Source organism: Elaeis guineensis, chromosome 2 (genome assembly GCF_000442705.2).
Source record: "Elaeis guineensis isolate ETL-2024a chromosome 2, EG11, whole genome shotgun sequence".
Taxonomy (NCBI): domain Eukaryota; kingdom Viridiplantae; phylum Streptophyta; class Magnoliopsida; order Arecales; family Arecaceae; genus Elaeis; species Elaeis guineensis.
In genome coordinates this window covers 110,435,878-110,578,290 of record NC_025994.2, presented here as the reverse complement: position 1 = coordinate 110,578,290, position 142,413 = coordinate 110,435,878, and the positions used below count along the sequence as shown (strand labels likewise).

At 44.4% G+C, this 142,413-nt stretch overlaps 7 protein-coding genes, 2 long non-coding RNA genes and 1 pseudogene across 11 annotated transcripts; 8 read left to right on the top strand and 2 right to left on the bottom strand.

Annotated features, from left to right (window-relative positions):
- The first annotated feature begins 5,599 nt into the window (after nucleotides 1-5,599).
- LOC105049000 (cytochrome P450 CYP72A616) lies at nucleotides 5,600-11,282 on the top strand. 2 transcript variants are annotated; one of them, XM_010928538.4, is made up of 5 exons: nucleotides 5,600-5,966; nucleotides 6,310-6,530; nucleotides 6,728-6,972; nucleotides 10,169-10,556; nucleotides 10,715-11,282. In XM_010928538.4, the coding sequence occupies exons 1-5, from the start codon at nucleotides 5,675-5,677 to the stop codon at nucleotides 11,138-11,140; spliced, it is 1,572 nt and encodes a 523-aa protein (XP_010926840.1). In that variant the 5' UTR covers nucleotides 5,600-5,674; the 3' UTR covers nucleotides 11,141-11,282. The 2 variants fall into 2 exon arrangements, with proteins under 2 accessions (XP_010926840.1, XP_073108786.1); XM_073252685.1 differs by lacking the exon at nucleotides 5,600-5,966 and adding an exon at nucleotides 6,066-6,151.
- Nucleotides 11,283-11,361: 79 nt separating this feature from the next.
- LOC105049015 (uncharacterized) lies at nucleotides 11,362-17,766 on the bottom strand. The gene is made up of 3 exons (XR_832720.4): nucleotides 17,464-17,766; nucleotides 16,924-17,032; nucleotides 11,362-14,164 (listed from the first exon to the last, which is right to left on the bottom strand). It is a non-coding gene; the product is annotated as an uncharacterized lncRNA (long non-coding RNA).
- A 3,608-nt stretch (nucleotides 17,767-21,374) lies between these two features.
- Nucleotides 21,375-24,584, top strand: LOC105049023 (cytochrome P450 CYP72A616). Of its 2 annotated transcripts, XM_010928564.4 has the most exons (5): nucleotides 21,375-21,712; nucleotides 22,269-22,489; nucleotides 22,695-22,939; nucleotides 23,331-23,718; nucleotides 23,956-24,584. In XM_010928564.4, exons 1-5 carry the CDS (start codon nucleotides 21,424-21,426, stop codon nucleotides 24,379-24,381), a joined length of 1,569 nt encoding a protein of 522 aa, XP_010926866.1. In that variant the 5' UTR covers nucleotides 21,375-21,423; the 3' UTR covers nucleotides 24,382-24,584. The 2 variants fall into 2 exon arrangements, with proteins under 2 accessions (XP_010926866.1, XP_019708707.1); XM_019853148.3 differs by lacking the exon at nucleotides 22,269-22,489 and having other exon boundaries at nucleotides 21,376-21,712; nucleotides 23,956-24,583.
- On the bottom strand, nucleotides 23,925-32,282 carry LOC105049531 (uncharacterized). Its single transcript, XR_002165589.3, has 4 exons — nucleotides 31,300-32,282; nucleotides 30,455-30,506; nucleotides 29,749-29,807; nucleotides 23,925-24,377 (listed from the first exon to the last, which is right to left on the bottom strand). It is a non-coding gene; the product is annotated as an uncharacterized lncRNA (long non-coding RNA).
- A 7,446-nt stretch (nucleotides 32,283-39,728) lies between these two features.
- LOC105049033 (cytochrome P450 CYP72A616) lies at nucleotides 39,729-43,702 on the top strand. Its single transcript, XM_010928569.4, has 5 exons — nucleotides 39,729-40,117; nucleotides 41,672-41,892; nucleotides 42,084-42,328; nucleotides 42,539-42,923; nucleotides 43,002-43,702. The coding sequence occupies exons 1-5, from the start codon at nucleotides 39,748-39,750 to the stop codon at nucleotides 43,425-43,427; spliced, it is 1,647 nt and encodes a 548-aa protein (XP_010926871.2). The 5' UTR covers nucleotides 39,729-39,747; the 3' UTR covers nucleotides 43,428-43,702.
- Nucleotides 43,703-46,474: 2,772 nt separating this feature from the next.
- On the top strand, nucleotides 46,475-49,610 carry LOC105049523 (cytochrome P450 CYP72A616-like). Its single transcript, XM_073252684.1, has 5 exons — nucleotides 46,475-46,860; nucleotides 47,394-47,614; nucleotides 47,817-48,061; nucleotides 48,312-48,699; nucleotides 48,939-49,610. Exons 1-5 carry the CDS (start codon nucleotides 46,581-46,583, stop codon nucleotides 49,362-49,364), a joined length of 1,560 nt encoding a protein of 519 aa, XP_073108785.1. The 5' UTR covers nucleotides 46,475-46,580; the 3' UTR covers nucleotides 49,365-49,610.
- An 18,081-nt stretch (nucleotides 49,611-67,691) lies between these two features.
- On the top strand, nucleotides 67,692-69,241 carry LOC109505900 (cytochrome P450 CYP72A616-like; annotated as a pseudogene).
- A 16,700-nt stretch (nucleotides 69,242-85,941) lies between these two features.
- On the top strand, nucleotides 85,942-89,191 carry LOC140855804 (cytochrome P450 CYP72A616-like). The gene is made up of 5 exons (XM_073252683.1): nucleotides 85,942-86,344; nucleotides 86,975-87,195; nucleotides 87,398-87,642; nucleotides 87,893-88,280; nucleotides 88,520-89,191. The coding sequence occupies exons 1-5, from the start codon at nucleotides 86,065-86,067 to the stop codon at nucleotides 88,943-88,945; spliced, it is 1,560 nt and encodes a 519-aa protein (XP_073108784.1). The 5' UTR covers nucleotides 85,942-86,064; the 3' UTR covers nucleotides 88,946-89,191.
- Nucleotides 89,192-106,360: 17,169 nt separating this feature from the next.
- Nucleotides 106,361-109,448, top strand: LOC105048975 (cytochrome P450 CYP72A616). Its single transcript, XM_073252682.1, has 5 exons — nucleotides 106,361-106,758; nucleotides 107,315-107,535; nucleotides 107,755-107,999; nucleotides 108,253-108,640; nucleotides 108,880-109,448. Exons 1-5 carry the CDS (start codon nucleotides 106,479-106,481, stop codon nucleotides 109,303-109,305), a joined length of 1,560 nt encoding a protein of 519 aa, XP_073108783.1. The 5' UTR covers nucleotides 106,361-106,478; the 3' UTR covers nucleotides 109,306-109,448.
- Nucleotides 109,449-110,112: 664 nt separating this feature from the next.
- Nucleotides 110,113-140,430, top strand: LOC105049513 (cytochrome P450 CYP72A616-like). The gene is made up of 6 exons (XM_010929179.2): nucleotides 110,113-110,612; nucleotides 121,286-122,122; nucleotides 124,294-124,514; nucleotides 124,701-124,945; nucleotides 125,268-125,655; nucleotides 139,901-140,430. Exons 2-6 carry the CDS (start codon nucleotides 121,705-121,707, stop codon nucleotides 140,360-140,362), a joined length of 1,734 nt encoding a protein of 577 aa, XP_010927481.2. The 5' UTR covers nucleotides 110,113-110,612; nucleotides 121,286-121,704; the 3' UTR covers nucleotides 140,363-140,430.
- The last annotated feature ends 1,983 nt before the right edge of the window (nucleotides 140,431-142,413 follow it).

Below are 142,413 nucleotides of genomic sequence, written 5' to 3'. Positions count from 1 at the left end.
GATGATCTATTATAGCTCATCTATGGTCGAGCTAAGCTCCTCACCAAATCCGTCTCCCCATCAAATTGAAAAAGACTAGATATAATAGAATTCCTTTGCGATCGAGTCTCCCGTAAAAAAAAATATATCTTATCCGAATCAATCTATGTGACAAATCCAAAAATTATCAGGACTCCAAGATGGATACGACTCCAACCCTCCCTCATAAATAAAGGCTCCGGGATCCTCCAAGGTATGCAATCGACTCCTCGTGCTCTTCTCTCATTGTTCTCTATCTCCTGACTTGAGCGTCGGAAGGTCATCATCGGAGAATATCCCGGTGAAGACTTCTTTGCAGATGTTCGAGCGAAGCTCCAGCGATGGTTTCACTTCGATCACATATGCCTCGACGGCCGACTTCAGATGGGGAGATCAGGAGTAACACTATCTATTTCAATATTGAGTAGAGACATCTTTGATAGATTAGGATGGGATCCATCTTCTAGTTTTATAATCAAGGTATCAAATCTCTACACTATGCCTCTCCGGTGATGGTCTAGCTACCCTCGCCTTCCTAGTAATTTTTTGGGCGAAATAGTATTGGAGATATCTTTGATAGATTGGGATGGGATCCATCTTCTAGTTTTATAATTAAGGCATCAAGTCTTTACACTATGCCTCTCTGGTGATAGCCTAGCTACTCTCGCCCTCTTATCGTTTTTTTGGACGAGAGTTCCCAAGATATCTTTGATAGATTTGGATGGGATCCATCTTCTAGTTTTATAATCAATATATCAAACCTTTATGCTATGCCTCCCCACCGGTGACAGCCTACCTACCCTTGCCCTCCTATTGATTTTTTGGGTAAGATGGTGCTAGAGACATTTTTGCTAGATTAGGATGGGATCCATCTTCTATTTTTTTAATCAAGATATCAAATCTTTACACTATGCCTCCCCAGTGATGGTCCAGCTACTCTCATCCTCCTACTGATTTTTTGGGCGAGATAATGCTGGAGACACCTTTGACAGATTGAGATGGGATCCATCTTTTAATTTTATAATCAAGATATCAAATTTTAACAGGGTGCTATCTGCTATTATAAATGTTTCTATTTGGAAACTTTCACACAATAATTTTTTTACTGTTGATTTTTTTATAAATTTTTAAATTTTAATAGTTTAAAAAAAAAAATTAAATATAATTTTAAAAATATCGAGCTCAAAAAAAATTAAACTATTTTTATGGTTGACAACCAAGAACTGACTACATACCGGTGAGTGCTTGCTAGGAAGGATTGAAACATTAGTACTGGTTGTTGCTTGGTGCCAACTTTGAGTAAATTTATCACCTTTTCTTCCATTGCTCATTTGCAAAGAGTATTTGGATAATCATAAAATTATAGCTAGATCTCAAAAGAAGATCAATGAACTTTCTTGATCTTTGGACATGCTAGAAAAGGAAGAACAAAGGCAAATTGACAAAGAAAATGGAGCATCAACTTTTTGCAGCTTCTTGTTGGGAGTTTTCGTGGGAGCAAAATGTCCATATCTTCCTAAATAAGAAAAATTCAGCATTCTTAGTCTTACAGAAGCTGCTCCAATCCTTTTTTGATTGAAGACATTTGGGTTCTACTAAATTTTAGGTGCAACATCAAAATCTATAGAATAGGTTGCAATCTCTTCTTATGCATCTCACTCCTTAAAACTTCTTGTTAGGATTTGACACCTCGAGATTCAGCCCATATTGAGCCCACAGCGAGGTTCGCGATGAAAAACGGAGTCCAACGAGACCAAGATCACCTAAATCGGAGCTCGGATGGAGGAGATACGAGCTTTTGAAGTCGGCACGAGAATCGAGGCGGCGGAGGACCGCCGGCGACCGGCGGCGGGCGTCAGCGGCGCGCGGGACGCGCGACCCAGGCCCGCGCGGTCGGGGGCCCGCGGCCCAGGCAGGCGCGCGGCCCAGTGGGGCGCGCGGCCTAGCCGGGCGCGCGGCCCAGGCGCGCGCTGGCCCGCTCGCAGCCACGGCCCAGGCCCGCGCGCACGGGCCGGCCCAGGCCAGCGGCCTGCTGGCCCGCCTTTGCCCCAGTCCACCGTAGACCGGGTGGTCCACGGCGCGGCCTGTGGACCGCGTGGGCATTTCCCACACATTTCTCACGGTCCACGGCACTATTCTGTAGACCGGAGCGCGATCCAACAGCCCAGGTGGCTTCCGGTCTTGATCCGACGGTCTGGGACGCTGATTTGGCTTGTTTAGGACTCTTAAACCTAATTAAATTAGGTTTAAACTCTGTTTAAGCCTTTAAAAGGCCTGTGACGAAACAGAGGAGGGGGTGGTTCGTTTTCTCGCCGCCGTACGAACCCGTGAAGAGAGAGAGAGGCGAGGGCGCTGAGAGAGAAGGAGCAGGAGGCTCCTGGACAGCGGTCGCCATGCTCTTCAGGGGTTCAGGGGGGTCTTCAAGAGAGAGAGAGCTTTTGTGAGGGAAACTTCAGGTGAGAGAGAATTGGGTGTACAAGGGTTGAGGGTGAGGTCTCCTCTTGTAAAATTTTCTTTTCATAGTGAAGTTTGCATGCCCTGTGGAGGCGAGCCCTTTTGTGGCTGATCCACGTATTTTGATTATTTTTTCTTTTGTTTTGTTTCTTCTTTCTTCCTGCTGCATCGCGTGGTACTGAAAGGATCTTGAGAGGTGGTGTCCTGGCCAGACATCCACCCAACAAGTGGTATCAGAGTAAGGTGGTACAAGGACGCAGATTGCAGTGGTGGTGAGCAAGACTGAAGATGGAGAAAATAGGAGCAATCAAGATGGAGATCAACAAGTTCGATGGTAAGAGCAATTTCTCTTTGTGGCAGGCAAGGGTGAAGGACGTGCTCATCCAACAGGGGTTGATCGATGCTCTCTTGTGCGATGAGAAGCCGACCACCATGGAGGTGCGGGATTGAAAACGGCTACAGATGCAGGCGGTGAGTACCATCTGTATGTACCTGACGGATGAGGTGGTGATCCATGTGCTGAGCGAGACTTTCCCGACGGTGCTGTGGTCGAAGCTCGAGGAGTTGTACATGGCGAAGTCTCTCACCAATACACTTTTCCTCTGGAGGTAGTTTTATCAACTGCGGATGACTGAGGGACAGAGCGTGCAGGAGCATCTGAGCCACTTCCAGAAGATCCTCACCGACCTTCTCAGCATTGGCGAGAACGTTGAGGAGAAGACCAGGGTGCTGGTTTTGCTGGCGTCGCTTCCCTTTTCGTACGAGTCTTTGGTGACTGCTCTTCTAGTGGGGAAGAGCACTATCAAGATGGACGAGGTCACCGCGGCGATACTCCAGAACGAGGTTCTCAGGAGGGAGAACCCAGCTTCGAGCTCAGGTATCGATAGCTCAGCTTTGGTGGCTTCTGGAGGAGCAGGAGGCGGTAGACAGAGCGGCAGGAGATCGCAACGAGGGCGGTCTAAGTCCAGGAGGGACTTGAGCAAAACCAGGTGTTACCGGTGTGAAGAGTTGGGGCATCTAGCCAGAGATTATCCTCAACTTAAAAATCGGACGATGGCTGCTGTAGCGACGGCCAGTAGCGATTCAGATGGAGATGTCCTGGAGATATCTGACGAGGTATCTACTTCTTCCCAGCAGTGGATATTAGATTCTGCATGCCCCTATCATGTGTGTTGCAGAGAGGAGCAGTTTGACTCCCTGGAGAACAGTGAGAGCACTGTATATCTGCCAAATGGATCGAGCTGTGCGATCAGAGGTATTGGGACGGTCAGCTGGAAGACACATGACGGTGCAGTGAGGAGATTGGGGGAGGTCCGATACATACCCGATTTCAGGCGGAATCTTATCTCACTTAGCAGACTGAATTCGAGAGGCTACAGGATGGTAGCTGGTGGAGGAATCCTGAGGGTACTACGCGGCGATAGGATTGTGCTGAAGGGGAAGAAGGGGAGCAGAGGACATTATTACCTGGTAGGGAGCCCAGTGCGAGGTGGAGTTTCGGGAGCCAGGCGGAGCCTAGAGCGAGGTGGAGCTCCAGGAGGCGGATCGGGCACGAGACAGGAGACTCAGGAGGACGAGAGGCGACGTCGCAAGGTAAGATTCCTATTGCCGTAAGATGATACCCCGAGCAGGTCTCAGGTCAGGAGGAGCACAGCATACGACGGAGATGGGATCGAGCAGCCTGGCTCGACTCCCATGTTTGCCCATCCATGATCAGCAGGCGATTGCCCCAAGGCATGGGGGCGCGGAGATCCAGAAGCTCTCGGAGTTTGGAGGAGGCCGAATATCGAGTCGAGGTGGAGATTGTTAGGATTTGATGCCTCGAGATTCAGCCCACATTGAGCCCACAGCGAGGTTCGCGGCAAAAAATGGAGTCCAACGAGACCAAGATCGCCTGAATCGGAGCTCGGATGGAGAAGATATGAGCTTTTGAAATCGGCATGAGAATCGAGGCAGCGGAAGACCGCCGGCGACCGGCGGCGGGCGGCAGCGGCGCGGCCGCAGGCGGCGGCGCGCGGGACGCGCGACCCAGGCTCGAGCGGGACGCGCGACCCAGGCCCGCGCGGTCGGGGGCCCGCGGCCCAGGCGGGTGCGCGGCCCAGGCGCGCGCTGGCCTGCGCACAGGCGTGGCCCAAGCCCGCATGCGCGGGCCGGCCCAGGCTAGCGGCCTGCTGGCCCCCCTTTGCTCCGATCCACCGTAGACCGGGTGGTCCACGACGCGGCCTGTGGACCGCGTGGGCGTTTCCCACGCGTTTCTCGCGGTCCACGGTACTATTCCGTGGACCGGAGCGCGATCCAACGGCCCAGGTGGCTCCCGGTCTTGATCCGACGGTCTGGGACGCTGATTTGGCTTGTTTAGGACTCTTAAACCTAATTAGATTAGGTTTAAACTCTGTTTAAGCCTTTAAAAGGCCTGTGACGAAACAGAGGAGGGGGTGGTTCGTTTTCTCGCCGCCGTACGAACCCGTGAAGAGAGAGAGAGGCGAGGGCGCTGAGAGACAAGGAGCAGGAGGCTCCTGGACAGCGGTCGCCAGGCTCTTCAGGGGTTCAGGGGGGTCTTCAAGAGAGAGAGAGCTTTTGTGAGGGAAACTTCAGGTGAGAGAGAATTGGGTGTACAAGGGTTGAGAGTGAGGTCTCCTCTTGTAAAATTTTCTTTTCATAGTGAAGTTTGCATGCCCCGTGGAGGCGAGCCCTTTTGTGGCTGATCCACGTATTTTGATTATTTTTTCTTTTGTTTTGTTTCTTCTTTCTTCCTGCTGCATCGCGTGGTACTGAAAGGATCTTGAGAGGTGGTGTCCTAGCCAGACATCCACCCAACACTTCTTTTTGAGGTGGGATATAAATTTTGTTTTGTTTATAAATTTTTTTTTTTTTGAATGGAATATAGGTTCTGTTATTATTCATAAATATTTTTTTTTTATATTGGATTCTAAGCCGAGTTTGTTATTTTTTTTTAGTATGTAAATTTTAAATTTTTATTTCTAATAAAATGGGGTACCTCTGCTGCCTCCTGTTCGCATAAAAAAAAAAAAACACCGTGCCCCTACGGTCTAGCTAACCTCACCCTCCTAGTGGGTTGTGGAGCGAGATAGTGCTTATCCTCCCCCCCTCTCTCTCTCTCTCTGTCCAATAAACCTCCTCTCGGTCGTCTTTTATAAGAAGCGAACGAGGTGTCCGTTTTGCGATAGGCTGAACCAAAAAGATGTTGGGATCCGAGGAGATGCCGGGGAGCATAAGCTGGGGAGTAGTAGGTCTCCTATTGCTATTGGCGGCATGGGCCGTGAGGGCTTTGGAGTGGGCGTGGTGGAGGCCTCGGCGGCTGGACCGCGTTCTCCGGGATCAGGGTATCAAGGGTACCCACTATCGATTCCCCTACGGAGACCTCAAGGACCTGGACCGGGTCTCCAAGGAGGCCCGATCCAAGCCTATGCCTCTCACTCACTGCATCGTCCCTCGCGTCCTTCCATTCCACCACCAGCTCATCAACGATCACGGTAACCCTTCTCCTATTTTGAGTTCTTTATGGCATCTGATGCTCCTCTGGTTATTGCACCACCAAGTCATCAACAAACTATATGTGTGTGTGTGCGTACACCTAGAAAAGGAAGCTTGTGGATTTATCAGTAACAGCTTCGGATTTTTGAGGAGTATATGTATGAACCAATCTAAACAATATAAGGTACCAAGATATCATGATTCTCAATTTTACAGTTTAAGCCTTGCCTCCTCTTTCTACTCAGTTATTGATCCCTATCGTTTTTAAAGGGAAATTTATGATGATCCCCAACAATCAGTGCAAATGACTGCTAAAAGTAGTGCATATGATTGCAAGTGCAGGTAAAATATCATTCATGTGGATTGGGCCTTATCCTCGAGTAATGCTTTACGATCCAGAACTGGTAAGGGAGGTCCTGTCAGGCAAGTTCGGTCACTTCGAGAAGCAGAAGGCAAACCCATTGGTGAGGTTACTGGTTACAGGAGTTCTAAGTTATGGAGGTGAAAAATGGGCCAAACACAGAAGGATCATCAAGCCTGCTTTTCATCTAGAGAAATTGAAGGTAGTTTGTTCCCCCAATGTAATCTGATTATAGGTTTTTAGTCACAAATTACAGGAAAGGAATCCCTTAGAATCTACTGAGGCCATAGCGTATCACATCATACTCAATAGCAAAAATTTGTAAATAAATAATGCCCTGGTATTTCATACTTAGAATGGGTGACTGATGGTAGTCTGCTTCTCTTTGTTGCTTTGCAGTGCATGTTACCAGCCTTCTATACTTGTTGTGATGAGCTGATCAAAAGATGGGATATGCACATTGGTTTGCAAGGATCTTGTGAATTGGATGTTTGGCCTGAATTCCATGGGCTTACCGGAGACGTCATCTCTCGGGCAGCATTTGGTAGCAGCTTCAAAGAAGGCCGGTGGATATTTCAACTCCTAGAAGAGCAAGCGGAGCTTGCTAGTCAAGTTGTCCGAAATATATACATCCCTGGTTATAGGTGTTGTTTTCTCTTTTCACTACTTCTAATAAATTAATCTAAATTAAAAAATAAGAAAGAGAGCTTGGTTAGATACAGATGAAAGATCATTGGAAAAGATATGGCTTTGTTTATTCTTCTTATATTAAGAAGAGCTTATCTATATTTTTTTATTAGTATGATTTTAAATGATCACATGATTCTAAATGATTATATGATTTATGGATTAGATAACAATCCATAATATTTTCTTTGTTGATGCATATTTTTTTTTATTAACATTATTCCGTATCATTTTTCTTTGTTAGTCTGATTTCACATCAGCTGTTGTTATTTTTCATTTACGAAGTCTGTAAACTAGTATAAATAATTTATATATCGAATAAAATTGAAATGCAGATAATAAAATTTATTTTCTCTCTTTCTCTCTTTTTTTTTTGAAAAATATTTTAACATGGTATCAAAGTCATCGATCACCTAATACGCCACTATTGGTGCAGAATTCCGCCGACATCGGAGAAGCTGGAGTCGAGGGGATCGCGGCCACCGTCGGGACCTGCAAGAGAAGTCTAAACCGGAGTTGGGGATGCTCTGGCAAGACCCTTCGATGCTCAAATCAGTACTCTACCTCAATAGAAATGGAGCACTCGAATGGGATTTTAGCAGAATTTTGAGATAGAGTTTTTGAGCTTAGAGAAGAACGTATCTGGGAACCTCTTTTATAAACGGAAGAGCGTAACTGATTGACAGCGACGTCCGTAACTGCCTAGTAGTGGGCCGTTCGGGGCCACGCGGAGTTTATTACGGAGAGTAGTGGTGTCAGTGGGCCGTTCGAGATCACGTGGAGTTTGTTATGGAGAGTGGAGTGGTGTCCGTTGTCGCGACTTACTAGAGAGTGGTGGGGCCACGTAGAGTTTGTTACAGAGAGTGGAGTGATGTCCGTTGTCGCGACTTGTCAGAGAGTTCGGGCCGGACAGCTGAAGCTCAGTTGGGACGTCTGGTGGAGCGGAATAGCTCTCTGTCTCAGCAATCTGAGAGAAGCTCGGATGTTTCCGAGGTTGCTGATGGGCTGTTGTTAGGTGCCTTAGGCATTGATGCTGTAAACCGAAGTCATCTGCTGTAGAAGCTCGGGCGAAAATTTTCTGTTGGAGAAGTCCGGCAGGAGTCCGATTGCTAAGAAGTCCGTCTGAAATTTATCTGATGTAGAAGCTCGTCTGAAGACTGTCCGCTAAAGAGGTCCGATTTTACGAAGAATCCAGCAGAAGGTCGACCGATAGTGGAGTTCGGAAGGCATTATGGAAGTTCGTCCGCTGGAGGAGTCTTGAGAACACTGTGGAAGGTTGACCGCTGGAGGAGTCTGGAATTCAATTCTATTGTAGAAGTTCGGACGGAGTCCAATTCTTGTAGGAGTCCGAAAGGAGGCCGCTTACTGTAGAAGCTCAGACGAAGATCGGTTGCCGTGGAAGCTCGGATGGAGATTTCTTATTGTAGAAGCTCGGATGAAGTCCGCTTACAATAGAAGTTCGGAGTAGAGATCCGGCTGGTGGAGCCTGTCCGTTGTGGAAGTTCGTCTGGGATCTATCCGCTGTAGAAGTTCGGACGGAGTTTGACTCTTGTAGGAGCTCGGATAAAATTCGGAAGGCGGTCGACCACCGTAGAAACTTGGATGGAGTCTGGTTACTGTAGAAGTCCTGCTGCTGGAGAAGCTCGGTTATTGACGAAGTCCGAAAGAAATTCGGAGTAAAGTCGATCGTGGCTGAAAGAAGTCTGAAAGAGATTCGGAGAGTAGTCGATCACTGTAGAAAATCGACTGATAGTGAAGTCCAGAGAGCATTTGGAGCAGTCCGATGGATGAATGGAGGAGCTCATTATTGGAAAAGTCTGGAGACACGATAGGAGTTCGTCCGTTGGAAGAATCTGGAGGACACTGTGGAAGGTCGACTGCTGGGGGAGTCCGAATGGTATTATGAAAGCTCGGACAGCCGGGGAAGTTCAGAAAGACGCCGCACAAGGTCGGAAGTCGGAAGAGCCCTGGGAGGGTCGGCCTCTTACGAACTTCGGCTGGATTTATTTTATACCCAACAGCCACCATTGTATCTTCCATCTTTGCTGTGGCCACCATTGCCTATATATCAATCTACGTTTCCCTGCAAATCCTCTATTCTTCAGTGGGTCTGTAGATCGTCTATTATTTGGTAGATTAAGATTTAAAAAATTTTTATTTTAGATAAATCTGCAACTGTTCTCTACTATTTTTCTCCTCGACTTCAGATCTTCAATTGTCATTTCTTATTATCGCTCGATAAATTTCTCTCCATCATTGGCTTTTGACTCTCTTTTTTTTTAGCACCAGCCTTCTTTTATATAATGTTTTTATTTGTAAAGGTTATCAACCATCAACTACCTTCTCTTTTAGTGTCAGGCTTCTTTTCTGTAGCATTTTTATTTGTAATGAACATCAAGCCTTCAACTATCTTCTCTTTAAGCTTTGGCCTTACTGTGATCGCCATCTTCTATATTTTTTTATAGTCATATCATCTAAATCAGTCATACCAACAAATACATCAGTTTATTATGTTAGCTTTTGAGGACATTCGTGATCTAATTTCTAGATAATCACATCATTTTGAGAGGGAGTATTAGCATACTAACAAACACGTTAGTTAGTTAGCACTTACAGTACCACCCTAAATTTGAGGGAGAGTACTAGCATGATTTTATATGACCACATGATCCTAAATGATCACATGATTTTAGAGATCACATAACAATCCATAATATTTTTTCTTTGTTGATCCGATCCCATAATTTTTTTTTTTGTTAATATTATTCTTAATTATTTTTTTTATTAATCTGATTCTACATCAGTTGTTATTATTTTTTATTTACAGAATTTGTATGTTAATATGAATAACCTCTGAGATATATCGAATAAAATTGAAAGAGAGATAATAAAATCTATTTTATCTCTTTTCTCCATTATTTTTTTTTCTTTGGTAAAGTATTTTAACAGTCCCCTCAATCTTGAAAGGGATGAAAAGTTGAGTTAGTTCCCTCTCCTCAATCAGAAAAATGACTCGAGCAACATGTAACATGCTCCGCTAGCCTTCTCCAATTCATTTAAATGATTCAATTGTAATAGAATTCTGAATTTTATCAAGACAGGTGATAACAAAAATTAGGTTCATATGAACTGAAAATTTGCCCTTTCTAATAGGTTTATTCCCACCAAGAAGAACAAACGTATGAAAGAAATTCATAGAGAGATTCGGGATCTTTTGTCTAAAATGATTGAGCAGAGAGAGAGGGGCGTGACAAAGGCAGGAACTACCAATGATGACTTACTAGGGTTGCTAATGGAATCAAATTTTAGATACTCCCAAGAACAAGGAGACACCAAGAACACTGGGATGACCAAGGATGACGTGATCGAGGAATGCAAGTTGTTCTACTTTGCGGGGCACGAAACGACAAGAGTTCTCCTAACTTGGACCATGGTTGTCCTAGGCATGCATCCTAGCTGGCAGGCTCGTGCAAGAGAAGAGGTTCTACAAATCTTTGGAAAAAATAAGCCAGACTTTGATGGCTTAAATCAATTAAAGATCGTGAGTAGATTTATCCTCGCTCTCTGATAGACAACTGCATGCCGCATTTCGTATCTAAGATGTTTTCCTTTGATGCATGCTATTAATCTCAATGGTAAATGATATAATTATAGTGCATCACAATGAAGATCCCTGAATCTTTCAAATTTTTATTGCAGGTGACTATGATTTTGTATGAGGTTCTTAGATTATATCCACCACTGTTTTTTGTCATACGCAAAACCTACAAGAAAATGGAACTGGGAGATTTCTCCTTCCCCCCGGGAGTGCAACTCTTGCTGCCCATACTCTTCTTACACCACGATCCAGAATATTGGGGTGAAGATGCCAGTGAATTCAATCCAGAGAGGTTCGCGAGAGGAGTTTCAAAGGCATCAAAGATTCAAGGAGCCTTCCTTCCGTTCAGTTGGGGTCCTCGAATTTGTATTGGGCAAGGCTTCGCCATGAGGGAAGCTCAGATGGCTTTGGCCATGATTCTTAAGAATTTCTCATTCGAGCCTTCACCATCGTATGCCCATTCTCCTTACACCATATTTACTATTCGTCCCCAACATGGTGCTCAGATCATCTTGCGTAGGCTCTGAAATCATTTTAGCATCGAGGTTACAGACACCATTGCTAATGTCGTCAAAATAAATGTTATGTTCAAAACTCATTGTATTATCGTTCTTTCATGGGATGTTTATCCATTTGCAGTGTTAAACTATGCATCTTAATGTGGATTCCTTTGTCTAGCGTCCTGCATGAAGTTGATCCGATGGATTGGTACATTCAGGCTGCAGTTCAAACTGAAGAGTCCCGCGCAAGTTATGGGAACGAGACAGCTTGAGTGCGCTGATTGGCTGACGGTTAACCCAAAAGAAAAAGGTCGGCCACGATCTTTATGGACACAGGAATATCTCTTGGTGTGAACACAGCATGCATCAAACAATCGGTTGGAGCAAAAAATTGTTCCCGCGAAATCGTTTAGTTATAATTTCTATTGCCATGATTATACTGGTGATTGGATGATTAGGTAGGCTGAGATATCGGACTAGGAAAAAAAATGAATAGCATCCTAAAATACACTAGACAAAAAATACATCAGTGGCCATTTTTTTCATAATATATTTAATACTATAACTTCATAAATATGACTGTCTACATAGAAGATAATAAAGATTTTCTCCAAACTCTGCTAGCCGAGCAAGTCTGAGTGGGAATAGCCTCGCGACTAACTCGATTAACATCCCATCGCCTCTCCCCAAGCCAAAATAAGTCACAGTCAGTCATACCCTCCATCGCCTCGGTGCTGACCATTGTTGGCCACCGTCCCAACGAGATGTCAACCAACCAAGCATCACGGCCTACGTCCACCGAGCTCCCATCCCCAATCATTCATTTGGTGCTCCACGGTATGTCCACAAATTTTCTTCCATAGGAATGAAGAAGTCCTCCCACCGTGGATGTCCATAAGATCAGTCCACATGTTATACTTCGCCCTCATCAGAGTGCTTCAGATACTCCTTGGCTCCAACAAGAATCTCATAACATATCTGGCTATTATGGCCTCATGTCGAACCAACAATGACTAAATGTCTAATCCCCCCTTGCAGATCAAATGGCAAATCTCATCCTAGGATAATAGATGCACACCACTCCTACCTCTATAAGAGCCCCACAAGAAGCTCCTAAACATCTGTTCCAAACTAAGAAAGAATATCTTTGCAAGTATAGTACTAGACAGGAGATAAACAGGCACCAAACTAAATACAAATCTGTTATGATACTCATGAATTTAAAATGCTTCTCACCTTATATACCTAAAAATTAATCACATTATTTAAAAAAAGGTATAAAACTTCCGCTTTATGAGAATTGTGTGAAAGAGGATGCATCTATGATACTCTTAAAATAATAATATTTTTGAGAAACTTCAATCCCAAATTACTCCCGTGATGCTTATCAAATTAGTAACATTTCAGCTTGGAGAAACTTTTAACTCTTGAATATCAGTTATGATCCTCATCACTCTAATAACCTTGTTTTAGAAAGCCATGAGCTAATTCAATTAGCCTTGAATGTTTCAAGACTAATAGAAACCTCAATATAAAGTAGTAAGGTTTCAATCTTTAAAAAACTTTAATCTTGAGGGTGTTTGGTTCGTAAGCGGAACCAAAATGAAAATAGAAATCAGAATGAAAAATTGAATCCATAGAGAAGAGTAGAGATTGAATTCTATATAGATTGATCCTTTCCCATTCCATCCTGAAATCGAAATCGAAATGAAACTCCTCTCAACCAAACGGTTGGAATGGGAGCTACCCATTCTAATTCCGATTCCAGACCCCCACTCCCCCCAACCAAACGTCCCCTAAAGGTATTGATCATGATAGCATCAAACATGATACTCCCGTACAAGAAGTTTCAGCACTTTGAACTCATTTTAAGAATCAGTCATGGTATTCGTTCAATCAATAAAATTTAAACTAAGATGTTCTTAGATTAAAATTTCAGCTTATGGAGTCATGTAAAATGAAAAAAAAAAAAAAGGAAAGAAAAGAAAGAAATGGTAAACATGATACCCCTTTAATTGATGGAACTTCAACTTTACATAATTCTAACAAACGATTGTTGATTACAATATTAGGTTAAAACAATCTAACATCTCAAACCAACTATTGAGAAAATAAGTGCATCACTTTGTCATACCTCCCACTATAAATGCTATCTCACATGCACAAACATGCTAAAAGGTACTAGTTGTGTATCCCGCGTATATGTATGCATAAATGGGTGCCCATACAGGAGTGAAATATAGAGGTGCCACCCTAGGAGGATAAAGGTGCTAAGGCTATACTCCCACAGGAGTTGCTCTCAGATAATCAAACTTTTACAAGACTTCAGTTTAGAAAAAGTGCCTTGACATGAAAGTGATAAACGAAGCATTGATAAAAACATCACTATCTCATAACAAATATTTAAGCAAATCAAATCGGCCAACTTATGATATAGGAAATGCTTTAGAACACATAAAGCCACATCTGCAAAGTTAATATTGGTAGCTTACAGGCGTTGGCATGTAGAAATTCCTTTTCAAAGGATATTAAGTGTTCTCGGTAATAGGACCAACGTACTGCAAAATTCTTAGAATTTTCATCCGAAGAAACTAATGTCCATGTTAATTTTCATGAGTAGTAGTCATAAGGATTCAAACATATGAAGGCCACCAACATGTTCAATGGTGAAACCCATCATCCCTATAAGCATTGCCAGCTCAACAAGCTAACATATTACCCAACCCTTTAAGATGCATGTGGTCCAAGCATAGCTTAGCTAAGAATAATATAAAAGATTATGACTACATATCATAAAAAATATGCGACTGGTCACAATTAAACAAGTATACACACACACACACACACACACACAATTTGATGAGAGAACATTTGGATAAAAAAAGGTTATCTATTACCCAGTGATTTGCCAAGAAGTTGTTTTCACAGATATACAACAAAGTAGCCTCTGTAAATTAATTAGCAGTCCAACTTAAAACACCTGTTAACATAGTGTTGGAGCCACCATAAATAAACCAAATCCTAGAAGCCAGGGTTTAGATAGTTGGTCCCCTGGTAAGAAAACAACTCTTAAGAAATATGAATAAGTTTTGCTTGGTCAAAAACACACATAAAGGAAACCATTGATGTCCAAGAAGCAGTAAGTGCTTTGTTACTACCGTGCAATAAATAAAAAAAAAGAATGGAAGGGCATCATACCCACCCATTAGAAGGAAAACTACAAAGAAACATATATTTTTTTAATAAACGCAATATATGTATATTATGAGCCTGAATTAAGCACATATACATGGTGACAATATATTATCAAATAGATAATATACTTTTTCATAATAAATGTTACACAAATGAACAAATGAAGGACAAACTTTGCACATTTCATATTTTGAAGGAAAATGTGTAAGAAAAGATTTTTTTTTCACAAGCTACAAAAAGAGGAATATTTTTAAGCTTATCATGCCAACTTAAATACAAACTTTGCACATTATCATATTTTAAAGGAGAATGCGTAACAAAGGATTTTTTTTTTCCTCAAGATACAAAGAGAGAAATATGTTTAAGCTTGCAATGCCAACTAACTCAGCTCACTGGCATTACAATCACACAATCATATTGGCCTTCCGTTTTATTTTCCTCAATATTTTCAAATCTGAGTTTAGAGTTTAGCTTAAAGATATACGTTTCTATATTTGCTATCTTTGGTTTGACAATACATCATATGTATTTATCACCTTTTATCATGCTTGTGATAAGTATTTACACCCTTTATATCATTGTTAATGTAGCCAACAACAAACTAACCAAGTATTTGCCTTATAATTACTTATGTCTCATGATAACTGACAATCCCAAAATACACAAGAATACTCACTTCATCTAGCTCAGTCTTGCTGAAAATGTTTTCGGAGCTGTTCTAGTACCATGTACAGGACAGGCTAACAAAACCAATCATTCTATGGTTTCTTTAAGCCCTAGATTTCTCATTGAGATCATCTTCATTTGTATTTTTAATGAAAGTGCATTCAAATGATTTCTTAAGTTCTTTAGTAACACCCATTTGAATTCTTGTACCATCAATTAGCACCACAAAACAATAAGCATGCATCATGATGCTTCCTACAAGGTTTTAAAATGATGGAAGCATTACAAGGGCAGCCAGGGGTTGGTCAGTGCATAGGCGTGCAAGGTGCGGCCTGATCACAGCTACCGCTACACCAATGGCTACAGCAGAACCACCAACACCGGTTGCGCTGCAGGCACAACTAGCAGTCCACTCTCCTTAACATGAAAGATGCACAAACAAACAGTTACATATGCATCAATAGAAAAACTCCCTTGTTCAATTCTTACCAAATTACTTGGAGGCCCATCCATCATATTACCTTTTCCATTTTTGTTGTCATATGTAGGCATCTCTCATAGATGCCTATAAAGTGACTCAGGACCCAAAAAACATGGCCTTCATAGTCAGTCTCTTTTTTCTGGGAAAAAAAGAACATAATTAATGAACCAACCTAGTTGCTGCCATAAACCCCCATGATTATGTTGGCGATTGTAGTGAACATCTCACCCTTCTACACCCTCTTTAACAGCTACTTATTCACCGGACCAATATGACAAATGCATTTATTATTCTCTTAAATATATTATTCAAAAAGAATCCTTATTTATTCGACAAGCCTTACTTACTCAACTTTTAAGCATACTTGCCAATTCTTAACTCATTGCGTTTCACTTTAATTGCATTATAATCACTCTAATGGGTTTTTATTGGCATGTATATATTCCTACTCTTCCTTTCCCTTTTCATTAATATTTTCAAACCTTTTCTTAAGCATAATCTATTCCTAGGATTTTTCTAAGATATATAGTTAGACTTATAAAGTTAACTAACTACTTGCATAAATTTTTATCATTCACTAAACTAAGATATTTTTATTAATATTTTTCCAACTGTAGAATTTATTATCCCAATATCCCTATTATTAGTTTCAAATAACTTTTCATGGACTGTCTATGGGACCATTTTTTCACTACCAATTTCCATGTCGATATGTCTTCAAACTATAACATGAACAATATTTCTTAATTTCTTATCATCATAGTAACTTCTCAAAATCCATACCATGTTTCTTGCTATGTAACTTCAACTTTACCTCTTTTAAATTAATGCAATTCCCATTGAAGGTCACCACCACTAAGACAACTACTTGTTCCATGTTCACACAACCAATACATGCAAGCATCTTAATCATTTTAAAATTTAACAAGATAAATTCTTCATCTGTGTCCCGGCTGATCCACACCCACAATATATTAAATGATCATTTATGTTCTTCAAATACATATCCACCAATATTGCAAAGTGGGTCTCATTGTAAAATCATTTATTATGTTCCTCATTACTTCCACAGCTTGACATTTGCATCCCTATCATCTTTCCCTGCAAAGGTATTCGAGTTTCTGCCAATAAAAACCATTCTCTTTCATTCAAACATACATCTAGACAAACAATAATTTTCATGATGGCATACAAAACATATGTTCGGCGTATACATTTACCCAACAATTACAAATTTAGTTAATGAGTGACCATGGCAAAATCGTTTACCTAATTAACAGAATTGGACAATGACCTTAAATCATAATAGGCATCTGCATATGAAACAAGCCCTAAGCAAACAAAGTTCGAGAACTGCAGACATCTGAGTCAATATCAGGAAATTGTATAAATTTCAAGAAAACACAAAAGAAATGATCATAACCAAACTAATTTTAAGATAACGACTTCAATGGCTTATAGGACTCACGTAATTGCGAACATCCGTATCAAAACCAGGCAATCGTAGAAATTTCAAGAAACCCCAATAGGAATCATCAGTAAGATAAGCAGCATCAATGATGGATAGACTCACGTAACTGCAAGCATCAGTATCAAAGTTAGGAAATCATAGAGAACCCAAAAGAAATCATCAGAAAGATACTGACTCTAAGATGGCAACAACATTGACTTGTAGGACGGAACTAATTGCAAACGAACTTCCCTGAAAAAGTATCCAATTCAACGATCAAGAGTTCGTCAAACGTAAAAGAGCGGGGAAAAACAAATAAAAGAAAGCCGACTGTGGTGCGACAGGATTACAACGAAGGGGAATGAGAAAAAGGCAAAGAAACGAGAAGAGGGCAAATTAAATAAAATTTTAATGGATAATTACAGTTCAGTGCGGAAGAATAAACCAAATCCCGCTGAAATTCTTGGCAAGAGGGAGAAGAAACTTCTTGAAAAGCAATATATATATAAAATCAAGAAATAAATAAATTCGGCTAGAATAAAACCCTAGATATCTTACCGCATTGGGTGAAGAGGGACCGAGGGAGTTCCGAAAGATGGAGACGAGAGGATGGGCTAGCCAAGAACGCAGCTCTCGTCACCGATCAAAGCCGCCGGACAGGAGACGGCACCTTCGTCGTAATGCCACCGGAAGACGCCGAAGAGGAGACGACACTTTCGTCGATCAAAGACGCCGGAGAGGAGAGACGCCGCCTTCGCCGCGAATCGCGAGTGTATGGAGTCGGTGATCCAATGGACGATCACAGGGAGCGGGAGGTGTATTTACAGGGGAAGCTGTGGCGATTGGAGTTTTACGCCTCGGGAGTTCAAGGGAGAAAGAAAAAGAAAAGAAAATATTAGTAGGGAGAGAAAAAAAAAAAATTTTTTTTTTGATTGAGAGTTTAAAAAAATAATTTTTTTTTGATTAAAAATAGAAAAAAAATATTATAATTTTTTTTATGATTATATTTTTGAAAGGGACCAACAAACTCTCAACAAGAATTAAAAAAATATTTTATTTTTTTATTTTTTTTATTTCCATTGATTTTTTCGGTCACAATTAAATGGGATGCTTAAAATAAGTCTTAAAATTAATATTAATTTTATTTTTTATTATTAAAAAATAAAGTGAAAATTATAAAAAAAAATTTAATTTTTTCAAATTTGAAAGAAAAAAAATTATAAATTTGAAGAGATTTGTATTCCCTCTATTTTTTTCTCTATTTTTTTATAAAAAAATTTTTAATAAAAAAATAATAATAATTTTTTTTCTTATTTTTTTTTTTTCTCTTTTATTCTTCTTTCCCAACCGAGACGTTAAGGTATGAACCGAATTTAAGTTATTCGAAATGGACCAACTTGTAAGCGGGTCCGTTTGGGTCATTGAATGAGCACAAGATGGGGACTCCAAAGGGCTATTGTAATTTTATTTTATTTATTTATTTCGATTACTGGGTTGGTTTTTTGGTTTTGAATAGGGATGGCACTAGGTGAGATATGGGTTAGGTTGATCAATATCCATATTTGTTCCGATAGAAAAAGAACCATATCCTTATCCACCTCGTACCCATCTCGGGTCGTGTTGGGTCGAGCTTCAAGGACAGATCGAGTCAAGTCATATATATTTGAATCGAACTTTCCTTCTCCATCTCCACCACCGCCCCATCATCACCTGTCGCCCCATCTGACCATCTCTAAACCCTACAAAATATTATGCTTCCATTAAGATTAAGCTCTCAAAATCTCAAAAGGCCAACTCACACCACCACAACTCTCACAAAATCCCATATGCTTGAGAAAAAACCCCAACCATAACCTAAAAGCCCTTCAATCTCCATCGGGTGCTCTCCTTCCCCACAAATTTCTGAAAAAAAAGAATGAAATCAAAAGAAAAAGAAGCGAAAAGAAAAAAAAAATCAATCTATGTGGGAAAAAGTCTTATCTTTTAATTTTTTCCATCTTTCCTTTGTTTTGGTTGATTTTTCCTATATTTTCGCCCTATGTTTCTTCTATTTTTTTGGATCTTTAGGAGTCTAGATCGTACCAGAAGCTTGGAGTGGCTGAATATAGAAGCTTAGACGATGGCTAGGGTTTTATTAAAACCCTAACTGTCAGGCTTTCATTGTCAGGAATGGGAGTATGAGGATCCACCAGACTGCCACTAGAGGTGGAGGGAGTGGAGACCCTCTGGCCATCGGGCTGCAACGGTGCCGCTTGAGATGGTCAGGTCATTGAGTGGGAGTGGGGGATTTTTTGATGTCTGAGAGAGAGAGAGAGAGAGAGAGAGAGAGTGGGTGGGAAGGAGTGAGGACCTGCCAGCTGTCGAGTCATTGTAGAAGTACAATGCCACTTGGGTGTCGGGTTGGCCGATCATTGGGTGAGGGCGTAGACGATGTAAATGAGAGAGGGAGAGAAAGGGGGCGTGATACAAATAAGAGAGAGATAAAAAAATATTTAATTTTTTTTTAAATAAAAGATATTATTGGGACAAATTTCGAGGTAAGATACATCGTTATTTGTACCCAAGCCAAATCTATTTCAGATTTTTTTTTTTTAAACCCATATCCATCTTGCCTCTTAATTGAGTTGGATAAAATCCATCCTATTCGAATCAGATCAGATACCATCCGGTCAAAAAAAATGATCATCTCTTGCTTCAAAGGAAATAAACAGACGATCCAAACCTCATTATTTGGGCATCTATTACATTTAGACTGAGTTTAGATTATTATTTCATGATCTAATCCAAATTAGATAAGATGGAAACAGCATCTGCATGGACGGAAATTTGGGAAACTAAAACTAGTTCGAAACGGGAAAGTTATGATAAATTGAAGAAGAATTACTTTTGCCCCTGACTTTCATTTCTTTTAATATCCAGACGGCCAAACACGTTAACTGTCAGCATCTTATTCCTCGTGGAATGTGAGGATTTATCAAAATAAATAACCTAAAGTTATAATAACCAACAGTACCACTAATCTCAATGGCCTGCCAACTAGTAAACTCGATAAAATTATTGAGTGTTGATATTAATGATTTGAGTTCGTTCTTTCCCTTGACCAACATTACACAGGCATAACTTTTAGTTAGATTTCTCTCATTCAACAGATCATGCACACTCTACAAAATTTTTATTTTAAAATTTATTTGAATGTCAGATATAAAGTCTACACCGTACAAATCTCAAATTATTTCAACCTTTTTATTTCATTCATCTTGCACGGATTTCAAAATATCCCTATCTCTTTTTTTTCTGTCTGTCTATATAGGTCTTGAAACAGTCATTAAGCGATCTAATGATTAATATCATCAAATAAGATGAATTTTTCTTTAGCCTGAAAGATACAACCGAAACCTCATTATCTCCATTAATAAAAAATTAGCCCCATTAATAAAAATTTTCTCTATTAATAAAATAAAGGATGGCACTAGTATGTCCCACTTAAGGCAGCTCCATTGATTGCCTAATAAGAAAATGTACAAACAAATAGACATTGTAGGGTTTCATGCAGTCCACTTTGGAAGGAGTCTACAATCCGTATAATTTTTTATTATTCCAACTCTTGTACTGTTTCCCCTTGTGTTGTATTTATTTGCTGGAGAAAGCGAGGGAAGCTGAAATGACACGCTTCAAACAACTTGGGATGCCCTTCTTACCAAAAAAAAAAAAAAAAAAAAAAGCTTGGATGCCATTTCTAGACTAGTCTGATTTAGTGTCGGCTCGGTGGCCAAATACTTAACCTGAAACACTTCACAATAACTCTTGCAAGAGAAAAAAGAGGTTTCACTATATGGTCAGCCATTTCAGGACCCTTGGTTATCTTCCACTTTGCAGCTCGGTGACCTGCTCATGCTGGTAATGTTTCATTATGAGGGCCGGTTTTGGTTAAAGATTTGTTTGTTACAGATGAAAGGAAGAGGGATCAGAAGTTCACCTACCAAACTTTTGAAATAAAATCTATCGAGAAAATATTACGTAATTTTAATATGGAGTGGAGACATCATATCTTTGGTTGATTGGGATGGAACATCAGGGCCGGCCCTGGGGCAGGTAAAACTGGACGATCGCCCCAGGCCTCAGGCCTAGACTTTGTATTGATGTTCCAATAGAGTACAAGGATGACTTTCTATAATATTATAATAAAAAAAATAATTAAATAAATTAATGATGGATTTTATACACTGTTTAACGAATATATTTATAAAAAATTATTGCACGTAGATTAATTTTTCAATGATAATTAATATTTAAAATATGTTAATTTTTAATAGAGAATGTCCCATTTTTTTATTTAGCCCTAGGTCTAAAAAATGTCACGATCGACCATGGGACATATCTTCTAGTTTTATAATCAAGGTATCGAATCTACCCTTCCCCACCTACCGAGTTTTTGAGCTAGAAAATCTACTGAGAAAATATTATTATCCTTACTCTCTCTCCCCCTCCAACAAACCTCCTCTCAGTCATCTTCTCTAAATGTTGGGACCCTTCGAGATGCCAGGGAGCGTAAGCTGGGGAGTGGTGGGTCTATTGCTGTTGGCGGCATGGGTCGTGAGGGCTTTGGAGTGGGTGTGGTGGAGGCCTCGGCGGCTGGACCGCGTTCTCCGGGATCAGGGGATCAAGGGTACCCACTATCGATTCCTCTACGGAGACGTCGAGGACGTGGACCGGGTCTCCAAGGAGGCCCGATCCAAGCCTATGCCTCTCACTCACTGCATTGTCCCTCGCGTCCTTCCATTCCACCACCAACTCATCAACGATCACGGTAACCCTTCTCCTATTTTGAATTCTTTAAGGCATCTGATGGTTGACCTGCCATGGTAGAGATGGGAGGAGTGGAAGAGGAAGGAGGGAGGAGGGTGAGAGGCAGTGAGGGCGCAAATATATATAGTTTGTCGTCTTTTTTAAGATTTTCGTAACTATATTTGGGACTCTTTGGGCAACACTGCTTAGAGGGCCATTTAATCCTAATGTTACTCGGTCATCTTTCTAAAATCTTTTAAAAAAAAAAAAAAAAAGATATCAATCGAGAATTGACATTAGCTTTTGTTGAGAACAAATTGGGTCAATAGTTAATTACTAGAAAAGGAAGCTTGCGGATTTATCAATAACAGCTTCGGATTTTTGAGGAGTATATGTATGAACCAATCTAAACAATATAAGGTACCAAGATATCATGATTCTCAATTTTACAGTTTAAGCCTTGCCCCCTCTTTCTACTTAGTTATTGATCCCTATGGTTTTTAAAGGGAAATTTATGATGATCCCCAACAATCAGTGCAAATGACTGCTTAAAGTAGTGCATATGACTGCAAGTGCAGGTAAAATATCATTCATGTGGTTTGGGTCTTATCCTCGAGTGATCCTTAACGATCCAGAACTGGTAAGGGAGGTCCTGTCAGGCAAGTTTGGTCACTTCGAGAAGCCCAAGGTAAACCCACTGGCGAGGCTACTGGTTACAGGAGTTCTAAGTTATGAAGGTGAAAAATGGGCCAAACACAGAAGGATCATCAACCCTGCTTTTCATCTAGAGAAATTGAAGGTAGTTTAATTCCCCCAGTGTAATCTGATGATACGTTTTTACTTTTTAGTCACAAATTACAGGAAAGGAATCCCTTCGAATCTACTGAGGATATAGCGTATCACATCATAATCAACAGCAAGAATTTGTAAATAAATAATGCACTGCTGTTTCATACTTAAAATGGGTGACTGATGGTAATCTGCTTCTCTTTGTTGCTTTGCAGTGCATGTCACCAACCTTCTATACTTGTTGTGATGAACTGATCAAAAGATGGGATATGCACATTCGTTTGCAAGGATCTTGTGAATTGGATGTTTGGCCTGAATTCCAAGGTCTTACCGGAGACGTCATCTCTCGCACAGCATTTGGTAGCAGCTTCAAAGAAGGCCGACGGATATTTCAACTCCTAGAAGAGCAAGCTGAGCTTGGTATTCAAGTTATTCAAAATATATACATCCCTGGTTACAGGTGTTGTTTTCTCTTTTCACTACTTCTAATAAATTAATCTAAATAAAAAAATAATAATAAGAAAGGGAGTTTGGTTTGTTAGGATACGGTCTTCAATATTCTGATGAAAGATCATTGGAAAAGATATGGCTTTGTTTATTCTTCTCATACTAGGAAGAGCTTGTCCATGTTTTCAGAAATGTTCCCTCGATTTTGAAAGAGATGAAAAATTAGGTGAGTTCCCCTCATCCTCAATCAGAAAAATGATTTAAGCATGTTTTCCTTTTTCTCAACAGTAGCCCTCTCCAATTCATTTAAATGGTTGCAATTTAACAGAATTCTGAATTTTATCAAGGCAAGTGATACCAGAAATTAGGTTGACATGAACTGAAAATTTGACCTTTCTACATAGGTTTGTTCCCACCAAGACAAACAAACGTATGAAGGAAATCCATAGAGAGATTTGGGCTCTTTTGAGCAGAATGATTGAGCACAGAGAGAGGAGCATGAGAAAGGAAGGAGCTACCGATGATGACTTGCTACGGTTGCTAATGGAATCAAATTTTAGATACTCCCAAGAACAAGGAGGCTCCAAGAACACTGGGATGACCAAGGATGATGTGATTGAGGAATGCAAGTTGTTCTACTTTGCTGGGCATGAGACGACATCGGTTCTCCTAACTTGGACCATCGTTGTGCTAGGCATGCATCCTAGCTGGCAGGCTCGTGCGAGAGAAGAGGTTCTACAAATCTTTGGAAAAAATAAGCCAGACTTTGATGGCTTAAGTCAATTAAAGATTGTGAGTAGATTTGTCCCCTCTCTCTCTCTCTCTGATAGACAACTGCATGCTACATTTCGTACCTATGATTTTTTTTTTTCTAGTGGCTTCTAATTAAGTTTTATCAATCAGAGGTTATGGCCAGATCTCAACACGTAAGCAACAAGAATCAATAACCTCTAAGATGTTTTCCTTTGATGCATGCTATTATAGTGTATAACAATGGAGATCCCTGAATCTTTCAAATTTTTATTGCAGGCGACTATGATTTTGTATGAGGTTCTTAGATTGTATCCACCACTGTCTGCTGTCGTACGGGAAACCTACAAGAAAATGAAACTGGGAGATTTCTCCTTTCCCCCAGGAGTGCAACTCTATCTGCCTATACTCTTGATACACCACGATCCAGCATTTTGGGGAGAAGATGCCAGTGAATTCAATCCAGAGAGGTTTGCTAGTGGAGTTTCAAAGGCATCAAAGATTCAAGGGGCCTTCCTTCCGTTTGGTTGGGGTCCCCGAATTTGTGTTGGGCAGAGCTTTGCCATGATGGAAGCTAAGATGGCTTTGGCCATAATTCTTCAGAATTTCTCATTCGAGCCTTCACCATCATACGCCCATGCGCCTTACACTGTAGTTACTATTCATCCCCAATATGGTGCTCAGATGATCTTGCATAGGCTCTGAAATCATTTTAGCATCAAGGTTACAGATACCATTGCTAATGTCGTCAAAATAAATGTTATGTTCAAAACTTCATAAATATCTTTAATATTATAACTTCATAAATATGTCCATCTGTATAGCTTCAAAAATAAACCTTTTTAGAAACAGTCCAACATTTATAGTGATAAAAAAAGAGAGAAAAGGCAATCTTGCACATGCATAATGAAGGATTTTGCTTGTATCTATATATACGCATACATGTTTGTTATGGGTGAAAATGGATCGGATTGGACTATATCATGAGTGACCTCGACATGATCTGATTCATTGATCAAGTTCTAATATTGGACCTAGATCTAATACAATAGAAGATCGAATCGATTTAGATCAGATTCATGGACAAAAATTTTGCCCCAAGAAATCATGTGTCTGGCTGGGTCCATATATAACCCAATTCCAACCCAAAAAATTTAAATCACAATATACAATCCCAAAACACTGCTACAACTATTTCTTAACTATATTAATGATCTATAATCCCATCCACATCTTTTCACTAAAGATTTTGAGATTCTTTCTAACCATACACCAAAACATACCCACCACCACCCAAATGTTATAGACTTTTAGGAGAACATTGAATACAAAATTAGTGACCAAAGTTTCCCTAAACCGGCTTCACATTTCAACAAAATTCAAAACAAGAATTTTTTTATGATTACTACAAAAACACAATCTTTAAAAGCAGTCTAATTCCTTTTCTTTAAATCATTGAGAGCGAGCAACTCATAATTGGTAACCTTCCAATTAAATACTGTCACCTTCTCCAGCCAGAAACTATTCCAGATTGCTACAAATCCACGTTGATAAATAATCTTACAAAAACAATGAATAGAATAAACACCAGAATGACTTCAAATCCAATATTGAGTTTGGGTCAGATCGGATTGGATCATTAAGCATAAGATCCAAATCCATAAAACTAAGTCAGATTAGATTGGATCTGAATTTAGTAAATCCAAACCCGATCCTAAAAATGAAACAGATTCAATTCAAACCCCTCTGGTTCTTTAACATGGGTCAAATCGGATCTTAGTAGGTCAAATCAGGTCGGATCATGTGTCAACCGAATCCATTTGTAGCCTTAATGTTTAACAATCTTATATGGATATATACATTGGGCGATACAGGGTTGAACACATCCCCAATTATCAACAACATTATCATAAAATCACAAACTTATGTACATCTGTTCTCCGAGCTCTTGGGCTTTGTTCTTCACATCTCAACCCAACTATAACTAACAATTCCCATATTATATAATTTCGATCTTCCTCTTAATAGTGAGAAAGAAAAGAAATGCGCCTTTAAATAACAAGAATAATCATATAAATAATTAACGAAAAGTTATAATTGCAAAAGGACATTTAAATAATTCCTTGATGGTTGCAGCCCTCTTACATATAAAAGGACATTTTGTATTCCAAGCTTACTGGCATTGCTTTTCCAGTATTTGGCATAAACAATTCATTCTACCATGTAGCTTGCTTCCAAATGTTATTCTTAACATAATAGGAAACATCGATTGGAAGGTTATAAGCATTCATAATTTCTCCTGTGTACAATGCGTATGCTAAGTGCCAAGAATGTTGTGAGAATGATCATATGCCCAGACTGTGGACGGATCTAGTTAATTTGATTATATCTATGCTTCACCTTCGGGACCATTGCTTTGAAGTTTGAACCGTTTTTTTCAAGTCGGGCCAAACCCAGGTCATACACTCCTCTCTCACCCCTATCTTGACCTAACTTAAGGCCCTAATGGAACTGTTATTTTGGAAATATGTGACATACATCCACATAATAGATTATTCTAATGATATGTGATATGTAGAAATTGCTACTTGATATGAATATGGCATCTGTTAAGTAAATAGTTAAGTACTGAATTTGAAAGGCATATTGACGCTGGGGCAAGATCATAGAGGCATATTGATTTTGAAGAACAGCATATCATGTCATGCCCAAAGATAATAATGCCATTTAAATTTCAAAAGGAAGAATTTCTTAAACTAGCTCCAACTTGATGATTTGTAATCCAGCTGCTTAATCGATTCGGATACAATTTACATTTAATAACTATCACTAAGCATAAAAACAGGGTAGTTATTGAAATGCCAGCTGCATTTTAAAATTACTATTCATTAAGCATAAATTCATTAATGTGCCTCGTCCTCTTTGGAGAATGATTTCAAAAATACACTTTATGAGATATGTAACCATCAGGAAGTGAGTAGTAGTTATGTAAATTAAGTTCTATGAGGAAGTGTCTCCAAGATGCTTGAAAGTGGATGAAGCACAGGCTATATACTATGTGCATCCATTTCCATGCAGCCAACAAAACCCCTGCCTCACCATACAGTTATGGTATAACCAATGAGAGCTAGATTTGCATCGACAATGTATAAACCATATTTATTTGCACTAGTTTTGAGCCCGCACGTTAGATCACATAATGGATCATTTTAAAAAATATATATTTATAAACAAAAAAATAAATATCCATTTAAATTCCCTATGTCCATCCATATTTTATTGCAAGCTAATAATATCATGCTTTAAGAACATCATTTAAGTCATATAAGTGGGCTTCAATTCAGTCTTTTAATACCATCATGCTTTAATTCAATGCTCTAAGAATTGTTAGGTAAGAGAGTGTGGCATATTGCAGGTTGATTTTAATCCAAATAACATTCATAGATGATAATGTGTAGTTTACGTGGACAACCTAAATGACTAATCTATTTTCTCTCCGTTTCTACTTTCATATATATATATTAGATTCGCAAGCACAAGCCTCGCCTTATGAAATTCTAAATTTGGAGCATCAATCATGAGTTTCTAAAGGTTAGAAGTGTTATAATTCCATGACACTCTGAACTAAAATAGTTGAGTTATAACACACTTAAATTAAAAAGTTTGACCTTGTTTACCTTTAGATTCAGAATATTGAACTCTTTTAGAATTTCAAATTTTAGAAACTCTGGATTAAAAGAACATCAATATGACTCTCAAGTTCAAAGGTTTTGAAAACTCTGGATTAAAAGAACGTCAATATGACACTCTCATGTTAAAAGGTTCTCATGCTGTAAAATTCTAAAATCTATCATGTTATTGAGAAAACTTCGGCTTTATGAAACTTGGACTGCAAAAGAGAGTAATTATGATGCTTCAAAAATTATAACATTCAAAAGGAACTTCAATTGGATAGTATCAAAAAATCATGCTTTTCAGTTTTGAGCAACTTTAAACTCAAGACCAACAATTATGACACTCATGAATTTGAAAAGCTTCTCATCTTAAATACCTAAAAATGAATTTTGTTGTTTTAAAAAAAATGGTCAAAATTCAGCTTTATGAAAATTGAATGGGAAAGAGGATGTAACCATGATAATCTTAAAATAATAATATTTTTAAGAAACTTCAGTTTGAGAGTATCAATCATGATGGTTATCAAATTATGAACATTTCAACTTGGAGAAACTTTTAACTCAAGAATATCAATTTGATACTCATGAATCTAATAAGCTTATTATATTAGCCTAGAAAGTTTCTGGACTATAGGAAGCCTGAATATAAAGTAGTAAAACTTTAGTCTAAAGGTATTGATCATGATAGCATCAAGCACGATACTCCTACATCAGCAAGTTTCAGCACATGAAACTCATGTCAAGGATCAATCGCAGTATTCGTTCCATCAGTGAAACTTAAATTAAGATATTCTTGGATTAAAATTTCAGCTTAGGAAGTCATGTGAAACAGAAAAAAACCGAATAATAAACATGATATTCCTTTAATTGATGAACTTCCACTTTTTATAATTCGAACAAATGACTGTTGATTATGATTTCAGTTAAAACAATCTAATATCTAAAACCAACTACTGAAAAAATAAGCGCATCACTTAGTCATACCACCCACCATCACTATCTCACATGTGCTGCTAAAAGGTAGTAGTTGTGTATTTCGACGAGCATATGTATGCATAAGTAGGTGCCCATGCAGGAGTAAAAAATACGAATGCTACCCTGAGGAGGATAAAGGTACTAAGGTCACACTCCCATAGGAGTTGCTCTAAGATAATCAAACTTTTACAAGACATCAGTTTAGAAAAAATGCCTTGACATGAAAGCTATAAATGAAGCATTGATGAAACACCACTATCTCATAAGATATATTTAAGCAAATCAAAATGACCAACCTATGACATAGGGAAAATGCTGTGGAACACATAAAGCCACATATACGAAGTTAACATTCGTTAATTTTAAGAAACTAATGTTAATTTTAATTTTCAAAAGTAGTATTCATAAGGAATCAAACATATGAAAAGCCACCAATCTGTTCAATGATGAAACCCATCATCGCTAGGAACATCGCCAGCTTAACAAGCTGACAAAAATTACCCAACCCTGTAAGATGCATGTGGTCCAAGCATAGCTTAGCTAACAATAATATAAAAAGTTATGACAATATATCATAAAAAATATGTGACCAGTCAAGTATATATACACACACAATTTGATGAGGGAAGATTTGGATTAAACAATCATCTATTACCCAACGAGTTGCCGGAAAGTTGTTTTTCCAGACATAAAACAAAATAGCCTCTGTCAATTAATTAGAAGTCCAACTTAAAATACCTGTTAACATAGAGGTTGGAGCCACAATAAATACACCAAATTTAGGTGCTAGCACCTTTAGCCTTAAGGTTTAGATAGTTGGTCTCTTGGTACAAAGAAAAACAACTCTTAAGAAATATGAATAAGTCTAGGTTGATCAAAAACACACATAAACCGAGGAAACCATTGATGTCCAAGAAGCAATAAGTACTTCGTTACCACTATATGATAAATAAAAGAATAGAATGGAAGGGCATCATACCCAACTATTAGAAAGAAATCTTCTAAATTTTCAAAAATAATTATTTATCGGAACTTAAATTGGGCATGTTGCTACTTGTAAATCTGAAACTACTTTTAAAATCTCATCAGATTGCTGTATGCATTGAAATCAAGTCTTACATTAGAATCACGAAAACTGGATGTATACATGATTCTAGCTGCCACAAGTATTACATGAAGTTAAACAACAACCTACAAATCATGTAAGCTGATAAGCAATCTAGATATGATTGGAGGTAAAAGGGGATAAGCACCATATGAAGAAGATTAGGTCAATGCAGCAAATACTGAAAGCAAAATTTGTAAGCAGAAAGTACTCATTCTACCACCTAGACTTAGTTAATAAAAATGATTCACCAATCATTACCAAAAAAAAAAAAAGATTCACCAATCAAACATAAAGCAGACATGGTATGGTTCATACCGTAACATCTCAGAATTCATCAATAAGGATACCTTTTTCCTCACAAAGCTCATATGATTCTGATATCAACAACATATGGCAACATTAGGACATTGCATGTATCAGAACTCATTATGCAATAATATAATCTCTTTGATCATGCATGTATATCGAAGATCATGAAGCAATAAACAATGTAACATCCAATAAAGTGAAAAATGCAAGTCTTGGGGGGTAAAGTTATAAGATTTTATTAACATAAAACTGGAAATATTTGATAAGGGAATCAGCTTTTCACAGACTCGCTGAACTTAACTATCAGAACCCTTACAGCAAATTTCAACTAATCAGCAAGTAACAACTGCTGAGAAAGCACTTGATCATGAACCAATACGACTCGCTGAACTTAACTATCTGAACCCTTTCAGCAAATTTCAACTTATCAGCAAGTAGCAACTGCTTAACAAAGAATTGGCACATTCCGGTAGTTTCCAACTAAAAAGGATAAGCTGAAACAAATAAGGAATATTTAATGTCGAAAGGCTCTGTAGAAGTTAAGAAATGAACTTGTGCGATTCCAACCTTTCAACCATACAAGCACCAAGATGGAAAACAGGCAGACTGAGAATGTGTTACAAACATTTAAAAAGTTCATTTAAATCATTCACAACATGGGTTTCATAGAAATTTCAAGAAAACGTAAAAGATATCATCATAAAGATACTACCTGTAAGATGGCAACATCAATGACTTATAGGACTTAAAGTGACCGCAGGCATCTGTGTCAATGTCAGGAAATTGTATAAATTTCAAGAAAACACAAGAGAAATCATCATAAAGATACTAGCTTTAAGATGACTTAATTGCAAACATCCGTATCAAAGTCAGGCAAACATGGATATTTCAAGAAACCCCAATAGGAATCATCAGAAAGATAAGCAGCATCAATGACTCATAGGACTCGCGTAATTGCAAGCATCTGTATCGAAGTTCGGAAATCATAGAGAACCGAAAAGAAATCATCAGAAGGCACTGGCTTTAAGATGATAACAACATCAATTTGTTGCACCGAATCAATGGCAAATATTTGTGTCAATGTAAGGAAATCATAGAAATTTCAAGAACTCAAAGAAATTATCAGAAAGACACTTACATTCTTTAAGATGAGAGCACCAACGACTAATAGTATAATACTAAGTATTTCAGCATACCAACACGTCAGTATAACTTCTTTGACCTCAATTCGACGATCGAGAAGCCATCAAATGAAACAGTACACGATTCAACGATCAAGAAGCCATCAAACGAAAAAGAGCGGGAAAAAGAAAATAAAAGAAAGCCAACTGTAGTGCAATAGGATTAAAAACGAAGGGAATGAGACAAAGGTAAAGAAACGAGGAGAAGGAAAATTCAATTAAATTTTAATGGATAATTACAGTTTCGTGCGGAAGAATAAACCAAATCCCACTGAAATTCTCGGGCAACAGGGAGAAAGAAAGTTCCTGGGGAAGAAAAAAAACTATAATCAAGAAGTAAATAAATTCTACTAGAATAAAACCCGAGATATCTTACCACATTGGAGGAAGAGGAACCAAGGGAGTTAACGAAAGATGGAGACTAGAGGATGGGCTGGCCAAGAACGGAGCTATCTCACCGATCAGAGCCACCGGAAAAGCGGAGACGACGTTTTCGTCGATCAAAGACGCCGGAGAGGAGAGGTGCCGCCTTCGCCGCGACCGCGGCGGCGGCCGTGGCCGAGAAGGAAGAGTACAGAGACGGTGCTCTAATGGACGATCCTGGGAGCGGGGTTTATTTATAGGGGAATAGGGTTGGAACTGGGCTCGAACCGGTCCGATAGGCCTTGGGCCGGTCTGATTTCGGATCCGAAATAATTCCGATCGAGTGTGGGCTTAATTATAAAGCTCATTTATTTTTCGAATCAAATTTGGGTAAATCTTTGGATCGACCCGGATCTGGGCCTGGCCCGAATCCGAGGTCGATATTCAGCCCAACAGACTTGTCCACATATCTTCCCCATTTTTCATCCATCAGGCGTTCAACGCTCTCCGTGCTCTGCCATCCCTCACCGGGGGCCCGCTGCCCCTCGATTATTAAACTATGAAACTTTCAAGAGCGGGGATTTTTGGGATGGAATTGAGTATGGTGCCGTACAGCGAGACGAGGGGAAGCAAAAGAGGTTTAGGTCCCTGGGAGGAGAGCTGAGGGCGGCAGCAGAGCTCGCCGCCTCCTCTGTCGAAGTCGATGGTGGGGGGAAGTATGGGGAGTGCATGAGGAACCATGCGGCGGCGATCAGCGGGCAGGCGCTTGACGAGGGCATGGAGTTAATGCCGAGAGGTGAGGAAGGGTCGCTGGAGGGCTGAAATGCGTGGCCTGCGGCTGCCACCGAAACTTCCACCTTCGGGATGGTTTCTCCTTCAGTGACCCCCGCCGCCTGCTCCTCAAGGCGGTTCTGCTGCCGACGTTCCTCCCCCCACTGCCGCAGCCCATGCCGCTGCTCTTCCACGTAATCTACCCTCCTCCTCCATTCGGCTCCACTGCCGGCGTTCCTCCCCCCCCCACCCCACCTGATGCTGCTACCCTTTCATGCGATTCACCCTCCTCCTCAAGGCGGCTCCGCTGCCGGCGTTCCTCCCCCCACCGTCGCACTCGATGCTGCTGCCTTTCCACACGATCCATCCTCGTCCTCAAGGCGGCTCCACTGCCGGCATTCCTTTCCCCACCACAGCACCCGATGCCGCTGGCCTTCCACGCGATGCACCACTCGATGTCGCTGCCGGCGTTCCTCCTCGCACCGGCACTGCCCTTCCATGTGATACCGCTGCCCTTAAGGTTGGGCCCAATCGGGTTCGGGCCGGATTTGAGTTGGACTCAGGTCCGAATTGTTTAAAACTTTTTGAATCTAAGTCCGGCTCAAAATCCAAAACAAAATTTCGAACTAAACTCGGGGAGGGGTATGATCCGGCCCGACCCACTTCCAGCCCTAAGAGGAAGCTATGATGGTGGTTGGAGTTTCAGGGCAGCTGCTTCCATACGAACATCCGATTTCGTTCGCAGGATAGAGGATTCAGAGGTCTATTTTAATTTATTTAATTTATTTATTATTTCGATCGTTTTGGATTTTGGAGGAAATAAACGGGCGGCCCAAATCTGATTTTTTGGGGATCCATTATATTTAGATTGGGCTTGGATTGTTATTTCCTGATCTGGCTCAAATTAGATAAGATGAAACCAACCGATCCAATGCATGGACGAAAACAAGATATTTTAGAAACTAAAACTAGTTCGACTTTGAAAAGACATGATAAATTGGGAAGGAATTATTTTTGCCCTTGACTTTCATATCTTTTAAAATCCAGATGGCCAAACACATTAAGGGGGCGTTTAGTTCGTAACCAGAATCAGAATGGGAATGGGAATCAGAATCGGAATGGCCAAATCTCCCGAAGCATTTGGTTCGTGACCGAAATCGAAATCGGAATCGAAATTAAAATGAAAAATTAAATCCATAGAGGAGAGTAGGGATTGAGTTCTATATAGATTGACCCATTTTCATTCCACTCCAGAATCGAAATCGGAATGGGATTCCTCCCAACCAACGATTGGAATGGGAGTCACCCATTCCGATTCTAGACCTCCACTTCCCCCAATCAAACACCCTCTAATTATCAGCATTTTATTCCATATGGAATGTGAGGATTTATCACATAAATATCCTAAAGTTATAATAATCATCGGTGCTAACAATCTTCATAATATGTCAGCCAGTAGAGTTGATAAAGTTAATTGAGTATTGGTATCAATAACTTGGGTTTAATCTTGTTCTTGTCCAACATTCACCGGCATAGTTTTTAGCCCGATTTTCTCTCATTCAACAAGCATATTTTGCAACAAAAAGAAGAGAAAACTATCATTTTTGGAGTTGTTTGAATGCTAGATACCAAGCTCATATTGTGCAGATCTCAAAGCATTCCAATCTCTTTCTTCTATTTACCTTACATAGATCTCAAAACACTGCAACCTCTTTCTTCCTTTTACCCATATAGATCTTAGAATAATTATCAAACGATTCAATAGTTGACATCGCAAAAGAAGTTGAATTATTCTTTTGCATGAAAGATACAACTTTTTTAGTATCTTCTTTTAAGAGTGTGTTTAGATGTGGGAGAAAGTGGTCGAAGGTGAAATGGCATGCTTCAAGCAACTTAGGATACCCTACTTCAAATGAATTCAGCAATCACTTTAGATAGACAAGTGCCCACTTCAGCATCTTATATGGCTGAAGCATACTTATCTTGTTCATAGAATTAAAATCCCCACCCTCAAACTTTATCAAGATAAATTTTAACGGTAACATAACTAATAAAGATGCCAAAAAAAGGAGCTGGATTAATTTATGATAGTCCACATTATGAATTTTTGGTAGCATCTCTCTTTGATATCACCATTCCAGGGGGCGGAATTAAGACGTGCTTGGGAAGGCATTCTATATGCAATCCTAGAGTTGAAAGCTAGTCATATCCTTTTGAAAGGTGATTTGGTGACTATTATTAATTAGATTATATAGCAATGGCGAACTAGATGGCAAATTATATGATAAATCACTTTGATGGTATTGTATGAACAACTTGCTTTTTTTACTCCTGTTCAATTTAGATATATTCTATTTTCTGATATAATGGATTGTATTCAAAGTAGATGGATCTAAACCATTTGGTTTAGCAAAAAATTATCACTATGAATCCACAATATCAAAATAAATCCTCATGATACCAGAGTTGCAAACCATGACCTCCAATTGACTTGATAAGAAATAATTAAATTGCGAAAAGCTTGTCCAATCTAGCCTTAATCAAGAACAGTAGAACCATACGTACTTGAAACTAAGAGAAATATTTTGACCTTTAATGGTTGTGCGAACATGGTTCCAATGATTCCTATTAACATAAAGCAACTACAATTAGAAAACCTACGCTGACAATCCAATCTCTAGGTTGCTTTTTTTTTGAAAAAAAAAAAGAAAAAAAAAAATCAAAACTCTAGCTTGATATAGGTCAACCCCACATGATCACATCCGGATTTGGGCTCGAGTGAAGATTTTCTCATGACAAGCATATTAAAATCCAACCTAAAAGTTTTAGCTAGTAAGTAGATAAGCTCGTGAATATATAAGTATCACTAGAATTCTTAGCCCATCCAATGTAGACCTATTTCCCAACAAATCAAAGCGCCATAAAAATGAAGCGATATCCAGCCATTCGTGGTCACAAACTTAACTTTGACAACCATCATGTTTGTTAAAAGTTGCGGTTAGTAAGACCAATCTAATATATAACTTTTCAACATCTTACCCATACATCTTTCTCCAAAACTCACCACTAGCAGTGCTCCAAGTTTTTGTCATCCCTGTAAGACATTTAACAGACGCGCTCAGATTTTCTTTTTTGATGTACCTAAATTCAGTTAGATATAAAAAAAATTTAAATTATCTTTTGATCATGCAATGTCCGTCCCATGGAACAACAAGTCCCCATAAATTCGATCCTGGGGATCTCAGTGCTGACATCTGTATTTGAGATAACTACCAAAGAACATGAGGAGGTTCAATGGAAAAAATGAACTCGTTAGTCATATCACTACTGTAAGCGAGCTTATCCGATCTACAAGGTGCTAGATTTTGCCGGCCAAAATAGTAGCCTCTCGTGCAAATGCCGAACAAGCCATGAACAACGTTATACGGATATGGCCACTTTTCCGGGACATGATGCCGCGCGAGACGGCTTGAGAGGATAAACTTATGAGGATAAGACGCGAATCATGGCAAATATTCCCCGCATGGAAATTTCTTTATCGGGGGCACTCGATCACTGGACCGTTTCTTCCTCGTGAACCTCCGGAACGAGGGTGGAAAGTGACGACTTTATTGTGATTTATACTGGGGCAGGTGGGCTTTGTCTGGGGGTGACGAAAAGAAACAAGGGGAAATCAGACGTGCTAACTAAAGCTGCAGGCCTTCCTTCTTTATTCCATATGCTGATGCTCCTAGGCATCTAGCCTTCTTTTTTATTTTTTTGTTAAACTAGGATGTTGCCATCTATCGCGCAAGGATGAATAGAAATCCCCAATCCCACAAAAATCCAATCTTTATTATTTTCTAGCAGTCAAATTCTATTCCATTTCTAATTATGATTTCAATTTTAGTTTCTACCGTCAACCAAACACATCAAAAGATATGATCATTTTGATTTCCATCCCAATTTTAATTTCAATTATGAACCTCTTATCTTTATCTTTGCATGTGACACTTTTCCTTTATGCTGTCATGCAAAACCGCACAGGAGAAACATCATCAACATATTTGGAACCTTGGTGTGGGAGTTTCATATATTGGGGTACATGGCAGATTTTAGTTAATTGAGTGGTAATGGATTTTTATCAAAAAAATTAAAAAAAAAATGCTAATAGATCAGTTTAAAAACCGCCACTCTCTAAATGTAGCATTCCATAAATAGTGACTCTATTGTAGATAAAAAAAAAAAACATTGTCTAGACGTATACATTGGTGATTTGGCTGGGAATTAGTTGTTGATTAGATTGTTTGATCAACTTTGCAATCATTGACCATGGAAACCGATGTTTTAAAGCCTAACCTAAACAATCCGTTGCTTGACCTATGAATAATTAGGAAGCTTATCCAAGACCGCAAATTCCAAAAATCCATGCGACATGTTGATCTGAACGGTCCATAGCTCCACCCATTGTAGCTGATCTATCTTCGACCTTCATGAATTAACCGCTTGAAAATCAATGTTTTACTACTTTTCTATTTTACCACCAAACATACTTATGGTAAAATCTTGCCATGCTGAGTCCTGAATTTTCTCATCGTCATTGCCATCCTAAGTTTTGTGTTATAAGAAATACTGACAAATGTCTTTTTTTTTCTAAAAGATAAATTTATAAGATTTAATCATGTTTGTGGTACCTATGTTACATATACAATATAGATATCATCGTATAATTTATATATTTATTTATATATTTATTTATAACTTAATATATTAATAAATTGATTTATGACCAACTAAAACTGCTGACCAGTTTCCGGGACTATAACATATTAAAATGGTTCTTTTATCTCGACCTTAGAACATTGGAGGAAAGGGGTTGATTCCTTGATCAGTTCTTAAAGCACCAATAAACAACTTGTTTCATATCATGTTTGAAGTATGATTTCTAACCCCATGGCACCAATCCCCCAGCCAAGGTAAGCCCAGTTAATAACTGACTGCCATTTAATGGTCGGTACTAACTATTTAACGACTTTTAATCTAGCCTTCTGCATATAACTTGTTTGGATTTTACTACAATACTTCAAAGTTCTTTTAAATCTTTTTATTTTTAGTTTTTTGTGACCGTCTGATACTGATTTATTCAATCATAACCAATTTTAACCAGCCAATAATTTAAATTATAGAGATGATTTGAAAATGAAAAGTTAATTTGGTGCTGCAGATGATCAGAAGTTTAGAGATATTTTTTAAAATTGCTCATTTTGGATACTGCTTCTCCATCTCTCTTTCTTTTCTTTTTCGATTCCTTTTTCTCCTTTGCCTTCCACAGTCTCCTCTCCCCTTACCGCTTCGACCGCCACCAATTAAACCCCACCCCTCCCTTGCTGCCTCAACCATCTCCTTCTTGATCTTCTACTGATGATTAAGCTCTGTCCATCTCTGCTCCTTATTTTTCTCCTCCAACCACTGCGATCGCTTGTCCCCCATGGTCTCATTCTTAATCTTCGACCAACGATCAAACCCCCTCCCACACTCCACTTTTCTTTTGTCGATTGATGCAATTAAGTCCGATCTAATCCTCTTCTTTTCTTCTTCACCTCTAACTACCATCGCCGCTTAAACCGTCTCCGATCAAGCTCTTTCTCTCCCCCATTGTATCAATTGTACTGCTGTAGCTACCTCTCTTCCCTATCTTAATCATCTCTTTCTCCATATCTGACCGTCTCATCCTTCAATTTCAATTCCAATTGTCTGAAGCCTGATGAATGACTTGAGTAAAGGAGATGTGGGCGGAGGAGGGTGGCGGTGATGAGCAATGACGGACAGATGGATGGCGAGAAGAAAATTATAGAGAATCAAAAATAATAAAATATTATTTTTTAGAAAAAAATTATAAAATATAAGAGAAAGAAGAGAACGGTGGATGATGGTAGTGTAATTCTTTAAATATTTTTTATAATAAAATATGATAAAAAAATATCATAATAAAATTTAATGTATTTTATTTTAAATATAGATTGAAAAATAAATATATAATGACAAGTAAAATCAAAGACAAAGTACTTTATCGGAAGGAAGTAAATGTAAAAAAGCACCACTTTATCCTCAAATTTCAAAGATTTCGGCGACGTAGTGGCTGATGAGACAGCACATTAATCCAATCTTCATATATTGTTGGGAAAACTAGAAAAGAGAACTTAGATTTGACTCAACCAAGCCCACCATCAATCACGGTGTCACAACCCCCGCAGGGTAAACCAAACTTGCTGGGAATGCGGGTAGCTGGATAAATGCATATTGCCTTTGACCAGCAAGTGAGGGTGGAAATTGGGACGGTTTGGATTGGATGTAGTTTATTAAAATAGATCAAAATTTTTTGAATCCAATCCCTTATTAAATAGATTAAATATTTAAATCTAAATCTAATCTTTTTATTACACAAACAATCTAATCCAAATTACATAATTTATTTAATAAATAAATCATATTAAATTAATCGTATCAAACAAGTTAAAGCAGATTTTAAATGAATTGAGCAAACTTTAAATGGATCCAGTATATCTTAAATGGGTCAAGTAGATCGGATTATAACTTAGTTCTAATTTTTAAATAGATCAAAATAATTTAAACATATTACAATAATTAAATAGATCATATTATGATCTGATTCAACTAATGGTCCAATGGATTAAGCGGTCAAGCTTCAAATCTCAATTTAATTTATTTAATAAATTGGTTATATTAGATTAATCCATTTATCATTGGGATTCATTTTTGCGCCAAACAAATCTGTTTAAAGCATGTTGATCACGGATCTTTTTGAGGCAGGAGTGATGGATCTTTTGGTGTTGCTGGGCAGCGGGAGCGTCATCTAGTTTTTGTTTTTAAACTAGATAATGCTATCTTTTAGATTCTTCAACAGAGGATACAGATAAGAATAAAATTTAGAAGTAGCACCCCATAAATGTGGATCTTATTCGATCATGCTATAGAATCAGTTATTAACTAGGCTGTATATCCAATTCTTTGCTTGTGGAAATGAGTATAATATATATATATATATATATATATATATATATATATATATATATATATATATATATATATATATATATATATATATATATAGGATATTTTAAAATAGAAGTGCAAATGAGTTTAAGCTGTCCGTGAGATATTTGAACTCGTCTCGGATCAAAAATCAACTTAATCCGAATATACGGCTTGCAAGATCACAAATTTATTTAATATATATATATATATATATATATATATATATATATATATATATATATATATATATATATATATATATATATATATATATATAATTAGATTAAGATTTGAATTTGAACTCAAAGTCAAGTTTAAGTACCGATCAATTAATATTTGAGTCCTTTCCGTTTTTTTTTTCATGAATGTGAGTTTTAAATTCAAAAATTTTAGTTTGAGTCAAGCCCGAGCTCGTAATTATTCAACACGGTCCGACCCGATTGCACGCCTAGTTTTAACATGGCAACAAGGAAAGTCGGGAAATTCAACCTCGAAGCCTTCTTTGAACTTTACTTTAGCGTTTGCTGCTTGCACGATTAACCATGCTGTCTGGTCCTCTGCAAGCAGCCGTATTTGTTTTACATAAAACGGCCGATAACCCATACCTTGCTTGGTTTTATATTCTTTTTGCTGCGCCCCTGCCGACCTTAAAAAAATGAAAAGAAATGTCGTCAACATCCTTCCTTCCCTTATCAATGCCAGGCACCCTACCAATCAAGAAGAGGAGAGAGAGAGAGTCATGGGCTTCGCGGCTGAGATGTTATGGACGGTGGTTTGGGGAGTGATGGGTGTGATAGTGCTGGCCTGGGCTGCAAAGGTGGTGGAGTGGGTGTGGTGGAGACCGCGGCGGCTGGAGCGCGCGCTCCGGGCGCAGGGGCTGAGGGGCACCCGCTACCGGCTCTTCCACGGGGACCTCAAAGACAACGCCCGACTCAGCAAACAGGCCCGCTCCAGACCCATCCCCCTCTCTCATCAAATCATCCCTCGCGTCCTTTCCCACCTCCACCAGACCATGAAACAATACGGTAGTAACTCTCTCTCTCTCTCTCTCTCTCTCTCTTTGTACACTTAGCAGCAGCAAGCAGTATTGGGCTCATAGCCTTGAGGAGCTTGGGTATTGCTTGTTGGTCTTTATTTATTTTTCTTTGATGGACGAGTTGTTTCTCCTTTGAAAACTTGAGTTTCCCTGTTTCTTGGTTTATCCCATCATCCTATGGTTGTTGCCAGCTATTCTTTCAAAATGTTTTTTTTTTTTTTTTTTTAATAAAGTTCGGATTGAGCTAGGTTGCGGTGATGTCTGAACCTACATCACATGTTCAGGACTTGAAATTGGGCTTAAGTTATGAGTAATACTACGGCACCCAACGATGGTGCTAGAAGTTAGAAACTTCATTATTGGTGTCATGAATGGGATAAGTGTTTGTGGTATAAAAGTAGGAACGGAATTCTGTGCGGTATTCAAAAAATATTATATAATATTATGCACATATTGGGACGTTCATAGAAAAAAAAAAGAAAAAAGAAAAAAAGAACGGTTATGGAAAGTATCGCCCTCTTGTGTCACAATGGTGGTGCTCTTTTTATGGGCGGATCCTCCTGAAGCATCTTTTTACCGTATATGTTTACATAAGCATAAAGCAACTTTTCCTGAAGCCGTGCGGCGTTCCATCTACTCTAATTTTAGATGTTTGTCTATTAATTAATTCTAGATCCCAATGCTTCTGTGATTGGTAAAGAACAGAATACCTTTCTTGCCTAGTTTTCTTATCGATTCTTTTATTTAATATCAGTTTAGTTATGCAAAAGTATTCGGTATGAGGATCACTTGTTTCTCCCTTTTCTTTTTGATTTGGCATAGTTGGAAAATAACCTAAAGCTAGATTACATTTGTTTGTAAGTAAATTTACATTTTCTTTTACTATATCTACCAAAGTCCTTGATGAAGCATTCTCAGCAGGAGAGTGGTGCATCCTCCAAAGTCTATTACTTCTTTTGACGAGACGAGAAGAAATTGAATATCAAGTGGTGTGAATTATTATCATGCAAAGAGGATAACACGGGATTAATGCGAAAGAACATGTATTACTTGGATCAACATATTTTGCTTTCAGATTGCGACTGTTTTCTTATCTCTTTTGTCATCCTTGAGCTCCTGGACATCCTGACCTAGATATTTTATGGATTCTGAATCTTGTATTCTTTTGCTTGTTGGCGACAGATTTAAATGTGATACCTCGAAGAAAAAGGACATTTTGTTGTTTATATCTTGTATGCACATGCAATTAACATTTGGTGATAGTGGAATGCTTTCTTACTTGCATGCTGAGATTGGAATTTAAAAAGTACTTTACTTTCTTTCTTTTTTTTTTTTTTTTTTTTGGTAAACCGGAATTTATCAAACCAGTCTAGAGTAAATAGGAATCAGAAAATAAAATGTCTAACAATTGAGAAGGAAAATCAGACACCACCATTTCCAATTCAAAAGCTGGATTTGTATGGATGACTGCTTTATTTTGTGAATGATGCTTGAGCAAATGTTCTACAATTCTTTCATAATCTACATCATTAAATAATCACAGGTAAGATGTCATTCACATGGGCTGGACCTGAACCGAGAGTGAGCATTATGGATCCAGATATGATAAGGGAAGTTCTGTCAAACAAATCTGGTCACCTTGACAAGCCAAAGCAGAGCCCACTGCATAAATTACTGTTTAGTGGCCTTGCATATTACTCAGGTGAAAAATGGGCCAGGCACAGGAGGATTGTCAACCCTGCTTTTCATCTAGAGAAATTGAAGGTAATTCAACATTTGCGATCTCTAGGAGTAAAATCACCTAAGATGGCTGTTAATTTTATATCAGATGTCTTACTTTACTTGGGTAGTAGCACACTTGTTGATGATAAATTACTACATAAATTTGAAAAGTAGGAAAACTTGCATCAAAGGTACTTTTGATGGCAACCAGTTCTCTTTGTTTTGGTCTGCAGCTCATGCTTCCGGCATTCTCTACTTGTTGTGATGAATTGATCAAGAAATGGAATGGTCTTGTGGATTCTGATGGATCATGTGAATTGGATGTTTGGCATGAATTTATAAGCTTCACTGGAAATGTCATCTCCAGCACAGCATTTGGTAGCAACTTCAGAGAAGGGCAACGCATATTTGAACTCCAAGCCAAGCAAGCTAAACTTTTTGTACAAGCTGCTCAACATCTCTACATCCCTGGCTATAGGTGCAGAAATTCTATCCTTTGCATAGTTATGAAATCATCTTTAAAATAAATTAAAAAAAAAAAACAGTAAGAATAAGCAAGGGTTCACTTATTTGGTAATGATTAAATATTTTAAGTGCCTGAACTTCTTCATTTTATGTTAGTCACATTTATAATTTTTATATCAGTACGTAGAAGCTATATGAACAGAAAATGTTACTTTATACACAGGTTGCTACCAACCAAGAAAAACAACCAAATGAAGCAAATTGATCAAGAGGTTCGAGTGCTTCTGAGAAGCATAATTGAGAAGAGATTGAAGGCCATTGACATGGGAGAAGCTACCAATAATGACCTACTGGGCTTATTGCTGGAATCAAACAGAAGGTATTCCCAAGAAGGAGGCTCCAAGATCCCTGGGATGACTACCGAAGATGTGATTGAGGAATGCAGGTTGTTCTACTTTGGCGGGCATGAGACATCTGCTGTTCTACTCACATGGACTATGGTTGTTCTAAGCATGAATTCTACCTGGCAAGCACGTGCGAGAGAAGAGGTTCTCCAAGTCTTCGGCGAAAATAATCCTGACTTCGATGGGCTAAATCGATTAAAGATTGTGAGTTACAACCTCATAATCCCCTCAACATGTTATACTAATCAGTTTAATAATTCACATTTTAGTTATATGTGACAGGTGAATATGATCCTGCATGAGGTTCTTAGATTATATCCACCAGGGACTATGATCATAAGAAAAACTCACCGGGAAGTAGAGCTCGGGGGGATCATATTCCCACCAGGAGTGCAACTTTTGCTGCCTGTACTCCTTGTGCACCATGATCCTGAGCTTTGGGGTGAAGATGCTGCAGAATTCAATCCAGAGAGGTTTGCAGGAGGTGTCTCGAAGGCATCAAGGAATCAGGGCGCCTTCTTTCCATTTGGTTGGGGTCCCCGGATCTGCATTGGCCAAAGCTTTGCCATGATCGAAGCAAAGATGGCACTGGCCAGAATTCTTCAACATTTCTCATTTGAGCTTTCACCAACCTATGCCCATGCTCCTCACGTTGTTATAACCCTGCATCCCCAACATGGAGCGCAAATCATTTTACACAGACTCTAGCATTAGGTGGAATCTACATCACATCTAGTTCTTGTTACTTCTCTACATACTCGATGCCTTCATGCATCGGTGAAGTATGGTACAACTGATCCTGGTCATCAGCATTCTATGGCCTTTGGTGTTGTTGGAAGTCATTGTATATATTTTAGATTGATAACAATTAACTAAAACTCTATGTGACCGTTGCTCCATGCAGTAGATCGTATTCCATTCTGCTTGGTAATTGCTGGCAGAAAATGCATGTGGTGACTGCCACTTTATTTTCTTTTCTTTTATCTCGTTTGATCTTCAGTTAGGGAATTGCAGCATTTTCTTTTTGGTGAGAAAAGGAAAAGCATTGCTCCACCTGGCTTCATTAAGGAAATGAAGAGATTACAACAATCATCTCCTAAGGGCTTGTTTGGATACTGTAGTAGAATTGGGCTAAAAATTCTATATGATTCATGGATTATGTCATCTCTTTAAGCCTGATCCTATATCAACTTAATACCACTCAGTCTAAATTTTGTATCTTTTTTTCCCTCCTGCAGCCCAAAGATTAGAATCTGGGCTCAATTTGGACGATAGTGGGACAACAGGCCCGATTTCTGTAGGAATATCCAAACAGATCCAAAGGAGCCGAAACAAGGAATAGCTGTCTTGAGTTGCGAAACTTACAAATCGTTCAATCTTTGCGTGGGATTGTAGAATAAGTCGAAGGCATTAGAAAGATTAGAAGGGAAAAGATTCCTCCAAGAGCAGAAGAAGCACGCAGCCAGCTATAGACTTTTCATTGGGTTGGCTTCCTTGATGAAGGGAAAACAGAAACACTGTTGTTCTTCTGTACCCAAATGCACCAAGATATTGCAATTACCCAAGCAGTCGCAGGCCTTCCAGTATTGTTTATGATGGGGCTTTAATCTCCGGTCAGTCCATAGCAATATGAGAGTTTTTTCTTTTTTTTTTTTTTTGAAGTAATTGAGAGGGACCTACCTTAGGCTTTTTTTAGACTAATAGTAAATATGATACAGAAAGAGTAGTCTAACTTAAAAGCAGAAGATTAAACATATTAGCTTGGAAATGAACTCATCATGTGCTCTGCCTAGGCAGTCTTGGTCGCATGCCTTTCTATATTTGGATCTGGTCTTTCTGTTTTGCCATCGGTAGATAAAGAAGTAGTGTAGTCGTGTTCTCCATTCACTGGTCAGTTTTTTTTTTGATATAAACGGATGGTCACACCAACCTGATGCGAGAACAGTCCAAAAGATCAAGATACATAAAGTCCTGCAAGATCAACAGGCAATCCTCACTCTATCTCCAAACCCAGTTAACAGAGTGCACCGCAATATATGCCACTTCTCAATCTGCTGCAATATTTGCCTCTCGAAAAACATGTCGAATTCTGACTGCATCAGTTTGGCGAAAAGAGGTCTAGACATCTCAGATCAGTGGATGAACTTCGAGCTGCCTTTCACATTTCTCGATCCAAGTAATGACGGTAGTAGAGTTACCCTCAAGGTAGATCCTCTCCGTGTGAAGCTGCAATCTAGCAAAGATGATGCCTGTCCAGACGGCATGAAGCTCCACACTAACCAACTTTTCTTTACAGGTGCCTTGTTTTTATCATTTTATTAATTTAATAATATGCATAATAGTGGACTTCAAGACTATCCCGTAAACTCTGGCATAATGCCAAGGGATGCTGGAGATCTATTTAATTTTTCCTTCTATTTTGGTTATAAGCTGGGCTCAAGCTGCTTTTTATCTTGCCGAAAATAATGAGTTACCTTACTTATCAAGATGATATCTGATTCATGGTTTCTCCTTTCTCTCTAATCCGGCTCTACTTCTTGCTCATAAGGCTGTGATGATATTGGCATGGTTCCTGACATTGCTGCTGCCCATTCAAACCCATGATACTTTTGTCTGTATTATTTTATATGCTGTTGTCTTATACTTTTCAGAAGTTTCCCTCAGATTTCTGCTGTCTTAAAAGCTTAAAAGCTTTTTTGGGTTCTTGTCGGAGTTATTTTGGAAGTTTTGGCGCTTCTGAAGTTGCATTTCATGTTTCTTCTTACAGCCATCCTTACTGAGCCTCTACTTCTCCTTTCTTCAGTCAGGATTGGATCACAGGGGAAACTTCCTTCTGCAACAACTTGATTATTATTTTCACTTCTGATCTCCATGCGTGATTGAGCCTTCGTTGTTATCGTGTTTCTTTGCTGTATGTTCCAGCATTTGTTTTCATCTTATTTTTCTATACATCCGCTTTTTTTAACTTAGCTTCTGTAATTATTTTGCTTTCAATAAGATTGTTGGTGACTATGGGTTAAAGTGCCCATTAGTCTCCAATTTCATAAAAAAAAAAAAAAAAAACTATCCAGTAAACTAAAATAATAGATATTGATAAAAAATAATAGTCATATGTTTAGCAATATGAAATGTGCGGCAGTGCACAAATATAAAGTTCAGAGTTCATTATTCATCTTGTTACAATAATAAAGTGATACAAAAGGTTTTTTTTCAAAAATAGTAAACTTTTCCAGCAGAGTTCATTCTTCATCAGGGGCGCATTTCAATTCAAGAAAAAAATGTTGCGATCACCTGGACATAGAAGGGGCCTCAAGATTTTTTTTAAAAAAAAACCATGGCCTCGTTACGTAAATAATGAATGGTCATTATTGAAATATAATTTATTTTCAAATACAAGTCGGAGCCGGACAAAGAATTTCTCCATTCTTCATTAGAGGCGCATTTCAATTCAACAAGAAAAATGTTGCGATCGCCTGGATACAGAAAGGGCCTCAAGATTTTTTTTTTTTTTTTAAATCATGGCCTCATCCAATTACGTTCATTACATAAATTATGAATGGTCATTATTGAAATATAATTTATTTTAAAATGCAAGTCGGAACTGAAGAGCATGTCAATCCAAACCAGTAATTATAACACATCTCCTCCGTTCATTGCTGGAAGCAAGGTCAAAGGACGCTACATCACATGCCTGACTTTGCTTGTCCTACACCTCCTCGTCACTAATTTAAAATAATATCTACAGGGAGGAGAAGGAGACCTGCCGGCGCTGATAAGGGAGGAAAAATTGGTCCTCCTCTTCTACGCAACCAATCTTTCTCTCTCACTCGCTAGGAAGCGGAAAGGGGAGCAAAGTTACAGATGGGTTTGGGATCGTTGGAGATGGTTGGGGCAGTGGTGGGTGTGCTATTCTTGTTGGTATGGGCTGTGAGGGCCTTGGAGTGGGTGTGGTGGAGGCCGAGAAGGCTAGAAGGTTTGTTCCGGGCCCAGGGGCTAAGCGGCACCCGCTACCGATTCTTCTATGGCGACCTCAAGGACAACGTCCGGCTCCGGAAGGCGGCTCGGTCCAAGCCCATGCCTCTCTCCCACTGCATCGGCCCCCGCGTCCTACCTTTCCTCCACCAAGCCATAGAGGATCACGGTAAGAAGAGTAAATGAGTAATAAAAAAAAAATCATCGAATTATTCCTAATTTTTTCCTACTCCGATGATTCTCCGAATTATTATCCGGAAAGGAATCAGTCCAGATCTACTCTATCGTTGTTGAATTATACTCGAATTTTATGATTTAATATTTTTTTTTTTTTTTTTTTTTGCATAAACAATTTGTTCACAAGTTAATCACAACTAATTTAGGAAATCTATCCGTGTTACGAACTGATACTGATTTATCCGAACTCTTTCCGGATTTTTGCTGAATTTATCAATTTCTTTCTTTCCAGATTCTGGATAATCTCTATAGATTGCTTTCTTATGTAACATTTTTTTTTTTGACGAATCAACACTATCTGATGCTGTCTTTCTGTTTGGTTCTTCCTCACCATGTTTAAATGAAAGTGATGATATCCTCCGATGTTCCTATTGCTCCAAAGATGTATTCTGCTTTTCATACACTACTTGCATAGATGATCGCAAACAACTATGACCAATAATGCACTTGGTTTTGTTAATATAGGTAAAATATCATTCACTTGGTTTGGGCCTTATCCTAGAGTGATCCTTAAGGATCCTGAACTGGTAAGGGAAGTTCTGTCCAACAAGTTTGGTCACTTTGAGAAGCCAAACATAAATCCCCTGGGGAAGTTACTGGCCAGAGGAGTTGCAGATTATGAAGGCGAAAAATGGGCCAAACACAGGAGAATTATTAACCCTGCTTTTCATCTGGAGAAATTGAAGGTATTGTCTTTAAAAAAAATATAATTTGATGGTAGTTTTTTGATCATAATTTCTAGGGGCATAAACCCTAAATTCTACGGAAGAGTAACATAGAACATTGTACTTAGAATTTCGACCATGTCAAACTTCTTATTGATGACAGAAAGTAGCGAGAATTGCAAGTTGCTAAAGTGGTAGTCTGCTTCTTTTCGTTCTTTTGCAGCACATGTTACCAACTTTTGCTACCTGTTGTGATGAACTGATCAACAGATGGGATAACCATGTTGGTTCCCAAGCATATTGTGAATTGGATGTTTGGCCTGAATTCCAAAATTTTACCGGCGATGTCATTTCCCGTGTAGCTTTTGGTAGCAGCTTTAAAGAAGGACAACGGATATTTCAGCTCCAAGGAGAGCAAATGGAGCTTCTCGTTCAGGCTGCACAAAATATATACATCCCTGGTTACAGGTGCTTTTTCACCTTACATTGTTTATAGTAAATCACTCTCAATAGAAAAAAAAGTGGACAAAGAGAGAAAGTTTTTTTGGTCCAAAAACAAACTAGAATATTTTGATACGATTGTTTTCCTTTTTCTAAACACTAGCCTTCTGTAGTTCGTGTAAATCATTTCTATTACAATTCAACTCTGAATCTTATTGTGGCAAGTCATGACAGAAATTAGACTAATATGAAATCAAAATTTGGTCTTTTTATGTAGGTTTCTGCCCACCAAGAAGAATAACCGTATGTATGAAATTGATAGAGAGATTCGGGCTCTTTTGAGTAGAATGATTGAGCAGAGAGAAAGGGCAATGAGAAAGTCAGGAGCTACCAATGATGACTTGCTAGGGTTGCTGATAGAATCAAATCTTAGATACTCTCAAGAGCAAGGAGGCTCCAAGAATACTGGGATGACCAAGGATGATGTGATCGAGGAATGCAAGTTGTTCTATTTTGCTGGGCATGAGACAACGTCGGTTTTGCTGACCTGGACGGTGGTTGTCCTAGGCATGCATCCTAGCTGGCAGGCGCGTGCAAGAGAAGAGGTTCTACAGGTCTATGGGAAAAATAAGCCAGACTATGATGGCTTGAGTCAATTAAGGATTGTGAGTAATATATTTATGATTCCTTGGGTAGATTACTTGGTGCTACATTTCTTTTGTGGGATTGCTTTCTAGTAGCTTCAAATTTTAATCACTCTTGGGGATTTGCCACATCTGAGCACACAAGCAACAATAGTCGATAACATCCAAAAAGTTTCTAGTTGATGCTTTAAATCTTAATGGTAAATGATGTTGTTTGAATTCATACTAATAGCGACACCTGAATCTTTCAACTTTTGCAGGTGACTATGATTTTGTATGAAGTTCTTAGATTATATCCACCAGCAATTTTCCTCTTACGAAAAACTTACAAGGAAATGAAACTGGGAGATTTCACCTTCCCACCAGGAGTGCAACTCTTGCTACCACTACTCTTCATACATCATGATCCACAATTTTGGGGCGATGATGCCCCTGAATTCAATCCAGAGAGGTTTGCCTCAGGAGTTTCGAAGGCATCAAAGATCCAAGGGACCTTCTTTCCATTTGGTGGGGGTCCTCGAATCTGCATTGGGCAGAATTTTGCCATGATGGAAGCTAAGATGGCTTTGGCCAGAATTCTTCAGCATTTCTCATTTGAGCTTTCATCATCATATGCCCATGCTCCTTACACTGTACTAATTCTTCATCCCCAATATGGTGCTCAAATCATGTTACACAGGCTCTAAAATCATCTTAGATACTAGAGAGACCTATTAATATCATCATGGTTGTTGTTGCAATTAAAGGTACCTTCATAGGATGTATAATCCACTCATACTGTTTGTTATCGGTGAGATCCATTTCTAGTATTGATACTTGTTCTGATCAGTATTCCTAGTATTACAGTCCTTTCATGGCGTTGTATTGTCCATAATATTGTTAAACTGCATTTTAGCATGGATAGTTGAGAAAGAGAAGGTTGCTGAGTCTTATATCCTGCATGAAGTTGAAATATTGATGGATTGCTAGTGTGCTACATTCAGGTCGCAGTTCAAATTTATACATTTTAACCATAATTTCATTGCCATCAAACTAAATATCTTATGTAAGTAATCAAGCAGCTAGAGTGTTCTGACAATCTGACAGTGAACCCCCCAAAAGAAGGACAGCCCATCATTTGTAAGAAAAATTGAATATCTCATGGTATGAACGTAAGAACATTTATCAGTCAGTTTTCATAGCAGGAAAGTGTTCCTGTGAATTGTTTAGTTTTTTAATTAGTTCAGTTTTGTTATAGATTCTCATGATTATACAAATAATTGGATAATCAGGCACGATGAATATTGAACTAGAAAAGGAAAAGTGCATCCAATGGATAGAAATACAAAATTAGCAAACAAAACACAAAATACAAATTATATTTCACCAGTTATTTTTATCATAATTTTTTTTTTTCTGGGAGGTCAGACTATGCATCCCTACCAGATGCCACACCTGCGATGCTCTCGGGCACAAAAAGTGCATGTGCTCCAAAGTCTTATCGTCTGGTCCACAAGTTAGACACGTGGGCTCTAGATGCATATCTCTCTCCCTCAAGAGGAACTTGGTCGGAAGTTGTCCCAAAATAGCTTTCCAGATGAAAAGACACCCTCGGGTGCACACCAATTCTGCAGACCGATCCGATGTTCGAGCACTTGGTAGGCTCCCTCCGATATAGGCAGTAGAGGTCGACAGTCACCTCCCTCGAGAAGCACAAGGATCTCTAGGCTTTGATATCCTGTGTACTGCAAGCTAGAATTGTCAGTGAGTGCACTCGCTCAGCCAAGGGCTGGCCAAACAAACAGGCAACTGTCCTCACATCCCAACTTCTACCATCCTGAGTGAGCAACTCACAAATCCTTATCGAGTCCCCAACCTCCATGCTGATGAAAGTTGGTCATCAGCTCAATGGTAGATCAGCAATCCATGGATTCAACAAGATATTTATGGAATGGCCATCCCCCACAAGCCATCTCATCTGAAAGAGAACATCGGAGATTCGTACACAAATCTCTTTCCATAGAAAAGAATAGCTTCGAGATACAAACATCTCCTCTCCAGTCATCCAAGATCTTTACGTCACACTCGTCATCTTGCTCTACCAGCTGCCGAGGTCAAGAAGGAAACAAGCCGCATGCTTGGCAATTAGGGCCTTTCGCCTAGCAACCAGGGACTAGATCCCTAGACCACTCTCTGTCAGTGGCTGGCACACAATGTTGTAAGCTACCAGATGCACACCCCCACCTCCAAGGCTCAATCCCCATATGAATCTTTGAAGTGCTCCTCGGGCTTCCCCACTAGAGTCTTTGGTAAGATAGTGTTTGACAGGAGATAAATAAGCATGGAACTGAGAATTGACCTCGCAAGAGTGACTCTACCCATCATAAAAAGAGCTTTGGCTTGCTATTCCTCAAGTTGCCCCAGAATCGATTGCTCCACCTCCATGCACTCGGATCTTCGGAGTCTATGCCCTGGCATAGGGACCCTCAAGTAACGCAGAGGCCCACTATGCTCCGTGACCCTAAGGATGTCCCTAATCATGTGTTGCCATTGGACCGGCATCCTCAAACTAAAGTACATCATAGATTTGAGGAGGTTTACTCTCTAGCCCGACGCTAAGTAGTGCTCCTTCAGAATTCTCCTGAAGCCGACAGCATTACAGACAAAGGCACAGCCCAATAGCAAGAAATCATCCACAAAAAACAAATATTGCGAGGTCGGCTGGACCTGGAGGCTAGCAAATAAGGGTCCAAGTCTGGTCCTCAGAATGCAGCACGAAGGGCTCATGAGAGGGTATTAGCACATAGAATGAAGAGATACGGGGATAAGGGATAACCTTGTCACAATCCAATCGTGGAAGAGAAAAACTTCGAAGGTGTCCCATTGATCAGGATTGTAAAGCTGGGACTATAGAAGCCCACCATGATCCAGCCAATCTAACGAGGGTGAAACCCAAACTCCTTTAGGATCCACTCCAGAAACCACCAACTCATACGATCATATATCCGCTCTATATCCAACTTGATCATCATGAGACTGTGGTGGATAGAAGTACGATAAAGATCATACATGAACTCCTGAGCAATGAGAATATTATCAGAAATGCTGTAGCCACCAATGCCCCCTACTCAGGATAGATCAGTCGAGAAAGAATAAGTTTCATTCTGCCCACCATTAGCTTGGTGCAAATCTTGTAAGTCATACACAAGCTAATGTGTCTAAAGTGGCCCAACTTCAATGCATCCTACCTCTTTGGTAGAAGGGCAATGAAGGTTTGCTTCCAGACAGCTGACATCAGATCCATCGCGAAGAACTCCTCCACCGTAGCCACCACCTCAGCTTGGACAATAAGCCAATACCGTTGGAAGAAGAGCAGAGGAATACCGTCAATTCTCGAAGCTTTATCCTCCATCATAGACCACACCACCGCCCACGCCTCATCGGCAGTCACAGCTCTAGTAAGATCCCTATTCTCCTGCTCTTTAACCAATTCACTGGGAGGGGTGGCTGGAAGATGTCATCCCCACCTAGATCCATGGTCCATCTCGATCTGAAAAATCGCACGATCTCCTCCTTAGCCAACCATTGCCCTCCATCACCCTTGATCGGATGAATCTGGTTCCTATGTCCATGGATGACAATAGCCTAGTGGAAGAATCTCGTGTTTCGATCCCTCTCCCAAATTCACTGAACTTTGGATTTTTACCCGCATAAGGTCTCTTGCTGTCTCAGAAGGGAATAGCTTTCGGAAAGCTTGCCCTAGAGGTGGACAAGATCACGGTCATTAAGCCCACTCTCTCAATCCTCTTCTCCTGGAGCTCTATGATGGCAGCCTCGACTGTCACACCCCGAACTCAATACCCAGGTCGGATACGTGATGGCCGTATACTCCTTAGAACATACTCTAAAGAATATGTAAGACCTAAAATAATTCATTACAACCTCAACATCCATAATGTCTAATTTCAATAATAATTAGTAAATCTTATATAATTATAATTTAAATTCTTTCAATCTTCTGATCAAGTATCAATGACACTCTATTTATACATCCGCTCACTCATAAATCCATACCATAGCAAATTATGAGCATCCTGTAATTCTAAGAAGAAAAAAAAATGGAGTGTGAGCTTTACAGTCTAGTAAGAATTTCGCATATCACACCAATATAATAATATAATCTAAAAATAAAAATAAATAATAGAATATAAAATTTTATGTTCAATATCCAGAATACTGCAAACATCCATAAATTATCTATCTTATCCAAAGAGATGCATCACCATATGTTAACAGATGAAACATTTTTATTCAGTATTAGTTTCATATCTTGTCTTCTATTTTTTTTTCATAATCACATGATCTTTAACCTTTTTCTTTCTGACTCTGGACTAACCAAGACTATGCCTCAGTCTCAATCCAATCAAATTTTCACTCATAAACCTATCAAGGCTATCCTAGGTAAGAGCTCCTGACCGGCTGTCACACATATAAAAGTTCGTGAGAGCTGTTCTAGGCATAAGCTCTTGATGGGTTATCTCAGGCATGAGCTCCTGACCGACCGATCTACATATAAGTTCATGGAGACTGTCCCAGACATAAGCTCCTGGTAGACTATCCCAAGCATAAGCTTCTGACAAACTCTTCCATATGACGAGGTTAGTCTAAATTATATCTTTTTCATTTAATTACTACATGTTGATTTCATCAAATCAATTTTGATTTATAGTGTGATCAAAATAGGTTTGTCATATCCATATAATCATATCATCAATCACTGGCATACACATATATTAACACACAATATATGTACCTTAAAAAAAAATCATATGAGAAACAATATTATCTCCAAATGATAATCCATCAATATGAATCCAATGATATAAAACCAAAGATACAAATCCAACAAATAAAGCAGTATACATAATGGTGATCATGTATAGAGATTCTTACCTCTATTGGTGATCGATCTAAATATAAAAATCGATGATCGATCTAAATATAAAAATCGATAAGCTCCTGAATCAACGAACCCGAAATCAAGATATTTTGCTTGATATCTTTTTGTACAATAATTATAACTCTACGATCAGGATTAAACATAAAAATCATATGCGATCAAGGATAAAAAATTTATAAAAAAAATTCTTAAGCATTATAAGTCCAGGACTCTTCTAGGATCAACGAATCGATCTGGATTACATAGGTATCTGGACCCTCCACTGGTCCATAAGATTTTTAGAGAGAGAAAATTATGAAGAGAGAGAAAATTTTAGAGAGAGAAACTCTTCTCCTTCCTCAAAAGAGAAATTATGATTCAAAATCATTGAGGGTCATGTCATGGTGACTCAATAGGATATTAACGATGATCAGATCTATAAATATCCAACAAGGATCAGACTAGGATCGATAAATTGCATGATTATCAAAGCGAGTCTAGATCTCTTTGAAAAGTTCATATCAAATTCATAGTAGGGTACATGGGTCAGATTGAGAAAGAGAAAGAGAGAGATGATAGAGAGACATAAAAGAGGAGAGAGAGTGGTAGGAGAAATTTTTTTTTATTTATTTTCTATCTTTTTTTTTCTCCTTCCTTGGTTGGCCGAATAGGGGAGAAAGGGGCAGTGATTCTTGGTGGTTGGAGGCCGGAAGACCGACGATAGGTGATGGTAACAGATAGCCCACGGTGGCAAAAAATAAGGGATGGCCAGCAGCAGCAGAAATAAGGGACAGCCGGCAGCCAGTGGCCGACCAACAAAAGAAAATAAAATTTTCAAAAAAATAAGGGACCTCCATTTTTTCCTTCATTTCTTCCATCATCAGCCGATCACTGGTGGCCATGAGCTTCGAAAAAGATAGCAAGTAGGTGGGGGTTCATGATCCAGGGGTGTGGCACCATAGATGGCAGCACCGGTGGCTAAAAAAAAAGAGGAAGAAGGTTCGTTCAAAAGAGGAAAAAATAAGAGTTCTCTTTTCTTGATTTTTTCGACAAGATAGGTGGTCGGCAGTAAGGCCTGAGCCAAGAGAAGATAGGCAAGAGAGAGAGAAGGAAGGATCGAGCCTTTACCTTGGCTCCGACAGTCGAGAAAAGCTCTAACAACTCTTCTTCCCATCCAGCAACTCATAGAGATCACATCAAAGAATTTTGGCAATCTCTCAACAATCCATGATGAAAATCTAAGAAAGGAGAAGGGGTCTATTTATAGAAAAGTTTCTTAGACCTAACCAGACTCCCCTCCGCCCGATCTTGATGAAATCGGAAATGAAGAAGACTCCAATTAGGAGTCTTCTTCCTCCTCTCCGTCACGCATCGCACACAGAGATTTTTTTGGGCTTCAAAAATTTGAGCTTGGTCCAGGACCTAAATGGGCTGGGTTATTACATTCTCCCTCTTTAAAATAATTTTATCCTCAAAATTAACTTTGCTTGATTAATAACTTTAAAAGAACATCGATTATATCATCTTCAAACTTTTAATAGTCTGTCTTATATAGTACTTATTTCATAAGATTTTGATATAATAAAATTATGTGAGATTTCAAACTTATTCTCTTCATATTAATTTCTCAATTTTTTTTTAAACAAACAATAATATTTTGACCTGATATTTAAATATCAAAATTTTTTATCTATTATATTGATTGATTAACTCGTTACCTTTAATAGAAACTAAATATAGCCTAAACATCAAACACTTCTCATAATTACAGGCTTCTTTTTTTTTTGACCTCCCAACAACTTTAACAACTAGACTTCCATCTTAGAAAAATCTCAACCTTCTATGTCAGTTCGACTAACAATGTTAAATCTCAAAAAAATGAGATCTGTATTAAGACATTCTAGATTTGAACTAATAAAAGAACTATCAAGCTGTTAACAACAAACTTAAAATATCTAGGATTTTTTGGCATTATCTGCAATGAAGTAACCTACTGACAAAAATTGCCCGACTATGATCAAATTAGGTCAAAATCTGTAGCATCCTTTTATTATCAATAAAATTTTTTCTTATTTGCAACTAATATATTCCATCATAATATCTCTTGTATCAAAGAATTAATATTTCTATTTAATTTAAACCACCACATTTTTGCGGTGCACTTTGATCTTAATTTATCAAATTATATAAGTTTATCAAAGATAAAAATATCCTTGTATGTTAGATCAATCAAAGATAGATCCAGTCTTCAAATTTTTATATAAAACTTAGAGTAAAACTTTAAGTTTCTTTATTTTTACTATCCGTAGGTATAGCACATCAAAATTAAGTCTTCATCCACTTTTTATGTTTGAAATCATTATATAAGCTTCACCACTCCTCAAGAATCCAGCATATCTAGAATTAATTAGAGTTAACCATTGATTTATCTTATAATTATTTAGATAATTTTCAAACCAACTTTTCTTTGCAAAAGAATTAACTCCAATTTGAACAAACTGGAAGAACTCAAGTCAACATCCTTATAAGTAGAATCAACTTAGTTATTTCTTGTAAAGCTTCCTTCATCACAATCCTTAGCATCAATAGATAAATCCATACAAAATCTTATCCATTATATAAGTCATTCAAAATTTAACAATAGTGAGATATCGTAGATCAGTTTATAAATCTAAATTTTGATTTGAATAATTAATACACTCCACTATCTTCAATAATCATAAGTAAAATTAAAGAATCTAATCCAATGATGGTAATATGAATTATTAAAGATTTCATCATAACATGTATATCATACTCTAACAAAATTAATTTTTTTATTTAATTTAATAACAATATTAAAATATCCTAGATCCACTTAGAAAAGTAAATTTTTGACTTAAAATTCAACGCAACTTGAAAGATCAAGAAATCAAATCCAAATTTATTTATTTATTTTGAATAACCAAAAATTTTATTAAGATGTATGTCTCATATTCTTATAATAAAATTCAAGTATATATACAAATTTTTTATCTAAATTTAAGTTTCATATATGATCCTCTTACAGGTTCAATGTTCGAAACTATTTCTCTCTCATATGATATAATTCTTTCTTAGATAATATCCTAATTAACTTTTTTCTGATAAGTCTAAAATTTATAATGCTCAGATAATTAACAACGAAATCAGAAAAGTTATCATGATCTTCACCCATATAAGTTTAATATTCTAAAATCATCGAGCATACCCAACATAATATATCAATACCTCTCACTTCTTTTCAGGGTCAACACTTCTAATACTCAGGTCAACTCTACTAATTAGAATCTAAGATATAACTCATCAATTCTATTATGGACATCATATGCCACTTATGCATAAATTTCATCATAGTATCTATTGATTCAAAATTCATATATTGAATCCTTTCTTTTATGCCTATCATATTCCTCAAGATCATAATCTCCAGTTCAAATATCACTAAAGTCACAATCTCGAATAATTATAATCTTATGCTCAAATACTACTTAAGTCATATCCTCTAGTGATCATAACCTAAACTCTAATAGCATTCTATCTCATCCTTAATGATCATAATATTAAATTCTGATATTATCTATCATACTCTATTGATCATGATTCTAAAATTTGATATCGCTTATGTCACAGTCTCTAGTGATCTTAAACCTAATCTTTGATACCATTCTGTCATATCTTAATCATTTATATCATAATCTCCAAATGATCATAATCTAAGCTCTGATACCACTCTATCACGCTCCGAACCCAACATCCGGATCGGATACGTGATGTCCGCACACTCCTTAGAGCATGCCCTAAAGAATATGCAAAGTCCAAAATAATTCATTACAACCTCAACATCCATAATGTCTAATTTCAATAACAATTAGTAAAACTTATATAATTATAATTTAAATTTTTTTAATCTTTTGATCAGGTATCAATGACACTCTATCTATGCATCCGCTCACTCACAAATCCATATAATAGCAAATTATGAGCATCCTGTAATTTCGAGATGAAAAAAATGGAGGAGTGTGAGCTTTACAGTCCAATAAGAATTTCGCATATCACATCAATATAATAATATAATCTAAAAATAAAAATAAATAATAAAATATAAAATTTTATATTCAATATCCAGAATACTGCAAACATCCATAAATTATCTATCTTATCAAAAGAGATGCATCACCATATATTAACAGATAAAATATTTTTATTCAGCATTAGTTTCATGTCTTATTTTCTATTTCTCTTTCTATAATCACATGATGTTTAACCTTTTTTTTCTAGCTCTGAACTAACCAAGACTATGCCTCAATCTCCTTCCGATCAAATTTTTACTCGTAAGCCCATCAAGGCTGTCCCAAGCATGAGCTTCTGGCCAGCTGTTCCATGTATAAAAGTTCGTGAGGACTGTCCCAGGCATAAACTCCTGACAGACTGTCCCAGGTATAAGATCCTGATCAGCTGATCCACGTATAAGCCCGTAGAGGTTGTTCCAGGTATAAGCTTCTGGCAGACTGTCCCAGGTGTAAGCTCCTAGTGGGCTGTTCTACATAACGAGGCTAGTCCAAACCATATTTTTTTTATTTAATTATTATATATTGATTTCATCAAATCAATTTTGATTTATAGTATGATTAAAATAGGTATATCATGTCCATATAATCATATCATCAATCACTGGTATACATATATATTAACACACAATATATATACCTTAAAAAAAAATTATACGAAAAATAATAGTATCTCAACATGATAATCCATCAATACGAATCCAACGATATAAAATCAAAGATATAAATCTAACAAATAAAATAGTATATATAATGATGATCATGTATAGGGATTCTTATCTCTACCGGTAATCGATCTAAATACAGAAACTGATGAGCTCCTGAATCAACAAATCAGAAATCAAGATATTTTACTTAATACCTTTTTATACAATAATTGTAACTCTACATGATCAAGATTAAATATAAAAATCGTATGCGATTAAGAATAGAAAAATTATGAAAAAAAAATTCTAAGCATTATAAGTCCAGGACTCTCCTAGGATCAATCAATCGATCTGGGTTACATAAGTATCTGGACCCTTCATTGATCCATAAGATTTTTAGAGAGAGAAAATTATGAATAAAAAAAAATTTAGAGAGAAAAAATAGAGAGAGAAACTTTTCTCCTTCCTCAAAAGAGAAACTATGATTCAAGATCATTGAGGTGTTGGGCCTTATGTGGTGCTCCCAAGACTCAAGAGACCAAGGCTAAAGATAAGGTCCAAAGTCCATGAGGTGGTCATGGGGTTTCTAGGGCTAGTTTGGACCCTAGGACGAAAGGTTGTCAGCCTTTTGGATCTTCAGGTTCAGAAATTTTGGGCCTCGAGAGGCTAACTTATATTTGAACTAGGATTGAGTCCAAGATTATGATATTGGATCAAGTCATGGGTATACATGGGCTTGGGTGAGCGTAATCTTATATTGAGTTAGAAAAGTTTTTGGGTTAAGTCACATTGACTCTGTATATAAACATACATTGTATCTGATTTAATGAATCGAAAGAAATACAAAATTATTTTCTCTCTAACTTTTTTTCTCTTTCTTACTCTCTTTCTGGTCCTCTCCACATCCTAGAAATAAAAAAACTAGAGTTTCTTGACCGCCATTCCAAAAAGGAAAGAAAGGAGGCACTAGAAACCAGCGCCCCCTTATGCACGCCCCCTGTTTGTGCATCCCCTCTTGGCCGCCCAAGAGAAGTTTTAGGTCTCATCTTTTATTTTTTGAAGGCTTCATCAAGAGTACTTTCAAATCTCAAAAGGTGAGTTTCAGATCTGGTGGAGAAGGGGTTCAAATCGTAGAAAGAAATCTTGCCAACAGAATTTATAAGGCTGCTGAAATCCTGAAGGTTGTTTTTATTTTGCTTGATTGCTGGCCTTCAAGGACCTCCATGACCAGATCCTTGCTGTTTTCTTACATCCATAACCTAGGAAAGCTGCTCCAATAATTAGTATCAGAGCACGGGTTGTGTGGAGAAAGAAGGAGACTCCAGAAGTTGAAGATCTTCAAAAACTGAAATTTCAACAAGGACCCTGTCTAGGTATTTCTCAAGTCCCTTGGAGTTTTGTTGTGTTTTTTATTTGGATCCAACCATGAGAAGCATCATGAAGGTTGATTTTGAGAAGTTTGATGGAAAAAAAAAATTTCTATGAAAAAAATTTGGATAGAAGATCTTTTGGTTCAAGCAGATCTAAATCAGGGATTAGAGGAGAAGCCTAAAGGGATGATGGATCATCAATGGAGGTCTCTGGAGAAGAAGGGTTGTTCTGTGATTAGAGGATGTTCGGCGGATGCAGCGCTCTATTTGGTGTTAGAAAAGAGATCTCCGAAAGGTTTGTGGTCGAAGTTGCACACCATATATATAGAGAAAAATATGGCAACAAGTTGATGTTGAAGAAGAGACTATACAGCCTTCGGATGTAAGAAGGTGGAGATATCTTGGGTCACAACCAAAAATTCAATCAGATGTGCAATGATTTGCTGAACATCGGGATGAAGATAGAGGAGGAAGATAAGTCATTGCTACTACTATGCTCACTGCTCCCTTCCTATGATCCATTGGTGGCGACGCTGCTCTACGGCAAGGAGATCCTAGAGTATGAAGACATGGTCTCGGTGCTGCGGTCCAATGAACAGCGGAAGAAGTTGACCAAAGAAGGTGCTCCCCAGGAGGGCTTGGCTGTGGGGGAGAGATCTGAAAGAGGAAAAAAAAGAGGCAAGTTAAAGGGACGGTCAAAGTCTCGAAAGAGTAGGAGCAAGAAGGAAGTCAGGTGCTACAAGTGCAACGAGATCGGACACTTCAAACGAGATTGTCCGCAGTAGAAGAAGAAGAGAGATAAAGGAGGATCTGATGTGCTGAGTACGGTGGCTGATAGTAAGCTAAAGGATGACCTCTTGATAGTATCAGATAGTCACAGGCAAAACATAGATGTATGGACTTTAGATTTAGCCTGTTCGTATCATTACACCCCTAACTGGTCTTGGTTCGCTACATACATCAAGACGGATGAAGGGAGCGTGACACTTGGAGATGATCACCTATATCGAGTTACTGATATTGGAAGCATTCAGGTGAGGATATTTGATGGGATAGTACGGACTCTCACTAATATGAAGCACATCCTAGATTTGAAGAAGAATCTCATGTCACTTGATTACCTAGAGCGGAGCGGCTACAGCTTCAGCAGTCGTGTCAGGAGTGGAGTGTTGAACATCTCAAATGAAGCCATGGTAGTGATGAGAGGTAGGAGGATGAAAAATAACCTCTACAAGATGGAAAGATCTGTGGTGACTAGAGAATCTGATGCAGCAGCAGCAGCGTAGGATCAGCAGGGGACTCACCGATTGTGGCACTACCGCATTGGCCACATAGGAGATCATGGGATGAAGGAGCAGAGCAAGCATGGTCTAATTTTAGATTTGGTTGGAGGTATTTTAAAGGTATGTGAGTCATGCCAGATAAAAAAGCAAAGGAGAGTATAGTTTGTCAGCACTTCAGCCCGCATTGTAGCCCCATTGGAAGTAGTTCACATTGATGTATGGGGACCGACCCCAATTTTAGTCTGAAATGGGGTGAGATATTTTTGACCTTCATAGATGATTTCTTGAGGAAGGTATGGGTTTACTTCATGAAGAAGAAATCAGAAGTCTTCACCAAATTTAAGATATGGAAAGCTGAGGTGGAGAAGGAGACAGGTCGAAGCTTGAAGTGTCTGCGGTTCGACAATGACAAGGAGTACACTAGCAAGGAGTTTTAAATTTTTTGTGACGAGTGTGGCGTCAAAAGGTACTTCTCGATGGGAGAGACTTCTCAGCAAAATGGGTGGCCAAAAAAATGAACAAAATCTTTATGAAAAAGGCACGGTGTATGAGGCTGCAGGCAGGACTTCCTAACATGTTCTGGGTTGATACAGTAGATGCAGCCTGTTATTTGATAAATTGGTCACCTCACACTATGTTAGATGGTGATATTCCAAAGGAAAAATGATCTGGAAGGAAGATTGGGCTGAGCCATCTAAGGGTATTTGGGTGCACGGTATTTGTGCACATTGGTGCTGGTGAGCGGAGCAAATTGGACGTCAGGTCATGAAAGATGATGTTCTTGGGATATCTGCGAGGAGTTAAGGGATACCGACTGTGGGATCCCTTGGAGAAGAAAGTTGTCATCAGTGGAGATGTCACCTTTGATGAAAATTCAGTTCTGGACAACAGGACAGCAGGAGGTCTAGCAGGACAGTGCTGGACAACTAATATCCTATTCTATTTTGCCACTTGCAGGTGCATCGGGAGGAGTTGATATTCAGGTGGAGCACTCTCTAAAGATGTCTCCACAAGTGGAGAGAGCTCGGATGGATAAAAGAAGTCAGGAGGTCCGACAGGAGCAAACTGGAGCTAGGACGGATATCAGGATTACAGTGCACAAGCCCAAAAGGAACGTCAGGCAATCAGAACGATATGGCTTTGAAGAGGCGGTGTCATATGCTCTGGTGATAGCTTATGGGGACCCCTACACTTATGAAAAGTTATGGAGAGCCAAGACAGAGAGAAATGGGTCCAAGCAATGTCCAAGAAGATGCAATCTCTCTACAAGAACGAGACGCGATGATTGGTGCAGTTGCCACAAGAGAAAAAATATATTGGTTGCAAGTGGGTTTACCAACGCAAGGAGAGGTATTCAGAGTAGGGAGGTATCAGGTACAAGGTGAGGCTAGTGGCCAAGAGATACTCCCAGAAAGAAGACATCGACTTCAATGAGGTTTTTTCTCCCATCGTCAGGCATACTTCCATCAGGGTGCTACTGAGCATCATTGCAGCTCAGGACTTGGAGCTAGAGTAGATGGATGTTAGGATGGCGTTCCTCCATAGGTATTTAGAGGAGAGCTTTTACATGGAGCAGCCACCTGGGTTTTGACAGCCAGGAGTAAAAGGGAAGGTCTGTTTATTACAAAAATCACTGTACGAACTGAAGCAGTCGCTGAGGCAATGGTACAAGCAGTTTGATTCTTATGTGAAGAGCATCGAGCTTTTCAGGTGCGAGTATGACTCTTGTGTTTATATTAAATCTTTGGAGGATGAGTCTAGAGTCTTTCTACTCTTGTATGTGGATGACATGCTTATAGCATGCAAGAGTAGGAAGGTTGTGCAGGAACTTAAGGCAGCCTTGTCTTGAGAGTTTAAGATGAAGGATTTGGAGCCTACGAGAAAAATTTTAGGTATAGAAATCTTCAGAGATTGAGCCAAAAGGGTGCTGCATTTATCTCAGAGAGGTTACATCAGGAAGATCTTGGAGAGGTTCGAGATGAATGATGCAAAACTGACAGAGCAGTCACTCGTCGGGCACTTTAGACTCTCAAAGATGATGTCGCCACAGACTGAGATAGAGGCTCAGGAGATGGAGAGAGTGCCATATTCCTCTAGTGTAGAAAGTCTTATATATGCTATGGTGTGTTGTAGGTCGAATATCGCTCACACAGTGAGCCAAGTCAGCAGGTTCATAGCACAGCCTGGCAGGGAGCACTGGCGAGCACCGAAGGAGATCTTCAAGTATTTGGTGGGTACTGTTGGAGTCGATATCTGCTACGGACAGTGAGAAGGTGCTGAGGGACTCTCCAACACATCCAAGGAGGCTCGAAGGCTGATAGGAGGGTTTATGGATGCAGATTTTGAGGGTGACATGGACACCCGATGGTCGATTATAGGTTTTGTATTTAGCCTGTTTGGAGGTCCTGTTTCGTAGAGATCGTGCTTGCAGTCCATCACGACCTTATCCATGACTAAGGCAGAATATGTTGGGGTTACGAAGACAGTGAAGGAGGCCCTATAGCTAAAGGATTTAGCATTGGAGATGGGCCTTGCTCAGGAGGCTGTTAGGATGCACTACGACAGTCAGAGTGTACTGTTACTTGCACAGAACTCTGTCTACCATGCTAAGATGAAGCACATCGATATTAGATAACATCAGATCAGAGAGCTTGTGAAAGAAGGTGAGGTGGAGCTGGTGAAGGTCCACACCAAGGAGAATCCAGCGAATGCACTGATGAAGGTACTTTCACGGAACAACTTTCGAAAATGTGTGACACTAATGTACTTGATGGACAGGATGGAATTGGTTAAGGCCTTGGGGCACCAAGGTGGAGATTGTTGGGCCTTATGTGGTGCTCCCAAGGCTCAAGGGACCAAGTCTAAGGCCAAGGTTCAAAGTCCATGAGGTGGTCATGGGTTTCTTGGGCTAGTTTGGGTCCTAGGATGAAAGGCTGTCAGTCTTTCGGATCTTGAGGTTCAGAAATTTTGGACCTTGAGGGGTTAACTTATATTTGAACTAGGATTGAGTATAAAATTAGGAGATTGGGTCAAGTCATGGGTATACATGGACTTGGATGAGTGCAATCTTGTATTGAGTTAGCCAGGAGAGTTTTTGGATTGGTCACATTGATCCTGTATATAAACATACATTATATTTGACTTGATGAATCGAAAAGAATACAAAATTATTTTCTTCCTAACTTTCTCTCTCTTCCTTCCTCTCTCTCTAGTTCTCTCCACATCCTAAAAGCAAGAAACATAGGGTTTTCTGGCCGCCACCCCAAAAATGAAAGAAAGGAGGTGCTAGAAACCAGCGGCCCCCCTTGTGCATGCCTCCTGTTTGTGCGCCCCCTCTTGGCCGCCCAAGAGAAGTTTCAGATCCCATCTTTTATTTTTTGAAGGCTTCATCAAGAGTACTTCCAGATCCCAAAATGTGGATTTCAAATCTGGTAGAGAAAGGGTTCAAATTGCAAAAAAAAATTCTACCGACAGGATTTACAAGGCGGCTGAAATCATGAGGGCTATTTTTATTTTGCTTGGTTGCGGGCCTTTAAGGACCTCTATGATCAAATCCTTGCTGTTTCTTGACGTCCACAACCTGGGGAAGCTGCTCTAACATGAGGATCATATCATGGTGACTCAATAGGATATTAACGATGATCAAATCTATAAATATCTAGCAAAGATCGGACTAGGATCGACAAATTGCATGGTTATCAAAGTGAGTCTGGATCTCTTTAAAAAGTTCATATCAAGTTCATAGTGGGGTACATGGGTCAGATTGAGAGAGAGAAAGAGAGAGAGAGTAGAGAGACATAAAAGAGGAGAGAGAGTGGCAGAAGAGAGCAAATCCTTTGTTTATTTTCTTTCTTTCTTCTTCTTTTTTTCTCCTTCTTCTTTGCTGGCCGAACAAGAGAGGAAGGGGCAGTGATTCTTGGTGGCTGGTGGTCGAAAGACTGATGATAGGTGGTGGTAACAGATGGCCGATGGTAGCAGAAACAAGGGATAGTTGGCGGCAGTAGAAACAAGGGACGGCCGGCGGCCAGTGGCCGGCCAACAAAAGAAAATAAAATTTTTGAAAAAATAAGAGACCTCCATTTTTTCCTTCATTTCTTCCATCATCAACGGCCATAAGCTTCGAAAAAGGTAGCAGGTAGGTGGGGGTTCATGATCCAAGGGTGTGGCACTATAGATGGCGGTGCCGGTGGCTGAAAAAAAAAGAAAAAAGGTCATTCAAAATAGAAAAAAATAGGAGTTCTCTTTTCTTGATTTTTTTGACAAGGCAGGTGGTCGACGGCAAGGCCTGAGCCAAGAGAAGATAGGAAACAGAGAGAGAAGGAAAAATCGAGCCCTTACCTTGGCTCCGATGGTCGAGAAAAGCTCCGACGACTCTTCTTCCCATCCAGCAACTCATAGAGATCACGTCGAAAAATTTTGATAATCTCTCAACAATCCATGGTGAAAATCTAAGGGAGGAGAAGGGGTCTATTTATAGAGGAGTTTTCTAGATCTAACCAGACTCCCCTCCGCCCGATCTCGACGAAATCGAAAACGAAGAAGACTCCGGTTAGGAGTCTTCTTCCTCTTTTATGTCATGCGCTGCACACAAGGATTTTTTTGAGCTTCAAAAATTTATGCTTGGTCCAGGGCCTAAATGGGCTGGGTTATTACATCGACAACCTCTGGTCTTCTGAATATATTGCCCATTTCAACCCTATTCCACTGTCACAGCCGCCGCCTAATCAGCTCTAGTCTCTGAGTTACCCTCTATCTGGTATCACCTCTCACCAGAAGTATTCAGACCTCTCTCATAATGTCCCAAGATTGAGGATAGGAGAGCTATAACCTCTCAAACCAGAATGGGCACCGATAAGAGGGGAAAGTATCAGTAATAAGCGAGAACAGATAATGATTCAAGGCTATCCTCGATTGGTGGCAAACTGAGTGATTGAAAAATCTTTGAATCTAGCTGGCCATCACAAGGAACCTATTGATCCTCTCCCACACTCTAGCTCCATCCTGGCACTTGTTATACCAGGTGAACCTTTTGCCAACAAAGCCAAGGTGAACTAAGCAGGCGAAATGAATGAAGTCCCAAAATTTTTTAGATCCTGCATCATCCACAAAAGGCCTACCACTTTTTTCTCATGAGAGCCAATAATACAATTGAAATCGTTAGCCACCATGGTGGGGATACCCTGATCTATCAAGCATGATGCCTCCTACTACACAGTCCTTCTCTCCCTATAGTCAATGCTAGCATACACGACAAACAAAAGTCAAATAAAACCATTCATTTTAGAGATAACAATAGCCATTTGTTGAGTACATTGGTGGAAGACATCCACCATTGTGACATTAGTTTTCCATACAACAATAATACCCCCTGCCAATTCTTGAGACTCCACAGCATAGAATCCCTTGTTAGCTAGGAAGCAACGACATGCATGAGTCAAACTTGGACCATCGAGCCTCACTTCAACAAGCACACATAGGTCTAGATTATGAAGTTTTATGATCCTCCTATACTCCAAGAGAAAGAAGGGCTTATCCGCCCCTAGGACATTCCAAAATAGCACCTTCATGGTCAATCATTGGCTGGTTGGGGGTGGGGCCCATGATCCCATGGCCGAAGCTTCAATAGTCCCGGTTTGATCAATAATGTTCAAATTGGGCTTGTTCTGCTCCTCCACAGCAAACAAGGCTGACTTGAGTCGACCCACAACCATGTCGTAGCCCACAGCCCTTCCTTCAACACTATCTCACCCTCCTTCCCGGCCATATTCCCTTCCTCATAGCTAGCCAGGGCTGGCCCATAGGAGGGAAATGGCGGTGTGGGTGACCAGTGCTCCTCCCTCTGTTGTCAAACATTGGGGGTCTCCTTCGAGTCATCCTTGGAGATAACCTACATCATGAGGGAAGAAGTGGGTTGGTGAAACCCTTCTCTGGTTGCCGATGGATAGGACAACAAGCTAGAGGAGGTTGCTGGAGAAAGTGATAGGGTGGCGAGGTCTCCAATAGGCTTACCTTTGTTGGCATGGGAACTTGGATACAGCAACCCTGGGCTCGCTTCAAAAGACTTAGGCCTCAGCATGCAGGGTGACAACCCACCACTTGGGCCCACATCACTTGGCCTAGGCACAGACGGACGAGAGAGGGGGTTGCGCTCGGGGTTTGGGCTCCAAGCCGTCGGGTTTCGGGAGATTGAATAGGCCAGGCCAGGCTCCTGGCCTGCTTTAGGAAGGACCCACCCATCTCGACCTTGTAACGTTCCTTCTGGCTTGGACGGATACCAAACACACATCCATAGCGACCTGGTCCATGCCCACATCATTGAGAGGACTTGGAACCTAGATCCCGACTCGACCGAGTTACCTTAGCTTGATCCGGGATCAACTCCTTTCTTCTCCGATGAGTGCCAATGGACAAACTTTGATGGTTTCTGCCATCCGTCGGAATCCGATGGCGAGCTCTCCCACACCCTTGATGAGCTTGGACGGGATGGGGAGGAGCTTGAGTCTAAAGAGTCCAGGTTGGACTCAACCTCTTTCCGCAGCTTGGCCAGAGCCCTAACCGACCGGAGCTGCTGGATATGGGATGTCGCCACCTAGGGGCCAAGCTGCGATTGCACCACCGATGCCGCCGCTTCATCATACATCGGACCTCCGCTTGCATCAAAGGTACTTTTGATGGCAACCAGTTCTCTTTGTTTTGGTTTGCAGCTCATGCTTCCGGCATTCTCTACTTGTTGTGATGAATTGATCAATAAATGGGATGGTCTTGTGGATTTTGATGATGGATCATGTGAATTGGATGTTTGGCATGAATTTGTAAGCTTCACTGGAGATGTCATCTCCAGCACAGCATTTGGTAGCAACTTCAGAGAAGGGCAACGCATATTTGAACTCCAAGCCAAGCAAGTTTTGTACAAGCTGCTCAACATCTCTACATCCCTGGCTATAGGTGCAGAAATTCTATCCTTCGCATAGTTATGAAATCATCTTTAAAATAAAATAGGAAAAAAAAAAAAGAAAACAGTAAGAATAAGCAAGGGTTCACTTATTCTGTAATGATTAAGTATTTTTAGTACCCGAACTTCTCCATTGTATGTTAGTCACATTTATAATTTTTATATCAAGTACAGAGAGGGTATATGAACAGAAAATGTTACTTTATACACAGGTTGCTACTAACCAAGAAAAACAACCAAACGAAGCAAATTGATCAAGAGGTTCGAGTGCTTCTGAGAAGCATAATAGAGAAGAGATTGAAGGCCATTGACAAGGGAGAAGCTACCAATAATAACCTACTGGGCTTACTACTGGAATCAAACAAAAGGTATTCCCAAGAAGGAGGCTCCAAGATCCCTGGGATGACAACCGAAGATGTGATCGAGGAATGCAGATTGTTCTACTTTGGCGGGCATGAGACATCTGCTGTTCTACTCACATGGACTATGGTTGTTCTAAGCATGAATTCTACCTGGCAAGCACGTGCGAGAGAAGAGGTTCTCCAAGTCTTCGGCGAAAATAATCCTGACTTCGATGGGCTAAACCGATTAAAGATTGTGAGTTGCAGCCTCATAATCCCCTGAACATGTTATACTAATCAGTTTAATAATTAAATCATATTTTTAGTTATATGTGACAGGTGAATATGATCCTGCATGAGGTTCTTAGATTATATCCACCAGGGACTATGATCATAAGAAAAACTTACCAGGAAGTGGAGCTAGGGGGGATCATATTCCCACCGGGAGTGCAACTTTTGCTGCCTGTACTCATTAATTGTGCACCATGATCCTAAACTTTGGGGTGAAGATGCTGCAGAATTTAATCCAGAGAGGTTTGCGGGAGGTGTCTCGAAGGCATCAAGGAATCAAGGCGCCTTCTTTCCATTTGGTTGGGGTCCCCAGATCGGCATCGGCCAAAGCTTTGCGATGATCGAAGCAAAGATGGCACTGGCCAGAATTCTTCAGCATTTCTCATTTGAGCTTTCACCAACCCATGCCCATGCTCCTCACGTTGTTGTAACCCTGCACCCACAACATGGAGCGCAAATCATTTTACACAGGCTCTAGCATTACGGTGGAATCTACATCACACCTAGTTCTAGTTGCTTCTCCACATATTCGCTGCCTTCATGCATCGATGAAGCATGGTACAACTGACCTGGTCATCAGCATTTTATGGCCTTTGCTGTTGTTGGCAGTCATTGTATATATTTTAGATGGATAACAATTAACTAAAACTCTATGTGACCGTTGCTCCATGCAGTAGATCGTACACCCTTCTGCTTGGTAATTGCTGGCAAAAAATTCATGTGGTGACTGCCACTTTAGTAGAATTGCAGCATTTTCTTTTTGGTGAGAAAAGGAAAAGCATTGCTCCACCTGGCTTCATTAAGGAAATGAAGAGATTACAACAATCATCTCCTAAGGGCTTGTTTGGATACTGTAGAAGAATCGGGCTAAAAATTCTATATGATTCATGGATTGTGTCATCTCTTTAAGCCTGATCCTATATCAACTTAATACCACTCTGTCTAAATCTGGTATCTTTTTTTCCTTCCTGCAGCCCAAAGATTAGAATCTGGGCTCAATTTGGACCAATTTTTTAGGACATACACGACAGTGGGACAATAGGCCCAATTTCTGTAGGAATATCCAAACAGATCCAAAGGAGCCAAAACAAGGAATAGCTGCCTTGAGTTGCGAAAGTTACAAACCGTTCAATCTTTGCGTGGAATTGTAGAATAAGTCGAAGGCATTAGAATGATTAGAAGGGAAAAGATTCCTCCAAGAGCAGAAGAAGCTCGCAGCAAGCTATAGACTTTTCATTGGTTGGCTTCCTTGATGAAGGGAAAAAAGAAACACTGTTGTTCCTTTGTACCCAAACGCACCAAGATATTGCAATTACCCAAGCAGTCGCAGGCCTTCCAGTATTGTTTATGATGGGGCTTTAATCTCCGGTCAGTCCGCAGCAATATGAGAGTTTTTTCCTCTTTTTTTTTGAAGTAATTGAGAGGGACCTACCTTAGGCTCTTTTTAGAGTAATAGTAAATATGATACAAAAAGAGTAGTCTAACTTAAAGGCAGAAGATTCAAGAGATTAGCTTGGAAATGAACTCATCATGTGCTCTGCCTAGGCAGTCTTGGTCGCATGCCTTTCTATATTTGCATCTGATCCTTCTCATGTGCCATCGGTCCATAAAGAAGTAGAATAGTCGTGTTCTCCATTTGCTAGTCAGTTTTTTTTTTTTTTTTTTTTTTTTTTTTTAATTTTTAATTTGGTACATACGAACAGTCACATCAACATGATATGAGAGCAGCTTAAAAGATCAAAATACACAAAATCCCATAAGGTCAACGGGCAATCCTCACTTTCTCTCCAAACCTAGTCACTGGAGTGCTCCGTGATATATGCCGCTACCTAATCTGCTGCAATATTTGTCTCTCGACAAACATGCTGAACTCTGACCGCATTAGCTTGGCAAAGAGAGATCTAGACATCTCAGATCAGTGGATGAACTTCGGCTACCTTTTACCTTCTTGGATCCAAACAATGATGGTAGCAGAGTCATCCTCAAGGTAAATCCTCTCCGTATGAAAGTGTAATATAGCAAATGTGACACCTGTCCAGACGGCATGAATCTCCATGCTGGCCGGTCTTTCTTTACATGTGCCTTTTTTTTATCACTTTATTTGTCACGTCCCAAATCCGGGATATAACACGGCCATGCTACCGAGGGATGGAGCCCATGATAACATGAAGCCAATCCATCATAATCATCTAAAATCCATCAAATAAAAAGGTTCAATTTCATTATTCATCAAATAATTGAATCAATATTGGTTCAGAGCATCTAAATCCAAAAGTAAGTACCAATCCAAATCTCAACATTCATAAATTACTACAAATCCATGATTATAAAATAAACTAAACTTCTGCTGCCAAATTTTCAAGCTTGCTATGCAGATCTTCAAGCTTGGATTCCTTTTGTTGATCCTAACCTTATTCTTCTGTTCAAACAAAAAGAAAACAAAAAGAATATGAGCTACACTAGCCCGGTAAGTAGAACTTGCACTTCCTTATCGGATCAAACATAAGTTTTTCATGATAATGTAATATTTAAAAAATAACAGATAATACAAAATAAAGTATTTCATAGAGCATATAACAAAATAAGTTATAAACTCATCATGCATGCATAAATTATGTATATTTCACAATCATGAATCATAAATTATTTTCATCATATATTCATGTCATATTTTAAAATATTGCTCACAGATATTTGTGCTAAGGTCACTATTATACCCATGACAGGGCCATGTTTCTTAATTGACAGAGTTCTTAATTCATGTGCCAACTTTATACCCACTGGCAGGGCCATGTTTTGTGTGGATGCTAGCTCCGGATGTCGACCTTCCCGAAGGGATTCATTCATAGCCATCTGAGAGCCTTTGAAATTATTATATCTTTTTCTTAAAGCATACATATACATAGACGAAAAAATAATAAAATTCATGCTTCATAATCATGCTATTTTCATAAGACATATTCATGAAATCAATGCTCATAATAAAACATGCTTTTTCATATCACATATGTCGATCCTTATTTTATGAAAAATTATAATTTCATCAATAGTAATTCTTTACATAAAAATATGATCATTTAAAAATAAATAAGGAGCATAAGATCTACTTACCTCATTCATCTTAGATCTTCAGACTTCGTTAGAAGAATCAGCTAATCCTGTTTAAAATATCAAATCATTATCAAATTCTATTCCATAAATATAACAAGATTAAATCATAAGGAAAGAGGACTGTTGATCGGATGTGTCGGACCATCCAAATACCAGGATAATTCAGGATCTCTGGTCTGAGGGTTAGATTCAAGTGACTTGATCAAGAAATTATGAAGCACAGATTAGATCAAGATCAATCAATAGAGTTCATTAATAATGAATTTGAAAGATACTTGATATGATCAAATGAGGTTAACATACAGCACGGATATCAAAGCAATTTTGGATCATCTTGTTAGAGTCAACATGAGCCCCTAAAAGATGAAGGCATGACTTGGTACAGAATTCTTAGACCTTCTTAGAGAGAGAAAGTCAATCATGAGAGAGAAAGTAGAGAGAAAAAATGAAGAGAGAATCTTTGTATCCTTCAAAAGTGGCAATCATGATTGAGATCATCAGAGACCATATTAGGGTGACTTAATATGGATTAACCATGATCGATGTTATCAATTTCGAATAAGGATCGGATCAGGCTCCAATTCTGCATGAATTTTGAAGTAATTTCAAGTCATCATATTTTCATCTCAAGTTTATCCTAGGGTCTATGATGCAATCAGAGAGAGAGAGTGATCCTAGAGAAATAAAATTCATAAAAAAAAGATAAAAGGTCTAGAGAAAAAAAATAGAGAGAAAATCTAGAGAGAGAAAATGGAGAGAGAAGGTAGAAAGAGGAGAGAGAGTCCTATTATTTTATATAATTTTTTTTATTTTTTTTCTTCTTTTTTTTCTTTTCCTTCTTTTTTTTTCTTTTTCTTTTCTTTTCCTTCTTCTTTTCTTTTTCTTTTCTTCTTTTTCCTTTCTTTTTCTTTTTCCTTCTTCTTTTTCTTTTCTTCTTCCCACGATTGTCTTGGGCTGAAACAGGGGACCATGTGGTCCCCTCCTTTGCTCGACCGACCAAGGGCCGCAGCCGTCATGGCGGTGGCCGACGACAAGGGCCGACGATCCCATGGCCCGGAGGGATCAAACCGGTGGTCGGCGGTGACCACCGGCATCGAAAAATCGAAGAAAAATAGATAAAAATAGAGGTTTTTTCTGCAACAAAATTCGATGACTCCAGTCACCGACGAGCGTGCACACCGACACGAAAAAAAAAGGAGAGAAGAGAGGAAGGAGGAGGAGGCTCACCTTCAATGCCGGTGAGGCTTCCGACGAGAAATTGGATGGGCACAGGTCGGGTCTCCACGGTGGTTTTTCGACGATTGCCGCAGACTAGGTCTCGGATCTTTGGTGAGGGGGAGAGAGGAGAGTTCTCATCCTTAAATAGAGCCTGTTGGTGCAAAAATCCACTTGCGTCGGAGAAGCTGGAGTCGAGGGAGTCGCGGTCGCCGCCGGGACCTGCAAAGGAAGTCTAAACCGGAGGTGGGGTTGCTCCGGCAAGACCCTCCGACGCTCAAGTCAGTTCTCTGCCTCAACAAGAATGGAGTACTCGAACGGAGAATTTAGCAAAGTTTTGAGGTAAAAACTAAGAGCTTATCGAATAACGTATCTGGGGTTTCCCTTTTATAGACGGAGAGGGCAACAGATTGATAGCGACGCCTGTAACCGTCTGGTAGTGGGCCGCCCAGAGTCAGGAGGAATTTATTGCGGAGAGTAGTGGAGTAGGGTCGTGGCTATCGTCGTGGCTCGCCATGTGGTATCAGTTATGGGGAGTGGAGTGGCGTCTGCTGTCGTGACTCATCTGGGGGTGGTGGAATCGCACAGGATCTACCGCAGGGAGTAGAGCAGAATCATGGCCGTTAATACGGCCTGTCAGGGAGTAATGGAGCCGCTTAGGGCCCGCCGTAGAGAGTGGAGCAGTGTTGTCCGTTATTGTGGCCTGCCAGGGAGTCCAGACTCGTTGGCCGAAGTTTGGTTGGAGCTGGTGACGGAGCCCGGCTCCCGTAGGAGTCCGGGCGAGGTCTTCCCGTAGTCGAAATAGAAGATGGAGTCTGGCTTCCATAGGAGCCTGGACGAAGTCCGCTTTGCGGTTGAAATCATGGGCAGAGCCCGGCTCCCGTGGGAGTCGGGGCGGAGTCCTCTCGGAGTCGAAGTCGTGGGCGGAGCCCGGCTCCCGTAGGAGTCCGGGCGGAGTCCCCCTGCAATTGAAGTCAGGTATGAAGTCCGGCTCCCGTAGGAGTCCGGACGGAGCTTACCGGTAGTTGAAGTTGGCGACGGAGCCCGGCTACCGTAGGAGTCCGGGCGGAGTCCCGCTTGAGGTCGGAGTCGTAGACGGAGCCCGGCTCCCATGGGAGTCCGGGCGGAGTCCTCTCGGAGTTGAAGTCACGGGCGGAGCCCGGCTCCCGTAGGAGTCCGGGCGGAGTCCCCCTGCAATTGAAGTCCGGCTCCCGTAGGAGTCCGGGCGGAGTCCTCCAGCAATTAAAGTTTAGTGCGAAGATCGGCTCTCGTAGGAGACCGGACGGATCTTACCGGCGATTGAAGCTGGCGACGGAGCCCGGCCCCCATAGGAGTCCGGGCGGAGTCCCTCTTGAAGTTGGAGTCGTGGGCGGAGCCCGGCTCCCGTAGGAGTCCGGGCGGAGTCCTCTCGGAGTTGAAGTCACGGGTGGAGCCCGGCTCCCGTAGGAGTCCGGGCGGAGTCCCCTGCAATTAAAGTCAGGCGCAAAGTCCGGCTCCCATAGGAGTCCGGACGGAGCTTACCGGCAGTCGAGGTTGGCGACGGAGCCCGGCTCCCGTAGGAGTCCGGGCGGAGTCCCGCTTGAGGTCGGAGTCGTAGACGGAGCCCGGCTCCCGTGGGAGTCCGGGCGGAGTCCTCTCGGAGTTGAAGTCGCGGGCGGAGCCCGGCTCCCGTAGGAGTCCGGGCGGAGTCCCCCTGCAATTGAAGTCCGACTCCCGTAGGAGTCCGGGCGGAGTCCTCCTGCAATTAAAGTTAGGTGCGAAGTACGACTTCCGTAGGAGTTCGGACGGATCTTACCGGCGATTGAAGTTGGCGACGGAGCCCGACCCCCGTAGGAGTCCGGGCGGAGTCCCTCTTGAAGTTGGAGTCGTGGGCGGAGCCCGGCTCCCGTAGGAGTCCGGGCGGAGTCCTCTCAGAGTTGAAGTCGCGGGCGGAGCCCGGCTCCCGTAGGAGTCCGGGCGGAGTCCCCTGCAATTAAAGTCAGGTGCAAAGTCCGGCTCCCATAGGAGTCCGGACGGAGCTTACCGACAGTCGAGGTTGGCGACGGAGCCCTGCTCCCGTAGGAGTCCGAGCGGAGTCCCGCTTGAGGTCGGAGTCGTAGACGGAACCCGACTCCCGTGGGAGTCCGAGCGGAGTCCTCTCGGAGTTGATTCTGCTGAGAACTTCGGCTGTGGGTATTTTGTACCCAACACCAGTCCCCCTACTTTCGAGTTTGAATTTCGAATGAAGGAAGTACAGAGATATAGCCGAAGTTGTCCCTTCGAATCCTGCGCACAGCCGCCCCCATATATTTTTGCATTAAATGTGCGCGCGCCAGAGCCCTTTTTCCGGTTAGGGCGACCTGAAGAGTATTTTCGAAACTCCCACTGAAACGCGAGCCCAAGCGTCGCACTATGGAAATTTGCGAACAGTCAATACTCGATAGCGGTGAGCGGGACACGCGGGACACGTGGTAAGCACCGGTTGGCCTAGGGACACCCGCCGCCATAATTGCGCTAAGATCCGCTGCCTATTTAAACCCCCTACCCTTCCTTCGGGGCTTCATTCTGCCAAAAGGACAGCACCTTTCTTTCGTCTGAGAGCCTAGCTACTCAGCCACTTCCTTGGTGCCCCTGCCAACTCCGAGCGTCCTCCGCACCGGTCTTTGCCGTCTTCAGCCCCCCTATTCCTTTCCAAGGGGTTTCCCCGTCATGTCCTCCACCCCGGAGGCCATCCTCAAGGGGATGTCAAGGGCTTGGAGGAAGGCGAGGAGGAGAATAGTGGTCGGTGAGTTCTCCGACCATCGAGCGGCCGCTGAGGGTCTCCATCGTTTCGAAGGGGGCTCGATGAAGAATTCCTTCGACAACAGGAGTTTAATAACGGGGGCCGCCGGTAAAGGCATTCTGCCCGAAAATTTTGGAGTAGCAAGACGGGGTGATACCGGTCAAGAGGGCAAAGCTGTCGTCACAAGCTGTGGCGGGATCCTTGATGTCGTCGGGGCTGAGGGACCAGAAGCGGTCGACGTCGACGATGGGGCAGTGAAACTTGTTGCGGGGACGGTGGAAGTAGTGCATGCCGACCTTGCCGGAGCATTTTGGATGGTGGCTGTCACGGAGCATTCGGTGATGACGCATATCTCTGGTGCCACCGCTGCCCCCAGGATGACTCCGGTTCTTCTTGAAACAGGTCTTCGTCGCCACTGCCGTTGCCCCTACCGCCCCCGGAAATCTATCCCATCCTTTTCCCCCTGAGGTTGGGACTTCGGAGGTGGAGCGAAACAAGGCGGGGCGAAAGCCGATGGGCCCGTCACACGCACCGGACAACGCGGCTGGGAAGGACAGAAATGGGAAGAGAAGTTTGCAGCTTGAAGCGGCCTCCGGTGTATCCTTTCCAAACCATGTTCTCGAGACTTGCAATGATGTATATTTTTTTTCTGGCCCACCGGGTCTTGTAACGTACATCTTGTCAGTTGAAAAATGAAAAGAAGATTTTGTTACCTCGTCCGCATCTTGCATCGAATAGTTGTCTGTCGAATTTCTTTATTCTTCTTTCTTCTCTCTTCCTCCTTTTCTTTTTTTTTTCTTTTTTTACGTCATCCTAAGGTCACCGATGGCCCCTTTTATTCGTGTTGGATTATCATTTGCCGAGCTCCTTTTTGATTTTTACGCCGTTCGAAGGTACCCGGTTGCCATTGCACCAACCCATCTTTTCCGTCAATGGCCGCAGACTCGTCTGGAGCCATTCGGGCTTGGGGTCCCTCTTAGGGCTTGAGTTCGGGGGTCTGAGCTTCTGTCACCCTGAGTAAGTTGTCTTATTTTGCATCGAAAGCTTCCTTGAAAGCTGGGACTCCCGATGGGAGCCCCAATCCTTGCTGTGACAGGATTTTCTGCACCTTGGCCGCTGTTTGTTTTCCAATCGTCGCTGTTGTGGTCCATTGCCTTCTTTTTTCTTTTTCGCTTGGAGTTTTTCTCCGCTGAAGTCGAGGCGATGTTCGGCTCCCGTGAGAGTCTGGACGAAGAACACTAGCTGTTGAAGTTGGTGACGAAGTCCGGCTCCCATAGGAGTCCGGACGGAATCTTCCTGTGATTGGAGTCGCGGACGGAGTCCGGCTCCAGTAGGAGTCCGGGTGGAGTCCCCTGCAATTGAAGTCAGGTGCGGAGTCTGGCTCCCGTAGGAGTTCGGACGGAGCTTACCAGTAATTGAAGTTGGCGACGGAGCCCGGCTCCCGTGGGAGTCCGGGCAGGGGCCTTCTTGCGGTAGAAGTCGCGGACGGAGCCCGGCTCCCGTAGGAGTCCGGGCCTTCGGCTTTGCTCGAGCTAGGGCGAGGTTCTCCTTCTGTTCTTAGCAGGGCTGTGGGGGTGCATATGGGCGTTGCAGGGACTCTCCCCCCATCTGATCTAAATGAAACCGGGCCTTCGACTTTGCTCAAGTTAGGGCGAGGTTCTCCTCCTGTCCCTAATAGGGCTGTGGGGGCGCATATGGACGTTGCAGGGCCTCTCTCCCCATCCGGTCTAAATAGAATCGGGCCTTCGACTTTGCTCAAATTAGGGCGAGGTTCTCCTCCTGTCCCTAACAGGGCTGTGGGGGCGCATATGGGCGTTGCAGGGCCTCTCCCCCCATCCGGTCTAAATGGAACCGGGCCTTCGACTTTGCTCAAGTTAGGGCGAGGTTCTCCTCCTGTCCCTAACAGGGCTGTGGGGGCGCATATGGGCGTTGCAGGGCCTCTCCCCCCATCCGGTCTAAATGGAACCGGGCCTTCGACTTTGCTCAAGTTAGGGTGAGGTTCTCCTCCTGTCCCTAACAGGGCTGTGGAGGCGCATATGGGCGTTGCAGGGCCTCTCCCCCCATCCGGTCTAAATGGAACCGGGCCTTCGACTTTGCTTTTTACGAACATATCATCCACGTAGACTTCCATGTTTCGGTCGATCTGCTCTTTGAAGATTTTGTTCACCAACCGTTGGTAGGTTGCGCCGGCATCCTTGAGGCCGAAAGGCATGACCCTGTAACAGTAAAGGCCACGATTAGTGATGAAAGCTGTCTTCTCTTCGTCTTCCGACGTCATTCTAATTTGATTATAGTCGGAGAATGCGTCCATAAAGGTGAGGAGCTCATGGCCTGAGGTCGCGTCCACCAGTTGGTCGATTCTGGGAAGGGGGTAGCTGTCCTTTGGGCAAGCCTTATTCAGCTTTTTGAAGTCTATGCACATCCTCCACTTGCCGTTTGCTTTTTTGACCAGGACAACATTGGAAATTCAATCAGGATAATTGACTTCCTTAATGAATCCGACCTTGAGGAGCTTATCCACTTCCTCGACTATCGCCTTCTGCCTCTCCGGGGCATGACTCCGAATTTTTTCTTTCGTCGGTCGATGCTTTGGATCGACGGCCAGATGATACTCCATGACTTCCGTGTCAATCCCCGGCATGTCCGCTGGAACCCAAACGAAAATATCCGCATTTCTTCATAGAAAATCAATGAGACGCGTCCGCACCTCCTCCCCCAGGTTGGAGCCGATTAGCGCTACATGCTCCGCGTTCCCATCATTCAAAGGGATTGGTACCAGATCTTCGATTGGGGCGTCCCTCTCTTCGGTGAGGTCATCGCGAGCATCCAGTCCATCGATGGGATAGGGGTCAGATTGATCGCTTCTTTGCAAGGCGATGTTGTAGCAGTGTCTGGCCAGGGCTTGGTCTCCCCGGACCTCTCCGATCCCCTGGTTGGTGGGGAACTTCAACTTCAAATGGTAGGTCGATACGATAGCTCGGAGAGCATTGAGACCAGATCGGCCGAGGATTGCATTGTAGGCGGATGACGCCTTCACCACCAAGAAATTGACCAGAGCCCTGGACAGCTTTGGATATTGACCCGCGGCCACAGTCAAAGTTATCATCCCTTCCGTCGGAATGGCGTCGCCGGTAAACCCTACGAAGGGGGAGCTAATCGGCCTCAGATGACCGTTAAGAGTGGACATTCTTGAAAAGGCGTCGTAGAACAAGATGTCGGCCGAACTTCCGTTGTCGACAAGAATGCGACGGACATCGTAATTTGCTATATTCAAGGAAACTACGACTGCGTCGTTACGAGAGAATTGGACTCCTTGGGTGTCTTCTTCGGTAAAGGTTACGGGTTCTTCAACCTTTTGTCGCTTGGGGGATACAGCCGGTATGTTGGTTGTTTCCCGCTGGGATCCTCCTGAGATGGTGTTGACGGAATCCGTCAGAGGCCGATCGTCCGGCCATCCAATGTTGGCGACCATAGCTGGAGGATGCGGGGCCTGGGAAGCCAGGGGCGAGACCGGGGTCCAAGATATGGCTGCGGAGGCCATGGGTAGTTGTGCGAATGTCTCGCGAGAAGGCATCAGGTGAGGATCCGGTGGGGGAAAGGAGGAGTGGGTGCCGGATAAGATGACCGGAGGCGGATCCGTTGAGCCCTCCTTTAAGAACAAGGGTACTGCAAAGACACAGCGCTTCCTCTAGCGCCAATCCTGTTGGTGCAAAAATCCGCTTGCGCCGAAGAAGCTGGAGTCGAGGGAGTCGCGGTCGCCGTCGGGACCTGCAAAGGAAGTCTAAACCGGAGGTGGGGTTGCTCCGGCAAGACCCTCCGACGCTCAAGTCAGTTCTCTGCCTCAACAAAAATAGAGTGCTCGAACGGAGAATTTAGCAGAGTTTTGAGGTAAAAACTAAGAGCTTATCGAATAACGTATCTGGGGTTTTCCTTTTATAGACGGAGAGGGCAACAGATTGATAGCGACGCCTGTAACCGTCTGGTAGTGGGCCGTCCAGAGTCAGGAGGAATTTATTGTGGAGAGTAGTGGAGTAGGGTCGTGGCTATCGCCGTGGCTCGCCATGTGGGATCAGTTACGGGGAGTGGAGTGGCGTCTGCTGTCGTGACTCATCTGGGGGTGGTGGAATCGCATAGGATCCACCGTAGGGAGTGGAGCAGAATCATGGCCGTTAATACGGCCTGTCAGGGAGTAATGGAGCCGCTTAGGGCCCGCCGTAGAGAGTGGAGCAGTGTTGTCCGTTATTGTGGCCTGCCAGGGGGTCCAGACTCGTTGGCCGAAGTTCGATTGGAGCTGGTGACGGAGTCCGGCTCCCGTAGGAGTCCGGGCGAGGTCTTCCCATAGTCGGAATAGAAGATGGAGTCTGGCTTCCATAGGAGCCTGGACGAAGTCCGCTTTGCGGTTGAAATCGTGCGCGGAGCCCGACTCCCGTGGGAGTCTGGGCGGAGTCCTCTCGGAGTCGAAGTCGTGGGCGGAGCCCGGCTCCCGTAGGAGTCCCCCTGCAATTGAAGTCAGGTACGAAGTCCGGCTCCCGTAGGAGTCCGGACGGAGCTTACCGATAATTGAAGTTGGCGACGGAGCCCGGCTACCGTAGGAGTCCGGGCGGAGTCCCGCTTGAGGTCGGAGTCGTAGACGGAGCCCGGCTCCCATGGGAGTCCGGACGGAGTCCTCTCGGAGTTGAAGTCGCGGGCGGAGCCCGGCTCCCATAGGAGTCCGGGCGAAGTCCCCCTGCAATTGAAGTCCGGCTCCCGTAGGAGTCCGGGCGGAGTCCTCCTGCAATTAAAGTTAGGTACGAAGTCCGGCTCCCGTAGGAGTCCGGACGGATCTTACCGGCGATTGAAGTTGGCGATGAGCCCGGCCCCCGTAGGAGTCCGGGCGGAGTCCCTCTTGAAGTTGGAGTCATGGGCGGAGCTCGGCTCCCGTAGGAGTCCGGGCGGAGTCCTCTCGGAGTTGAAGTCGCGGGCGGAGCCCGGCTCCCGTAGGAGTCCGGGCGGAGTCCCCTGCAATTAAAGTCAGGCGCAAAGTCCGGCTCCCATAGGAGTCCGAACGGAGCTTACCGGCAGTCGAGGTTGGCGACGGAGCCCGGCTCCCGTAGGAGTCCGGGCGGAGTCCCGCTTGAGGTCGGAGTCGTAGACGGAGCCCGACTCCCATGGGAGTCCGGGCGGAGTCCTCTCGGAGTTGAAGTCGCGGGCAGAGCCCGGCTCCCATAGGAGTCCGGGCGGAGTCCCCCTGCAATTGAAGTCCGGCTCCCGTAGGAGTCCGGATGGAGTCCTCCTGCAATTAAAGTTAGGTGCGAAGTCCGGCTCCCGTAGGAGTCCGGACGGATCTTACCGGCGATTGAAGTTGGCAACGAAGCCCGGCCCCCGTAGGAGTCCGGACGGAGTCCCTCTTGAAGTTGGAGTCGTGGGCGGAGCCCGGCTCCCGTAGGAGTCCGGACGGAGTCCTCTCGGAGTTGAAGTCGCGGGCGGAGCCCGGCTCCCGTAGGAGTCCGGGCGGAGTCCCCTGCAATTAAAGTCAGGCGCAAAGTCCGGCTCCCATAGGAGTCCGGACGGAGCTTACCGGCAGTCGAGGTTGGCGACGGAGCCCGGCTCCCGTAGGAGTCCGGGCGGAGTCCCGCTTGAGGTCGGAGTCGTAGACGGAGCCCGGCTCCCGTGGGAGTCCGGGCGGAGTCCTCTCGGAGTTGATTCTGCTGAGAACTTTTGAATTCTTTCTTTTATATCTACAATGTTCCTCATGATCTTAGTCTCAAGTTCAAATATCACTAAAGTCACAATCCCGAATAATGATAACCTTAAGTTCAAAATACCACTTAAGTCATATTCTCTAGTGATCATAACCTAAACTTTATATCATTCTATCACTTCCTTAAAGATCATAATCTTAAGCTCTGATATTATCCATTATACTCCACTCGGTCACATCCTATTGATCATACATAAAGTTTTGATATCACTTTATAATCTCAATGATTTTAAACCTAAGCTCTGATATTATTCTATCATATCTTAATCATTTATATCATTTATATCATAATTCCCAATGATTATAATCTATGCTCTGATACCATAAAATGTCACGCCCCAAATCCGGGACATAATACGGCCATGCTACCCAGTGATAGAGCCCACGATAATACGAAGCCAATCCATCATAATCATCTAAAATTCATCAAATAAAAAGGTTCAATTCTATTATTCATCAAATAATTGAACCAATATTGATTCAGAGCATCTAAATCCATAAGCAAGTACCAATCCGAATCTCAATATTCATAAATAACTACAAATCCGTGATTATAAAATAAACTAAACTTCTGCTGCTAAATTTTCAAGCTTGCTATGCAGATCTTCAAGCTTGGATTCTTTTTGCCGATCCTAACCTTATTCCTCTGTTCAAATAAAAAAAAAAATAAAAAGAATATGAGCTACACTAGGCCAGTAAGTAGAACTTGCACTTCCTTATCGGATCAAACATAAGTTTTTCATGATAATGCAATATTTAGAAAATAATAGGTAATACAAAATAAAGTATTTCATAGAGCATATAATAAAATAAGTTATAAACTCATCATGCATGCATGCATAAATCATGTATATTTCACAATCATGAATCGTAAATCATTTTCATCATGTATTCATGTCATGTTTCAAAACATTGCTCACAGATATTCATGCTAAGGTCACTATTATACCCGTGATAGGGTTATGTTTCTTAATCGACAGAGTTCTTAATTCATGTGCCAACTTTATATCCGTTGGCAGGGTCATGTTTCGTGTGGATGCTAGCTTCGAATGTCGACCTTTCCGAAGGGATTCATTCATAGCCATCTGAGAGCTTTTGAAATCATTATATCTTTTTCTTAAAGCATACATATATATAACAGAAAAATAATAAAATTCATACTTCATAATCATGCTATTTTCATAAGACATATTCATGAAATCAATGCTCATAATAAAACATGCTTTTTTATATCACATATGCCGATCCTTATTTTATGAAAAATTATAATTTCATTAATAATAATTTTTTGCATAAAAATATGATCATTTAAAAATAAAAAGGAGCATAAGATCTACTTATCTCGTTCATCTTAGATCTTCAGACTTCGTTAGAAGAATCAGCTAATCCTATTTAAAATATCAAATCATTATTAAATTCTATTCCATAAATATAACAAGATTAAATCATAAGGAAAGAGGACTGTTGATCGGATGTGTCGGACCATCCAGATACCAGGATAATTCAGGATCTCTGGTCTGAGGGTCAGATTCAAGTGACTTGATCAAAAAATTGTGAAGCACAGATTAGATTAAGATCAATCAATAGAGTTCATTAATAATGAATTTGAAAGATACTTGATATGATCAAATGAGGTTGACATACAGCACGGATATCAAAGCAACTTTGGATCATCTTGTTAGAGTCAACATGAGCCCCTAAAAGATGAAGGCATGACTTGAGACAGAATTCATAGACCTTCTTAGAGAGAGAAAGTCAATCATGAGAGAGAAAGTAGAGAGAGAAAGTGAAGAGAGAATCTTTGTATCCTTCAAAAGTGGTAATCATGATTGAGATCATCAGAGACCATATCAGGGTGACTTAATATTGATTAACCATGATCGATGTTATCAATTTCGAATAAGGATCAGATCGGGATCCAATTCTGTATGAATTTCGGAGTAATTTCAGGTCATCATATTTCATCTCAAGTTTATCCTAGGGTCTATGATGCAATCAGAGAGAGAGTGACCCTAGAGAGATAAAATCCATAAAAAAGAGATAAAAGGTCTAGAGAGAAAAAATAGGGAGAAAATCTAGAGAGAGAAAATAGAAAGAGAAGGTAGAAAGAGGAGAGAGAGTCTTATTATTTTATATAATTTTTTTTAATTTTTTTTCTTCTTCTTTTTCTTTTCCTTCTTTTTTTTTTCTTTTTCTTTTCTTTTCCTTCTTCTTTTCTTTTTCCTTTTCTTCCTTCTTCTTTTTCTTTTCTTTTTCTTTTTCCTTCTTCTTCTTTTTCTTTTCTTCTTCCCACGATTGTCTTGGGCTGAAACAGGGGACCATGTGGTCCCCACCTTTGCTCGGCCGACCAAGGGCTGCAGCCATCATGGCGGTGGTCGACGACAAGGGCCGACGATCCCATGGCCCGGAGGGACCAAATAAGTGGTCGGCGATGACCACTGGCATCGAAAAATCGAAGAAAAATATATAAAAATAGAGGTTTTTTCTGCAACAAAATCCGACGACTCCAGTCACCGATGAGTGTGCACATCGGCACGGGAAGGAAAGAGGAGAAGAGAGGAAGGAGGAGGAGGCTCACCTTCGACGCCGGTGAGGCTTTCCGGCGAGAAATTGGATGGGCACAGGTTGGGTCTCCACGGTGATTTTCCGATAATTGCCGCCGACTAGGTCTCGGGCTTTGGTGAGAGGGAGAGAGGAGGGTTCTCCTCCTTAAATAGAGTCGGAGGGGGCTCTTTCCAACTCCAATTGGGAGCCGGCGAGAGGAGGAAGAAGACTCCCTTTGGGAGTCTTCTCCTCTGTTCTCCTTTTTTTTTTTTTTCGTTTGGGATTTGTGGGCTGGTTTTGGGTTATCACATTATTAATTTAATAATATGCATAATGGTGGACTTCAAGACTATCCCGTAAAATCTGGCATAAAGCCAAGGTATGCTGGAGATCTATTTAATTTTTCTTTCTATTTTGGTTATAAGCTGGGCTCAAGCTGCTTTTTATCTTGCCGAAAATAATGAGTTACCTTACTTATCAAGATAATGTCTGATTCATGGTTTCTCCTTTCTCTCTAATCCGGCTTTACTTCTTGCTCATAAGGCTATGATGATATTGGCATGGTTCCTGACATTGCTGCTGCCCACTCGGACCCATGATACTTTTGTCTGTATTATTTTAGATGCTGTTGTCTTATACTTTTCAGAAGTTTCCCTTAGATTTCTGCTGTCTTAAAAGCTTAAAAGCTTTTTTGGGTTCTTGTCGGAGTTATTTTGGAAGTTTTGGCGCCACTGAAGTTGCACTCCATGTTTCTTCTTGCAGCCATCCTTACTGAGCCTCTACTTCTCCTTTCTTCAGTCAGGATTGGATCACAGGGGAAACTTCCTTCTGCAATAGCTTGATTATTGTTTTCACTTCTGATCTCCATGCGTGATTGAGCCTTCGTTGTTTTCATGTTTCTTTGCTGTATGTTCCAGCATTTGTTTTCATCTTATTTTTCTATACATCTGCTTTTTTAACTTAGCTTCTATAATTATTTTGTTTTCAATAAGATTGTTGGTGACTATGGGTTAAAGTGCCCATTAGTCTCCAATTTCATAAAAAAAAAAAAAAAAAAAGACTATCCAGTAAATTAAAATAATAAATATCGATAAAAAATAATAGTCATATGTTTAGCAATATGAAATGTGTGGCAGTGCACAAATATAAAGTTCAGAGTTCATTATTCATCTTGTTACAATAATAAAATGATACAAAAGGTTTTTTTTCAAAAATAGTAAACTTTTCTAGCAGAGTTCACTCTTCATCAGGGGCGCATTTCAATTCAAGAAAAAAATGTTGCGATCACCTGGACATAGAAAGGGCCTCAAGATTTTTTTTTAAAACAACACCATGGCCTCATTACGTAAATAATGAATGGTCATTATTGAAATATAAGTTATTTTCAAATGCAAGTCGGAACTGGACAAAGAATTTCTCCATTCTTTTTATTTTGGTATAGAAGATGGGGAACCACTCCGAGAGAGAATAGAGGGAAGAGAAAAATCCATCAGTGGGTCTCCCGATCAAGCTGTCCGTCGACTGATTGGTCTTTCGGAGCGAGTGTGACACCTGGAATAGGTTCAAGGATGTCGCATTAAGAGTGATATCAACAAGCAGAGGATGGAAAAAGGATAGGATGTTGGTATGCTCGAAATCCCGGAGATGTTTCGAGATCCAGTTGATGACTCTTAGAGAATCACCCTCCCTTCTTCATCAGAGGCGCATTTCAATTCAACAAGAAAAATGTTGCGATCGCCTGGATACAGAAAGAGCCTCAAGATTTTTTTTTCAAAAAAAATCCTGGCCTCATCCAATTACGTTCATTACGTAAATTATGAATGGTCATTATTGAAATATAATTTATTTTAAAATGCAAGTCGGAACTGGAGAGCATGTCAATCCAAACCAGTAATTATAACACATCTCCTCCGTTCATTGCTGGAAGCAAGGTCAAAGGACGCTACATCACATGCCCGACTTTGCTTGTCCTACACCTCCTCGTCACTAATTTAAAATAATATCTACAGGGAGGAGAAGGAGACCTGCCGGCGCTGATAAGAGAGGAAAAATTGGTCCTCCTCTTCTACGCAACCAATCCTTCTCTCTCACTCGCTAGGAAGCGGAAAGGGGAGCAAAGTTACAGATGGGTTTGGGATCGTTGGAGATGGTTGGGGCAGTGGTGGGTGTGCTATTCTTGTTGGTATGGGCTGTGAGGGCCTTGGAGTGGGTGTGGTGGAGGCCGAGAAGGCTAGAAGGTTTGCTCCGGGCCCAGGGGCTAAGCGGCACCCGCTACCGATTCCTCTATGGCGACCTCAAGGACAACGTCCGGCTCCAGAAGGCGGCTCGGTCCAAGCCCATGCCTCTCTCCCACTGCATCGGCCCCCGCGTCCTACCTTTTTTCCACCAAGCCATAGAGGATCACGGTAAGAAGAGTAAATGAGTAATAAAAAAAAAATCATCGAATTATTCCTAATTTTCTCCTACTCCGATGATTCTCCGAATTATTATCCGGAAAGGAATCAGTCCAGATCTACTCTGTCGTTGTTGAATTATACTCGAATTCTATGATTTAATGATCTTTTTTTTTTTTTTTTGCAGAAACAATTTGTTCACAAGTGAATCACAACTAATTTAGGAAGTCTATCCGTGTTACGAACTGATACTGATTTTTTTCTATAATTTGTTCAATATTTTAGAAAGCTTACATATGTTTATGTTTTGATATGCTACTCCTAATGCTCTGTTATCCGAACTCTTTCCGGATTTTTGCTGAATTTATCAATTTCTTTCTTTCCAGATTCTGGATAATCTCTATAGATTGCTTTCTTATGAAACATTTTTTTTAGTCGAATCAACACTATCTGATGCTGTCTTTCTGTTTGGTTCTTCCTCACCATGTTTTAAATGAAAGTGATGATATCCTCCGATGTTCATATTGCTCCAAAGATGTATTCTGCTTTTCATACACTACTTGCATAGCCTTTGGAGACTGATTACCTATAACAATGATCACAAACAACTGACCAATAATGCACTTGGTTTTGTTAATATAGGTAAAATATCATTCACTTGGTTTGGGCCTTATCCTACAGTGATCCTTAAGGATCCTGAACTGGTAAGGGAAGTTCTGTCCAACAAGTTTGGTCACTTTGAGAAGCCAAACATAAATCCCCTGGGGAAGTTACTGGCCAGAGGAGTTGCAGATTATGAAGGCGAAAAATGGGCCAAACACAGGAGAATTATTAACCCAGCTTTTCATCTGGAGAAATTGAAGGTATTGTCTTTAAAGAATATATAATTTGATGGTAGTTGTTTTATCATAATTTCTAGGGGTATAAACCCTAAATTCTACTGAAGAGTAACATAGAACATTGTACTTAGAATTTCGACCATGTCAAACTTCTTATTGATGACAAGAAGTAGCAAGAATTGTAAGTCACTAAAGTGGTAGTCTGCTTCTTTTCGTTCTTTTGCAGCACATGTTTCCAACTTTTGCTACCTGTTGTGATGAACTGATCAACAGATGGGATAACCATGTTGGTTCCCAAGCATATTGTGAATTGGATGTTTGGCCTGAATTCCAAAATTTTACCGGCGATGTCATTTCCCGTGTAGCTTTTGGTAGCAGCTTTAAAGAAGGACAACGGATATTTCAGCTCCAAGAAGAGCAAATGGAGCTTCTCGTTCAGGCTGCACAAAATATATACATCCCTGGTTACAGGTGCTTTTTCACCTTACATTGTTTATAGTAAATCACTCTCAATAGAAAAAAAAGTGGAGAAAGAGAGAAAGTTTGGTTGGTCCAAAAACAAACTAGAATATTTTGATACGATTGTTTTCCTTTTTCTAAACACTAGCCTTCTGTAGTTCGTGTAAATCATTTCTATTACAATTCAACTCTGAATCTTATTGTGGCAAGTCATGACAGAAATTAGACTAATATGAAATCAAAATTTGGTCTTTTTATGTAGGTTTCTGCCCACCAAGAAGAATAACCGTATGTATGAAATTTATAGAGAGATTCGGGCTCTTTTGAGTAGAATGATTGAGCAGAGAGAAAGGGCAATGAGAAAGTCAGGAGCTACCAATGATGACTTGCTAGGGTTGCTGATAGAATCAAATCTTAGATACTCTCAAGAGCAAGGTGGCTCCAAGAATACTGGGATGACCAAGGATGATGTGATCGAGGAATGCAAGTTGTTCTATTTTGCTGGGCATAAGACAACGTTGGTTTTGCTGACCTGGACGGTGGTTATCCTAGGCATGCATCCTAGCTGGCAGGCGCGTGCAAGAAAAGAGGTTCTACAGGTCTATGGGAAAAATAAGCCAGACTATGATGGCTTGAGTCAATTAAGGATTGTGAGTAATATATTTATGATCCCTTGGGTAGATTACTTGGTGCTACATTTCTTTTGTGGGATTGCTTTCTAGTAGCTTCAAATTTTAATCACTCTTGGGGGTTTGCCACATCTGAGCACACAAGCAACAATAGTCGATAACATCCAAAAAGTTTCTAGTTGATGCTTTAAATCTTAATGGTAAATGATGTTGTTTGAATTCGTACTAATAGCGACACCTGAATCTTTCAACTTTTGCAGGTGACTATGATTTTGTATGAAGTTCTTAGATTATATCCACCAGCAATTTTCCTCTTCCGAAAAACTTACAAGGAAATGAAACTGGGAGATTTCACCTTCCCACCAGGAGTGCAACTCTTGCTACCACTACTCTTCATACATCATGATCCACAATTTTGGGGTGATGATGCCCCTGAATTCAATCCAGAGAGGTTTGCCTCAGGAGTTTCGAAGGCATCAAAGATCCAAGGGACCTTCTTTCCATTTGGTGGGGGTCCTCGAATCTGCATTGGGCAGAATTTTGCCATGATGGAAGCTAAGATGGCTTTGGCCAGAATTCTTCAGCATTTTTCATTTGAGCTTTCATCATCATATGCCCATGCTCCTTACACTGTACCAATTCTTCATCCCCAATATGGTGCTCAAATCATGTTACACAGGCTCTAAAATCATCTTAGATACTAGAGAGACCTATTAATATCACCATGGTGGTTGTTGCAATTAAAGGTACCTTCATAGGATGTATAATCCACTCATACTGTTTGTTATCGGTGAGATCGATTTCTAGTATTGATACTTGTTCTGATCAGTATTCCTAGTATTACAGTCCTTTCATGGCGTTGTATTGTCCATAATATTGTTAAACTGCATTTTAGCATGGATAGTTGAGAAAGAGAAGGTTGCTGAGTCTTATATCCTGCATGAAGTTGAAATATTGATGGATTGCTAGTGTGCTACATTCAGGTCGCAGTTCAAATTTATACATTTTAACCATAAGTTCATTGCCATCAAACTAAATATCTTATGTAAGTAATCAAACAGCTAGAGTGTTCTGACAATCTGACAGTGAACCCACTAAAAGAAGGACAGCCCATCATTTGTAAGAAAAATTGAATATCTCATGGTATGAACGTAAGAACATTTATCAGTCAGTTTTCATAGCAGGAAAGTGTTCCTGTGAAATTGTTTAGTTTTTTACTTAGTTCAGTTTTGTTATAGTTTCTCATGATTATACAAATAATTGGATAATCAGGCACGATGAATATTGAACTAGAAAAGGAAAAGTGCATCCAATGGATAGAAATACAAAATTAGCAAACAAAACACAAAACACAAATTATATTTCACCAGTTATTTTTATCATAACTTTTTTTTTTAGGGAGGTCAGACTATGCATCCCTACCAGATGCCACACTTGCGATGCTCTCGGGCACAAAAAGTGCATGTGCTCCAAAGTCTTATCGTCTGGTCCACAAGTCAGACATGAGGGCTCTAGATGCATACCTCTCTCCCTCAAGAGGAACTTGGTCGGAAGTTGTCCCAAAACAGCTTTCCAGATGAAAAGACACCCTCGGGTGCACACCAATTCTGCAGACCGACCCGATGTCCAAGCACTTGGTAGGCTCCCTCCGATATAGGCAGTAGAGGTCGACAGTCACCTCCCTCGAGAAGCACAAGGATCTCTAGGCTTTGATATCCTGTGTACTGCAAGCTAGAATTGTCAGTGAGTGCACTCGCTCAGCCAAGGGCTGGCCAAACAAACAGGCAACTGTCCTCACATCCCAACTTCTATCATCTTGAGTGAGCAACTCACAAATCCTTATCGAGTCCCCAACCTCCATGCTGATGAAAGTCGGCCATCAGCTCAATGGTAGATCAGCAATCTGTGGATTCAACAAGATATTTATGAAATGGCCATCCCCCACAAGCCATCTCGTCTGAAAGAGAACATCAGAGATTCGTACACAAATCTCTTTCCACGGGAAAGAATAGCTTCGAGATACATACATCTCCTCTCTAGTCATCCATGATCTTTACATCGCACTCGTCATCTTGCTCTACCAGCTGCCGAGGTCAAGAAGGAAACAAGCCGCATGCTTGGCAATTAGGGCCTTTCGCCTAACAACCAGGGACTAAATCCCTAGACCACTCTCTGTCAGTGGCTGGCACACAATGTTGCAAGCTACCAGATGCACACCCCCACCTCCAATGAGTGCCGATGGACAAACTCCTTTCTTCTCCGATGAGTGCCGATGGACAAACTTGATGGTTTCTACCATCCATCGGAATCCGATGGCGAGCTTGGTGAGCTCTCCCACACCCTTGATGAGCTTGGATGGGATGGGGAGGAGCTTGAGTCTAAAGAGTCCAAGTTGGACTCAATCTCTTTCCGCATTTTGGCCAGAGCCCTAACCGACCAGGGCTGCTGGATACAGGATGTCGCCACCTAGGGGCCAAGCTGCGATTGCACCACCGATGCCGCCGCTTCATCATACATCGGATCTCCGCTTGCATCAAAGGTACTTTTGATGGCAACCAATTCTCTTTGTTTTGGTTTGCAGCTCATGCTTCCGGCATTCTCTACTTGTTGTGATGAATTGATCAATAAATGGGATGGTCTTGTGGATTTTGATGATGGATCATGTGAATTGGATGTTTGACAAGAATTTGTAAGCTTCACTGGAGATGTCATCTCCAGCACAGCATTTGGTAGCAACTTCAGAGAAGGGCAACGCATATTTGAACTCCAAGCCAAGCAAGTTTTGTACAAGCTGCTCAACATCTCTACATCCCTGGCTATAGGTGCAGAAATTCTATCCTTCGCATAGTTATGAAATCATCTTTAAAATAAAATAGGAAAAAAAAAAGAAAACAGTAAGAATAAGCAAGGGTTCACTTATTCTGTAATGATTAAGTATTTTTAATACCCGAACTTCTCCAAGTCACATTTATAATTTTTATATCAAGTACATAGAGGGTATATGAACAGAAAATGTTACTTAATACACAGGTAGCTACTAACCAAGAAAAACAACCAAATGAAGCAAATTGATCAAGAGGTTCGAGTGCTTCTGAGAAGCATAATAGAGAAGAGATTGAAGGCCATTGACAAGGGAAAAGCTACCAATAATGACTTACTGGGCTTACTACTGGAATCAAACAAAAGGTATTCCCAAGAAGGAGGCTCCAAGATCCCTGGGATGACAACCGAAGATGTGATCGAGGAATGCAGGTTGTTCTACTTTGGCGGGCATGAGACATCTGCTGTTCTACTCACATGGACTATGGTTGTTCTAAGCATGAATTCTCCCCGGCAAGGATCGGCGCGGAGGACGCTCGGAGTTGGCAGGGGCACCACGGAAGTGGCTGAGTAGCTAGGCTCTCAGACGAAAGAAAGGTGCCATCCTTTTGGCAGAATGAAGCCCCGAAGGAAGCGTAGGGGGTTTAAATAGGCAGCGGATCTTAGCGCAATTATGGCGGCGGGTGTCCCTAGGCCAACCGGTGCTTACCACGTGTCCCGCGTGTCCCACTCGCCGCTATCGAGGATTGACTGTTCGCAAATTTTCATAGCGCGACGCTTGGGCTCGCGTTTCGGCGGGGGTTCCGAAAAGACTCTTCAGATCGCCCTAATCGAAAAAAGGGCTCTGGCACGCGCACATTTAATGCAAAAATATATGGGGACGGCCGTGCTCAGGATTCGAGGGGACAACTTCGGCTATATCTCTGTACTTCCTTCATTCGAAATTCAAACTCGGAAGTAGGGGGACTGGTGTTGGGTACAAAATACCCACAGCCGAAGTTCTCAGCAGAATCAACTCCGAGAGGACTCCGCCCGGACTCCCACGGGAGCCGGGCTCCGTCTACGACTCCGCCCTCAAGCGGGACTCCGCCCGGACTCCTACGGGAGCCGGGCTCCGTCGCCAACCTCGACTGCCAGTAAGCTCCGTCCGGACTCCTATGGGAGCCGGACTTTGCGCCTGACTTTAATTGCAGGGGACTCCGTCCGGACTCCTACGGGAGTCGGGCTCCGCCGGCAACTTCAACTCCGAGAGGACTCCGCCCGGACTCCTACGGGAGCCGGGCTCCGCCCACGACTCCAACTTCAAGAGGGACTCCGCCCGGACTCCTACGGGAGCCGGGCTCCATCGCCAACTTCAATCGCCGGGGGACTCCGCCCGGACTCCTACGGGAGCCGGGCTCCGCCCGCGACTTCAACTCCGAGAGGACTCCGCCCGGACTCCCACGGGAGTCGGGCTCCGTCTACGACTCCGACCTCAAGCGGGACTCCGCCCGAACTCCTACGGGAGCCGGGCTCAATCACCAACCTCGACTGCCGGTAAGCTCCGTCCGGACTCCTATGGGAGCCGGACTTTGCGTCTGACTTTAATTGCAGGGGACTCCGTCCGGACTCCTACGGGAGCCAGGCTCCGCCCGAGACTTCAACTCTGAGAGGACTCTGCCCGGACTCCTACGGGAGCCGGGCTCCGCCCACGACTCCAACTTCAAGAGGGACTCCGCCCGGACTCCTACGGGAGCCGGGCTCCGTCGCCAACTTCAATCGTCGGTAAGATCCGTCCGGACTCCTACGGGAGCCGAACTTCGCACCTAACTTTAATTGCAGGAGGACTCCGCCCGGACTCCTACGGGAGCTGGACTTCAATTGCAGGGGGACTCCGCCCGGACTCCTACGGGAGCCGGGCTCCGCCAGCGACTTCAACTCTGAGAGGACTCCGCCCGGACTCCCACGGGAGCCGGGCTCCGTCTACGACTCCGACCTCAAGCGGAACTCCGCTCGGACTCCTACGGGAGCCGGACTCCGTCGCCAACCTCGACTGCCGGTAAGCTCCGTCCGGACTCCTTTGGGAGCCAGACTTTGCGCCTGACTTTAATTGTGGGGGACTCCGTCCTGACTCCTACGGGAGCCGGGCTCCGCCCGCGACTTCAACTCCGAGAGGACTCCGCCCGGACTCCTACGGGAGCCGGACTCCGCCCACGACTCCAACTTCAAGAGGGACTCCGCCCGGACTCCTACGGGAGCCGGGCTCCGTCGCCAACTTCAATCGCCGGTAAGATCCGTCTGGACTCCTACGGGAGCCGGACTTCGCACCTAACTTTAATTGCAGGAGGACTCCGCCCGGACTCCTACGGGAGCTGGACTTCGATTGCAGGGGGACTCCGCCCGGACTCTTACAGGAGCCGGGCTCCGCCCGTGACTTCAACTCCGAGAGGACTCCGCCCGGACTTCCACGGGAGCCGGGCTCCGTCTACGATTCCGACCTCAAGCGGGACTCCGCCCGGACTCCTACGGGAGCCGGGCTCCGTCGCCAACTTTAACTACCGGTAAGCTCCGTCCGGACTCCTACGGGAGCCGGACTTCATACCTGATTTCAATTGCAGGGGGACTCCGCCCGGACTCCTACGGGAGCCGGGCTCCGCCCACGACTTCGACTCCGAGAGGACTCCGCCCGGACTCCCACGGGAGCCGGGCTCCGCCCATGATTTCAACCGCAAAGCGGACTTCGTCCAGGCTCCTATGGAAATCAGACTCCATCTTCTATTCTGACTACGGGAAGACCTCGCCCGGACTCCTACGGGAGCCGGGCTCCGTTACCAGCTCCAACCGAACTTCGGCCAACGAGTCTGGACCCCCTGGCAGGCCACAATAACGGACAACACTGCTCCACTCTCTACGGCGGGCCCTAAGCGGCTCCATTACTCCCTGACAGGCCGTATTAACGGCCATGATTCTGCTCCACTCCCTACGACGGATCCTGTGCGATTCCACCACCCCCAGATGAGTCACGACAGCAGACGCCGCTCCACTCCCCGTAACTGATCCCACGTGGCGAGCCACGGCGATAGCCATGACCCTACTCCACTACTCTCCGCAATAAATTCCTCCTGACTCTGGGCGGTCCACTACCAGACGGTTACAGGCATCGCTATCAATCTGTTACCCTCTCCATCTATAAAAGAAAAACCCCAGATACGTTATTCGATAAGCTCTCACTTTTTATCTCAAAACTCTGCTAAATTCTCCGTTTGAGCGCTCCATGCTTGTTGAGGCAGAGAACTGACTTGAGCGTCGGAGGGTCTTGCCGGAGCGGCGACCGTGACTCCCTCGACTCCAGCTTCTCTGGCGCAAGCGGATTTTTGCACCAACAGGATTGGCGCTAGAGGAAGGGCTGTGTCTTCGCAGTACCCTTGTTCTTAAAGAAGCACTCAACGGAGCCACCTCCGATCGTCTCCTCCGGCACCCACTCCCTGTCTCCCCCTCGGGATCCTTACTCGATGCCTCCCCGCAAGGCGTCCACGCGATGATCCACGGCCTCCGCGGCCAGATCTCAAGCTCCGGCCTCCCCTCCTGTTTCTCAACCTCCTCCTCCTCCTCCGGTGGCGGCGATCGACGCGGAGCAGTTTGACCTGCTGGTGCAGCAGGTCAGGGGCCTCACTGAAGCTGTGCAAGCTATACAGCAGCAGCAGCCGCAGGCATCGGTACGCCCGAAAAGGGCATCCCTGGAACACCAGAATTCGGCGGCGAGGCGGGCCACCTGGGCCAGCCGCCCCGTCCTTCCTGAAAAAATGAACCCGAGGATGGAGAGCCCTCAATCGGACCACGACTCCACCCCTGGAAGATCTCTGCCCCCATTCTGCCAGAGGACCCTCGAGACTCGAAGTCGAGAGGATTTTCTGGACCGGAGGCTCCAGGAGATGAACCGGTGGATCGAAGAACTCCGCCATGCACCCCCCGCTTATGGTGAGGATATTTGTACTGACCCTTCCTTCTCTCAAATGATCATGCAGGAACCGATCCCGCCAAACTTCAAGCTTCCCCAGTTCGAAAGCTACGATGGGACTTCTGACTCGGTTGATCATCTGGAAGCCTTCCGGACGATGATGCTGCTTCACGGTGCTCCTGATGCCATCCTATGCCTGGCCTTCCCTTCCACCTTGAAGGGAGCAGCTCCCTAGGCCGGAGAGGATGCGCACACACCCCGAGAAGCGCAACCCCAACAAGTTCTGCCTCTACCACCGCGACCACGGCCACGACACAAAGGAATGCATCCAGCTCCGGGACGAGATCGAGGAGCTCATTCGGCGAGGTCGACTCGACAGGTTCATCCGACGCAGGCCTGAGGGTAGAGGAGATCGACCAAGGGCCCTTCCGCAGCCTGAACCGCCAAGAAGGGAGGAGCAACCCGGGGATCGACCTCCCATCGGGACCATCGACTCCATCATCGGAGGGTCTCAAGGAGGAGCAGGCCTCCCGCAACCATGAAACTCGAAAAATCAGTAAATGTATCACTTACGATTCCACCTTGAATCTAAATTTCTTTCTACTTAACGTACTCTTCCCCTCTGGCATGGATTTGTCACGACTGGATATGACCCCTCTAAACGTCTGAAACAAAGTTATGTTAGGAACCGGGGGAGAACCCCATCCTAACATACCTAAAATGAAAGTCCGACTATCTCGAAATCGGATGGGGGGAGAGGCCTTACAGCGCCCTAATGTGCCCCCACAGCCATGTCAGGAACAGGAGGAGAACCTCATCCTGACATGAGCAAAGTCAAAGGCCTGGTTCTTTTAGACCGGATGGGGGGAGAGGCCTTACAGCACCCTAATGTGCCCCCACAGCCATATCAGGAACAGGAGGAGAACCTCGTCCTGACATGAGCAAAGTCAAAGGCCCGGTTCTTTTAGACCGGATGGGGGAGAGGCCCTGCAACGCCCATATGCGCCCCCACAGCCCTGTTAGGGACAGGAGGAGAACCTCGCCCTAACTTGAGCAAAGTCGAAGGTCCGGTTCTATTTAGACCGGATGGGGGGAGAGGCCCTGCAACGCCCATATGCGCCCCCACAGCCCTGTTAGGGACAGGAGGAGAACCTCACCCTAACTTGAGCAAAGTCGAAGGCCCGGTTCCATTTAGACCGGATGGGGGGAGAGGCCCTGCAATGCCCATATGCACCCCCACAGCCCTGCTAAGAACAGAAGGAGAACCTCGCCCTAGCTCGAGCAAAGCCGAAGGCCCGGACTCCTACGAGAGCCGGGCTCCGTCCGCGACTTCTACCGCAAGAAGGCCCCCACCCGGACTCCCACGGGAGCCGGGCTCCGTCGCCAACTTCAATTACCGGTAAGCTCTGTCCGAACTCCTACGGGAGCCAGACTCCGCACCTGACTTCAATTACAGGGGACTCCACCCGGACTCCTACTGGAGCCGGGCTCCGTCCGCGACTCCAATCACAGGAGGATTCCGTCGGAAATCCTACGGGAGCCGGACTTCATCACCAACTTCAACAGCTAGTGTTCTTCGTCCAGACTCCCACGGGAGCCGAACTTCGCCTCGACTTCAGCGGAGAAAAACTCCAAGCGAAAAGGAAAAAGGAAGGCAATGGACCACAACAGCGACGATTGGAAAATAAACAGCGGCCAAGGTGCAGAAAACCCTGTCACAGCAAGGATTGGGGCTCCCATCGGGAGTCCCAGCTTTCAAGAAAGCTTTCGACGCAAAATAGGACAACTTACTCAGGGTGACAGAAGCTCGGACCCCCGAACTCAAGCCCTAAGAGGGACCCCAAGCCCGAATGGCCCCGGGCGAGCCTGCGGCCATTGACGGAAAAGATGGGTTGGTGCAATGGCAACCGGATACCTTCGAACGGCGTAAAAATCAAAAAGGAGCTCGGCAAATGACAATCCAACACGAATAAAAGGGGCCACCGACGACCTTAGGACGACGTAAAAAAAAAAATAGAAAAGAAAAAAAAGAAAAGAAGGAAGAGAGAAGAAAGAAGAATGAAGAAGTTTGACAGACAACTATTCGATGCAAGATGCAGACGAGGTAACAAAATCTCCTTTTCATTTTTCAACTAACAAGATGTACGTTACAAGACCCGGTGGGCCAGAAAAAAAAAATATATACATCATTGCAAGTCTCGAGAACACGGTTTGGAAAGGATACACCGAAGGCCGCTTCAAGCTGCAAACTTCTCTTCCCATTTCTGTCCTTCCCAGCCGCGTTGTCCGGTGCGTGTGACGGGCCCATCGGCTTTCGCCCCGCCTTGTTTCGCTCCACCTCCGAAGTCCCAACCTTAGGGGGAAAAGGATGGGATAGATTCCCGGGGGCGGTAGGGGCAACGGCAGCGGCGACGAAGACCTGTTTCAAGAAGAATCGGAGTCACCCCGGGGGCAGCGGTGGCACCAGAGATATGCGTCATCACCGAATGCTCCGTGACAGCCACCGTCCAAAATACTCCGGCAAGGTCGGCATGCGCTACTTCCACCGTCCCCGCAACAAGTTTCACTGTCCCACCGTCGACGTCGACCGCTTCTGGTCCCTCGGCCCCGACGACATCAAGGATCCCGCCACAGCTTGTGACGACAGCTCTGCCCTCTTGACCGGTATCATCCCATCTTGCTACTCCAAAATTCTAGGGCAGAATGCCTTTACCGACGGCCCCCGTTATTAAACCCCTGTTGTCGAAGGAATTCTTCATCGAGCCCCCTTCGAAATGATGGGGACCCTCAGCGGCCGCTCGATGGTCGGAGAACTCACCGACCGCTGTTCTCCTCCTCGTCTTCCTCCAAGCCCTTGACATCCCCTTGAGGATGGCCTTCGGGGTGGAGGACATGATGGGGAAACCCCTTGGAGAGGAATAGGGGGGCTGAAGACGGCAAAGACCGGCGCGGAGGACGCTCGGAGTTGGCTGGGGCACCACGGAAGTGGCTGAGTAGCTAGGCTCTCAGACGAAAGAAAGGTGCCGTCTTTTTGGCAGAATGAAGCCCCGAAGGAAGGGTAGGGGGTTTAAATAAGCAGCGGATCTTAGCGCAATTATGGCGGCGGGTGTCCCTAGGCCAACCGGTGCTTACCATGTGTCCCACGTGTCCCACTCGTCGCTATCGAGGATTGACTGTTCGCAAATTTTCATAGCGCGACGCTTGGGCTCGCATTTCGGTGGGGGTTTCGAAAAGACTCTTCAGGTCGCCCTAACCGAAAAAAGAGCTCTGGCGCGCGCACATTTAATGCAAAAATATATGGGGGCGGTCGTGCGCAGGATTTGAGGGGACAACTTCGGCTATATCTCTGTACTTCCTTCATTCGAAATTCAAACTCGAAAGTAGGGAGACTGGTGTTGGGTACAAAATATCCACAGCCGAAGTTCTCAGCAGAATCAATTTCGAGAGGACTCCGCCCAGACTTCCACGGGAGCCAGGCTCCGTCTACGACTCCGACCTCAAGCGGGACTCCGCCCGGACTCCTACGGGAGCTGGGCTCCGTCGCCAACCTCGACTGCCGGTAAGCTCCGTCCGGACTCCTATGGGAGCCGGACTTTGCGCCTGACTTTAATTGCAGGGGACTCCGCTCGGACTCCTACGGGAGCCGGGCTCCGCCCGCGACTTCAACTCCGAAAGGACTCCGCCCGGACTCCTACGGGAGCCGGGCTCCGTCCACGACTCCAACTTCAAGAGGAACTCCGCCCGGACTCCTACGAGAGCCGGGCTCCGTCGCCAACTTCAATCGCCGGGGGACTCCGCCCGGACTCCTACGGGAGCCGGGCTCCGCCCGCGACTTCAACTCCGAGAGGACTCCGCCTGGACTCCCACGGGAGTCGGGCTCCGTCTACGACTCCGACCTCAAGCGGGACTCCGTCCGGACTCCTACGGGAGCCGGGCTCCGTCTCCAACCTCGACTGCCGGTAAGCTCCGTCCGGACTCCTATGGGAGCCGGACTTTGCGCATGACTTTAATTGCAGGGGACTCCGCCCGGACTCCTACGGGAGCCGAGCTCCGCCCGCGACTTCAACTCCGAGAGGACTCCGCCCGGACTCCTACGGGAGCCGGGCTCCGCCCACGACTCCAACTTCAAGAGGGACTCCGCCCGGACTCCTACGGGAGCCGGGCTCCGTCGCCAACTTTAATCGCCGGTAAGATCCGTCCAGACTCCTACGGGAGCCGGACTTCGCACCTAACTTTAATTGCAGGAGGGCTCCGCCCGGACTCCTACGAGAGCTGGACTTCAATTGCAGGGGGACTCCGCCCGGACTCCTACGGGAGCCGGGCTCCGCCCGTGACTTCAACTCCGAGAGGACTCCGCCCGGACTCCCACGGGAGCCGGGCTCCGTCTATGACTCCGACCTCAAGCGGGACTCCGCCCGGACTCCTACGGGAGCCGGGCTCCGTCGCCAACCTCGACTGCCGGTAAGCTCCGTCCGGACTCCTATGGGAGCCGAACTTTGCGCCTGACTTTAATTGCAGGGGACTCCGCCCGGACTCCTATGGGAGCTGGGCTCCGCCCGTGACTTCAACTCTGAGAGGACTCCGCCCGGACTCCTACGGGAGCCGGGCTCCGCCCACGACTCCAACTTCAAGAGGGACTCCGCCCGGACTCCTACGGGAGCCGGGCTCCGTCGCCAACTTCAATCGCCGGTAAGATCTGTCCGGACTCCTACGGGAGCCGGACTTCGCACCTAACTTTAATTGCAGGAGGACTCCGCCCGGACTCCTAGGGAGCTGGACTTCGATTGCAGGGGGACTCCGCCCGGACTCTTACGGGAGTCGGGCTCTGCCCGCGACTTCAACTCCGAGAGGACTCCGCCCGAACTCCCACGGGAGCCGGGCTTCGTCTACGATTCCGACCTCAAGCGGGACTCCGCCCGGACTCCTACGGGAGACGGGCTCCGTCGCCAACTTCAACTACCGGTAAGCTCCGTCCGGACTCCTACGGGAGCCGGACTTCGTACCAGACTTCAATTGCAGGGGGACTCCGCCCGGACTCCTACGGGAGCCGGGCTCCGCCCATGACTTCGACTCCGAGAGGACTCCGCCCGGACTCCCACAGGAGTCGGGCTCCGCCCACGATTTCAACCGCAAAGCGGACTTCGTCCAGGCTCCTATGGAAGCCAGACTCCATCTTCTATTCCGACTACGGGAAGACCTCGCCCGGACTCCCACGGGAGCCGGGCTCCGTCACCAGCTCCAACCGAACTTCGGCCAACGAGTCTGGACCCCCTGGCAGGCCACAATAACGGACAACACTGCTCCACTCTCTACGGCGGGCCCTAAGCGGCTCCATTACTCCCTGACAGGCCGTATTAACGGCCATGATTCTGCTCCACTCCCTGCGGCGGATCCTGTGCGATTTCACCACCCCCAGATGAGTCACGACAGCAGACGCCGCTCCACTCCCCGTAACTGATCTCACGTGGCGAGCCACGGCGATAGCCACGACCCTACTCCACTACTCTCCGCAATAAATTTCTCCTGACTCTAGGCGGCCCACTACCAGACGGTTACAGGCGTCGCTATCAATCTGTTGCCCTCTCCGTCTATAAAAGGAAAACTCCAGATACGTTATTCGATAAGCTCTCACTTTTTATCTCAAAACTCTGCTAAATTCTCCGTTTGAGCGCTCCATTCTTGTTGAGGCAGAGAACTGACTTGAACATCGGAGGGTCTTGCCGGAGCAACCCCACCTCCGGTTTAGACTTCCTTTGCAGGTCCCGGCGGCGACCGTGACTCCCTCGACTCCAGCTTCTCCGGCGCAAGCGGATTTTTGCACCAACACACAACATGGAGCGCAAATCATTTTACACAGGCTCTAGCATTACGGTGGAATCTACATCACACCTAGTTCTAGTTGCTTCTCCACATATTCGCTGCCTTCATGCATCGATGAAGCATGGTACAACTGACCTGGTCATCAGCATTTTATGGCCTTTGCTGTTGTTGGCAGTCATTGTATATATTTTAGATGGATAACAATTAACTAAAACTCTATGTGACCGTTGCTCCATGCAGTAGATCCTACTCCCTTCTGCTTGTTAATTGCTGGCAAAAAATTCATGTGGTGACTGCCACTTTAGTAGAATTGCTGCATTTTCTTTTTGGTGAGAAAAGGAAAAGCATTGCTCCACCTGGCTTCATTAAGGAAATGAAGAGATTACAACAATCATCTCCTAAGGGCTTGTTTGGATACTGTAGTAGAATTGGGCGAAAAATTCTATATGATTCATGGATTATGTCATCTCTTTAAGCCTGATCCTATATCAACTTAATACCACTCTGTCTAAATCTTGTATCTTTTCTTCCTTCCTGCAGCCCAAAGATTAGAATCTGGGCTCAATTTGGACCAATTTTTTAGGACATACACGACAGTGGGACAACAGGCCCAATTTCTGTAGGAATATCCAAACAGATCCAAAGGAGCCAAAACAAGGAATAGCTGTCTTGAGTTGCGAAAGTTACAAATCGTTCAATCTTTGTGTGGGATTGTAGAATAAGTCGAAGGCATTAGAATGATTAGAAGGGAAAAGATTCCTCCAAGAGCAGAAGAAGCTCGCAGCCAGCTATAGACTTTTCATTGGTTGGCTTCCTTGATGAAGGGAAAAAAGAAACACTGTTGTTCCTTTGTACCCAAACGCACCAAGATATTGCAATTACCCAAGCAGTCGCAGGCCTTCCAGTATTGTTTATGATGGGGCTTTAATCTCCGGTCAGTCCGCAGCAATATGAGAGTTTTTTCCTCTTTTTTTTTTGAAGTAATTGAGAGGGACCTACCTTAGGCTCTTTTTAGAGTAATAGTAAATATGCTACAAAAAGAGTAGTCTAACTTAAAGGCAGAAGATTCAAGAGATTAGTTTGGAAATGAACTCATCATGTGCTCTGCCTAGGCAGTCTTGGTCGCATGCCTTTCTATATTTGCATCTGATCCTTCTCTTGTGCCATCGATCCATAAAGAAGTAGAATAGTCGTGTTCTCTATTTGCTGGCCAGTCTTTTTTTTTTTTTTTTAATTTGGTACATACGGACTGTCGTATCAGTATGATATGAGAGTAGCTCAAAAGATCAAAATACACAAAATCTCATAAGGCTAACCGGCAAAACGTCACTTTGTCTCCAAACCTAGTCACTGGAGTGCTCCGTGATATATGCCGCTACCTAATCTGCTGCGATATTTGTCTCTCGATAAACATACTGAACTCTGATCGCATTAGCTTGGCAAAGAGAGATCTAGACATTCCACATCAGTGGATGAACTTCGGCTACCTTTCACCTTCTTGGATCCAAACAATGATGGTAGCAAAGTCACCCTCAAGGTAGATCCTCTCCATATGAAGCTGTAATCTAGCAAATGTGACACCTGTCCAGACAGCATGAATCTCCGTGCTGGCCGGTCTTTCTTTACATATGCCTTTTTTTTATCACTTTATTAATTTAATAATATGCATAATGGTGGACTTCAAGACTATCCCGTAAACTCTGGCATAAAGCCAAGGGATGCTGGAGATCTATTTAATTTTTATTTCTATTTTGGTTATAAGCTGGGCTCAAGCTGCTTTTTATCTTGCCGAAAATAATGAGTTACCTTACTTATCAAGATGATGTCTGATTCATGGTTTCTCCTTTCTCTCTAATCCGGCTTTACTTCTTGCTCATAAGGCTGTGATGATATTGGCATGGTTCCTGACATTGCTGCTGCCCACTCAGACCCATGATACTTTTGTCTGTATTATTTTAGATGCTGTTGTCTTATACTTTTCAGAAGTTTCCCTCAGATTTCTGCTGTCTTAAAAGCTTAAAAGCTTTTTTGGGTTCTTGTCGGAGTTATTTTGGAAGTTTTGGCGCCTCTGAAGTTGCACTCCATGTTTCTTCTTGCAGCCATCCTGAGCCTCTACTTCTCCTTTCTTCAGTCAGGATTGGATCACAGGGGAAACTTCCTTCTGCAACAGTTTGATTATTGTTTTCACTTCTGATCTCCATGCGTGATTAAGCCTTCGTTGTTTTCGTGTTTCTTTGCTGTATGTTACAGCATTTGTTTTCATCTTATTTTTCCATACATCCGCTTTTTTAACTTAGCTTCTGTAATTATTTTGTTTTCAATAAGATTGTTGGTGACCATGGGTTAAAGTGCCCATTAGTCTCCAATTTCATAAAAAAAAAAAAAAAAAAAAAAAGACTATCCAGTAAACTAAAATAATAAATATCGATAAAAAATAATAGTCATATGTTTAGCAATATGAAATGTGTGGCAGTGCACAAATATAAAGTTCAGAGTTCATTATTCATCTTGTTACAATAATAAAGTGATACTGTCACGCCCCCGACCCGAGATTGTGAATCAAGAGTCATGGCAACCGCCGCATACTTATGAAGAACTCTCTCCATAAGCATGCAAGGCATCTCATCACGATATCAATACATCACAGCAGAATAAATTTAAATAATTATTATTCAACTTTAATTCAAGTAATTAAATCAAATGTCTTACATCCAACAAAATTTTTGCTAAAAATAAAATAATAGATCTAAGTTTATTGAAGTTGACAATGCTAAATCTCGCCTCTAAAAGCTCTGTCCCAAAATTTCTTCCCACGCTCGAAATTAATTATCTGAATCTGAAAAATAAAAAGAAAGGTAATGAGCTAGACAGCCCAGTAAGTAACAAGTATCTCTACCAAATATTTCAGATATTATATAATTTTTAAGAATAATACTACAAATAAACATAAGAGTATATTTCATGCTGATTTAATACAAATTAAATATTTTCAAATATTCACATATAATATAATCATAAATCCGATTCGATTCAAAATACTCGTAACTCAACAGCCTTGACTATGACCAACGTTTAACCCCCATTGGCGGGGTCCACAGAATACCAGCGCACAACCCCCACTGGCAGGGTCCACAAATACCAGCGCACAACCCCCACTGGCAGGGTCCACAAACACCAGCGCACAACCCCCACTGGCAGGGTCCACTGAGTACCAACGTATAATCCCCATTGGCGGGGTCCACTGAAACATAGTTAGGCTGAGAGCATAAATCCGATCTGTATCAAAATACTTTGTATCATAATATATCATAATTTTTCATTGAACATGTGCATAAATCGACATACCATAATACTTAAAAAGTACTTTTCTTTCAAAACATAATTTAATAAATCATGCATAATTTCAGAGAATAATTATTTATTTTCAGAATAAATATGGAATATCTCGAGAAGATGATTCATTACTTACCTTTCACGGAGCACTGAATGAATAGATCGACTAACTTCTAGGAGATTCTTCCGTGCCTATTATCCAAAATTATATTTTTATATTAATTTTAATTCAAAATTAAATTTAACAAATTCCAAAATCAAAACCTCACTTAAAATCAGACTCTTCCCTAAACTCGATCAAAATCATCAGATGAAGCCTTCCACTACGCTAATCCTAGAGGAATAACTTTAGAGAGAGAGAAATCCATCAAGAGAGAGAAACAATCTAGAGAGAGAAAATTCTAGAGAGAGAAAGTAGAGAGAGAAAGTCCAATTTCAGAGAGAGAAAGTCAGGGTTCAGACTGAAAGAAGAGAGAGGAGAGAGAGAAACTCTCTCTCTCATCATTTTTTTTTATTTTATTTTTTTATTTATTTATTTATTTATTTGTTCATTTATTTATATATATATATATAAGTGTATATATATATATTTTTTTTGTTATTATTATTATTATTATATTTATTTTTTTTTCCTTTTCTTTTCTTTTCTTTTCTTTTCTTTTTCTCTTTTTTTCTTCTTTTTCTTCTTTTTCTTTTCTTTTCTTTTCTTCTTTTTCTTCTTTTCTTTTCTTTTTTCTTTTCTTTTCTTTTTCTTCTTCTTCTCGGCTCTTCTCGCGCCGGAACAGGGGACCGGCGTCCCCTTCTTTTGTCGGGCCGTTCAGGCCACGGCCGTCGTGACGGAGGCCGGCGGCAGACGGGGGCCACTCCCCCGATCACAGAGGAGTATGGCCGGCGGTCGATTACGATCGCCAGCGCCGGAAAATCAAGGAAAAAGAGGCTCAAAAACAGGGTCTCTTTTTCGACCGAAAATCGGCGACACTCGTCGCCGGCCGCCTCAAGCAAAGGTACGGAAAGATAGGGAAGGAAGAGAGGAAGGAAAGGAAGACTCACTCCGGCCTCCGGTGACCTCACCGGCGAGCAATCACGGCGAGAAACCGAATGGTGTCCCCGGCTTTGATCAAGAAAAACGGAGAGAAAGAGAGAGGGAGGAGGCCGATGTTTGGTCTCAAGGGAGGAGGAGGTCTTCTTATAGGGGATCCTAGGACTACGAGGGGTCCTAGGATTCCGATCTCGCCTGGGTCTCGCCGGAGAAGAAGACTCCTATCGGGAGTCTTCTTCCCGGTTTGATTCTCCTGTTTTTTTTTTTTTTTTTTTTTTTTTTTTTTTTTTGGGCTTTGATGGGCTGAGATTTGTTGGGCTTGGGCTATAACAGATACAAAAGGTTTTTTTTCAAAAATAGTAAACTTTTCTAGCAGAGTTCATTCTTCATCAGGGGCGCATTTCAATTCAAGAGAAAAATGTTGCCATCACCTGGACATAGAAAGGGCCTCAAGATTTTTTTTAAAAAAAAAACCATGGCCTCATTACGTAAATAATGAATGGTCATTATTGAAATATATGTTATTTTCAAATACAAGTCGGAACTGGATGAAGAATTTCTCCATTCTTTTTTTTTGGGTATAGAAGATGGGGAATCACTCTGAGAGAGAATAGAGGGAAGAGAAAAATCCATCAGTGGATCTCCCGATCAAGCTGTCCGTCGGCTGATTGGTCTTTCGGAGCGAGTCTGACACCTAGAATAGGTTCAAGGATGTCGCATTAAGAGTGATATCAGCAAGCAGAGGATGGAAAAAAGATAGGATGTTGGTATGCTCGAAATCCCGGAGATATTTCGAGATCCAATTGATGACTCTTAGAGAATCACCCTCCCTTCTTCATCAGAGGCGCATTCCAATTCAACAAGTTAAATGTTGCGATCGCCTGGACACAGAAAGAGCCTCAAGATTTTTTTTTTAAAAAAAAATCCTGGCCTCATCCAATTACGTTCATTACGTAAATTATGAATGGTCATTATTGAAATATAATTTATTTTAAAATGCAAGTCGGAACTGGAGAGCATGTCAATCCAAACCAGTAATTATAACACATCTCCTCCGTTCATTGCTGGAAGCAAGGTCAAAGGACGCTACATCACATGCCCGACTTTGCTTGTCCTACACCTCCTCGTCACTAATTTAAAATAATATCTACAGGGAGGAGAAGGAGACCTGCAGGCGCTGATAAGAGAGGAAAAATTGGTCCTCCCCCTTCAACGCGGCCAATCCTTCTCTCTCACTCGCTAAGAAGCGGAAAGGGGAGCAAAGTTACAGATGGGTTTGGGATCGTTGGAGATGGTTGGAGCAGTGGTGGGTGTGCTATTCTTGTTGGTATGGGCTGTGAGGGCCTTGGAGTGGGTGTGGTGGAGGCCGAGAAGGCTAGAAGGTTTGCTCCGGGCCCAGGGGCTAAGCGGCACCCGCTACCGATTCTTCTATGGCGACCTCAAGGACAACCTCCGTCTCCGGAAGGCGGCTCGGTCCAAGCCCATGCCTCTCTCCCACTGCATCGGCCCCCGCGTCCTACCTTTCCTCCACCAAGCCATAGAGGATCACGGTAAGAAGAGTAAATGAGTAATAAAAAAAAATCATCGAATTATTCCTAATTTTCTCCGACTCCGATGATTCTCCGAATTATTATCCGGAAAGGAATCAGTCCAGATCTACTCTATCGTTGTTGAATTATACTCGAATTTTATGATTTAATAATCTTTTTTTTTTTTTTTTTGCATAAACAATTTGTTCACAAGTTAATCACAACTAATTTAGGAAATCTATCCGTGTTACGAACTGATACTGATTTATCCGAACTCTTTCCGGATTTTTGCTGAATTTATCAATTTCTTTCTTTCCAGATTCTGGATAATCTCTATAGATTGCTTTCTTATGAAACATTTTTTTTTGTCGAATCAACACTATCTGATGCTGTCTTTCTGTTTGGTTCTTCCTCACCATGTTTTAAATGAAAGTGATGATATCCTCCGATGTTCATATTGCTCCAAAGATGTATTCTGCTTTTCATACACTACTTGCATAGCCTTTGGAGACTGATTACCTATAACAATGATCGCAAACAACTGTGACCAATAATGCACTTGGTTTTGTTAATATAGGTAAAATATCATTCACTTGGTTTGGGCCTTATCCTAGAGTGATCCTTAAGGATCCTGAACTGGTAAGGGAAGTTCTGTCCAACAAGTTTGGTCACTTTGAGAAGCCAAACATAAATCCCCTGGGGAAGTTACTGGCCAGAGGAGTTGCAGATTATGAAGGCGAAAAATGGGCCAAACACAGGAGAATTATTAACCCTGCTTTTCATCTGGAGAAATTGAAGGTATTGTCTTTAAAAAATATATATATATAATTTGATGGTAGTTGTTTTATCATAATTTCTAGGGGTATAAACCCTAAATTCTACTGAAGAGTAACATAGAACATTGTACTTAGAATTTCGACCATGTCAAACTTTTTATTGATGCCAGAAAGTAGCGAGAATTGCAAGTTGCTAAAGTGGGTGGTTGATGGTAGTCTGCTTCTTTTCGTTGTTTTGCAGCACATGTTACCAACTCTTGCTACCTGTTGTGATGAACTGATCAACAGATGGGATAACCATCTTGGTTCCCAAGGATATTGTGAATTGGATGTTTGGCCTGCATTCCAAAATTTTACCGGCGATGTCATTTCCCGTGCAGCTTTTGGTAGCAGCTTCAAAGAAGGACAACGGATATTTCAACTCCAACAAGAGCAAACGGAGCTTGTTGTTCAAGCTGCACAAAAAATATACATCCCGGGCTACAGGTGCTTTTTCACCTTACATTGTTTCTAGTAAATCACTCTCAATATAAAAAGTGGAGAAACAAAGAAAGAAAGTTTGGTTGGTCCAAAAACAAACTACAATATTTTGATAAGATTGTTTTCCTTTTTTTCTTAACACTAGCCTTCTGTAGTTTGTGTAAATCATTTCTATTACAATTGAACTCTGAATCTTATTGTGGCGAGTCATGACAGAAATTAGACTAATATGAAATCAAAATTTGGCCTTTTTATATAGGTTTCTGCCCACCAAGAAGAACAACCGTATGTATGAAATTGATAGAGAGATTCGGGCCCTTTTGAGTAGAATGATTGAGCAGAGAGAGAGGGCAATGAGAAAGGCAGGGGTTAGCAATGATGACCTGCTAGGGTTGCTGATAGAATCAAATCTTAGGTACTCCCAAGAACAAGGAGGCTCCAAGAATACTGGGATGACCAAGGATGATGTGATCGAGGAATGCAAGTTGTTCTATTTTGCTGGGCATGAGACAACGTCGGTTTTGCTGACCTGGACGGTGGTTGTCCTAGGCATGCATCCTAGCTGGCAGGCACGTGCAAGAGAAGAGGTTCTACAGGTCTATGGAAAAAATAAGCCGGACTATGATGGCTTGAGTCAACTAAGGATCGTGAGTAATAGATTTATTATCCCTTGGGTAGATTACTTTGTGTTGCATTTCTTATGTGGGATTGCTTTCTGGTAGCTTCAAATTTTAATCACTCTCGGGGGTTTGCCACATTTGAGCACACAAGCAACAATAGTCGATAACATCCAAAAAGTTTCCAGTTGATGCTTTAAATCTTAATGGTAAATGATGTTGTTTTAATTCGTACTAATAGCGACACCCAAATCTTTCAACTTTTGCAGGTGACTATGGTTTTGTACGAAGTTCTTAGATTATATCCGGCAATAACTTTCCTCGTACGAAGAACTTACAAGGAAATGAAACTGGGAGATTTCACCTTCCCACCAGGAGTGCAACTCTTGCTACCACTACTCTTCATACATCATGATCCACAATTTTGGGGTGATGATGCCACTGAATTCAATCCAGAGCGGTTTGCCTCTGGAGTTTCAAAGGCATCAAAGATCCAAGGGACCTTCTTTCCATTTGGTGGGGGTCCTCGAATCTGCATTGGGCAGAATTTTGCCATGATGGAAGCTAAGATGGCTTTGGCCAGAATTCTTCAGCATTTTTCATTGGAGCCTTCATCATCATATGCCCATGCTCCGTACACTGTAATAACTCTTCATCCCCAATATGGTGCTCAAATCATGTTACACAGGCTCTAAGATCATCTTAGATACTAGAGGGACTTATTAATATCATCATGGTTATTGTTGCAATCAAAGGTACCCTCATGGGATGTATAATCCACTCAATACTGTTTGTTTTCGGTGAGATCCGTTTCTAGTATTGATACTTGTTCTGATCAGTATTCCTAGTATTACAATCCTTTCATGGGTTGTATTGTCCATAATATTGTTAAACTGCATTTTAGCGTCGATGGTTGAGAAAGGGAAGGTTGCTGAGTCTTAAATGCTGCATGGAGTTTAAATATTGATGGATTGCTAGTGTGCTACATTCAGGTCGCAGTTTAAATTTATACATTTTAACCATAAATTCATTACCATCAAACTAAATACCTTATGCAAGTAATCAAACAGCTGGAGTGTTCTGACCATCTGACAGTGAATTCCCCAAAAAAAAGGACCGCCCATCATTTGTAAGAAAAGTAGAATATCTCATGGTATGAACATAACAGCATTTATCAGTCAGTTTTCATAGCAGGAAAGTGTTCCTGTGAAATTGTTTAGTTTTTTAATTAGTTCAGTTTTTGTTATAGTTTCTCATGATTATACAAATAATTGGATGATCAGACACGATGAATATTGAACTAGAAAAGGGAAAGTGCGCCCAATGGATAGAAATACCAAATTACCAAACAAAACACAAAATACAAATTGTACTTCACCAGTCATTTTTATCATTACTTTTTTTTTTCCTTATATCATAATTTATCATAAATACATCTGTCAATCAAATAATTAGGCAGCTTCTAAAATCAACCTCCAACACACAGAAACCAGCAAAAGAAAACTCATAAAACAAAAAATAAATTCCATCAATTCCTTTCCTATGATAACTTCTCATGAATGGACTAGTCGATCAGATAATGACATGGCATCACAAATCAACCTAGGTTAAATCCATAAAAGCAAACAAAAATGGAAAGACATAATACTAAAAATTAAACATTACGAGCCGTCCTTTCCTATGGACAATGCCCAGTAAACAGTGCCCTCCTAAACACTTAAAAAACGCCTATCGCCTCGTACTCTAAATTTCAGACCAAGAACTAAATGAGTCCAAGTGGTTCAAGAACTTTTAGCTCAAAAAATAAACATAAATTGTGAAATTGTTCAATGAATCAGATCTGATGGTCACAATGAATTTACAGTCCACTCACAAAAAAACAGAGAACAACCAGCAAACAGAAATTTGATCAAAGCTCTAAATATTTATTATCATGAGGTGAGAAATTATTGCGTGCACGGGACTGATGCATGCCATCAATTGCCAAGATGTGCCAGCATAGGTCCTGTTGGGGGATACCCACCGACCGACCGACTATCGGAGGGCCCGACCGGCTGGCGGCCCGACCGACCGACCGACTATCGGAGGGCCCGACCGGCTGGCGGCCATTCCACGGTCCATTCCCGACCGACTAAACCCAGAGGCCCGGTAGCCGACCCACATGAAGCTCGCCGACCGACGGAGGAGTCCGACGCCACTCTGCTGGCCACCGACCTTGGGTCGGCCGACTCCACCAACCACCGTACGGCCGCCAGACGTTGTCAGCTCTGACACGGACATGCGGCACAGTTACCTAGGGGCATTGTCCCGCCGAGAGCCGGGTCAACCCTGGTGATTAGACGGCTACACGGCGACATGACGTTTTCACGGCGGCTCTGACAGCCTACAGTGAGTTGACAGTTCCTCACTTGTCCGCGCCATTAATGATGGCGCCATACCGCGCTCCACTATATATACCGGGGAAGGCAACAGTGCAAGGGATCGATCCGCCCGTCTCTCCCACATACGCAGGCTCGCTCCTCTCTCCCTCGCCCTCTCTCCTTCTCAGAGCTCTCTGTCTGTATTTCACTGTTGCCCAGTCACCTCTCTGACTTGACCGTCGGAGGGTCCCCGCCGGAGCCGCCTCCGGTCAGTGCGGACTTCCTTTTGCAGGTGCACGCTTCCCGGCGATCGGACGACGAGGCGATTGGCCGCAACAGATTGGCGCGCCAGGTAGGGGTCAGCATGACAAAGACAAGAGCTCAACGATCGAGAGTCACTGGGTCGGCAAGGCGCTCTTCCCGCTGGGAAGAGGCCTCTCCACCACCACCGGCGGCGGAGCCTAGCTCTCCGCACCCTGCAGTGACCACGGAGGCCCAGATTGCGGCCATCGTACGGCAGATGACCGTACTGACTGACGCAGTCAAAAGCCTCCAGCAACAACCGACGGCCCGACCTATGCCTTCCAGGAGCAGCCGCCGACGGCCGCGCCGACCCCTGTCGCCTCCATGCGAGCGCTCTCAACAGCGCTCCCACGGAGAGGAGGAGGGGCGACCACGGCGCGACGACCGACGGTCTCAGCGGCCCTCTCCTTCCCCGTTGGAACGGGCGAGGAAGGAAAAGCGGCCGCGCACACCGTCGGCCTCTCTTTCAGAATCCTCCGGAGGCTCCACTCCTGGGGTCTCCCAGCATCGACGAGCGGACGACTACGAGCGACGGTTCGAGGAGATCGACCGTCGGCTCGCCCAACTGCAGATGGACGGCCAGAAGTCTTCGAGCGACGTCGACTTCCAGACCGCCCAGCCTCTCTCTCGACTGGTCCTCGATGAGCCGATTCCCAGTCGGTTCAAAATGCCGAACGTGGAGCCATACGACGGCTCCACCGACCCAGTCGACCACCTCGAGAGCTATAAAGCTCTCATGACGATTCAAGGGGCAACCGACGCTCTTTTTTGCATCGGCTTCCCCGCTACACTTCGCAAGGCTGCCAGGGCTTGGTACTCCGGTCTTCGATCGGGCAGTATCCATTCCTTCGCGCAGCTCGAGCACTCGTTCGTGGCCCATTTCAGCACCAGCCGAAAGCCACCGCGAACGTCGGATAGCCTTTTCTCCCTCAAGCAGGGGGAAAACGAGACGCTCCGACACTTCGTGGCGCGATTCAACGCGGCCACGCTCGAGGTCCGGGACCTCAACGAAGACATGGCGGTTTCAGCCATGAAGCGGGGCCTGAGGTCGTCCCGATTTACTTATTCTCTGGACAAGACCCTCCCCCGAACATACGCCGAGCTACTAGAGCGCGCATACAAGTATATGCGCGCGGACGAAGGAGCGTCCGACCGACGCTTGGTCGAGCCCAGGGGTCCGAAGGAGAAGCGAAGAAAAGGTCGGGAGCCCGCCGAACCAAGCAGGCCCCCGGCCGATAGTCGGCTTTCTCCACTCCGACAGATCCAAAAATCACCCCGCCGACAGACTCCGAGGTCGGTGCGTCCCAGGTATGACTCCTACACTCCTCTCTCCGCTCCCCGTGCGCAGATCTTGATGGAGATCGAAGGGGAAGAATACCTGCGACGGCCTCCGCCTCTGAAGGCAAAGGGCCTCGACCATCGGAAGTACTGCCGGTTCCATCGGAGCCACGGCCACGACACCGAGCGATGCATCCAGTTGAAGGATGAGATCGAAAATCTCATCCGCCGGGGGTATCTCGGCAAATTTCGAAAGGGTCCGCCGACCCGACCGACTGCCGATCGACGCCCCCAGCCGACTGAAGAGGCGCCGACTAACCAGCCGACGGCTGGAGTCATCAACATGATCTCCAAGCGGCTGGGATCGGGGACGTCTACAGGGGGGAGCCTACGAAAAAGCCGCGCCCGGACGACGTGATTACCTTCTCAGAAGACGACGTTCGGGGCATCCAGACTCCCCACGACGATGCTGTTGTTGTGTCGGCGACAATAGCCAATTACGATGTAAAACGAATTTTTGTTGATAATGGAAGTTCGACAAATGTTTTGTTTTACTCGACCTTCTCCCGAATGCGACTACCGACTGATCGACTTAGTGGGGTCTCCACTTCCTTGATCGGCTTTGCCGGAGACACCGTCACGACAGAAGGAGAAATCACCCTGCCCGTGACGGTCGGTACCGAACCACGGCAAAGCACAGTCTCCCTCATTTTCGCGGTCGTCCAAGTTCCTTCGGCCTACAATGCCATACTCGGGCGACCCGGACTGAACGCCCTCAGGGCGATCGTCTCGACGTACCATCTCCTTGTTCGATTCCCGACCAAAAATGGAGTCGGGGAGATGCGCGGAGATCAACAGCTCGCCCGACGATGCTTCCAAATCTCCGCCCAAAGCGACGAGACAAAGGATCCCCTGACAATCGACAAACTGGATCAACGGGAGGAGGAAGAGCGGGGTTCGCCGGCCGAGCAGCTCGAGGCGATCTCGGTAGGAGAAAATCCCGACAGAAAAGTTTGGGTCGAGTCTCAATTGCCCGACACCGAACGACACCGACTGGCGGAGTTGCTGACGGCCAACGCCGACATATTCGCATGGTCGGCAGCAGATATGTCGGGCATCCCTCCAGAAATAATTACTCACCGACTCAACATCGACCCGACAATGAAGCCGGTGAGGCAGAAGAAAAGGTCCTTCGCCCCAGAAAGGCAGAAGGCCATTGACGAAGAAGTAGACAAGCTGCTCGAAGCAGGCTTCATTCGGGAATCCACGTATCCCGATTGGCTCGCCAATGTCGTCATGGTCAAGAAAGCCAACGGGAAATGGAGGATCTGCATCGACTATACCGACCTCAACCGAGCATGCCCGAAGGATAGCTTTCCACTCCCGAAGATCGACCAGCTGGTGGATGCGACGTCCGAATTTCGGCTGCTCAGCTTCATGGACGCCTTCGCCGGGTACAATCAGATCCGGATGGCGCCTGAAGATGAGGAGCACACCGCGTTCGTGACCCCCAAGGGCCTCTACTGTTATCGGGTGATGCCCTTTGGATTGAAGAATGCCGGCGCCACCTACCAGCGACTCGTCAATAAGGTCTTCAAAGACCAGATCGGGCGCAACATGGAGGTATACGTGGACGACATGCTGGTAAAGAGCACGCAGATCCCGGACCATGTTCAGGATCTCGAGGAGACCTTCCGCACCCTTCGACGACACCGAATGAAGCTCAACCCGACCAAATGCGCCTTCGGGGTGACCTCGGGGAAGTTCCTCAGATTCCTCGTTTCTCAGAGAGGGATCGAGGCCAACCCTGAGAAGATAAAGGCGATCCTCGACATGCGTCATCCGAACACCAAGAAGGAGGTCCAACAGCTGAACGGAAGAATCGTCGCTCTTAGCCGATTCATTTTCCGATCAGCTGAAAGGTGCCTCCCGTTCTTCAAGACCCTGCGCCAGGCGAATGGTTTCTCTTGGTCGGATGAGTGCGAACAGGCCTTTGAAGACCTGAAAAGGTACCTGGCTTCCCCGCCACTGCTCGTAAAGCTGCAGGTCGGGGAGACCTTGTATCTCTACTTGGCCACATCTTCTGAGGCGATCAGTTCGGTGCTCGTTCGGAAAAACGAGTGCCGAACCCATCAGCCCATCTACTACACCAGCAAAGTGCTCCACGGCGCCGAAGCCAGATACTCGGAGACGGAAAAGATGGTTTTCGCCCTGACCGTCTCCGCGCAGCGGCTCCGACCATACTTCCAGGCCCACGCCATCGTGGTACTCACCAACCAGCCCCTGAGGGCCGTACTGCGCCAACCCGACACATCCGGACGACTCGCTAAGTGGGCGATGAAGCTTAGCGAGTTCGACATTCAGTACCGACCGAGGCCTGCCTTGAAGGCTCAGGTCTTGGCCGACTTCATCGCTGAATGCCCGACGACCGACCGAAGGTCGGGAGCTGAAGGCCCGGGACGAGATTTGGTCTCTGAGCCAGACCCGATCTCCACCTGGGTACTTCACATCGACGGAGCCTCCAACGCTCAGGGAAGCGGGGCCGGGCTCCTGCTCACGAACTCGGATGGGGTCGTCACCGAATACGTCCTCCGGTTCGACTTCAAGGCCTCCAACAATCAAGCCGAATACGAGGCACTCCTCGCGGGCTTGAGGATGGCGAAGGAACTGGGCGTCGACAGCCTCCGGGCATTCTCCGACTCTCAGCTGATCGTGGGGCAGGTCAAGGGCGACTTCGAGGCGCGAGATCCGACCATGATCAAGTATCTTCAGAAGGTAAAGGATCTCGTGGCCCGCCTCGAGCATTTCGAGATCTCCCACATCCCCAGGACGGAGAACGCCCGTGCCGATGCTCTCTCCAGATTGGCAACGTCGGCCTATGATTCTTTGGGTCGGACGTTTGTCGAAAACCTCCAACAGCCGAGCATCGATCGGGTCCAAGAAGTACAGCAGCTAACGTCTGAACCAAGTTGGATGGACCCGATCGTCCGGTACCTGTCCGACGGGACCAGTCCCGAAGATCCCGCGGAGGCCAAGCGACTCCGATGGTCGGCGTCGCAATATGTGATCATGGACGGCCGACTCTACAAGAGGTCGTTCTCCCTCCCTCTGCTCAGGTGCTTGGGACCGACCGACGCTGACTACGCCCTCCGAGAGGTTCACGAAGGAATTTGTGGGAATCACTTGGGGGGCAAGTCCTTAGCCTTCAAGGTCTTACGACAGGGCTACTACTGGCCGACCATGAGGAAGGATGCGGCAGAGTTGGTCCGAAGGTGCGAGCCATGCCAGAAGTATGCCAATATTCAGCACCAACCGGCCAGCCAAATCACTCCCATTGTCGCTCCATGGCCCTTCGCTCAGTGGGGAGTCGATATTCTCGGCCCCTTCCCACCGGCGTCGGGCCAAAGGAAGTTCATCGTTGTCGTCATCGACTACTTCACGAAGTGGGTCGAGGCCGAGCCCTTGACGCAGATCACCGAGCGGAAGATGGAGGACTTCGTCCAAAAGTCCATCATCTTCAGGTTCGGATTGCCGCACACCATCATCACCGACAACGGACGGCAATTCGACAACCAAGACTTCAAGGACTTCTCCGCCAGGTTCCACATCCGTCATCGACTAACTTCAGTCGGGCACCCACAATCCAACGGCGAGGTTGAGGTGACGAACCGAACCCTGCTCCATGGACTCAAGACCCGACTGAACGAAGCCAAAGGCCTCTGGGTCGACGAGCTGGGCTCCGTCCTGTGGGCTTACCGAACGACCCCCCGCGTTCCAACCGGAGAGTCGCCGTTCAGTTTGGCCTACGGGACAGAAGCCATGATCCCGCTCGAGATTGGCCTGCCATCTTCAAGGGTCGAGCAGTACCGCGAGCCGGACAACTCCGAAAGCCGGAGGGCTGACCTAGACCTTCTCCCCGAACTGCGAGATGAGGCTCAAATCCGAATGGCCTCATACCGACAGAGGGTCGCCCGGTATTACAACGCCAAGGTCAGACCAAAGCTCTTTAAGCCTGGCGACCTAGTCTTGAGGAAGGCAGAAGTGTCGAAGCCCTTGGACCAGGGGAAGCTGACTCCCAACTGGGAAGGACCCTACAAGGTTGCTGACACCTTCGGGCCGAGGGCCTACCGGCTGGAGACCCTTGAGGGGAAACCCATTCTCCGGACTTGGAACACCGACAACTTGAAGCTGTATTACCAGTAAATTCTGTAATTCAATCGTCGGAATACAAGTTCAGTTTGAAAAATCGGAGTTCTAACTCTTCGACTACTGATCGGCGCTCAGCCCCGACGCATCGACGCGGACCTGGCACCGACGAGACATCGGCCCCTTACACGGACCGATGCATCTACGATGACGGGAGTTCATACTCCTTCTACGGTCGAATTTTCGGGCAGAATCCATCGACCGACTAGCCGATCGGGCCCCGACCGAAGAAAGGCTAAAAGCCCACGCGGCTATTGCCGCGACTTCCGACCAGGCTACGGCCGGTCGAGGGATATTCGGCTTACCACCGTCTATCACATGATGCGACCTTAGTCGCACTCACTACTCGCCGACCGACTTACGGCCGGCTGAACGACACTCGGCTTGCCACCGTCTGTCAAAGGACATGAAACCCGACGCAAGAGCATGGGGACCCGACTTACTATCATGCCCCCGACACTGCGCCGGACGATGATCGACTAAGTGCATCTACGGAGGTCCGGTTGCCGAACCTTTACCAGGTTCGGTCGGCTCCCGACTTAACAGATGCGCCCGAACGGCGACTACAATTATTGGAAACCGACCTAAAGTCGGGACACAAGCTACTTCGGAGCTGTGCAAGCCGGTTAAGTCCTACCGACTTACCCGAGTTGGCGACTTCTCTAAGTTGGTGACTAGGGTTCGACATTATAGCGATAAGAAACATTTCAAACAAAAGACACAAGAAAAAACAATTTCATTCATTGATCAAAGGAAATTACAAAGTTGGGCCGAAGCCCGATTACATACATTTCCAAGAAGAAACAAAAGGAAGACGGTCGGCTGGACCGATCATTCGTCCTGGTTAATCTCTTCGACCGACGGAGGATCGGGAAGAATCGGCGTCTCGACCGTGAGCGGCGCTGGGTCAACGGCAGAAGGATGTCCTTCAGTCGGCAAGGGACCTTCGGTCGGCTCCTGCTCCGGGACGGCTTCCTCCGCTGGGATGACGCCTCCCGACAGATGGTCGGCCTCCTCTTCGGTTCCCTCCTCTTCGGCGAGTAGCGGGACGACTCGGCTGACGTCCACCTCCGGGTACAAGGCATGGACGGCATCCCGACCGTCCTCGAACCCGACCCGGTAGGAGGCGAAGCCCGACTCGAGCATCTCCTCCTTGTACCGGTCGGAGGCCCGGAAGTCCTCAACCGCACGATCGGCCGACTCCCTCGCCGACCGTGCCTCGTCCTCAGTGTGGGCCAGCTCCTCCCTCGCCAACTCCGCCTCGGCCCTAGCAATTTCGACGTCGATCTGGGCGATGGACAAATCCTCTTCGGCTTCCGCGAGCTTCCCCAGGCTGGCCCGAAGTTGCTCGCGTTCCCCTTGGAGTTCGGAGGTGGCACCGTCCCGTTCGCGTCGAAGACGACGCACGACCCGACCTTTGTGCTTGGCCTCCTTCTTGGCCGACTTCAGTTTGGCCATAAGCCGGGAGACCTCGTCCGTCAACTTGGCCTCCCGGTCGACCGACTCCTGCAGTTGGTCGACCAGCCTCGCTCTTTCGGCCTCGGCCGCCGCCGACCTTTCCTTGAAGGCTGCCCGAACGTCGCCGAACCTTCGGTATCCGGCCTCCAACTCGGACATGGTGAAGATCAGCTGCCGACGGAAAAAAGCTTTGTCAGAATTATGTGGCAAGCAAAAATTTTTCTAAGGAAAAAGGTGACGCGAAGCTTACCTCCACCATTGTCGGGTAGAACCGCGACAGCATCTCGGTCACCTGCCGAGACCGCAACGACTGAACGTCGGTAGGGAGGAGGATCCCCTGGCACAACCTCCTCGCAAGGTTGTGGTCGGCCAAGGCCGACGCACCCTCAGGGTAGTATGCGCTGGGGAGCATTGATCTCTCCTCCTCCGAGGGCTCCATCGGGGCTTTCCCCCGATCAGCTGCCCCGACCGACGGGGCTGACAGCGATGGGACGCTGGAGTTCGACCCGGCGCCCTCCGTTGCGCCAGCGGACGCCTCCGGACGATGTTCGGCTCCCCGAACGACATCCGGCTCCACCCGCGGCGGCGAAACCGCCGACACTCCTTCGGCCACTTCCTCGGTCGGCCTCTCCTCGACTCGGACAGTCGGAGCCGCGAGGGCTATGATCGGCTCCGATCCCTCGGTCGCCGACGCTTCCACGGTCGGCGGGACTGGGGCTGGTCTCTTGGAAGGGCGCGAAGGGCCAGCCCCCGACGCTGGCCTCTTCCTCGCGGCGGCAAACTGACGAATCTCGGCATCGGTCGGCCTCATCCTCGGCGGTGTCCCTGCAAAACCGACCAATGTCAAAGGCCGGACCAGAACTACCCTAAAGCCGAACAAAAAGAAAAACTGGGGGATCGGGCGATACCTATTCGGGGGACCAGACTCAGGCCGGCATCATAGAGAGCTTGCTCGGTAACAAGCTCCCTCTGCTTCGGGACCGACATGTCTTTGAGTCGGTGGAAGTCCTCCCGGTCGTCCACGTCGACCCGACTGTTGTCGTTGGCCTCAGTTCGGGGTGTACCCCAACGAGAAGGAAAGCCCCAAGAGGAGGAAGAGGAAACAAAGAAAAACTGGTTCTTCCATCCATGAATGGACGATGGAAGACCGGTTATGAAGGCAAGACCCTTCCGGGGGTTGAAGAGCCACCACCCTCGGGCTTTAGGGTGGGGTCGGAGCACAAAGAAGGCCCGGAAGAGGGAAACGCGGGGGTCGGTCGGCAAGAGCTGACACAACAGCGCGAAAGAAATGATTAGCCGGACAGAGTTCGGCGCCAGTTGCGTCGGACAGAGTCCGTAGTAATCAAGCAGATTCCGGACGAACTCCGGAATCGGAAGTCGAAGACCCGCACGAAGGTCCTCAACATACAGCGCCAGGTCGCCAGGCGGAGGGTTGTTGACCCGACCGCCGGCCCCTGGGGCGGAGAGCCGAAACTGCTCCGGGATGCGATAGTGCTCCCGAAGCTGATCGACGTTCAGCCCCGAAAGCGAGGAGGCCTCATCTTCCGGAGCCGATCGGGTGTCGTCGGTCGGGTTCCCCGACCGAGCTCTCTGAGTCGGTTTCCTGGTCATTGTGCAGGAACCGAAAGAAGAGAAAGAAGAGAAAGAGAAGAAAGGAAGAAGGGGAAGGAGGACCACGAACCCGATGGACCCTCCGGAAGTAGAGAAGAGCTCTGCCCGCGACGACCGAGAAATCGCCCGGACAGAGTTTCCCCAGCAAATGGCAAATGTGGGTCAGGGTCCGGGAGGTCCTATATATATAGGGCCGACCGACGGCCGAGATGCTCCCGCGCCGACCAAAGTCCTCCAGATGCGCGACGCGTGGCGCCCGCCGGTTGGCTGAGGATTCGGCGCGCTTCGTCCCGGGACGCCCGCACCGCCCTCATTAAATGCCGGAGCGGACGCCGGCCAACCACCATGACACGCGGCGCGCGGGGGTTGGCTCCGCTGTCGGCCGCCCGCGCCGGTCCGCGTCCCCGATGGGACGCCTCACCCGCGATCAGCACCGAATATCCGATCGACTGATGCCGTATCGTCCGGCACCCGATCTTCTGACACCGACGTGACGACTGACGACGACAAGACGCGGCGTCTGACACCGGACGACGGCGCGACTTCTGGCATCGACTAGACGTTCGGATCACTTGGGATTCGTGAGGTGTCAGACAACGGATCAGCCGGCGGTACGGTCGGATCTGCACATGCGACAAATCCACTCCCAGTCGCCCGGTCTTGCTACCCGAATGAAGGCATCGGCCAGCTCTCCACCCGACTTAGGAGTGGAGGGGGGCAACTGTTGGGGGATACCCACCGACCGACCGACTATCGGAGGGCCCGACCGGCTGGCGGCCCGACCGACCGACCGACTATCGGAGGGCCCGACCGGCTGGCGGCCCGACCGACCGACCGACTATCGGAGGGCCCGACCGGCTGGCGGCCATTCCACGGTCCATTCCCGACCGACTAAACCCAGAGGCCCGGTAGCCGACCCACATGAAGCTCGCCGACCGACGGAGGAGTCCGACGCCACTCTGCTGGCCACCGACCTTGGGTCGGCCGACTCCACCAACCACCGTACGGCCGCCAGACGTTGTCAGCTCTGACACGGACATGCGGCACAGTTACCTAGGGGCATTGTCCCGCCGAGAGCCGGGTCAACCCTGGTGATTAGACGGCTACACGGCGACATGACGTTTTCACGGCGGCTCTGACAGCCTACAGTGAGTTGACAGTTCCTCACTTGTCCGCGCCATTAATGATGGCGCCATACCGCGCTCCACTATATATACCGGGGAAGGCAACAGTGCAAGGGATCGATCCGCCCGTCTCTCCCACATACGCAGGCTCGCTCCTCTCTCCCTCGCCCTCTCTCCTTCTCAGAGCTCTCTGTCTGCATTTCACTGTTGCCCAGTCACCTCTCTGACTTGACCGTCGGAGGATCCCCACCGGAGCCGCCTCCGGTCAGTGCGGACTTCCTTTTGCAGGTGCACGCTTCCCGGCGATCGGGCGACGAGGCGATTGGCCGCAACAGGTCCCATTCATCCTACTCTAGTTTCAGTGATTGGCCCACAACAATATACCATAGTGCTTACTAGGATCTACTTAATGGGATTCTTCAACACGTCTTCCATGTAAAACTTTGGATATTTTATTTTCTCATTCTCATGCATGTATTTATTCACATCTTCGTAAATTATCTGTTTTATAGAAAAACAAACTATGTATTCATCGTGCCAACATTAATACAGTAATACCTACCGTATGTACTCGGTCATTATTAATATTTGCTTTATTATATATGAAAAAATATCCGTATCCTCTTAGGATAAATATGAATATTTGTTTTTTGGTAAGAATAAATATGGATATATTTAATATTGGATTTGCATCGATGTTTATGGGATACTAATTTTCATCTCATTTAAAGATCTCTTTTTCTTGAAGAACAAGATGAGATTGCAAGTGTTTCTACACTCCCCGTGGACCGTCCAGCTAGCATCTTGTCCTCCCTCTCTCTCTCCGATAAACCTCCTCTCGGTCGGTCCATCCTGCGAGAGGCACAACAAAAGAAGAATGATGGGGTTGGGAGTCATGGAGATGGTTGGGAGCGTGAGTTGGGGATCGGTGGGTCTATTGCTATTGGCGGCATGGGCCGTGAGGGCTTTGGAGTGGGTGTGGTGGAGGCCTCGGCGTCTGGAACGCGCCCTCCGGGCCCAGGGTATCAAGGGCACACGCTACCGAGTCCTCAAAGGAGACCTCAAGGACATGGCCCGGTTCTCCAAGGAGGCCCAATCCAAGCCCATGCCTCTCTCTCACTGCATTGTCCCTCGCGTTCTTCCATTCATCCGCCAAGTCATCAACGATCACGGTAACCCTTCTCCTATTCTGAATTCTTTGTGGCGTCTGACGCTATTGGTCATTCCTTTAGATCTTTATCTAATGTCTGGCCAGTAGATCTAGTGTTGGTAGATGGTTGGGCTGCCATGGTAGACATGGGAGGAGTGGAAGAAGAAGATGAAGGGAGTGAGGGAAGGAAGTGAGGACCTATGTCTAGTTTGTCTTTGTTGAGGTTGGTGTTCTTTTGATTTTCGTAACTATATTTGGGACTCTGTGGGTAACATTAGTTGGAGAGCCATTTTAATCTTAATGTTACTCAGCCATCTTTCTAAATGCATGTATATTTAAGTCCACGTGGTATCAAAGCAAAGTTTAAAATATGTTTGTGTCTCTTGAATAACCGAGCATAATCTGCATCTCCTCATGCATATCTCATCCACCGTCCCTGCCAATTTACTATATATTTCACTCAAAATATTTTTATAACCATACGTCCATAGGATTCCCTTGTAGTTTAAATCTTTTCGTGTTATTATATAATGTCTTTTTACGTACATATCTTTAAAATATTAAAATTTACATGAAAAACCTTCTAAAAATTAATATTTGTTTGCATCGATACCCTTCTTTTTCCTTTGTTTTTGACTTTTTGCATATATGCCATTACCATTTAATGTCATTAAGAAATTAGCAGTTTCAAATTAAAATGATTGAAATATCTTTTATGGATAAATATAGAAAAAATAAATATTTATAAGAGTATACATATAAATAGTAATTTTGTAAGGATATTCATGTAATTTTATATATTCAAGAGAGTATATATATAAAATAAAAAATTCTTAAATTTTTACATAAATATCCTCCTACATACTAGAATTTGTATGAACATCTTTCCAAATTGATATTTATGTGCATACCTTTACAAAACATTGAATTTGTATAACGATTCAAGTGACATCCTAAGCCAATATTAATAAAGAAGTTTGATCATTACAATCTATCATGTGTCTTCGAGAGACTCTAATTTCTTTCCATATTCTAATACATACTTTTTTACATGTATCTATAACAATAAATATTACAAGCTGATTTTTGATGAAACAAGATATAATGATTGTTATCAATAAAAAAGAATAATATAAATAATCTCATAATTAGTAAGAGAATTTCTATAACTCTCTTTGTTATCTAATCATCAAATCAATAATTTTCCTTAGTAACATTTTTACAAAAGATATCGAGGAGCAAGTACTAGATTAATCTGAGTATTAAAATAAGTTGAAATAGCTAAAAACAAAATTACTTTTTTTTGCATGTAAACCCTTCTATATATGTAAAATTTCATGAATATCCTCATAAAGCTACTACTTACATCTATATCTTTATAAATATTTTTTTTACATCTCTACTCATTGAGGATATTTTAATCATTTAAATTGTAGACCATTAATTTTTTAATGACATTAGGTGGTGTGGACATATATGCAAGAAAAAAGAAAAAAAAGGATATACGTATAAAACAAATATTTTATAATGATATACATATAAATATCAATTTTGAGAGGATATTGATGTAAATTTTAAAATTTAGGAGGATATATATGCAAAAAAATCCTATTATTTAGATATACGCACACATATATATGTATATATATGTATATATATGGATATATATATGTATATATGTACATACATACCTCCCTACATACATAAGTGTATCTGCACACACATGCACGCATGCGTGCGTACATAAGTGTGTCTGCACACACACACACACGCAGGCAGGCACGCACACATGCACACACGAATGGAATTGAATAATCTTTATATGATGTCTTTTTAAAAAAAATAATCCCTTTTTTCATTTAATTGACACTCGCTTTTGTTAAGAACAAATTGGGTCAATAGTTAATTACTAGAAAAGGAAGCTTGTGGATTTATCAATAACAGCTTCGGACTTCCGACCAGTACATGTGTGAACCAATCTAAACAATATAAGGTACCAAGGTATCATTATTCTCAATTTTACAGTTAAGACTTGCCCCTTCACTCTATTTAGTTATTCATCCCTATGCTTTTAAAAGGGAATTCATGTAATATGATGTTCGTCTAATACTTGCATAGTTTTACTAGCTTCATGATCCACAACAATCACAACAAACGACTGCTAATAATAGTATATATAATTTGCAAGTGCAGGTAAAATATCATTCATGTGGTTTGGGCCTTATCCTCGAGTGATCCTTAACGATGCAGAACTGGTAAAGGGGCTCCTGTCCGGCAAGTTTGGTCACTTCGAGAAGCCGAAGGTAACCCCACTGGGGAGGTTACTGGTTACAGGAGTTCTAATTCACGAAGGTGAAAAATGGGCCAGACACAGAAGGATCATCAACCCTGCTTTTCATCTAAAGAAATTGAAGGTAGTTTGTTCCTCCAATGTAATCTGATGATAGGTTTTTACTCACAAATTACAGGAAAGGAATCCCTTAGAATCTACTGAGGATATAGCGTATCACATCACACTCAATACCAAGAATTTGTAAACAAACAATGCATTGCTAAAATGGGTGACTGATGGTAGTCTGCTTCTCTTTTTTGCTTTACAGTGCATGTTACCAACTTTTTATGCTTGTTGTCATCAACTGATCAAAAGATGGGATATGCATATTGGCTTGCAAGGATCTTGTGAATTGGATATTTGGCCCGAATTCCAAGGTCTTACTGGAGACGTCATCTCTCGCACAGCATTTGGTTGCAGCTTTAAAGAAGGCCGACGGATATTTCAACTCCTAGAAGAGCAAGCTGAGCTTACTTTTCAAGTTATTCGAAATATATACATCCCTGGTTACAGGTGTTGTTCTCTCTTTTCACTGCTTCTAATAAATTAATCTAAACAAGAAAAAAAAAGAAAGAAAGAAAGAAAGTTTGGTTGGTTAGGAAACAGTCTTCAATATTCCACAGTAATATTTCGCTGAAAGAGACGAAAAGTTGAGTGAGTTCCCCCTCCTCCTCAATCAGAAAAATGATTTGAACAACATGTAACATGTTCCTGTCTTCTTTTTTCTCAACAGCAGCCTTCTCCAATTCATACAAATGATTGCAACTATAATAGAATTCCGAATTTTATCAAGGCAGGTGATGATATGAACTGAAAATTTGACCTTTCTACGTAGGTTTGTCCCCACCAAGACGAACAAACGTATGATGGAAATTCATAGAGAGACTCGGGCTCTTTTGAGTAGAATGATTGAGCAGAGAGAGAGGGCCATGAGAAAGGCAGGAGCTGCCAATGATGACTTGCTAGGCTTGCTCATGGAATCAAATTTTAGATACTCCCAAGAACAAGGAGGCTCCACGAATGCTGGGATGACCAAGGATGATGTGATTGAGGAATGCAAGTTGTTCTACTTTGCTGGGCACGAGACCACATCGGTTCTCCTAACTTGGACCATGGTTGCCCTAGGCATGCATCCTAGCTGGCAGGCTCGTGCGAGAGAAGAGGTTCTACAAATCTTTGGAAAAAATAAGCCAGACTTTGATGGCTTAAGTCAATTAAAGATTGTGAGTAGATTTGTCCCCTCTCTCTCTCTGATAGACAACTGCATGCTACATTTCGTACCTATGATTTTTTTTTTTTCTAGTGGCTTCTAATTAAGTTTTATCAATCAGAGGTTATGGCCAGATCTCAACACGTAAGCAACAACAATCAATAACATCTAAGATGTTTTCCTTTGATGCATGCTATTAATCTCAGTGGTAAATGATATAATTACAGTATATATATATATATATATATATATATATATTTTGATGATAATGGGAGGCAAAGTCCACCTGATAATGTATTGCAAGAGATGGGTGAATCTACAGTATCTTTTCTAAGGGCCACTTGAGGATGTGGTCCAGCAGTGCTTAGAAGTCATCTAATAAATTACAGCGGGAAGCTTATGCTGCTCGTGCAACGTTTTGAAAGAAAAGGAACCTACTTAAAATACTTGCGTTGGCTTTGACTTATCTCTTTTTCCTCTCCATGTGGTTGTGCGAAAACATGTTGCTCCCTTCAGTTTGCACTAGAAACTCCTTGCCCATTTGACGCGCTATGTGTTGAGATTCCTAATTTAATCCTCCATATGAATTGCTCTATCTGCTGTCTGTTTTCTAGATTTACAGAATTCCAAATTTCCAACTCCGTGATACAGAGATTTAGCAGTCTAGATGGAGCATTGGCTTTGAAGCGGAATTGGCGAATGTTTCGTTCTTTCCATAGTCTCCAACATACTGCAGATACCAGACTATCTCAGGATTGCTTTGTTATTTGTTGCGGCAACATCTTCCTCAATGTTGCCCATAGGTTCTCTATTGATATTGGCATCTGAGGCATGCCAAGCAATGAGGTAATTAGTTGCCAAATCTGCATTGAATGTGAGCAGGTCCGGAAGAGGTGATTAACTGTCTCTTCTTCTGAATTCCGGAAGGAATATAGGATGGGGACTTGAATGTTTCTTCTACATAAGTTGCTCGCTGTTTGAATTCTATTTTTATAAACTAACCCGTTGAAGATTTTAACTTGTTCTGGTATTGGGAGCCTCCAGTTGATTTTTACAAATGCTGATAGCACACCCCTATGACAGAGGAATCGGTAGAAGCTTTTGACTGTGAATTTTTGCTTATCTGTCCATTTTAAAACTAGAGAGTCATTTCTTAGTGTTGGGTATAAAATACCTCGGCCGAAGTTCTCGACGGGATCGACCCTCGCAAGTCTCTTCCGAATTTCGACTACTGTTGGTGAACTCCCGTCGCTCCGCCCGGACTCCTACGGGAGCCGAGCTCCGTCCACAACTTCTGCTGCAAGGAAGACTCCGCTCGGACTCCTACGGGAGCCACGCTCTGTCACCAACTTCGACCGCTGGTAAGCTCCGTCTGGACTCCTACGGGAGCCGGACTTCGCCCCTGACTTTGATTGCAGGAAAACTCCGCCCGGACCCCTACGGGAGCCGGGCCTCATCCCCGACTCCGGATGCAGACAAACCTCATCCAGACTCCTACGGGAGCCGGACTCCGCCCACAACTCCGACTGCAAGCGGGCTGATAAGCTCTGTCCGGACTCCTACGGGTGCCGGACTTCGCACCTGACTTCTACTGCAAGGAAGACTCCGTCCGGACTCCTACGGGAGCCGGGCTCCGTCCACAACTTCTACTGCAAGGAAGGCTCCGTCCGGACTCCTACGGGAGCCGGACCCCGTCACTAACTTCTACTGCTGGTAAGCCTTGTCCGGACTCCTACGGGAGTCGAACTTCGCCTTTGATTTCAATTGCAGGAAGGCTCCGTCCGGACTCCTACGGGAGCCGGGCTCCGTCACCGACTTCAACTGCTGATAAGCTCTGTCCGGACTCCTACGGGAGCCGGACTTCGCACCTGACTTCTACTGCAAGGAAGACTCCGCCCGGACTCCTACGAGAGTCGGGCTCCGTCCACAACTTCTACTGCAAGGAAGGCTCTGTCCGGACTCCTACGGGAGCCGGGCCTCGTCACCAACTTCTACTGCTGGTAAGCCTTGTCCGGACTCCTACGAGAGCCGAACTTCGCCTTTGATTTCAATTGCAGGAAGGCTCCGCCCGAACTCCTACGGGAGTCGGGCTCCGTCACCGACTTCAACTACTGATAAGCTCTGTCCGGACTCCTACGGGAGCCGGACTTCGCACCTGACTTCTACTGCAAGGAAGACTCCGTCTGGACTCCTATGGGAGTCGGGCTCCGTCCACAACTTCTACTGCAAGGAAGGCTCCGTCCAGACTCCTACGGGAGCCGGGCCCCGTCACCAACTTCTACTGCTGGTAAGTCTTGTCCGGACTCCTACGGGAGCCGAACTTCGCCTTTGATTTCAATTGCAGGAAGGCTCCGTCCGGACTCCTACGGGAGCCGGGCTCCGTCACCGACTTCAACTGCTGATAAGCTCTGTCCGGACTCCTACGGGAGCCGAACTTCGCACCTGACTTCTACTACAAGGAAGACTCCGTCCGGACTCCTACGAGAGCCAGGCTCCGTCCACAACTTCTACTGCAAGGAAGGCTCCGTCCGAACTCCTACGGGAGCCGGGCCCCGTCACCAACTTCTACTGCTGGTAAGCCTTGTCCGGACTCCTACGGGAGCCGAACTTCGCCTTTGATTTCAATTGCAGGAAGGCTCCGCCCGGACTCCTACGGGAGCCGGGCTCCGTCACCGACTTCAACTGCTGATAAGCTCTATCCGGACTCCTACGGGAGCCGGACTTCGCACCTGACTTCTACTGCAAGGAAGACTCCGTCCGGACTCCGTCCACAACTTCTACCGCAAGGAAGGCTCCGTCCGGACTCCTACGGGAGCCGGGCCCCGTCACCAACTTCTACTGCTAGTAAGCCTTGTCCGGACTCCTACGAGAGCCGAACTTCGCCTTTGATTTCAATTGCAGGAAGGCTCCGCCCGGACTCCTACGGGAGCCGGGCTCCGTCACCGACTTCAACTGCTGATAAGCTCTGTCCGGACTCCTACGGGAGCCAGACTTCGCACCTGACTTCTACTGCAAGGAAGACTCCGCCCGAACTCCTACGGGAGCCGGGCTCTGTCCACAACTTCTACCGCAAAGAAGGCTCCGTCCGGACTCCTACGGGAGTCGGGCCCCGTCACCAACTTCTACTGCTGGTAAGACTCCGCTCGACCCCTACGGGAGCCAGGCTCCGTCCACAACTTCTGCTGCAAGGAAGACTCCGTCCGGACTCCTACGGGAGTCGGACTCCGCCTACGACCCCAACTGCAAGTAGACTGCGTCCGGACCTCTACGAGAGTCGGACTCCGTCTTCTATTCCGACTGCGAGAAGACCTCGCCCAAACTCGTGCGGGTACCAGACCTCGCTACCGACTCCAACCGAACTTCGGCCGACAAGTCTGGACCCCCTGACAGGCCGTATTAACGGCCACGATTCTGCTCCACTCCCCGCGGCGGACCCTGCGTAGCTCCATTACTCCCTGACAGGCCGTATTAACGGTCACGATTCTGCTCCACTCCCTGCGGCGGATTCTGTGCGATTCCACCACTCCCTGACAAGTCACGACAGCAGACGCCGCTCCACTCCCCGTAACTGATTCCACATGGCGAGCCACAGCGATAGCCACGATCCCGCTCCACTACCCTCCGCAATAAATTCCTCCTGACTCTGGGCGGCCCACGACCAGACGGTTACAGGCATCACTGTCAATTTGTTGCCCCCTCCGTCTATAAAAGAGGAACCCCAAATACGTTATTCTATAAGCTCCATTTTCTATCTCAAAACTCTGCTAAAATTACCGTTCGAGCACTCCATTCTTGTTGAGGCAGAGAACTGACTTGAGCGTCGGTGGGTCTTGCCGGAGCAACCCCACCTCCGGTTGAGACTTCTTTTGCAGGTCCCGGCGGCGATCGCGACTCCCTCGACTCCAACTTTTCCGACGCAGGCGAATTTTTGCACCAATAGGATTGGCGCTAGAAGGAGGGGCGTGAACCTTCGCGGTACCCTTGTTCTTAAAGGAGTGCTCAACGGGGCCGCCTCCGTCCATCTTCTCCGACACCCGCTCCTCCTTTCCCCCCACTGGGTCCTCGCCCGATTTCTTCTCGCGAAGCATCCGCACAGATACCCACGGTCTCCGCAGCCATATCTCGGGCCCCGGTCCCGCCTCTGGTTTCCCGGGCCCTGCATCCTTTGGCAATAGTTGCCGGCATGGAGTGGCCGGACAATCGACCTCCGATGGATTTTGCCAACACCGTCTCGGGGGGATCCCGGCAGGAAGCAACCAACGTACCACCCGTACCCTCCAAGCGGCAAAAGATTGAAGAGCCCATAACCTTCACTGAAGAAGACGCCCAGGGAGTCCAATTCTCTCATAACGATGCGGTCGTATTTTCCATGAATATAGCAAATTACGACGTCTGTCGCATTCTCGTCGACAATGGAAGCTCGGCCGACATCTTATTCTACGACGCCTTTTCAAGAATGTCCATCCTTGACGGTCATTTGAGACCGATTAGCTCCCCTCTGGTAGGGTTTACCGGCGACGCTGTTCCGACGGAAGGAATGATAACTTTGACTGTGGTCGCAGGTCGATATCCAAGGCAATCCAGGGCTCTGGTGAATTTCTTGGTGGTGAAGGCGCCGTCAGCCTACAATGCAATCCTCGATCGACCTGGCCTCAATGCTCTCCGAGCCGTCGTGTCAACCTACCATTTGAAGTTGAAATTTCCTACCAGCCAGGGGATCAGAGAGGTCCGGAGAGACCAAGCCCTGGCCAGGCACTGCTACAGCATAGCCTTGCAAGGAAGCGACCAATCTGACCCCTGTCCCGTCGATGGATTGGATGCACGCGATGACCTCACCGAAGAGAGGGGCACCCCAGTTGAAGATCTGATACCAATCCCTTTGAATGACGGGAATGCGGAGCATGTAGCGATGATCGGCTCCAACGTGGAGGAGGAGGTGCGGACGCATCTCATTGATTTTCTACGAAGGAATGCGGACGTTTTTGCTTGGGTTCCAGCAGATATGCCAGGGATTGACACGAAAGTCATAGAGCATCGCCTGGCCGTCGATCCAAAGCATCGACCGACGAAAGAAAAAATCCGAAGTCATGCACCGGAGAGGCAGAAGGCGATAGCCGAAGAAGTGGACAAGCTCCTTAAAGCCGGATTCATTAAGAAAGTCAATTATCCTGATTGGATTTCCAACGTTGTCCTAGTCAAAAAAGCAAACGGCAAGTGGAGGATGTGCATAGACTTCAAAAAGCTGAATAAGGCCTGTCCAAAGGACAGCTACCCCCTTTCCAGAATCGATCAACTGGTGGACGCGACCTCGGGACATGAGCTCCTCACCTTCATGGATGCATTCTCTGGCTACAATCAAATCAGAATGGCACCGGAAGACGAAGAAAAGACCGCTTTCATCACAAATCGTGGCCTTTATGTTACAGGGTCATGCCTTTCGGCCTCAAAAATGCGGGCGCAACCTACCAACGATTGGTGAACAAAATCTTCAAGGAGCAGATCGGCCGTAACATGGAGGTCTACGTGGACGATATGCTTGTAAAAGTAAATCTTTCAGAGATCACGTTACCGACCTCGAGGAGACCTTCGACGCTCTCCGGAAATATAGAATGAAGCTGAACCCAACTAAATGTGCTTTCGGGGTAACCTCGGAAAAGTTTCTGGGCTTTATGGTGTCGGAGCGCGGGATCGAGACCAATCCAGAGAAAATTCGTGCCATCCAGGAGATGGCCGCCCCAAAGTCGATAAAAGAGGTTCAGCGCCTCACGGAGAGAATAGCGGCCCTGAATCGCTTCGTCGCAAGGTCGGCCGAGCGGTGCTTACCCTTCTTTCAAACCCTCAAGCGGCCCAAGAACTTTTGTTGGACCTCTGAGTGCCAACAGGCGTTCGAGGAGCTAAGGAGCTACCTCGTCTCACCCCCGCTGTTGGCAAAGTCGGAGCCTGGGGAGGAACTATTTTTATACCTGGCGGTCTCTCCCATGGCTCTCACGACCGTCCTTATCAAAGAAGAGGCAAAGGTCCAGCGGTCGATCTACTACGTCAGCCGCACTTTGAGGGACGTCGAGACCAGGTACACCAAATTAGAAAAGCTGACTTACGCCTTGTTGATCGCAGTCCGGAGGCTCCGGTCCTACTTTCAAGGGCACACCGTGACGCTGCTCACTGATCAACCGATCAAAGCGATTTTGCACCGGGCGGACGCCTCTGGAAGGATGGCAAAGTGGGCGATCGAGCTCACAGAATTCGACATCAACTATCGACCCAGGCCAGCAGTGAAGGCCCAAATACTGCCAGATTTCATAGTGGAATGTACTATCCCAGAGGAGGCTGAACCTGAACAAAGCAAAATTGACGACCTGAAGTCCCGACCGAACTCCCCCAAAGAAGAAGCGGATCCTTCTGATCGCTTTTGGGCCCTCTATGTGGATGGATCTTCCAACATGTCAGGCGTGGGTGCAGGCCTAATCTTGGTCAGTCCAGAGGGAATCGTCGCAGACTACGTTCTGCATTTTGAATTTCCCGCAATAAACAATGGAGCGAAATATGAAGCTCTGATTGCAGGACTGAGGGTCGCCAAAGAGCTGGGAATAGACCAGCTCCAGGTCCACAGTGACTCTCAACTAGTAGTGGGACAAGTCAGCGAAAGTTACGAAGCGCGGGAGGACAATATGGCCAAATACCTTGAAAGGGTAAAGGAGCTCGTCCCCGCCTTTAGCAGCTTCAACATCAAACAGATCCCAAGGTTGAAAAATACCAGGGCTGATCTTCTCTCCAAGCTGGCAACGCTGGCTCCGGCCGAACTGCCCAAGGGCGTTCTCTTTGAAGTTCTAAAGCGCCCGAGTACAGAAGAGTCGCGGCCCGTGATGGAGATTGACTACGAGCCCAGCTGGGTCGACCCCCTGATAATCTATCTCAGAGATGGAGTTCTCCCCCAGGATGCGAAAGAAGCTCGAAAACTCTGAAACCAAGCCTCCCGGTACATCCTTTATGAGGGCAAATTGTACAAGAGATCATACTCCTTGTCCCTCTTAAAATGCCTCCGGCCTTCGGAGGCTGACTACGCCTTGTGGGAAGTGCATGAAGGAATCTGTGGAAACCATTTGGGGGCTAGATCTTTATCCCACAAGTTGCTCCGCCAAGGGTATTACTGGCCAACAATGCATCATGATTCGATCGAATACGTCAGAAAGTATGATTGATACCAGAGATATGCTAACGTCCAGAGACAGCCCGCCACCGAGCTCACGCCCTTGAGTGCCCCATGGCCTTTTGCGCAGTGGAGGATGGACATCCTTGGCCCCTTTCCTATGGCGTCTGGGCAGAGGAAGTTCCTCCTTGTAGCGATCGACTACTTCACCAAATGGGTTGAAGCCGAACCACTAGCAAAAATCACAGAAGCAAAAGTGCAAGATTTCGTCTGAAAGTCGATCGTGTGTAGGTTCGGTCTGCCTAGGACCCTAATCACTGATAATGGACGGTAATTCGAGGAAGCAAAATTTGCCAAATTCTGTGAAGATCTAAACATCTCCCACAACTTCACATCGGTAGCCCATCCTCAGGCGAACGGTGAAGCTGAGGTGACTAACAGAACCCTTTTGCAGGGGATTAAGACAAGGCTCGAAAAGGAGAAGAGAACTTGGGCAGACGAACTTTATCATGTGCTGTGGGCGTATCGAACTACCCAGAGGCTGCCCACGGGGGAAACCCCCTTTGCTTTGGCCTTCGGTACGGAGGCCGTCATCCCAATTGAGCTTAAACTCCCATCGGCACGAGTCGTAGCATTCGACGAATACCAAAATTCGCGAAGTCTTAAAGCCAACCTCGACCTACTGGAAGAAAGACGAAAGATAGCTCAGGTTCGAATGGTAGCCTACAGACAGAAAGTCGCTCGATACTACAACGCCCGGGTCAAGAACAAAGTCTTTAGAGCAGGAGATCTAGTACTTCGACGAGCCGCTGTCTCGCTGCCTCAGGATCGAGAGAAGCTCGCCCCAAACTGGGAAGGCCCGTACGAGGTCAAAGAAGTAGTTCGGCCCGGAACTTATTATCTTAAGGAGCTCGGAGGAGCCGACCTCCCACGACCATGGAGCTCGGAGAACTTACGAATGTACTACCAATAACTTCATTTTAACTAAAAGTTGTATATCTGCATGTTTTTGGTACTATCCTACATCCACAGGACAATCCAAACAAATTATCTCGGAAGCGAGAAGGAAACCTCGTCTCGACAAAGTCGAAGGTCCGGTTTCCTTTAGATCGGATGGGGAGAGAGGCCTTACAACGCCCATACGCGCCCCCACAGCCCTGTTAGGGACAGGAGGAGAACCTCGTCCTAACCTGAGCAAAGTCGAAGGCCCGGTTCCTTTTAGACCGGATGGGGGGAGAGGTCCTACAACATCCATACGCGCCCCCACAGCCCTGTTAGGGACAGGAGGAGAATCTCGCCCTAACTTGAGCAAAGTCGAAGGCCCAGTTCCTTTTAGACCGGATGGGGGGAGAGGTCCTACAACGCCCATACGCGCCCCCACAGCCCTGTTAGGGACAGGAGGAGAATCTCGCCCTAACTTGAGCAAAGTTGAAGGCCTGGTTCCTTTTAGATCGGATGGGGGGAGAGGTCCTACAACGTTCATACGCGCCCCCACAGTCCTGTTAGGGACAGAAGGAGAACCTCGCCCTAATTCGAGCAAAGTCGAAGGCCCGGCTCTCTTTAGGCCGGAAGGTGGGAAGGGCCCAACAACGCCCATATGTACGGCCACGGCCGCGCTAGAGACAAGAGGAGGATCTCGTTCTAACCAGAGCCGAAACCTGTTACTACAGGAATGGGAGAAGAACCTCATCCCGACATCAATTAAAAGTCTGATCGTTCAAAGACCAGAAAAAAAAAGAGGGGGGGGACTTCCCCCAGCGGCCCCCTCGCAATAAAACTCCGCCCGGACTCCCACGGGAGCCGGGCTCCGTCACCAACTTCGACTGCTGGAAGACTCCGTCCGGACTCCCACGGGAGCCGAACCACACCCCGACTTCACCTACGAAAGCCGAACTCCCGTAGCCTCCCCAAGAGCGGAGGAAAAATTCTAAGCGAAAAAGAAAAAAGGAAGGTGATGGGTCACGTCAACGACAAATGAAAAACAAGCAGCGTCCAAGATACAGAAAACCCTGTCTCGACAAGGACTGGGACTCTCGTCAAGAACCCCAGCTTTCAAGGAAGCTTTCAACACAAACCCAAGGTAAGAAGAAAAAGAGAGAGGAGGGGAAGGGAATGCAACAATAGCAACGGCAAAGGAAAAAGCTCGGCAGATAATGGTTCGACGCAAAGTACGGACAAGGTAACAAAATCACCTCCTCATTTTTCGACTAACAAGATGTACGTTACAAGATCCGGAGGGCCGAAAAAGAATACATTATTACAAGGCTCGAGCACACGGCTTGGAAGGGATACACCGGAGGCCACTTCAAGCCGCAAACTTCTCTTCCCGTTTCTGTCCTTCCCAGCTGCATTTTCCAATGCATGTGACAGGCTTGTCGGCTCTCGCCCCCACTTTGTTCCGCTCCACCTCCGAAATCCCAACCCTAGGGGGAAAATGATGGGATAGATTGCAGGGGGCAATAAGGGCAACGGCATCAGCGACGAAGACCTGTTTCAAGAAGAATCGGGGTTACCTCGGAGGCAGCAGTGGCGCCAGAGATATACGCCATCACCGGATGCTCCATGGCAACCACCGTCCCAAGTGTTCCGGCAAGATCGGCATGCGCTACTTCCACCATCCCCGCAACAAGTTTTACTGCCCCACCGTCGGTGCCGACCGCTTCTGGTCCCTCGGCCCCGACGACATCAAGGATCCCGCCACAGCTTGTGACGATGGCTCTGCCCTCTTGACCGGTGTCACCCCGTCCTGCTGCTCCAAAATTCTCAGGAAGAACGCCTTCACCGACTGTCCCCGTTATTAAACTCCTGTTGTTGATGGAATTCTCCCTCGAGCCCCCTTTGAAGCGACGGGAACCTTCAGCGGCCGCTCGATGATCGGAGAACTCGCAAGCTGCTGTTCCCCTCCTTGCCCTCCTCCAAGCCCGTGGCATCCTCTTGAGGATGGCCTCCGGGGCGGAGGCCCTGGCGGGGGAACCCCTTAGAGAGGAGTCGGGGGGCTGGAGACGGCAGAGAGACGGCAAAGGCCGGCGTGGAGGACGTTCGGAGTTGGCAGGTGCACCGATGGAGTGGCTGAGTGGCAAAGCTCTCAAACGAAAGAAAGATGTCGTCCTTCAGGCGAATTAAAGCCCCCGGAAAAAGGGTGGGGGGTTTAAATAGGCAGCGGATCTTAGCGCAATTATGGTGGCGAGTGTCCCTAGACCCACCGGTGCTCGCCACATGTCCCGCGTGTCCCACTCACTGCTACCGAGGGCTGACTGTTCGCAAATTTTCATGGTGCGACGCTTGGGATCACGTCCTGGTGGGAGTTTCGAAAAGACTCTTCGGGTCACCCTAATCGAAAAAAGGGTTCCGGCATGCGCGCATTAAATGCCGACATATCCGAGGACGATTGCGCGCGGACGTCAGGGGGAGAACTTCGGCTGCGACAACCTCACTGTACTTTCTTCATTCGAAATTCAAACTCGAAAGTGGGGGGACTGGTGTTGGGTATAAAATACCCTCAGCCAAAGTTCTCAGCGGGATCGACCCTCGCAAGTCTCTTCCGAATTTTGACTACTGTTGGTGAACTCCCGTCGCTCCGCCCGGACTCCTACGGGAGCCGAGCTCCGTCCACAACTTCTGCTGCAAGGAAGGCTCCGCCCGGACTCCTACGGAAGCCGGGCTCTGTCACCAACTTCGACCGCTGGTAAGCTCCGTCCGGACTCCTACGGGAGTCGGACTTCGCCCCTGACTTTGATTGCAGAAAAACTCCGCCCAGACCCCTACGGGAGCCGGGCCTCGTCCCCGACTCCGGATGCAGACAAACCTCGTCCGGACTCCTACGGGAGCCGGACTCCGCCCACAACTCCGACTGCAAGCAGGCTGATAAGCTCTGTCCAGACTCCTACGGGAGCCGGACTTCGCACCTGACTTCTACTGCAAGGAAGACTCCGCCCGGACTCCTACGGGAGCCGGGCTCCGTCCACAACTTCTACTGCAAGGAAGGCTCCGTCCGGACTCCTACGGGAGTCGGACCCCGTCACCAACTTCTACTGCTGGTAAGCCTTGTCCGAACTCCTACGGGAGCCGAACTTCACCTTTGATTTCAATTGCAAGAAGGCTCCATCCGGACTCCTACGGAAGCCGGGCTCCATCACCGACTTCAACTGCTGATAAGCTCTGTCCGGACTCCTACGGGAGCCAGACTTTGCACCTGACTTCTACTGCAAGGAAGACTCCGCCCGGACTCCTACGGGAGCCGGGCTCCGTCCACAACTTCTACTGCAAGGAAGGCTCCGTCCGGACTCCTACGGGAGCCGGGCCCCGTCACCAACTTCTACTGCTGGTAAGCCTTGTCCGAACTCCTACGGGAGCCGAACTTCGCCTTTGATTTCAATTGCAGGAAGGCTCCGCCCGGACTCCTACGGGAGCCGGGCTCCGTCATCGACTTCAACTGCTGATAAGCTCTGTCCGGACTCCTACGAGAGCCGGACTTCGCACCTGACTTCTACTGCAAGGAAGACTCCGCTCGGACTCCTACGGGAGTCGGGCTCCGTCCATAACTTCTACTGCAAGGAAGGCTCCTTCCGGACTCCTACGGGAGCTGGGCCCCATCACCAACTTCTACTGCTGGTAAGCCTTGTCCGGACTCCTACGGGAGCCGAACTTCGCCTTTGATTTCAATTGCAGGAAGGCTCCGTCCGGACTCCTACGGGAGCCGAGCTCCGTCACCGACTTCAACTGCTGATAAGCTCTATCCGAACTCCTACGGGAGCCGGACTTCGCACCTGACTTCTACTGCAAGGAAGACTCCGCCCGGACTCCTACGGGAGCCGGGCTCCGTCCATAACTTCTACTGCAAGGAAGGCTCCGTCCGAACTCCTACGGGAGCCGGGCCCCGTCACCAACTTCTACTGCTGGTAAGCCTTGTTCGGACTCCTACGGGAGCCGAACTTCGCCTTTGATTTCAATTGCAGGAAGGCTCCGCTCGGACTACTACGGGAGCCAGGCTCCGTCACCGACTTCAACTGCTGATAAGCTCTGTCCGGACTCCTACGGGAGCCGGACTTCACACCTGACTTCTACTGCAAGGAAGACTTTGTCCGGACTCCTACAGGAGCCGGGCTCCGTCCACAACTTCTACCTCAAGGAAGGCTCCGTTTGGACTCCTACGGGAGCCGGGCCCCGTCACCAACTTCTACTACTGGTAAGCCTTGTCCGGACTCCTACGGGAGCCGAACTTCGCCTTTGATTTCAATTGCATGAAGGCTCCGCCCGGACTCCTACGGGAGCCGGGCTCCGTCACCGACTTCAATTGCTGATAAGCTCTGTCCGGACTCCTACGGAAGCCGGACTTCGCACTTGACTTCTACTGCAAGGAAGACTCCGCCCGGACTCCTACGGGAGCCGGGCTCCGTCCACAACTTCTATCGCATGGAAGGCTCCGTCCGAACTCCTACAGGAGCCGGGCCCCGTCACCAACTTCTACTGCTGGTAAGACTCCGCCCGGACCCCTACGGGAGCCGGGCTCCGTCCACAACTTCTGCTGCAAGGAAGACTCCGTCCGGACTCCTATGGGAGCCGGACTCCGCCTACGACCCCAACTGCAAGTAGACTGCGTCCGGACCTCTACGAGAGTCGGACTCCGTCTTCTATTCCGACTGCGAGAAGACCTCGCCCATACTCCTGCAGGTACCAGACCTCGCTACCGACTCCAACCGAACTTCGGCCGACAAGTCTGGACCCCCTGACAGGCCGTATTAACGACCACGATTCTACTCCACTCCCTGCGGCGGACCCTGCGTAGCTCCATTACTCCCTGACAGGCCGTATTAACGGCCACGATTCTGCTCCACTCCCTGCGACGGATTCTGTGCGATTCCACCACTCCCTGACAAGTCACGACAGCGGACGCCGCTCCACTCCCAGTAACTGATTCCACGTGGCGAGCCACAGCGATAGCCACGATCCCGCTCCACTACCCTCCGCAATAAATTCTTTCTGACTCTGGGCAGCCCACGACCAGACGGTTACAGGCGTCACTGTCAATTTGTTGCCCCCTCCGTCTATAAAAGGGGAACCCCAGATACGTTATTCTATAAGCTCCATTTTCTATCTCAAAACTCTGCGAAAATTACCGTTCGAGCACTCCATTCTTGTTGAGGCAGAGAACTGACTTGAGCGTCGGAGGGTCTTGCCGGAGCAACCACACCTCCGGTTGAGACTTCTTTTGCAGGTCCCGATGGCGACCGCGACTCCCTCGACTCCAGCTTCTCCGGCGCAGGTGGATTTTTGCACCAACACTTAGCATTAGGCTCACTTCACTGATTAGATTTAGCATGTACTGTAGGGAATCTTTTTCTCTTGTATTAAGTGGCACATGGAATAAATGTTTCTTCTCCTGCATCGCAAAGAAGTCTTGCACTGAGATGAAAGAGTTCAATGTTAGGGAGAATAGGTCCTGGAAAAGATCTTTGAGTGATGTTTGTGCAACCCATACATCATGCCAAAAAGCAACTTGACTGCCATCACCTATCTTAAAACATGAGCATTGGGCAAAGATGTTTCTGATCTTCATTACACTTCCATGTGGTTGATGCCGTTCTTTGACTATTAATGGATGTATGGCTTGACAACCTATTTGAGTAGTATGTGGTTTGTATTAGTTTCCTCTATGATCTGCCCTGTTCTGTATAGTATCTCCACCATCGTCTAGCTAGGAGGCATTGATTAAAGGTTCTTAGGTTAATGATACTGTTATTTTTGCCATTTCTTCTGTATAGTATCATCTGCATATTGTATGCAATGTATTTTTGCCATTTCTTCTGTTGCATCTTTCCCTTTGATCATGTTATTTGCAGCTGCCAGCTTTAGAACACGAGTCAAAATATCAGTTACTAAAATGAAGAGGAAAGGGGATAATGGGCCGCCTTGTTTAATCCTTTTTTAGTTCTAATCCATTTTGTTGGTTTTCCATTGAGGAGTACTGCCTTATTTGTTTGTAGAATGGACATGACCCAACCGCACCATTTTTCACTGAACCACCTAGCTGTAAGAATTGAGTGAATAACAATGGATACAATTATAGTGTATAACAATGGAGATCCCTGAGTCTTTCAAATTTTTATTGCAGGTGACTATGATTTTGCATGAGGTCCTTAGATTATATCCACCAACGGCTTTTCTCTTGCGGGAAACGTACAAGAAAATGAAACTGGGAGATTTCTCCTTCCCCCAAGGAGTGCAACTCGTGCTGCCTCTACTCTTGATACACCATGATCCAGAATTTTGGGGTGAAGATGCCAGTGAATTCAATCCAGAGAGGTTTGCGAGGGGAGTTTCAAACGCATCAAAGATTCAAGGGGCCTTCATTCCATTTGGTTGGGGTCCTCGAATTTGTGTCGGGCAGAGCTTCGCCATGATGGAAGCTAAGATGGTTTTGGCCACAATTCTTCAGAATTTCTCATTCGAGCCTTCACCATCGTATGCTCACGCTCCTTACACTGTAATGACTATTCATCCCCAATATGGTGCACAGATCATCTTGCGTAGGCTCGAAAATCATCTTAGCATCAAGGTTACAGATACAAAATAAATGTTATAATCAAAACTCGTTGTACTATTGTTCTTTCATGGGATGTTTTATCCATTGGCAGTGTTAAACTGTGCATTTAATGTTTTCATCAAAAAAAAAAAATTGCATCTTAATGTGGATTGATTTGTCTAGTGTTCTGCATGAAGTCGGTCCGATGGATTGCTACATTCAGGTCGCAGTTTAATTTTATGCTGTTAAGGAAAAAGCTTTTGAAAAAAGTTCTTATGCAAGATTTTTCTTTTTGTTTTTTTTTTTTGGGTAGAAGAAGGTGAGCTAGTCTTACGCAAGTTATGGGAATGACACAGCTTGAGTGCTCTCATTAGCTGACCGTTAGCCCACCCGGCTTTTATTGGAATGAACTAAGCTTTACATAAGGGAAACCAAGTTGACGTCCCTGAGAAGAAAAAACAGAGGGAGAAGAACAGGTGCTGGTCATCTTGAACCCAGAACAGAGATAATGAAAGGCAGATGAGAGCACAACCAAGAATAATTTAGATCGGTCAGCATTTGGGTTGTCAAACAAATGGACCCAGCTTCCACTCCTACGTCTCATACTTTTCTTCTCTCTCTCGCCTGCCCGCTCTCGTGTATGCATGCATGCATGCACACGCATGATGAAGGATTTTGCCTATATCTATTTGTACTACATGTTCAGCAATCTCATGAGTAGACACATACATTGGGCAGTACTGGGTTGAACACATCCCAATTTTCAACAACATGAGCATGAAATAACAAATTTACATGTACATCTATTCTACTGTTAAACCAAACCTTGAAGCTCTCGATCGGGCTTTGTTCTTCACATCTCAAACCAAATATGACCAACAACTCGCATATTATATAATTTCGATTTTCCTCTTAGCAAAAGAAATGCGCCTCTAAATGACAAGCATAATTATATAAATGATTAACGAAAAGTTCTAATTGCAAAATGGTCTATTCCATGATGGTTGCATCCCTCTTGCACATATAAAAGGATATTTTGTATTCCAAACTTACACGCGTTGCTTGTCCAGTATTTTTTGGCTTTTCCAGTATTTGGCATAAACAATTCGTTCTATCATGTAGGTTGCTTCCAAATGTTATTCTTAATATAATAGCTAGCAAACATTGATTGGAAGGTCATAAGCATTGGTAATTTCTCCGGCTGCGTACAATGCACATGCTAAGTGCCAAGAATGTTGTGAAAATAATCATATGCTTGGCATGTGGATGGATCCAGTTAATTTGATTATATCTCACCTTCATCTTTTGGACTGGTGCTTTGAACATTTTCTTGAGTCGGGCCAAATCCGGTTCATACACTCTTTTCTCTCTCACCCCTATGTTGACCCTCTCCTCCCTCTCTCCCAACTTCACGCTAGTCCCATCTCCGCCCTAACCCCTAATCCTTGGATCAAAATTGCCATCCTAGATTCAAGATCAACATCCCTGATGCTCTCCTTCGGGACTATCTCCCTAACTAACGTTGGTTTTAGTTAAATGTAGGTGATAGCAATCAAGACTCAGAGGCCACAAACATAGGGTCTTTTCCCCAATCCACTAATTAAGAATAAATTCTAGTTTAATTAGAAGTTTTATATAATATATAGATCTTGTATGATCTTTAGGACATCACCTTAGGATTTATACGATCGTATCACGTGACTGAATCAGATAACGAATTTAGATCATGATAATTAGGATGCCCTTGATCTAATACAAGAACAATATCAACCCGAGATTGTCGACGAATCTCCTACATTTAGAATCGCTAAGATCTCACAAAAAGATAGAAGATTGTCAAGATCATTATGTCAGAATAACAAAGTAAGCACTATGTGTTGATCCTACGTATAGAATGGCCACCCGCCACTCCTCCAAAATCGGCCATTATCTATCTATAAAAAATATAAAAAGAAAATCCTCCAGATAAATCTCCCAAGCACTCCTGGGGGTTTATCATTCTATTTCTCTGCCTTCCCCTATTTCTGATTTTTGAGAGTCCCATTGGATGTGCTCCTGCAAGTAAACTTATTTGCAGATACCAGCCGGAGTTCTCCTCTAGC

What these genes read in the sequence shown, in the direction of transcription:
- LOC105049513 (XM_010929179.2), top strand. Translation starts at nt 121,705, where the DNA reads ATGAGATTGCAAGTGTTTCTACACTCCCCGTGGACCGTCCAGCTAGCA. An exon ending in CCAAGTCATCAACGATCACG is followed by an intron (nt 122,123 to 124,293) that starts GTAACCCTTCTC and finishes TTGCAAGTGCAG; the next exon opens with GTAAAATATCATTCATGTGG. An exon ending in TTCATCTAAAGAAATTGAAG is followed by an intron (nt 124,515 to 124,700) that starts GTAGTTTGTTCC and finishes TTTGCTTTACAG; the next exon opens with TGCATGTTACCAACTTTTTA.
- LOC140855804 (XM_073252683.1), top strand. Translation starts at nt 86,065, where the DNA reads ATGGGTTTGGGATCGTTGGAGATGGTTGGGGCAGTGGTGGGTGTGCTA. An exon ending in CCAAGCCATAGAGGATCACG is followed by an intron (nt 86,345 to 86,974) that starts GTAAGAAGAGTA and finishes TTGTTAATATAG; the next exon opens with GTAAAATATCATTCACTTGG. An exon ending in GCTTGAGTCAATTAAGGATT is followed by an intron (nt 88,281 to 88,519) that starts GTGAGTAATATA and finishes CAACTTTTGCAG; the next exon opens with GTGACTATGATTTTGTATGA.
- LOC105049523 (XM_073252684.1), top strand. Translation starts at nt 46,581, where the DNA reads ATGGGTTTGGGATCGTTGGAGATGGTTGGGGCAGTGGTGGGTGTGCTA. An exon ending in CCAAGCCATAGAGGATCACG is followed by an intron (nt 46,861 to 47,393) that starts GTAAGAAGAGTA and finishes TTGTTAATATAG; the next exon opens with GTAAAATATCATTCACTTGG. An exon ending in ATATACATCCCTGGTTACAG is followed by an intron (nt 48,062 to 48,311) that starts GTGCTTTTTCAC and finishes CTTTTTATGTAG; the next exon opens with GTTTCTGCCCACCAAGAAGA.
- LOC105049033 (XM_010928569.4), top strand. Translation starts at nt 39,748, where the DNA reads ATGAAAAGAAATGTCGTCAACATCCTTCCTTCCCTTATCAATGCCAGG. An exon ending in TTCATCTAGAGAAATTGAAG is followed by an intron (nt 41,893 to 42,083) that starts GTAATTCAACAT and finishes TTTGGTCTGCAG; the next exon opens with CTCATGCTTCCGGCATTCTC. An exon ending in GGCTAAATCGATTAAAGATT is followed by an intron (nt 42,924 to 43,001) that starts GTGAGTTACAAC and finishes TATATGTGACAG; the next exon opens with GTGAATATGATCCTGCATGA.
- LOC105048975 (XM_073252682.1), top strand. Translation starts at nt 106,479, where the DNA reads ATGGGTTTGGGATCGTTGGAGATGGTTGGAGCAGTGGTGGGTGTGCTA. An exon ending in CCAAGCCATAGAGGATCACG is followed by an intron (nt 106,759 to 107,314) that starts GTAAGAAGAGTA and finishes TTGTTAATATAG; the next exon opens with GTAAAATATCATTCACTTGG. An exon ending in GCTTGAGTCAACTAAGGATC is followed by an intron (nt 108,641 to 108,879) that starts GTGAGTAATAGA and finishes CAACTTTTGCAG; the next exon opens with GTGACTATGGTTTTGTACGA.
- LOC105049023 (XM_010928564.4), top strand. Translation starts at nt 21,424, where the DNA reads ATGTTGGGACCCTTCGAGATGCCAGGGAGCGTAAGCTGGGGAGTGGTG. An exon ending in CCAACTCATCAACGATCACG is followed by an intron (nt 21,713 to 22,268) that starts GTAACCCTTCTC and finishes CTGCAAGTGCAG; the next exon opens with GTAAAATATCATTCATGTGG. An exon ending in ATATACATCCCTGGTTACAG is followed by an intron (nt 22,940 to 23,330) that starts GTGTTGTTTTCT and finishes CTTTCTACATAG; the next exon opens with GTTTGTTCCCACCAAGACAA.
- LOC105049000 (XM_010928538.4), top strand. Translation starts at nt 5,675, where the DNA reads ATGTTGGGATCCGAGGAGATGCCGGGGAGCATAAGCTGGGGAGTAGTA. An exon ending in CCAGCTCATCAACGATCACG is followed by an intron (nt 5,967 to 6,309) that starts GTAACCCTTCTC and finishes TTGCAAGTGCAG; the next exon opens with GTAAAATATCATTCATGTGG. An exon ending in GCTTAAATCAATTAAAGATC is followed by an intron (nt 10,557 to 10,714) that starts GTGAGTAGATTT and finishes TTTTTATTGCAG; the next exon opens with GTGACTATGATTTTGTATGA.